Here is a 144,179-nt window from a genome sequence, read left to right as displayed (position 1 = left end):
CAATTTTCAACACTCCCTCTCAACAAGAAAGGCTTCCTCTCGAACCTAATCCTGTACCTCTGGAATGTTCTACATACAACACATCTACCAAGTGTGGTTGCTCCACCAACTCTCGCAACAAAAAAAAAAATCTTAACTGACCACTCTGTTGGGATAGAAACATACTCTGATGCTGAAGCTCTACCTGCTACTGACAAGTGCTCTCTCTCTGACCTCTGTGCTAATACAGCATCTCCATGCATCTCGCACCATTGCACCCTTCTCTGTGCTACCCTGCACAGTGCAACACACTTGTGTCTCTCGCATTGCTGCAGCCTGCATGCTCTGCGCTATCATGGGATTCCCTGCACTGTAGCTCTCTCTGCCGCTCCATCCACATCTATCTCTACCCAGTCAGTCAGTTCCTGTTACTCCACATAGGGGCTCCCGTAGCAAGGTCTCATCCAAGAGGTTGGGTAACTCAAGGATCCTGCCCCTCCTCCTTGGGACAACCACTCCACATCGCCCCACCTCCTACCTGGAGGTATGGCTACATGTGATCCCTCTGCCACCTGGCTCGAAGTTTCCCCCCACTGGAGGTCTCTGCATCAGTAGATGTCTCTACTTGATCTCCTCTCAGATTCCCTAATAGTGGCTGCTCCACAACCTCCTGAAGCTACTGCACCAATCATGGCTCCTCCACAATTGTCTGAGACTTCTTCTGGCATTGCATGTTGAGAGGTAATTTACTCTCCCTCTTAACCATCAAGTATCTAACGTTTTCCTTGCTCCTCAATGCTTTGCATGCATCTTGTACCTCAAGTGCATACAGGTTCTTGGCTAGCACACCAATCTATTTCCATTTTCCTGCCGTCACGAAATTTTCTAGAAAAAGAGTTGATTTAAATCAGCGATATCTCCCTCATCCGAACTTCGATTCAGCCAATTTTTTTTTTTTATTTTGGGTATTTTTCCACAAGGAATCCAAATCTACTATTTGTTTCTGAAATTTTTGTACAGAAATTTTTAGATTTGCTCTGAAAACTCTCGGCCCAAAACTCAAAACTTTGAAATCTCCTCTCAGTATATTGTTCTCTCCTTGATCACCTGTGCTCCGATACCATGTAGAATTTTGTAGAATTTTTCCTACAAATCAGCTAGCTTTGATACTGTGTAGAACTTTTTCTACAAATCAGCTAGCTCTGATACCATGTAGAAATTTCCCACCTGTAGATCAACCTGGTAATGCAATGTACTAAAGCAAAACACTTGATCTACTTCTACAAACAATTTAGCGGAAGCTTAATCAACCATGAGCAACATCAATAAGAGAACATATAACTGATAAGAAGGAATCAATCACACATAGCACATAAGAATTTACTCGGGGAAAGCACCTACCTAAAACCCCATCTCTGTATTATCATACAGGTGGAAATATAGTCTGGATTACACAAAGCCTTAGCTCAAAAGCTACCCAGCTCTCAGTGCAATCCCTCTGCTACTCATAGACAGTCAAAGGCTTCTCACAAACCTTCTCCTCTGCCCTCCAAGCCTCCTATTTCCTTGTGCAGTTTCCTTGGGGTCCAGTGTTGCCACCTGTGTGAATTGGCCTCTTCACACACTCACTAACCTCTGATCTAACTGCACAAACTTGAAGGAGATAAATCCCCATCATGGATGAGTTGTTAGAAAATTATATATTACGAAGCAATGGAACACATAAAATATTGCAGAAATATAAACATAGAAAACGCATAAAACAAGAGAGACACAGATATACGTGGTTCACCAATTTTGGGCTACGTCCACCCCGAATAGCCAGTCCTTCCTTTCTATTATCCAGCAAAATGAAGAGACACAACCTATAGCAGATCCGCTGTAATATCCTCTGTTTTCTCTCACAATCTCACCTCTCTCCTTCTCGCTCAGAGAATACTCATATATTACACAGACTCAAGACAATGCCCTCATAAAAAGAGAGGGGTTGCCTTCTAGGGCAAAAAACCCTAAACTAAACATAAGTTCTACCATCAGATCATCCGCCTAATGAACGGCCCAGATTGACTAGAAATTACTATACTTTTACAAGGCAATTTTACATCTGTTTTTAGCTTCGGGGGGCAAAAGTCCCCCCCGCACCCCCTCGCATGGAGGAGTGTACAAACTTCCTGGGGTATACATCCGGCTAAAACAAAGATCTCTAAACAATCATGCTCCATACTCAACATGAGCTTCCTTTATAGGAAAAATATTCATCCAACTAATAGTACATTGTCCCTTCTCTGATCTCAACTGGGTCTCTGTCTGAACTGCCATGCATCAGTTATCCATGAGAGAATACTCAGTTATCTGAAAATAACAGTTGTCACATGCATGCAAGCATCAACAAACTGTATCTCATTAATTTAACAACTTATTAAATTAATCTAACTGAACTTGACTAAGTTAAACTAAGTCAACTAATCCTCTCAATATAGAACTCATCCTTAATTCCTCAATCAGTGGAGCAAATCAAGGACACATTCCCCAATCAGTGGAGAAATTATTGCATGTTCTCACAAAGACTTCAAGTTTGATTTTCCTTAACTAATTAACTCATGGAGAATTAATTAATTAATATTCAAACTGCTGGTAAGACCAAATTCGAATTTTACTTCCTATTTTAGACCAGGGACTATCTAAAAATAGGAATCCAACTTGAACTGCTAAAAATAGAACTTCTATTTTTAGCACTTCCATTTTTCATTCCCTGTTGCCCAATCCAGCACTGATGCCCAAACTACTATTTTTAGCAGTGCTATTTTTAGCAATTTCTTGTTGCTAATTTTCAACATATATTTGACCCAATTTGCTCAATTAATTACATAGAAATTTACCAGCATGTTATTCTTAACCAAGTTGAGTCTCCTGTATATGTTGCTACTGTAAGGTCAAGTGTTTTAGCTTTCATGGTTCCTCAAATCCATGTGTTCCCATAATTCATATATTGGCTAGTCTCTACCTTGTATCCTCAAAAATGTTTTGTCATGAACAAATTAGGTGAAAATATTTTTCAAGTGTCTTCCCTTTTGATTCAGCAAGCATTATGTTTTCCTTCCTCAAGTTCTTACACTCCTTTCTCAGAAGAAAATCTGTTTTCTACTTTTCAAGACTTATCTGCCTCTAATTATGCTCAATTGACTTTCTTTTTAATGCATGTTGGGAAGCATTTTCCCATGGAGCCTACTCATTTTCCTTTGGATACTTTTGTCGAGGAGGTTAGACCTATTCTTCAAATTATAGCCAAGATCTTAGGAAGGGAAGATACAAATATTATTGAAAAGCTATCCTAAGAATGTTTAGTCTAATGATGAGCCCTGAAAATGTTTTTGACATACCTGCTTTCTGGGAGAAGATGGTTAATTCTCAATTGACAGATATTTCCCTCACTAGATGTTTTAGATTTCCTTCTCTAATTACTTATCTCTTCTTGTATACTCATGTTGAAAGATTCATGCACCTGAGATTGAATATCATGGACCCTCACAAGAACAAATAGTCAACGGTATTTTGGACTTATGAGGTAAGAAATATTGCAAACAATGAGGGCTTGATGCACTTTGTTACTTCTTTTTTATCATTTTCTTACTCAATCATAAAAAATTCTCCTTCACCTTGCATATTACCAAAGGCTCAATCTTTTCTTCAGCTTAGTAAAGATGTTAAAGTAGGTGATTGGTTTCTATTTGAAGATTATGCAAAAATTAGATTATATGGAGCAGAAGTTGCCCCCTACAGGTTGCCTACATTTGTGCCTATGAGATTGTTTTCATTGGAATTCATCAGGCAGAGTTTGAATGTGGATCAAGTACATTTTGTTCCAACAAAGAAGGGGCATCTATTTAAATTTCCAAGGACAGTGGGACCTTTTGTTGTTAATAACAAGCAAGCTATAGGAGAAGTGCAAAAAGTTCTTGAAAGTATGAATTTGCAGTTAGGTGAGAAATGGGCATATGACCCTCACCATATCATTTCAAACAGGAGAGTGGAAAATGCTTATGCTCCATATGTACATGAACCTTGACTAGATGTTGAGAAGCTATAAAATGGAGGACAAACCGGTTAGTAAGGAGGGGTGAAGATTGAAACTCCTCATCAAATTGAGAAGAATTTAAAGAGAGCCAGTGAATATGTCATTGATTTGGAGGAGGAAACAAAAAAAAATTCTAAAAGAGTTCAACTGTCTAAGGGGGGTAGCTCATCATCTGCTTCAGGTTTTTAATTACAGTTAGGAGAATTTATTTGTACACCATCCTCTCATGTTCCAGAAGAGGCTAGGCAAAGCTCTGTGTCAATGATAAAATAGTTGTATTCTGAAATTGAATAAAAGAATAGGAAGGCTAAAGAAAGCATGAAGTCCGAATTGGAGGCTCAATTTATCTCAGATTACCAGACTAGACTACTTTCTGCTATGGATTTGTAGAGAAATCAGCTCAAACTATCTTTCTCTCACCCTTCTGCTTTGACTGTGTTTTCTTCATTAGATTTCAAGACTATCAACTTGACAATAGATGCTAAAGAGATCCCACTGGCTGATAAAACCAACCTACATAGGCAGACCGGTGAACTGATTTATAGTGATTTTAAAAAGACTTCCTTGGCTGCTAGTAGAGTTGAAACCTTATTAGAGAAAGTGGTTAATCAGTTTAAATTAGAAAAAGAAAATTCTAGAGCTTTAACACTCAAAATGAAGAGTTAAAGAAACTGATTGTTAAAATTGGGGTCAATCCATAGGATATAAGTGTTGTTCAAAAGTTGATGCAGGGAGTTGAAACATAAATCCAGGTGTCGAGGAAGAAATTGAAGATTCCCACCATAGAACATCCAATGGATTAAGAAGTAGCACAGGTGGAAAAAGAAAAGGAAGCGTTGGTTGATGAACTTATACAGAGGAATGATGAAATCACCAAGCTGAAGGAAATGAATTTCGTTTTGCAATAGAAAATTGATTCTTGTGTTTGTATTATTGTAGTACAAGCATATTCTGAAGACCCAGCTGATAAGTTAACTAGAGTCATGGCTGAGCTGCAGAATTCTACGAATGAGATGGATAAAATTCAAAGGGATCATGAGAGTGCCTTGAAGATTATAAAAGACACTGAAAGAGACTTGAAAATGTCCAAGGAGAATGCTAAAAAGTACAAAAATGATTTTCAAGTTTCTTCTCAAGAAATTAAAGAGCTAAAGGAGAAGGTGAAGGGAAATATGTCCCTTATTCAAGCCAGAGAAATTTTATGGAATGATATCATCCATATTGTGAGGAACATATGGGAATCATTGTCTATAGTAGAAGAGGAGAAGATCATTATCAAAGACCTGGAAAACTTCATCACTGCTAATAAGCAAAAATTACAATTGTAAGCTCAGTTTGCAAAGAAAATGATTGATTTCCTTAACTCAAGATCTTCACAACAATTAAGGGAATTAGGAGTTGAAGACAGAACTGAGTATGTTTTAGAGATTAATAAAATGATTGTGAAGAACCTATACAGGAAGACAACATAGGAAAAATTAACAGAGGTAAAATAAGTTGTAATGAAATTCAATATTGATTTTGATAAAAGAACAAGAGTAGGTTTGCCTTCATGTTGGGACTAGCAAGGAAATCTATTACCTTGGGAGACTTATGAAACTTTGCTGGTGGTGACTAAAAGAAAAATCAGTTTAACTCATGAAAAAAGAATAGTGTTGAAAGGAGAAACAAATGTCAATTACTTGTACAGAGATTTCTAGTTTTTATGGTTAATGAGAACTATTTTTGTGGACAAACCAACATACAATAGAAATACCAACTTTAGAATGGCACACACTAGGTTTATCAAGAGTCCTAGTTCAAATACAACCATCTAGAAAAAATGCAGGGAATGGGTGTCACCAACAACAACAAGTGCAGAAGTTGGACCTTCATCTGCACCAGAGTCTCAGATCAATAAATGAAGCAGTGCCACTTGTCATGCAGCAGTGTATTTTGGGGATATTTTTGAAATGATGTATTTATGTTTTCTATTTTAAAATGTAATGTTCGAAAGAAATATTAATTCAAATGTAGTTTAGGATGTTAGAAGTTTGGCAGTTGACAATTTCTTAATTGTCCTTTTTGAAATTTTGTATAAGATCAATTCAGAAAGAGAAGGGTTTTGAATTTTGGACCTCATAAGAAAAAATACTTGTATTCTCAATCTTCTTGTGGATTTGAATAAACAATCCGAAGCGATTCCAGACACCTGTTGAGTACAAAATGTGTTTCCTGTTATTTTCATTTTATGTTTTTATTCATAGGAGTAATGAAGTTTTTGGCCTTTAATTTTACAGTTCTGCAAAATTAGATTCCTATGAGTTAAAGTTAAAAGTACCTTAATTATAGGATTGTTGCAAGGGAAATGTGTGGACGAAGGGAAGGAGAAGACGAAGCACAGCTAGGGTTTCAACTTGCAAAACCTTGACATCTCTGCAGAAACCCTCGATGGAGGAAACCACTACAATCACATCACATTGATCACACCTTCTAATCAGGGTCGTGAGACATCTGATGGGGTGGGGAGATCCCCTCCTACTGAAATGTAGCGGCAGGCGAAACGAGTTTGCATGGAGTGGAAATAGGTAACCACGACGGTCATGGTAAAGGAATCACGGTCCTAGGAGCTCAGTGGCAAGCGGGTTTGAGAGGATAGTGCTTACCACGGGCCACTAAGAAACCAAAATTTTTCATCCCCAATAACAAGGTGGAGGAATACAGGAAGTACATAAAGTACCATGCCCTCATATGAAAATTTATTGGGGCATGATCGACAGAGACAGACCTCAAATTTATTGGAGCATGATCAACAGATACGGACCTGATCAAATGGATCCAACTCAGATGGCAGCCAAAGAGCCACATCGACCTCAAACTGGGAGCGAAAGGCTTCTTTACAGTGATATTCTCCAACCTGGAGGACAAGAAAAGAGTTTTTGAGGATGGGCCATATTTTTTCAACAGTGTAGGACCTTTTATGAGATACTCAGAGGAATGTTACAACCTCGACGAGAAAAAACTCCTTGTTGATCCAGTGTGGGTTTGTCTATTTGCCTTACCAATGGATTTCTGGGACCCAAAAATATTAGAGGGGATCGACAACTCTATTGGAACCTTTGTCAAGGTTACAAACTCCATGAGATGGGGAAGGTATACTTCCTACGTCAGGGTCTATGTCTACATGAATATCATAGAGAAAATACCTAATTTCATAGAGTTAGAATACCATGACAAGGTATGAAAAAACCCTTGGATTACAAGCACATACCTTTCAGATGTCGGTGTTTCCATGAATATGGGTACCTGTTCCGAGCCTATCCACTAAACCAGAATGAAGCACATGAAGCATCTAAAGTAGACGGGGAAATGAAGGCAAAAGCAGATGGCGAGGGTTTCCAAGAAGTTCAAAGCCAAAAGAGAAACTAGAGGAGTCCGACAAACCACAACCCAGTGCAAAGTGGAAAAGGGCAACACAACCACAATCACTATGAAATCATGCAAGAGGAGGAGGAGGGAGAGGCAATCGTAGAAAATACAATGGCAATAGAAAATGCCTAAAAATTTCCCTCAGAGGGGAACAAGCCCAAGTGAAAGGCGGAAGCGGAACCTCAGGGGAAATAAACCCCCATGCAACTGGCAGAACAATTCCATATGGAGATTGATAGTCAAAAGGAAGATCTCAATGTTGAAGAACAAGTGATGAAACGTCTAACGCAGGAATGGAGGCACCTAAATGAACTATTCATCCTAGAAGACCTATAAAGCCAAGAAAGGTGCAACTATCATAGATCAACCAAGGCATTTGGGCTCCAAAGCTAGCTAAGCCCAAGACCCTGGACCCTAAGGGAAAGGAGAAAATAAGAGAGGAAGAAGAACTATGAACGCGTCCATCCAGATGGTTCGAGAGATGATGGTAAACTCTGGAAGGGTGGTGCCGTTGTCGGAGGTACTCCACCAAGTCAACAAACTATTGAAATGATCATTACATCCTAGAATGTATGGGGCCTAAACAGTAGAGGCAAATAAAGGTATCTTAAGGATAGATTAAAAAGATACAAGCCAAGTATTATGATAATACAAGAAACAAAGATCAATGAAAGCAAACTGAAGGAGGTCCTCAACAATTTCAAACCCTAGTACGAAGCAATCGCTCAAGATGCCAATGGAAGTGTGGGAGGTCTTGTTATCCTTTGGAATCCTAGAGAGATAGTTTTTGAAGAATGAATTAGTTTACCGAGAATACTTTCTGGCAAATTTCGACATATCAGATCCAGAGAGCGGGTTCTCCTAACAGGGGTTTATGGGCCTCACATTCCAGGGGAAAAAGGGGTATTTCTCCAGAATTTGACAAAGTTGAGGAATTTGTACCCAGATGATCTATGGGTAGTAGGAGGGGACTTCAACATGATAACCTCTCTAGCGGAAAAGAAGGGGGGGCTAAGGCGAAAAAAAGCAGATATGGAAGCTTTCAGGGACCTTATAGCGGAGTTGCACCTAGTGGACCTGCAGACGATTAATGGAGTTTATACTTGGAACAATAGATGGGGAGGAAGCCACCAGATCGCCTCACGCCTAGACAGATATTTGATCTCAAAGAAAACCATAAGAAGGGATATATTCATGGAAGCATTGATCCTCCCTTGCATGGGCTCTGACCATTAGCCGATAAGATTGGAGGTAGACTTGAAGCTAGGGCCAAAGAACCGCCCATTCTGATTTTAGGCCTTCTGGTTAAGGGATCCAGAATTGCTAAAAAAGAATGAAGACTGGTGGAGAAACAATGAAGAGAAAGGGAGGAATTGTATCCACACCTTTCAACTAAAGCTAAAGGAACTTAAACATAAGATAAGGAAATAGAACAAGGAATAGTTCGGGCATATTATGAAAGACCAAAACCAACTGACTAATAAAATCAAGGAGTTGTAACAACAGATCATTCAAGAAGGAAGATCGGATAACCTAGTGAAAGAATAAGGCCAGCTAATTAACCAGTTGGAGGAAATAAGAAAGAAGGAGGAGATACTATGGAAGCAAAAATTAAGGGTTAACTGGCTACGGGAAGGTGAATGAAATACATGTTTTTTCCACAAATCCATGATTCAACATAGGTAGCATAATCGAATCTACTCCTTAAAAGATGTTGGGGCGAATAGAATGGTACAACACAAGTGTTATCACCAAAAATTGATCATCTAGCCATGATTTACTAGATGGATCGAAATACACCATGTATGGCCAATTTTACCATAGTAAAATTGCTTTCACTATAAGAAATTACTTAATAAACCACATTTGTTAAGTCATTTCTGATTAAACCCATGAAGAATAATTAAATAAAACACTATTTATTTCATTATCTTCTAGGAATAATTAATTAAACCATTGTTTAACTAATATTCATTGTCATATTTGACCCAGTTATGAGAAATAAATAGATAAATCATTAATTATCTTATTTTTCTCTAAGAATAATTAATTAATCACTAATTAGTTATTATTCCTTGTCAAACTTGACTAAATCCCCTAGGAATACTTAAATAAATCATTATTTGTTTATTATTCCTTAAGCATAAGATATGCTAAATAAATCATTTATTTGTTTATTATTTCTAAATAAAAGTATTTAACCAATTTAAATACTTTTTTCCTCCAACCAAATATAATAAAATATTCCAAATGGTTAATTCTAGAATTTGGTTAATAATATTTTATTATTTCCCATTATTCGAGAATAACCTAATATTTTGTTATAAATAGAAGGGTTTTACATTCATTCTCCACTTTTGATCATTTTCATTGTTGCACTCATTGTTGTAGCTCTGATTATTATCATTGTCGCATACCATCTTCTTTTTCATTTGAGTTCTCATTGAGCTCAAACATTTTGTTTGTTGGGTTTTACACATTATAGAGGAGAGAGACTCTACAAAAGCTGAAGACATTGAGGATAGACAAGAACCCATCCCATAGAGGGGGAATGGTAACATTATTTGTTCCCTTCACAGGTGTCATTTAATAAAATATATTCTTTATATATATATTTTCCATTGGATTATTGGGGTTACTTGCGCTTATTTTCTTATTCCATTCCGTTGTTTAACTATTTATGTTGCAGAGATCAGGGCTTTGGCAGGTTTTGTTTCTATCATTTGTTGCAGATCTATACTATTGAACAACCATTTTTAATGTTGAGGTTCTTTGTCATCCACAGTCTAAAGTGATTTCTTTTCATACACTCTTAATAAGAAAAAACCCCAACGGATGGCGACTCCATTGGGGAATTTTTTATTGTCTCTAACAAATGGCGACTCCACTACGTTTTTATTTCTGATTCAAAAACCTGGGTGACCTTCGGTTTTTAGCTTAGGGTTTTTCTTTTTTCAATCTCTTAATGTTATTTACTACCGTTCTAACCCTAGATATGTCAAATTTCTAACTTCCGCAAATCTTTTAGTTATTTCTGCAGGTCACAGGAACTAGCCGCAACAGAGACGAAAATTTTTCCCGAGACTTGCCCCCCAAGAACTGAGGAGAAGAAATTGCACTTTTTTGCCCCAAACTTGCGATTTGGAGGTCCAGAGTGCACTTTCTGGCCCAAAAAGTGTGATATCCCAAGAATCAGGTCAGTACCTGCGATTTTAGGGTTTTTGGGAATTTTTCTGATCTTTTTCTGGGTTTTGCCGAGAGAAGTCTGCTAGGTTGGTTGACCACTGCCTTAGCCCGCTTGGGCATTGATCTACTCTGTTTCACTCGTCTAAGTGGAATTTATCCCCTCAGAGCTTCGAGTACGCTTCAACCTTTATATGAGGAGCTTAGCCCAGTAAGAAGTCTGAGTTTTTGCAGAACTTTCAACCATATTTTCCAGATCTGTAGCTTCCTTCTTCAGATCTTCAAAGATAGTTTGTTTCCATCCAAGGTTCCCTCTTGAACCTTGTTTGGTCATTTGCCTTAGGGTGCCACTACTTTCCCTACGTTTCACACCCATCTCCCTATCTTTTGCAGCGATTTTCCTCAATGGTTTTTTTTATTGTTATTGCACCACTTTCCAGCAGCATCATATCATTTGATTCTAGTCACACCAACACTTGTATCTCTTGTCATTTTTAGTGTGTTTTCAGTTGATTTCGTCACCAACCAGCACAGTGTTTGCAAACCCAGTTTGGGTGGGGTTTTAGATAGTTGATTCGCTATTCATTTTTTGTTTCTAATTTCAGTTTATTTCAGTAACCTTTTTCTTTTTCAAACACAATTTGGGCTTAATTAATAAACACTCTTGCACACACAAGCACACCTTAAGCGAAGGGCGTTTGGTTTACATTACCAAGCTAAGACTTAACTTAATTAATGTATCTCCCCACATAGAGGTAGAGACATTTTGTTTATCTCCCTTCACCAATTTCATGTCGCTTGTGTCTTACAACCATTGCGCCACCAAGGCATTTGTCATGGAGACTCTTAGGCCTTTATCCCCAGTTTCTTCTTGGGCATATTACTCCTCCCCGCAGGGTTCGAGTTCATACTCCCCTGAGTCCCCATACCATCTCTTCTTCTAGTTGATCTGATTCCAAGCCCTCCTGTTAGTGTCTATGAGTCACCAGTGTTCAAATGTACTCTTTCAATATGGTTGGTAGGGTCCTATTTCAAATTTTTATAGTTTCAAGTGAGTTTTCAAATAAAAAATTAAGCATTGGTTAGTATGTCTAGGTATGTTACTGCTCCCATCATTTCATGGTCACAAAATGCCATCTTGGTCGTACCATCACTCCTTGTGATATGTCATCAGTAAAGTGTCTTGATCACCATTTCAGTCATTGTCTCATGGTCATTCATACTACAAGGTACAAAGGTCCAAATCATCAGTTTGTAAATTCATTAGGTGTCATTATTAGGTCAAGTCATCAAAAAGAGCCATGTCATCACCTAGTTCATCATTATGGGAGTAGTAATTATGGAAAATGTTCCAAAATGATTCCTAAAGTACATTTTGATCCTTATGAAGATGTAACTATGCATACTAAAGTTGTAACGCTGCAGTACACTAGCTTATCATTTCATTTTTCAAAAAGACAAGTGGTGTCACATTATCACCCAAGGGAAAAATCGACCTCCAGCCTATAAAAAGACCAACAAAGCACACCAATTTCTCATTTCACTCTCATGATGCATCTCTCCACCATCAAAGTGCACTCTAGCCACCAAAGCATCAAAAATTTGCTTCCAAGTCATCCATTTCACCTCCTCGCTGCGCTTCTAGAAAAAGTGTTGTGCTTTTGGAAAGGGAGCCCAAAAAGCCATTGCACAAGTGTTCTTCAGCAAAAACAGGTTCAAACACATCCTTGGCAAGTAACTGGCCTTCATTTCCTCCTCCTTCATCCTTCCTTTCATCAATTTTCTCACAAAAAGTCAGTGAATTACCCTCTCCTAGGGTTTTGCCACGCTTTTCAATTCTTGGTCAGTTTTCTTCTTTGATGTGGTAAAACCTATATATTTTATGCTCAAACACCCTCATTCATACTCCATTTTCCTCCCCTAACCTTTTCCCATGCTCATTCCCCTCATTTCCTTTACTTCCCCACAAACCCTAGCCTATACTACACTTTTCTAGGCTAGGACTGTGTTTTTTAGTTTTCGGCACTTTCCTACACTCCCTAACACCTATCCATACCACCCAAAATTTCCCCATAAATTTATACAAACCTTAACCCCTTCATTTCCTTCCCTCTACAAAACAGTGCCAAATCCCCTGTTTTCCCAAGTCAAAACCTTTCCTTCCTCCTTATGAGCTAGGGTTTTACCATGGACACTAGAACCAGTGATACTGAGAAGAAAAAGTACAAAGGAGGGCAAATTTCTAGGTATAAACCCACTAAATTCCAAGAAATCATGGCCTCACCTTTCATAAATAAATCCTTTCAAGATGTAGGTTGCCTAGTTTTCTATGAGAAGATTCAAGAAGTAGGTTCCAATGCCATGTTGACAAGCCTCTTTTCCACCAAATTTAGGAGGTAAAAGGCCAGCATAGCAGGGGTTAAATTCACCATTTCAACAAATTCCATTTCCATATCCACTGGAATCCCTAACCATGGAGAAATCTAGTTCAAAGGGATGGATCTAGATATTAAGAACTACACATCATTCTTAAAGACACCCTAAAAAAATTCTCCCAAACACATTTTTCCCTTTAGACAATTGCTTGACAGGTATGCTCCATTGATGAATATGATCATGAAGTACTTTACCTGTGAGGGTTGGTTTTAAAGGTTATACCAGTATCACATAAGACTACTCATGCATTTCACAACCATCAAACCTCTCAACGTATCTCATTACCTATACAGAAGCTTGGTCAAGATGACAGAGAAGGTACAGAGCAAAGGGAAATATCACCAAGCAAACCTATTTCATCATGGCTTGGTCAAAATTATTGTTTTGCATCAGCTGTCACAGGTCAACTTATCTTGGGAGGCGTTCATGCAGTCAGCTTCTCTTTTGCCTGCTACTAGTCAACCTAACAGTCAAAGTACACCATTGACATCACGAAGACCTCAAGGAGTTGGCTCCACAAGCAAACGAGTGACAAAGACACCTAAGGTTGAGATGACCAAAACATATAGCAGAGGTAAGAGGCTTTTGTTTTCTCCTGACAGTGTAGAAAGTGTTCAGCCTCCTACTGTTAGACAAGAAGCATCAAGACATCATCATGATGCACCTTTGCATGAAGAAGAATAGCTACATTTTGATACTCACATGGCTGACCTAGAAGGGCATGAGAAAGACAAGTCACTTGAGAAAATCATCCAAGAGAAATAGGCAGAAATTAGAGAGCTTAAGGATGACTTGGCAAAAGAAAAATTCATGATTGCATTCTTACAACAGGAGAACAAGAAACTTAAGGTAAGTCAATTTTTGCTTTCTAAACATAGGGTTGATTTGGTGGTAGATGATGATAAAGGTATGATTGTGATAGATGTTGAGAAACTTGAAGATAAGCAGCCTCAAATCAAGACAAGGAGGCCAAAGACCAGAGGACTGAAATGAAAGGAAGCACTAGGAAGTGAGCCATCTCCTCCACTAGGTCAGCAAGACTTTGAAGACACCATTGCAGTTGAGATTGAGAAAGACAAGGATTTATGGCTTGGCAGGTTTAATGAGTAGCTGGAGAAGCTCTTGAAGAAGGCCAATAGGGACACCAAGCTTCAAAGACACATGGCCATGCACTACTACACCAGGAACTGATCAACAAGATTAAGGTTAGAAATTTGAAGAAAAAACTGAAGAAAACCCTAATCAAGCTAAGGAAGAGGGAAAACCTTGATTTTCTTACTGATGCATCATTGATTACCTAACCTATCATTCACTAACTTAAAGGAGCAAGTTAGAGGCCATTTTGAAGGATTTTTGCAAATTTTTGAGTTTTTGTGCGTTTTTGCAAATTTTGGCAATTTCACACTGTCAAAAGCGCAACGAACATTTGTTGCGCTTTTTCCCTAGGGCACCAAATGACAAAAATTTTACAGATATGGATAGATTATGACCTACACATGTCATATATTCCACTGATGTGCCATGTCATTCTTCAGTTTGAGAGAAAAATCCAAAATACATGCTAAAAATGGGTTTCTGCCACTGTTTTGACCCCTTCACTGCGCTTCTGGAGTAGTCTTGGGAAAACTCATTGTTCTCAGCCTTGGAGAGGTAATTTTTCATGATTGAAGGTTCTATAGGCAACTAGGCATCCCAAGATTTCCAAATATACCTTCATATCAGCAAATGGATCAAGAAAATTCATTCAAAAGTGCCCTTAAACTATTCGCTACACTTCTGTCAAATTCGCTGTGCTTCTGTCAGCAAGTGAAATTTTTGAGTTTTGCATGGTCAAAGTTAAGTTTTAAGATGTAATTTATCCTATAAGGTTTTCTTATGATGTAATTAAATGTAATTAAGCTTGTGAATTTCAAATTAGTGTATAATCCTGCTCATTAATGCTTGTAAAAGTCAATTAAGTTTGTTTTAGTCTAACATGGAGTTGGTTTCTAACCTCCCTAGTCTTAGGTATGGTTGGAGATATTCTTGTAAACAATTCCTATGATGGTGGATTCGACCCTTGAGAAGGGGAAAGTGGTTTTTTATCTATATGTAGCCTGATATGAGTCATAGAGAGGGTTGGATGCTTTAGATTCATAGCTTGGAGCTAGTGTACACATTTTTGTGGTAATATAACAGGCAATTGCAGCTATTGTCTTGGGATTCTTGTGGTATGCTTATGTGACAATGTTTTTTTTTGTTTATCATTAAATTGAATATATACTTCTCTTTCCTACCATCTCTATTCTTTATTGTGTTCATCTCATAGGTGTTTAAACATAATTCATAAGTTATATGCTTTGTTTTGATGAGATTTTCATGCTAGTGTTTTGTTCTTCTGATGAATGAATTCATAGTTATATGCTCATTCTGATCCTCTACCTTTTCATCCTTGCACCACCATGACAATCTACTTCTGTCACTGAGAATACCTACCTTTCCCCATTATATCTCTGCAATTTATCATTTGAAACCCTAGCCTAGTTCCTAGACCTTTGAGCTTCATCCAACAAACCCTAAAAATCAAACACCATTGAGCTTAATATCTAGCCTAACATCTGATTCCCTCTCAAGTCACTTCACTGACTGTGAGAGAACCGTCTCTGATTTGGTAGGGCTAGCTACAAGATCTAAATATTGGTTTGAGGTTACCTCTGTCAGTCTCCTTTCTCAGCCTTGGGACACTGAGGAGTACTAACACCTCCTTTGCCACATACCGTCATCATGTCAGGACCCACCGCAGGTGAAGGAAACCAACCTGGGTTTGGCTCCAATTCTACTCCCATCGTCACATCTATCGAAACGATTCCGGCAGCTCCATTGCTACCCTTCATGGTTGGGTTAAGTCTCCCGGATTTTAGCCAGTTGATTCACGACCCTATACACCACGATGTTGGTTGGAAAACTATGCCAACTAAGCTTCCCTCAGACATTCCCAAGTTTGAGGGTAACTCTGGAGAGGACCCCACCAATCATGTCCATGCCTTCCATATGTGGTGTTCGTCTAATTCCATCCCCGATGACTCCATTCATCTTCATTTTTTCCAACGCACACTCACAGGAGATGTTGTGAAGTGGTACATTGATCAGTCCTCCGCTTCTCATTCCACTTTAGCAACACTTGCTAAAGCATTCATTTCATATTTTCAGTTACCTCTCTGATACGACACGAGTATGGAGCTCTTGACCACATTTCGTCAGTTCTCTACCACCCGTCTTTCCGATCATGTACAGGAATGGCATAGAAGGAGGAGCATGTGTCGCGATTCACCCTTCGAAGACCATGTCTACCTTGATTGGTTTATTAGTACTCTTTTAGAGCTTATTTCCAAATATGTCGCATCTCACTTTCCTAAGACAGAGGAAGAGGCTCTCCAGACTTCTCTACTATATGACTTGATTTACGCTCAATCTGGTTATGTCTTATACCAAACCTCCCTCGTCCTAGTGGTGCCACTGCACCAGGGGTATCTCACACCGCTAATAGAATCATTGGAGATATTTCACATCCTTTACCATATATTCATTAGAGTTATGGCTATCCACATGGGGGCACCAGTTCCTCCAACACACATACCCCTCCTGCCAACAACGTATATTCAGGACAAAGCACCTCATATGCATTCACCCAATCACATCAGCATATGTCAGGGCCAACTAGTGCTCAACCTGTCTACTAGACTGTTGCACCTTTAACATCTTACACCTATGCACTGTCAAGCACCCCAACCCCTCAGGAATTAGCATCGCAGCCTCCCATGCAGCAATCACCTCTAAATTTTGTGCCATATCAATCGATCGTGCTCACAAATCCTTTCCCCCAACAAGGAATCATTCATTGTTGCTCAACATCAGCAAGGTCAAGAAGCCCACCCTCCCCAACCTTTTGGTCCTGGTGACTACCAAATCCTCATGATGAATTCTAACGAGGTCAATTCCTTCGATGTCAACTTGCAAACTCGGTTGCGTCAATACGACAAGCCATCAACTTCGTCTGCAACTGACACCAAAACCAAAGCATCTACTGAGCCTCTTATGACACCAAATGGTCCATTACAAATCCCTAATCCTAAAATAGAGTCAACTCCCAAGATCCCCAAGGGACCATTATGCCATAATGCAGCTTCTAACCAAGCTGCCCATACATACAGTATAGTAGATGACTTTGTGCAATCACCTACTGCCATGTCGACGCTGGAGGTCCTCCATTCATGCCCATCTCAAAAGAAATATCTACTAACTGCTTTGGCATAGTAGATTCTTCAGACGATCGTTTGATTGTCTTCCCTATTGATGCATAAAAACATCCTCCATTACCTCCATCCGTTGCTTTCCAAATACCAATCCGAGTCCGTAATGCCATCATCTCTCGATGCATTATTGATGAAGGTGAATCCACCTACGTGATGTTTGTTGTTGTTTGGAAGAAACTCAAGTTACCCAACCTAGCCCCATCCACCATCACTTTGCATGCTTGGGACGGTCACCCCTCCCAGCCTCTCGGCATGTATCGCAATTGTCCAGTGACTCTTACGGGCAAAATTATCCATGCAGACATTGAGGTTATTGATGCCCCTCTAGATTACAACATTCTCATTAGGGGAATTTTGTGGTATAAAATGGGCCTCCTAAGGAAATTATAAAATAATAGTGGAAATAATAAAATAAGATTTGATTACATCATCAAATTTGAGAGGGAAAAAAGAAAAAACTGTTTTTTCAACTCATATTTTCAACTTATATCTCTATGGGTTTACTCAAATTTCTAGCAGAAACACTTGTTGAATGCAAAATTTGATTCCTCGTCCAAGGAGTACCCATGTTGCACTTTCGATGGACCCTACTACACGAAAAAAGAGAAATACATGAAAAATATGATTACAATCACGTTTTTCATGTGTTTCTCATTTTTCATGTAGCAGGGTCCATCAAAAGTATACAACATGGGTACTCCTTGGATGAAGAATTAAATTTTTCATCCGTTGAGTTCTCCCGCTCGAAATTTGAGTAAAACCTTAGGGAGATAAGTTGAAAATATGAGTTGAAAAATTAGTTTTATTATTTTATTATTTTTTAATATTTTTACTTTTTTACTCCAAAAATGGTGAATCACCCCCCATGATTGAAATCATCATCTTGAATCCTATGGGTTCTTGTAAAGTTTATTTTGGTTGTACATTTTTCTTAGGAGGCCCATTTTAGACCTCAAAATTCCCCTAATGCTTGGGTCATAGTTACAAATACGCCATGTCAGTTTTTGCCTCTACAGTATTTCGCAAGATGTGTTTCACCCATGAAGGGAAGATCATCACTATCGATCAGATGACACATTACGAATCATCATCCTTAACCACCGCTGAACCCATTATCTCATTAATGTATGGCAAGCAGTCTACCACCCCTCTCACCAGTGTTTGACCGAGAGTCTACAAAGGTTCCACCTTATTGGGTGCTTTCCCTGGTCCTCCCCCTCCCATCTCTGAGCCTATCTCTTTGAGTGTTTACATGTTACAAGTGTCAAGGGCTGCTCAAAATCAGTCTGGTACATATGATCAACAACCAACTCCTCAGCACGCTGTTGTTACCATCTCAACCAAGCCATCCAGATCCACCCCCCCAGGACCTCCTCCTTTTGTGGGTGCCTTCCCTTTGTTCTTGCTAGTGGATCATTTCAAAGATCTCCTCACTGAACCACCCAAGGAACACTCAGAAGCCATACAAAGGATTACAAGAAATATTCCTCAAATCATATCAAGATATCAAAATCTATCCCTCATGCGAGCAGTCACGCTGGAGGAGGTCAAAGAGGTAGTAAAAGGAATGCAAAAAAAAATTCATGGTGGAATTCTTCCAGGAAGCTTGGAGCTTCATGGGATAGGACATATTGGAGGTGGTGGAAGAGTCACGTTGAAATCAGATGGTATGCCCTAGCCTAAACACCATTTTCATTGCTCTTATTCCTAAAACCTCGAAGTCTGAAGATCTGCAAGGGTTCTGACCCATTGCCTTATGCAATGTAATATATAAAATCATAGCTACTATGATTGTAAAGCGTCTCAAACCCCTGATACCCAACCTAATATGACCCTAGAAAATTGGATTTGTGGAAGCAAGACAAATCCTAGATGGATTTGTAACTTCACGGGAAATAGTGCACTCGCTAAAGACAAGAAAACCTCCAGGTATGATGATTAAGTTGGACCTATCTAAAGCTTATGACCGTTTAAGCTGGGCCTACCTAAATAGCATTCTCAACGCCTTTGGGTTTGACCAGCACTGGATAAAATGGATATATGCTATGGTCTCCTCCCTGATGTTCTCCATGTTTCTCAATGGCTCCCCTTCTCCTACCTTTAACTCATCCTATGGTCTCCAACACAGGGACCCTATCTCCCCTTTTCTCTTTATTCTTGTAGCAGAAGAGTTGGGGCGCCTCATTAAGAATGAAGTCCAAATCTCAAGGATCAAAGGACTGATGATTTTCAAAAATGGCTTGCCCGTCACCCACCAACAATTTGTGGATGATATCATGTTATTTTTCCATGTTTTTCTAAGAGAAGCCCGTCGAGTAAAATAGATCATGTACACCTTCATGGAGGCATCTGGGACAATGATCAACAATGAAAAATATTGCATATTCTTCGTTAACACCTTGGGGAATGTTTAATCCTACCTTGCCTGGATCCTGGGGTTTCATATTGGATCCCTTCCTTCTAAATATCTGGGAATGCCTTTATCAGTGAATTCTTTGAAAACTTCTTGTTGGAAATCCATGCTTCAAAAACTCAGTGGAAAGCTCAGCAGTTGGTCCTTTAGATTCCTCAACCTAGTAGGCAGGATAGTCCTTCTCAAAGAAGTACTTCAATCCATTCTGATTTATCAACTTTCAGGAATGGCAGCCCCAAAAATGGCCTGCTCCAAAATGGTGGACATCTTTAAAAAGTTTCTATGGGGAGGTGTCGCAGCAATTCAAGAAGTGGGCTCTAGTGTCATGGTCTAATCTCATAAAAAAAGGATGGAAGGGGGCCTAGGCCTCAGGTACCCCTTTACTCTGAACCAAGTAATGGGAGCAAAATTATGGTGGAGGTGGATAGGAGGAGGGATGGAATTCTGGAAACAAAGATGGACATGAAAATATAACATGACAGTGAGAACATAATATATTCTCAGATATCGGGACCCCCCCAAAGGATCAGCGATCTGGAACTTGGCCGCCCAAAATAGGAACCTCATTCAACAACATGCTTTATAGGAAATACATAATGGAAAAACGACATTGTTCTAGCAGGATTATTGGAAACAAAGAGAGTGATTGCTTGGAAGGCAAGACTTAAGGATCATATTTACATACACCAGTGATAGGAACCTCCATACGGTTGATCAATTTTGGAAAGAAGGACACGTGGAGGAACGATGGAGGAGATGGAAGAAGCAATCAGACTGGCCACAGGCACCTGTGCCAGAATAGTGGAACCAACTGGACAAAGAACTTAAATCCAGAAAGTTAACCTCCCTCAATGGACCAGATATTATTAGATGGGGACATACCACTAAAGGCACCTTTACTATAAAATAGGCATATGATTTACAGATGGGGAGTGATCTAGAAGGGAAAAACTTGATCTAGAAAAAGATATGGAAGGGAGGGTGGTGGCCGAAGGTGACACACTTCTTATGGCTAGTAAGTAGGGGTTGCATTTTAACATGGGACCAGATCCAAAGAAGGGGGTTCCATGGTCCATCGTTCTGCTTGCTATGCAAACAACACAACAAAGACCTTGAACACATGCTCAACTCCTGTCCATTTGTAGGAAAAAATGGTGACAGTTATAAGAAGTATTTGGAAGAATGGACCAGGATAACCACAACATTCGTGAAACAATACTCCTATGGAGAGCCAACATATTCTCCATCCCTATGGTAAATAGAGCATGGGAGTTGGCTTTGGGACTAACTCTACAGGCCATATGGAAGGAGCAAAATTGACGAATCTTTAGGAACCAACCTTTGCCCCAAGATAAAGTCTAGGAGGGAGTCATCCAGAACATCCGGGAAACAATCCTAGCAGAACAATGGAATCAGGAGGACTGGAAGGTACCTCCCCAAGAAGTACGAATCTTACAGAGGCTGAATCTATCATCAACGATGATAGCCCCCTCATCTTGGAAAAAAAATCAGGTTGGGAATGACATCACTTGACCACTTCACAGCTCCGGTGGAGGGGTTAATAAATTTGAGTTTCAATGGCACCTCAAAGGGAAACCCAGGGTTAGCGGGACTAGGTGGTCTCTTCAGGGATCCACAGACCAACACCCGACTAATTTATGTTGACTAATGTGTGTATGCCAGTAATAATGAAGTTGAATTTGTTGCTGTCAAACAAGGCCTACAAATAGCTATTCGAATGGGATATAGAAATATCGTGGTGGAGGGGGATTCCAGCTTGGTCATAAACACGATGACAAAATTGAACCATGGTACCAAATGGGATAAGCTCAACCACAGTTGGAGAACTGTCGGACTAATCCAAGAAATAGGAGAGGTGATCACAAGTTTGACTATATAATGGTCAATCATGTCATATGGGATGTAGCCACCAAAATGACCCTATCGAGAAAATATGGCCAATTCAACCCTGGGACGAACGTTTCCAAGCCCTGGAAGAAATCCTAGAGCAGGATCAGAGACAAAGCTTTCAACATGGCCAACCAAAAGGCCAAACCCCCGATCAGAGTGTGAGCTAGCGGATCACATCATTAAGGAAATATTAATGGAATGTACTGCGAGGTACAGAACCACCGCCCCCCACACGCTCGAGGCAATGGGTGTGGTGGCCCTTTGCGTAATGACCGATAGAGCATTAAGGAAAGGTGGCAGCGAGAGGAGGGGAAGAGTTTTAGGCTATAATCACCCTAGAGAGAAGTGTAATGAGCACCAAAAAAACTGAGTGCAAGGAGACTGGAGTGGCGAGCTAATGCAGCAGCTCCACGAGCAACAGAGAACCCACCTTCTGCAAGCGAAGGAAACTGGGTATGTAATTGGCAACCTCTCTCATCTCTTTATGATGCCCTGTTTCTATTTTCATCTGCAGGAGATGGAAAGAAAATTAGGGAAGGGGTGTAAGGATGATAGGCATTGGGGGCATAGGCTGGTGGCAATAGTCTTCTTCTGCCTTTGTAATCCGTGCGGAATCCTAACCATCTCACTATGTTTCGAGATTCTCCTATCCCATATGGGAATTACATTGGTTTTGGGTAGGGAGCATGCAGTCGCATCGCTGGCAAAGCCTGGGGTTTGAATATGGGGATATTGTCTACATGTACACCCTCATTCTGGGAGGAAACCTTTGTCTTTTTTCCATGCATATCCGAAGGGGGATTGTAGGGACCTGGGAATTCGGGAGAAGGAGGAGAAATGCCACGGGCATGAAACCTGACAGGGAATTGAGACTGGCTATGGCAGAATGGGAAGGAGGGGAGAATATGGCTATGTTACGGGGCTTAGGGATGGTTGGACGCTTGTGTTGGGCACCCCTTTTGCTTGTCAGGTTGGCAGTAAAGATCAATTTAAACAAGATGGACTATTGGTCAGAAGGCAATTGGGTCACTGTAACTGGGACTGGAGGGATAATGCATGCATGAGCGATGCTAATTGGGGAATTCAATTGGGACCTGGACCCACATGCGCAAGGCATGGGCATGGCCTCTCTGCGTATCTTGCCTGTGGCCATGAGGGGCATGCAACTGCAAGCGTGAGGGGGGATTTGAAGTTGGGGGGATGGAGCAGAACAGTCCTACCACCCCTATACATGAATTATATGGTTACACAATGAAGATTAATTGGTCAATTGAATGTTTTGTATACAAAACATGTCCGTTGCGTGGTAAACCCACCCCGGAACAAGGAAATTCCTGGACTGACCAGGTTACATTTCTTAATTCAGCTTATCTACCTCTCATTACAAAGGGTTGGGTCGGTGAGATCATGGCTCGACCAGCAAAGACCTAAGGCCGAGGTAAGAGGCCACGGGAGGCCAAGCACGACACGGAACCTGGCTCCTCAAGTGGCCAACGAGGTCATATTTCTATTAAGCATTTAATCAATGAAGCGAAACCGCCTAAAAGGAAGGAACCAATGAAGAAATTAGAAAATTGTTAGAAGAATGGGAGGCATAAGTGAAGTAGGAGAGTGAGACAGATACAGAGTTGGAGGACTAGAGAGTCCTCGTCCCGGATCCTGGGAACATAAGAGGGAGAATCACCCAGTTCAAACAGACCCTCTACTTGTACTGGTTGATGAAAAGCCTATTGGGAAAGGTGATGGAGCAGATCTCAGTAGGCATGGAAGTCACGGTCTAGGGAATGCCAAACTACAAGCAGGAATTTCAGAAGGTGCAGTTTCAACTGCAAAAACATGACATACACCTTGGTCGAATTGAGCAACACCTGCCATGCATTTTGGTTCAGACAGAGCTGCCCGGATCGAATGCCAAAGATCCAACACTGGTTGAATCAATGTCAGTTGAATAGCATGATTAGCATGCCTACTTACTAATAATTTGTTTTCTATATGTGGCTAGCTTTTAAATTTGTCTATGCATTTACATATGTATGTAGAACTCTAGAGTATGGAAGTGGACATGAAATTAAAACTTATATTGCTTGGATAGAGAGACTTAAGATTTTTTTCTACTGGATGGCATATAATGCGGATAGGTGGCCAAAAAACTTGGTTTCCCACTGGGCAAGTTGAGGCCACCTAGCCAGTTCTATGTGGTGTTAATTTTCTTTATATTAATGAAAAAGGAGGATCTACCAATCTTAACAAACAAAAAAGGTACCTTAATTATTTGCTCCTCTTTTCTATATATCATTTCATGCTAATTACATGTTTCCTCTAAAGTTGAAGACAAAGATTCTGCATTAAGCAACCTATTGTTGAAGACTTTTCGCTACACTTTCATTTAAATTGTATTCAGCATCAAAAGGCCATTTTGGATGATTGCTTTTCCCATTGAAGGTTAAGAGGCATTGTCTTTATAATTATAATTTCTGGGTTTTTAAAACAATGGGACAACAAACTTATTTAAGCACGATTTTAAATAAATGTCTTGGGCACTAACCTCTCCTCAACCAGAGGCTGTCTTCCAAGGTACAATAGAAAGAAAAGAAAATGGTATATTCAAATTTGTCAAAATATGTGTGGAGATTGATCTAAGCAAAGGGCTCCCATATCATATAATTTTGAAACAAAACTTCCAATGGTCATTGTTGAGAAATCTAGGGGCAACTAGATTAGGCGATTTCTCTTACTTTGATAACTATTTGTGATGTATTTAACTTGATTAACTTCTTATTTCACTTAATTATTATTAGTGTTTGTATAATCAAACAACTACCAAAAAATAAAGAACAATGAGACAAGAGGACTCATTATATAGGCTATTATCCAAGGCCAAAACCTCTCCTCTTGAGAGGAAAACCCACATGAACTCTTCTCTTCTTATAGAACATCAAATGAAAAATTCCAAGACCGATGAACCTTGACCAAGAGCCCTCCAAGACCAAGTCATACTTCTCCTTTGAAGAAATTTCTTCTACTAGAGTCAACCCAAGTCAAACCTACTTCACTTCTGTTGTGACTCTCTTCTTCGGCCTCAACTTCGGACCTACAATTTATGACTGCAATTTCGGCTACTGCAGAAACCCTAGTTTTTGCATGTGTGGTAGAATACAATTATTTTACCCTTATCTCTTCTTCGCTTGGACAATGGCTTCTTCTTTAAAAAATAGCTTGCAAGATGGCTTATCTTTCACTTTTTTTTGGCCTCCTTTAGTGACTACAATATTTCAGTCTTTGCTGTAGCAAATGATACCCAAACTTCTTCACACGTGTGAGGAATTTCAGCCCTAAAATAGTCTTTTAAAATTCAGATTCTCCTCCCTTGAAGTCTTCCTTTTCTTCATTGGCTTTAGGTCACTTCTTCTTCCTTTTATCCAACTTCTTGATATAATATTTGCATACACCAGTGATAGGAACCTCCATACGGTTGATCAATTTTGGAAAGAAGGACAAGTGGAGGAAGGATGGAGGAGATGGAAGAAGCAATCAGACTGGCCACAGGCACCTGTGTCAGAATAATGGAACCAGCTAGATAAAGAACCTGAATCCAAAAGGTTAACCACCCACAATGGACCAGATATTATTAGATGGGGATATACCACTAAAGGCGCCTTTACTATAAAAGAGGCATATGATTTACAGATGGGGAGTGATCTAGAAGGGAAAAACTTGATCTAGAAAAAGATAAGGAAGGGAGGGTGGTGGCCGAAGGTAACACACTTCTTATGGCTAGTAAGTAGGGGTCGCATTTTAACATGGGACCAACTCCAAAGAAGGGGGTTCCATGGTCCATCATTTTGCTTGTTGTGCAAACAACACAACAAAGACCTTGAACACATGCTCAACTCCTGTCCATTTGCAAGAAAAAATGGCAACAGTTACAAGAAGTATTTGGAAGAATGGACCAGGATAACCACAACATTCGCGAAAAAATACTCCTATGGAGAGCCGACATATTCTCCATCCCTACTGTAAATAGAGCATGGGAGTTGGCTTTGGGACTAACTCTATGGGCCATAAGGAAGGAGCGAAATTGACGAATCTTTAAGAACCAACCTTTGCCCCAAGAGAAAGTCTGGGAAGGAGTCATCCAGAACATCTGGGAAATAATCCTAGTAGAACAATAACATCAGGAGGACTAGCAGGTACCTCCCCAGGAAGTACAAATCTTGCAGAGGCTAAATCTATCACCGACGATGATAGCCCCCTCATCTTGGAGGAAAAATCAAGTTGGGAATGACATCACTTGACCACTTCACAGATCTAGTGGAGGGGTTAATAAATTTGAGTTTCAGTGGCACCTCAAAGGGAAACCCAAGGTTGGCGGGACTAGGTGGTCTCTTCACGAATCCACAGACCAACACCCTACTAATTTATGTTGACTACTGTGGGTATGCTAGTAATAATGAAGTTGAATTTGTTGCTATCAAACAAGGCCTACAAATAGCTGTTCGAATGGGATATAGAAATATCGTGGTGGAGGGGGATTCCAACTTGGTCATTAACACGATGACAAAATTGAACCACGATACCAAATCGAATAAGCTCAGCCACAGTTGGAGAACTGCCAGAATAATCCAAGAAATAAGAGAGGTGATTCACAAGTTTGACTATATAATGGTCAATCATGTTATATGGGAGTGCAACAAAGCGGCGGATTTCCTAGCCAATTGGGGATGTAGCCACCAAAATGACCCTGTCGAGAAAATATGGCAAATTCAACCCCGGGACGAAGGTTACCGAGCCCTAGAAGAAATCCTGGAGCATGATCAAAGACAAAGCTTTTAGAATGGCCAGCCAAAAGGCCAAACCCCCGATCGAGATGCGAGCCAGTGGATCACCTCATTAAGGAAATGTTAATGGAATGTACTGGGAGGTACAGAACCACCGCCCCCCACACGCTCGAGACAATGGGTGCGACGGCCCTTTGCATGATGATGGATATAGCATTAAGGAAAGGTGGCAACGAGAGGAGGAGAATAGTTTTAGGCTATAATTACCCTACAGAGAAGTGTAGTGAGCATCAAAACAACTGAGTGCAACGATACTAGAGTGGCGGGCTAATGCAGCAGCTCCACGAGCAACAGAGAACCCACCTTCCTCAAGTGAAGGAAACTGGGTATGTAATTGGCAACCTCTCTCATCTCTTTATGCTGCCCTGTTTCTGGTTTCGTCTACAGGAGATGGAAAGAAAATTGGGGAAGGGGTGTAAGGATGATAGGCATTGGGGGCATAGGCTGGTAGCAATAGTCTTCTTCTACCTTTGTAATCTGTCTGAAATCCTAACCATCTCACTCTGTTTCGAGATTCTCCTACCCCGTATGGGAATTACGTTGGTTTTGGGTAGGGAGCATAGTGTAGGAGCATGCAGTGGCATCACTGGAAAAGCTTGGGGGTTTGGATATGGGGATACTATCTGCCTGTACACCCTCATTCTGGGAGGAAACCTTTGTCTTTTGTCCATGCACATTCAGAACATATTTGTTCCTCCATTTGCTTTAGGTCACTTCTTCCTTTTATCCAACTTCTTTTGTCCATGATCCAACCAATTTGTTGCTCTCATTGCAGAATGAAGTCATTTTAATAGTAGATTCAGACATAGATATAAAGGCACTTACTTGTCAAGCGAAGATGCTTCTTTTATGATTATATCCTCAACTCGATGCCTTCTTTGATTTTGTTTTTGATGATGATAGCTTCCTTGAAGATGATAATACCTCTTCTTCTAGAGATGTCTTTCTTCAAATATGTTGGAGATGTGATCCTTGCTTTAATGAGAGGGAGATCACCTTGATATAGTTGATGATGATAGCAACACTTCTTCTTTCTTCCTTAGAATGTGGAGACTTCAAGATGCTTCTAATGTGCAGCCCTTATTGGAGGTAGGGTCTTTTTTTAAAGTAGAGTCCTTGTGGTCTTCTTCTTCTTGTTGCTTCTAGATAGTATGATCCTTGAGATGAGATGGGTAAGTTTCCTTAATGCTCCTTAGATCCTTTATTCAAGATGATGTGAAGTGTGGTCCTTCTTGATGGTTTGATGTCCTCTTTGATGTATTAACTTTCTTGATATTAATTTTGATGATTTTTGCTTCAAGCTTCCTTTCCTTGTCTTTTCACCTTAGCTCTGATACCATTTTGAGAAATCTAGGGGCAACTTGGTTAAGTGATTTCTCTTACTTTGATAACTGCGTGTGATGTATTTAACACGATTAGCTTCTTATTTCACTTGATTATAATTAGTGTTTGTATCATCAAACAACTACCAAATAATAAAGAACAATAAGACAAGAGGAAACAAGATATAGGCTATCATCCAGGACCAAAACCTCTCCTCTTGAGAGGAAAACCCACACTACTCTTCTCTTATAGAATTTCAAATGACAAATTCCAAGACCTATGACCCTTGATCAAGACCCCTCCAAGACCAAGTCAAACCTGCGTCACTTTTGTTGCAACTCTCTTCTTCGACCTCACTGTTGCAACTCTCTTCTTCGACCTTAACTTCGGACCTGCAATTTCAACTACTGTAGAAACCCTAGTTTCTGCATGTGTGGGAGAATACAGTGATTTTACTCCTCTCTTCTTTGCTTGGACAATGGTTTCTTCTTCAGCAACTTGGCTTGCAAGATGGCTTATTTTTCACCTTTTTTTTCGGCCTCCTTTAGTGACTGCAATATTTCAATCTCTGTCACAACAAATTACACCCAGACTTCACACGTGTGAGGAATTTCAGCCCTAAAACAATCTTTTAAAATTTGAATTTTCCTTCCTTGAAGTCTTCCTTTTATTTGTTGGCTTTAGGTCACTTCTTCCTTTTATCCAACTTCTTGTTGATTGAATGAATATCCTTTGAATGAGGTTGAGTACCCTTATTTATAGGTTTCTTCAAGAGCCCTAACAAGCTGACTTATCCCTCAACTTGTTGTAGCACTATGACAAGGACTTGGAGGGTCTTTGACTCTAATTTGACTCATAAATTTTTCTTTACAATATGTAACGTGCCAAAAAGGGTCTTCCATACATGACAATGACTCTTATGACTTGTTGACTCAAAGACAAACCCTAGAAGCACTCAATGGGTGATTGACCTATAAATCAAATAATCTTGAGCATGAAACTCATGCCTCAAGAATTACAATAATAAATTTATTCTCCTTTTTACATCAAATACATAAAATCATGATTGCGTATGTCATTATGAAGACCGAACCTAGTTACATGTTTCAATAGTCATAATTTCTTGATTATGAGAACACGACATTTTGATGTTGCATATGTTTTCAAGCAAGACACTTACAGAGATAACGTCCATAAACAAAGAAGAATACTAAAGGAAGAAGAGGCACTGTAATAGACCAAAAGGATGTCATCACTCAACAGAAAGGGATGGATCTTGAGATCTCTTCGACATAAAATGGAATTGGGGGCTCAAAAAGAGCTCATGTCTCTGAGAGCTCGAACTCTGACAAAGAAGTCCCACATGTGGGACAAGAATTGGCTTTGGTTCTTGTGGAACCAAATCTCGATGGTTGGAAAAAAGGGAAAAAAGGAAAATAAAAGAAGAAAATATTAGCATTAGTTATCAACCTTAATTTTCTTTGCTTTTTATGTTGTTTTTTAGCTTATGCTTGTGATTTTTAGTCTTTCAAAGAACCTTTACGTTGTCTTTTTGTTGCTTTTAAGCCTTGACATGTACTTTTTGATTCTATAAGCATACACATTGTGTGTCTACAAAATGTAATTTTTATACCATTAATAAAAATTATGGTTTTTATTTAGGAAAAAAACATATAACTTGATGTATTGGTGAATGGTTTCCAATTCTCCCCTTCAAAAAATTACTAAGTATGTTCATATTCATCAATATTTTGTAAAATTAAAGTTAGCAATGATCGAATTCAAATGAGGATACCATGCCAAAGAGGTATACTCTCATTTGTTTCCAACAACTTTATTTGAAATTCTTTTTACTTAATACCAATGAGATTTTGGTATCAAAGATTAAATTCAACTTACACGTTGAATTTCAACATACAAAGACTCAAGAAACCTTGGACGTGTTTTATACATAGTGGTTGCATAAATCACAAAACATGATGCTATATAATTGATGTTACTATCAATGACCAAATAAATATAGGGAACTTTTAAATTTTGTAGTTTCAAGATTGGCTAAATGCTATTTTTTTCCAATAGTTATACAAAGTTTATGCAATGGTATAAATATATATGTTAACATAGTTCCATCTTAATCGAAAAAATCAAATTGCGAAGTTCAATGTTTTTCACAAAATATTTCAAGTTTGACTAATTGTTATTTTGTTTCTAATGGTTTTACAAGGTTCATGCAATGGAATATTTGCTAACATAAATCTATCTTAATTTACTGAACATAAACAAGGAATAAATAATCAAAGTGAAAAGCTCAATGTTCTTCACTAGTATTTCAAGTCTAACTAATTGTTAATTGATCTCAAATGATTTTACAAAGCCCATGTAATGACATTAGTATATATCTTAACATTGATCGATCTTAATCTATTGAGCATCAAGAAGGAATAATAAAATAATTGAAGTGCAAATTTCAATGTTTTTTAAGTCCCCTTCCATATAATAGGTCCAAGATATGAATATGGTTTATCTTAGATGGTTAAGAAGAGAATTTGCACTTCAATTTGCTATTGTTCAAATCTCACTTGTAACATGTTTGACTCTTTGTGAGTAATGAAGGATATCTCAATCTCATTGAGGGCAGGATAAGAAGTTATACTTACTAATAATAAATCCAAGGTTAATATAGATTTATTTATAGTTATTTAAATATGGTAATGTTGATTCTATGAGCTTTTAGTGCTATCATAATTAAGATAAATAACTCTTTCTATTGTTTCTTTAGTGGATCTCCCCACACCTAGGTTATAAAACAACTCACTTCACTTGGATGCAATTTGGAAGCTCCATCTATTTATTAAAAAAAAAAACAAAAGAATTATATCAATCCTAAGTGGAGTTATTATTTATTGTTTGATAAGAAAACTTAAAAGTCAATTATATCATTCGCATATTAATTGTCTTTTAATTGATTCTTTTATTCAAAATTGCTATTATGGATAAGTTCATTTTTCTTACACAATTGAATGTCATATTTTTAATGATTGCATTGCATTTGCAATTGATATTCTAAATTTAACCTATGAGTATTGATATATGAGTATTGATATGTTTTGATTGATTAATTAGAATATTTGTCTCGTAATCTAAAATTAATTCTCTACTTGAGTAAGTTCATATTTGATTGAGCATTTGATACCTTATTTGTGGAACCTCAATGTTGATACAAAAGAAGCAACATTTTAGTCATGTGTCACTTTTAGCATGGAGCTTCTCATTCCCACAATCACATTAACCATGTTTCTTCTTATAAGTATTGTTTCAATTATGATAGTTGCTACCTGGTTTCAATAACAACAAAAGAATGTGTGGAATGGCTCACTTCGTGAATGTTTATATTTGTGATTTCATTGTCAAATATGCAATTAGCTCCAAAAAGGTAATGTTGAGGAATTATAAACCACTCATGTAAAATTTTAAAGATAAATGTGAAAATCCAAAAATGTAATGTTAGGGTGTTATGGGCAATTAAGATGCAACCATGTGAATGTCTATAAAACATATGGGTTGCATCAAAATATCTTTTAAATGAAAAGGAAATAATTTCTTTAATTAAGTTGTTGTGTATAATATCACTGTAATGTTTATCCATGTTATATGTTAAAATCTGTATATATATATGTGCAGGTGCGGGGCGAGAAAAATATGATAAATCCAATTTTAATTGATTTGTAATTACAAATAAGATTATTTAATCTATTATTTAATGACAATTTCTGGATGAACTAATTCTTATTTTTAATAATAATGAAATTTTTATTTTTATTAATAAAATTATTTAATCTATTATTTAATGACAATTTCTGGATGAACTAATTCTTATTTTTAATAATAATGAAATTTTTTATTTTCATATTAATAATTAACGATCATTTTTTGTGTGTAAATAAAAAAATCATTCATTATAACAAACTCCAAAATCATAGTTTACGATTAAAAATGTTACCTTATTATTAAAAATGTTACCTTATTATACATGTTGCATAAGTATTATATTTGAAAATATTATTAAAAATGTTACCTTATTATACATGTTGCATAAGTATTATATTTGAAAATGTTAATTTATTATTAACAGTAAAGATATCACTTTAAAAAATATATTACTTTGTTTATGACATTACTATAAATGACCAGGGCGATTGAATGCCTACCTTGTCCTAAAATGGACTTTGAACCAAAGAAAAGGGATGACAGTAGGTGACCTATTTACAATCTAATAGATGGAAAGGAGAATTCAATTTCGAAGGAACTCTATGAATCAAAGGTATTCAAACATACCGTACCCATATCTCTATTTAAAGACCCCCACAACTGTTTCATTGTTATATAATTCTGTAATAATTTTCGACTAGTATCCTTGTCATATGTAAATAGAAAACGTAACAAACCAAGAAAAACAGCAAAACCATCTTCTATTTGTATTCAGCGCTGCAAAGTTTGCATGCGGAAAACTTCGAACCATTGGACCATATTCAGATAAGCTCCACATTATCTTCTATTTGTATTCAGTGCTGCAAAGTGCATGCAAAAAACATCAACTAATTGGACCATATTCAGATAACCTCCAAGCTATATCATCCAATCTACAGTTGGAATTTCGAACAAATTATTGAATATAATTTGTAGTTGGTGACATTTTCTTCCCGGATCAAGTATAGCACTGTAGGTGTCTGCCGTTCTAGAAAAATGTCTAGCCAAGTTGGAAGACATACTGAAATTTGTAAGTGTAACTTCATGTACAAGGAAAAAATAGAATGAATTCCCCCAAACCAGATATAAAATCAACAAGACCATGTTCCACACACGGTTTGTTGTTCATATCAAAGCTAAGAGGCAACTTGATATCAGAAGAAGAGAATATATGAAGAACCATAAGAAAATTAATAAGCAATAAGCCATGCCTACTTGTAATAACCCCAGTGATACCAAATGTGGCCTGAGCCCTGAACTACTAAGTACTCTCTCAAGTGATTCGAAGTAACAACCGCGGGTACGTGAGATAACAAAATGCTCGATTATGAGCATTGTTACCTGAAATCTTGGCGAAAGGTGAACATATACTAAAAAATGTGACACTCTTAATCAGAAGAAATTTCTAGGGATGTCTGACCAAATATGTTTGGACAATTATCCCATTTACCCAGTTCTCTTGCTTCCCAGTATCCGCCAATATATTTGTATGTGTCCTCGTCCTTCTCTTTGCGAAACCATCGTGGCTGCCACCCACTTTCTTGTAATTTCCTTGACTGCAAATTATAGAAAGCACATTATGAGATAGACTAGATTGGGCTTTAATTTGTTTCATCTGAGGCGGTTGCGAAATAAACAACATACCTGTCGCTGCCTCTGCTCCAACCTCAACTTCTCTGCATTCGCCAACTCATACTCTCCATTTTCTAAATGCCGTTGATCTGGCCTCAGCCTTGAATCAGTTGGGGGGAGCTTTTCCTTGTTTATAAAAAGGAGGAATATTTGATCATAAGATTCCAATGAGGGGAGAAAACATGAAGAACAGTCAAAGCAAGCTTGCTTAATTAACATTGAATTTTACCTTGAGTCCTGGAGTTAGTTCATTGAGAGTTATTGCGAAAGAAGTTAAGTTGTATCTTGTGGGATTCTTCGCACGTTTACTTTTTTTCCATAATAAGCAAGCCTCAGACATTGGATCATAGCCCTTGGGTTTTGTGGCAATATCACCAAGGACGTAATAAATGCTTTCATCCCACTTCCCTAATAATGTGGCTACTTTATTCCCACTCTTATCCTGTACAAACCCTTGTACCTATAGAACAATGTCATCACAAGTTTCTATCAGAACTACTGAAAATTTGGCAAACCCGGATGTCTAGCTACATCTTTGACAGTGAATCGTATTATAGTCAAATCTTGTCAACAAGAATGAAAGAAATGCTAGTTCAGCAAAGACATTTGATGCCCAACAGAGAACCAATTACTTAAGAAACACTAAAACACCTAGATTACTGGAAATTACCTGATGAGGGTTTCGGTCAATTATGGATTGCTCCTTAAACTTTAGCCTACACGAGTATTCACGATCCCCCTGTATACGCATTGTCCCATAGTGATCACAGTATATTTTCCCCAGAATGAGGTTATAAATAGATGTAGTAACCTGCAACCAAATAATCCTAGGATCAGTTGTTAAAATGACCAGACAGATTACAGAGTCATATGTTATACCAGCACCATTTACCTTACTCCATTGAAACACCTCGCCGTCATCAAACTCTAGTGCTAGAATCCCTACAGGGTCAAGTTGGATAGAGCGACCCCAAAATTTGCTCTTTAGGTTACTGTCTCCCCAAAATTTCCATCCTCTACCTTCACAATGGCAGGCAATCAGCATGGGATGATGGCTGACCTGCATAATGCAAATTAGAAGCTTTTAGAGATGATGTAAGCAAAGATTCAGATATTATAATCGCATTTAACAAGGTCAACAGAATCAATAAAAGTATATAATTGTAGCTGATACCATAGATAATATCTCTTAGCAATCTGTACATATTAAGAACAAAATGACAAATGCCCGGTAGTCAAATGCGGGTAATTATTCTTTGAGACAGCAAGATAATACAGAAAACTAGGGCAATCAAAATGATCATTAGGGGTTATCTGTTCAAATCCTCGTCATTTTATATGCTGCAAAGTAAATAAGAACTTTAGTAATCACCAACTATTAGTACATAGTGAGCAGGATTTTCTTACGTCGACCATCAAATGTCAAGAAACATTTCACACGGTGCAATATGCAGGGTAAGAAAAGACCTTTCATACAAATTCTAAGAACAGATTTGTCTCATCAGGTTTACCATATATACCAAAAATACATCTTAACATAAGCAAACACTTACCTTCTCAGCAAAGAAACGGAGACCTTTATCTGGAAAATCAGCCTCATATGTTTCACCTAAAAGAGGATTGAAAGGTTTACAATGTCGACCTTCAGATGAAGCATATCCAGAAACTGCAAATGCTGCCACATTTAATATCCGCATTAAGCCGTTCCCCTGAAGCACAGAACAGTACAGAGTATCAATCAGCAAAAAAAAATATTTCAGGTTCAATAGATTACATCATTAAGCTGCAACGTACAACTGTTTCAGTTGAGTCTCTTTGAGTGCTAAATTCAGAAGTCTCTTCTTCATTTTGACAAGCCATTGCAAATCAGTTGTCCCTGACAGAAAATACTTGATTTGTCAACACGACAACAATTCCTGACATCAATTTTGGTATTATTAAGCCATTGCATTTCATCGTCTGTAAACTCAAAATTTTAAGGTTGCTAGCAGAAGAGCCTGTAAAGAAGGCAACTGAAAGTAAAAAATGGACTGGGATGGAGGTATATAGGAATTCCTTGATTAGTTCCATGACTGCCTCACATGAAATTAATTAACTGATGTGGAATACTAACACCGTGTGACATATTCCTTATTTTAAATCCATATTCTTTTAATCACTCCTGCAACTCCCTTATCTTTGGAAAAAATGGCAGTTTTAAACTTTTCCTTTTCTCGGAAAAGAATCTTCTGAAGAACTCACATCGTAATCATCTCAACTACAGGCAATAATCAAACTGCATCATGTCTGAAACATGGTTCCTCAAAAAGTTTGTGCCTAAAGACAAGGATTTCATCACAGAAGATATGATCTCCACCCAAATTATATCAGAATAGTGTTAAGAAAAGAACAAATATAAATCTGTAAAGTCAAAAAGCACAAAAGAGTTGAATCCTTGCACCAAGGATGCAGTAAACACTAAATTTGTGGAGTTTAGCAGGATTAGATACCCTCCTGTAACAAAAAGTTGCAGAATATCAAGATTTTAAAAAGAATATGTAATTTAGCAGTTGAACTTTCACCCCAATAAAGATATACAAATAACTCAACAACCAGCTGCAAAAAGATAAGTTTGATCAGATCAACATAAAATCTGAAAAGTAAGAAACCAAAATACAGCTCTATAAAATAAAATATGAGGTTAGGATACTGATACATATATTCCAGTAGACACAAGTATAAACTCATTTATAAAGACCTTAAATAGAAACAGAAAGAAGTAACATGTTTAAAATCTAAAAATTGAAGGGGAAGGTAAGAACATATAAACAGCAGTGCAATCCTAAGAGAACAGCCACCAAACACACCCATAATTTTCCCCAAAAAGGTTGTGCAGGGCATAGTAAGTGGAGGTGTGTTTTTGGGTGTTTTCAGATATCTGTGAGTTGTAACTATCATTTTCCCTTCATGCACTTTTCTCTTCCGCTTTTCTTGTACATCTATATATCAATCATCTTAACAAGAATTATGGGAAATGTATCAATACATTAAATTCATGATTCTATAGTTGATTGAACTGTTTGTCATTGAGCAGCTAAAATTTACAAGAACAATCTGCAATTGTTGTTAGCAACCACAAAACTGCAGAAGATGTTCGCCTATTCTTTCTCTTTCTCTTCATTTTTGTTCTCTCACATGAATCCTATAATATTTTTTCTGTTCATCTTTTTAAGATGAGATGTACCTCACTGCTTTCCTTGGTCAGCAGGACACCAACTCGAACAAAATTTCTACTGTAACTCCAAGTTGAGCTCTGAACAGCTCACATACCAGACTTTTATAGAATCTAAATGCATATACATATTTTATATCCAATTTATTTAACTTTTCAATGCAATTAAATTTGATGGCCCATCACACTCCCCACCTTCCATTTCAATATGAGCAGCAAATAGATATTATGAGCAATCTTTGACAAAGTTCAAACGCAACATTACCTACAACCACGAGGTTATCATGGCTTGATATAAAATGTCATATAACACTACTAATAAGAGGAGCATACACAACTATTCACTATAGGAAGAAAAAAGATTCAATCCAAACACACAAGATACATCATATAGGAAGAATAATAGAAATACCTCTGATACAAGGCATATTCATGATTAGCAAAATCAAAGCTCTGCTAAATCATTGTAACTTTAGCACCTTCTACATTTCTATCATCCATAAAAACAAGTTCAATATACAAAAATCATCACCTCCACACAAAAATTCAACCCTCTTGTGGATAGATGGAATTGCTATTGGCAGTCAACATACACAACTAATGGTTTATATAGATTTCTTCCCAAAGGGTCAAGATCTAAAAGCATGGGTGTCAATTCTCTTTGTAACAATGAAATTGCTCTCATACATCTCAATTCTCTCTAGTATTTTTTTATGGGATCTATACGATGCCCCGTGTGTCAAGGAGCATTGGGATGCTCCGCAACGAACATGCAGTGTCTTATAGACACCGATACATATACTGGCTCCTATAACATTGAAATGTGCATCTAGAATGACAAAATATGCTCAAAAGCTCCCGAACAACATTTGATTTCCCAATAAAGAGAATATAAACCAACACTAGAGGAGCCCAACACTTGAAGAAAAATCAACCAAGTGGGGCACAACCCTAGAGAGAGAAATATCCCAAGTACAAGTGCACTATAAAGAGAACAAAACAAAGTACAACACTTTAGAGTGCCCTTAAGCAACTCCCTTCGATAAAAGATGAATAAGAAACACTTGAATTATAAAGGGTGATTTCCCAAGAGGGGTCATGCACCTACATGTACAAGGTCAATCTTAGCCAAACCTAGAAATATAACAATGATTGACAATATAAGGTTAATTGTGGCTGATAGTGAAGGTTACAACATTTTCAACATCCACCCTTATGTTGAACAAAGGGCCAAGGAAAATTTTTTATGAATACATGTGAAAGAGGGTGTGTAGATATCCAATTTAATATAAGCTTGGCTAGGGCAGAAATACAAATGAGAATGGGTGTATAGATGCCCAACTCAATACAGGGTCGAGGACAAAATACTAATGAGAATGAGTATCAATACTCAATATAAAGTCAATCACATGGCCAAAATACAAATGAGAGTGTGCGTATAAATTATTAAATACCCAACGCAATATAAGGTTAATCATTGTTGAAATACAAAGAAGAGTGGATGTATAAATACCAAACTCAATATAAAGTTCATTGTCACTGAAAATGAAGAAACCTATTTTCGACATCCCTCCTTCATCTCAACGGGAGGCCTCATAGAGAAGGCATTACAGTACAAGATTCACATCCCCCCTTAATGTCGAATAGGTGCCACATAGAGAAGACATTACATATTATCTCCCCTGAATGCCACAATCGCCACACTAGTACGTTTCCATAAGTTGGTGAAGATGGCCTTTGGCAAAGATATAAAAGAAAGAGAGATCTATAGAATGGGATTCCAGGGAGTCATTAATGAGGACCTTACCATCAACAAATGTTTGTGCAATTGTTGTAGATGATGCAATTGAGAAAACACTTGTAGGATCAAGAAGAGGATCAACATTATAATGTGAAGCAAATTGATTCAATGAAGCATATTGAGCATCATCTGTAGGCAAATAATTTGCAATAAGTAGTGGAAAATATCTCGATGGACCATGAGTAGGAACTCCATCAATATCACCAATGATCACTTTCTCTCCATTCTATTGATAATCGAAGAGGAATGGCCCATGTGCAAAGTGAAAAACTAGATGTGCATTGTAAGATGAGCTGATTGATAACAATGCAGCCAAGAAGCCTTCATAAAGTCTTCAAAAGTTCACCTTAATAGGCCCAAGAGAATTACAAGTAACTATTTCTTTCAAAAAAAATCTACATTGTGCCCCTCATTACCGCAGACAAAAGGAAAGAATAAAAGCTTAGCATTAAAGGAGTAGTTAAAACCTTAGGAAAAAAACCCTTAAAAGCCTAGAAAAAGTGCAATTTCCTTAAAGGAGGGTTTAAATGATAGGAAACCCTAGAAAAAATGCACAAGCCTCAAAGGAGAGTTTAAGCCCTAGGAAAACCCAAAAAAGAGATGATCCAAAAGCCCTAGTTTCATAATTACAAGGAAGCCTTAAGCAATGCCATAGGCTAACAATCTTGAGATTGATAGGTAAAGTGAGCTCTTGAGGAAACGCTATGTTTGTGCAATTGTTGTAGATCTTAATCAAGTGAGGTTCACACTTTCTCTTATACCATGTTGAGATTCACAAGAGATAAAGAGAATCAAATGTAACAAACAAAAACCCTAATTTTGCAAAAAAGAAAAAAAAGGCAATAGGGAAGCCAAATTTTTGAAGGGAAATTACTGAAGAGGGATGCAACCCTAAAGAGAGATAAAGGACAAGTACAAGTGCACTACAAAGAGAAGGAAACTCATGAACAAAAGAGAGCAAAACACTTGAGGGTGCCCTTTGGAAAATCACTTGGTAAAATATGAACAAGAATCACTTGAACTATAATTATAGTTGACTGCTATGTATTTACACAACTTAAGAGTAGGGCACTTTCCCCAAGAGGGGTTATGATCCTACATGTATAAGTTTTGCCTTAACCAAACCTAGAAATACAAAAATGATTACAATATAAGGTTGATCATGGCTGAAAGTGAAGATTACACATTTTCAACACTCTAAAGCTCTTAGAAGTGAGGAAACAATGGGTATAGGTTTTCCCAACCAATGGGAGCAGGAAACAATGGATATAGGTTTTCCCAACCAATGGGAACAGTACCTATCCAACTTCAGTCAAAATTCATCTATGTAAAAAGGCATTGTTAAAGATCACAAACGGCATAGTAGTTGTATATTTCAACGGAAAATCACAACCACAAGCAATGTAGGAAAATGGAAGATGAACCTTCAAATAGACAAAAATGGAATATTCACACACACATATAAAACTATGCATGGGGAATGTGTTGTCAATGTGTTTCTTTAGGTACTTCTAGTCTAGCCACATACAAATCATGGATGGCAAGTTCCTAGCTTATCGCTTAGCATGTCAACTTTCCCATTTATCCTCCCTTCTTCCCTTTGCATCATAACCTCCTCATTTTGAGTCCACGCTTGCAATATATATTATAAACAACAACAAGTATATAATCATTCTATGGTGGAACCTTAGTCTTAGAATTTCACTAGGAAACTGTACTGAGTATGTACAAATATACATCATGGGCATTTCTATGTGTAGTCCACGACTCCACATGGCCTAACATCCAAGAAAAACATTATGTAAAATGCATGGGTCAAAAATAGGGTATTACATTCCCTTCCCCCTTGGTATAGTATCGTCATTGATGCGGCCTCAAAATCTAAATAGAGACGTACATTCCTCCATCGTAGAACACCATAAATCCTAGGTTGCATCACTCAATCCATAATGCTTCCATTGGACCTTTATTCGATTGATATGAGCATCGTACCAACAATGTGAATACTCAAACATAAGAGAACATAAGAGAGAAAGTATGAAAGTATTAGAGATGAGATTGTCAAAGATGTACGCATAATCATATAATCATTTTCATTAATAAATATATATCGAGAGAGAGAGTACAAAATGTGGGAGATTGATAAAGTTTGATCATATCCCTAATAAAATACAATAAAGTGGGTGAGTGATCAATTTAGACTGTCACCTATAAGAGATTGGGATAAAGTACAAAATTGAAACCTATAAATAAAATATGTGTTCATTAGATGAAGTCTCATCAATTCCTCCCTACTAAGACACAATCATTAATGAAGGTATCACTAAAGGGACCTTGTGAGTAATTGATCAAAATCTATAAGAGAAAAACAAAATTAGTTTATATTCATCCATATTAGTTATAAAGTGAATGTTTGACATTGGCCAATCGGAAACTTTTAGTAGATATTGAACGTTAATGAATTCAACTAGTTGAACCCCAAAAAAATTGTATAACACCTACTAAGTATTTGTTGTCAAAAGTTATTGGAACTATCAACAAGAAGTTTTGATATTAAATTATGAGTTTATTTGTTAAAGTTCGTAGCGATTTGCAGATGGATAAGTAATATAAACAAAATTATGAAGTCCTTAAAAGTAATAATAAGTGAGAGGAAGACAATAGAGATTATATGTAATTGCTCCATAGTTTTGTAAAAGGCTCACAATTGTCATTGTGAGTATAATGCCAACTTCTATTATGCTCGTCAAAATAAGAGAAGACCTTTATTCCTAAGCATTGACTCTTCAAGAGGCTTTGAGTTCTTAATGTTCTAGCCTTATTTCAGCAACTATAACACTTTATGAGACACATGTTGGCCACATCCATATAGCACCATAGGACCTTTGAGGACATACCTAATATTGGTGGTATAAAACAAGGGCACCTCCTCTCCCCCACAATTTGTGGGGTTTGCATCAATGAGCTTGAACACTTCCTTAGGAAGAACACACATGTAGATGATGGTTGCCTTCTTCACTAGGCCCCAATTTCACTCTTCTTATTCACAAAGGATGTGGTCCTATTGACTCCTTCAACACAGGGATTACAACAACCACTAGAAGCCCTTGATTGATTTTGTGACATCAACAATCGATGGTTTCTCCATGCAAATCCAAGGTTATGGCCTTTACAATAACAAGAAGGGCCTCTCTAACCTCAATTTTACCTTTTGAGGGCGTTGTTATCCACCAAAAGTGGGTAATGCCTAGAAGAAAAAAAGTATTTTCTTCTAACAGTCCACTGGCCAGCAGCCCCATGATCGTCAGCGCATAGCATTATGGTAGATTTCTCCACCCATTGCTCTGGTCATATCTTTCTCCCATATGGCATTCTTCTTGAAGGTAGGTGGGTCATCTATCAATAGGTACTCGAACCACTAGCAATCTTGTGCTTTCATTTTAATGTTATGGGCATATTAATATGGATCATTAGGAAAACAAGATAATTGACTGATCTAAGAAATACAATATTCAATGCCCATATTAATTATGATAGGTGTATATGTGAACAACCTATATAATAACAACTTTATGTTCCTTTGATTCCTTAATGCCATGGGTGGAGATTTCCTAGTGACAAAGTGATCAAACCATTGAGCCTATTTTTGTTGAGAATGAGCTTCTCTATCCATTGGAGGTTCTTGAGGTATGAGAGAATGGATCGAATGTCGTAAAGTTAACAATTTAATGAGAACATTATCGAGTTCTCATTTTTTCAAAAGGTCACATTTAGTGGCTATTTTTACCCCAAATCCAATGGTGGCATTACCATTAGCACCCTTTATTATAGGGTGCTTAAGATTGTGACTTGTTTGACCCCAAAATTGAAAAGTGATGCTACTAGTAGCACCACTTTTATATTTTGAGTAAAAAATATGAATTAATTAAAATTACACCGTTGATAGCTAGTACCCTTTAAAAGATAATTGTATCCTTGTTCCCATACTTCACTTGGGAGGTTAGTCTTCACTCTAATCCAATGGGACCTCCTCAGAGGCCTTAGGCTGTAGAAAGGGCGCTACTAGGAAGCAATGTTATCAAAACCAAACTGTTGATCAAATTGGTAGACCCTTGAAACTAGGAAACAGTCAAAACCAGACTGAAACTGGTAAAAAAACCAGACCAAAAAACTAATCAACCAAAACCACATAAAATATTCAAATTTTAAAGAAAAACATATATGTTCATGTGCATCCATATGAATCCAAACCATTTATACAAAAATAAGCAAAAGTTCTCATTTATATAGCATGTAAGGGTGCACATAGCCAAAATAGCATTGAGTGCAATCCATCTCTAAACTGAAAATACATCAACAAATAAGCCCTAGATGGCCTCTATCATCCAAAAAAATTCATGCTACAACAAATACCTACATATCATCAAAATCATTTCCTATATTGGGATCTTCATCATCAATAGCACCCTCTAAGCATTAAAATAAGATAGAAAAGGATTAACATGTCAAGTCAAGATTTTGTTTGAGTGATGAGTACATTTTTAATAGGGTCATGATAGAGGAGTTCAATAATCAATGCCACTAACATCAAGGTATATAGAGGGTTTGGTGCTTGTTGCTACAAAATCTAGCAAGCCTTGGAGAGGGGCATCCTACAAGGCTAATACTAGACCAAGAGACAACAATGGGGTGATGGCCCACTGTCACCATAGCTAAAACCCCCTACTCTTTATGGACTTTCACCAATGGGAGGAGTCCTGGTATATGAAAGGGTCACCTAATAGGTATTCTAAGGTTCAAGGGGCAAGGTGACACAAGAGGTCTTCAATGGAAAGACACAATTTAGGCTCAAGGCTCCAAGAGGAAGAAATACACTTTCCTTAAAGAAAACCCAATTGAATGCAACACGAGACCTAGGGTGTGATTAGTGAGTTCATAGTTGGGATGGCCAAATTTCAAGCTAAAGAGAAAGGATTTCCAACAATGTATTCCAATAAAATCTTGATACATGAAATCCTCAAGAAGCCCCAAGTTGAAGCTAAATTCAAACTAGGGTTAGCTTGGGGCTAGTAACCAGGGCAAAGAAATTTATGGACAAAGTTAAAGTGGTTCAAATCCCTCGTGGGCCAAATCAACAAAAAAAATTGATATGTCCAACATGACAAGATTACATCTACATGGATCACATTTCCAATTACATGATACACAACATCTTGGTTAAGCCATCCTTGGAGCCTTATGACCATATTGAGTACTTTTAGTAGAGTATAATGAATGAGTTCATTGAGTTCATAAAAGATGACTACTCTCAATTATTCTATCCATATGAGTGCATGCATATAATCATATTCAAGAAAAGGTTGAAGAAGCATAGGCTGAAGAGGCCACATGGTCAAGGTACCATTTGGACCTCAAGCATGGGGGCCACATCTTCTCAAGGGGAAGGATATGTTGTGTACCTAAACAAAACATTTTTATTATCCAATAGATTTATGTACATGATCAAGTTTTCTCATAGGTTCCTAGGTTTGGAATAATCTTTATTCCTTTGACATTTTTTTATACGGCCACTTATGTTAAATAATGCTTCAAATAGATAATTAGTGTGATTATGATTAAATATCTAACCATAAACCATAAAGGTAACTTGGGCCACATGTTAGGGCTTTAGTCCATCTTTTATAAATAGGGGTTTCCCACCTTGTAATCATCAATTGATTATCAATCAAAATTATTACCCCTTTCTAGTATAATGAGGAGTAATCTTTCATAGTTATTCAAATTTTTAACTCCAATCCACCTTTCGTCGTGCATTAGGCCCTACTCTTTTTATTTCCTTTGGCTCATAATTTCTATTTTTGTTTTGGCTATTTCCATGATTGTAGTAATCAATTCATTTTCAGTACTGGAACAACAAATATGGTGCTTTATTTCATTTTCAGTACTGAAACAATGAATGTGTTGCTTCATTTTATTTTCAGTATTGGAACAATGAATATGGTGCTTATCACCTTCGACTTCAAACCACCTTTAGGTTTTGTTACTTGCATCCACAAGTGTTGGCAGATTGTAAATACCCAGGATAGTAAAGATCCCATTTCTTAGCACTCTACTCCTATAAGAGGTTAACATCCTCAAACCAATCAGGGAGATAGTGAAGTAGGTTTTTGGAGGCGACCACAATTTTTGGAGATAGATGACATTTCTATTGTCTGCCTCCCTTGTATATGATCTCATTAGATGTCCCCCATCTTCTACCACTAAAATAGGATATTAATGAAATTATCAAGAGCAGCATTCATACAAGATACTCCCAAACGTTTTAGATTGTACTGCATATATTGTTTAATCCCAACTTGGCTTTGTTAAAATGTGAAACTAGGGCCAAATTCCACTTTGGGTAGTTCGTTTGAAGAAGATGATTATTGGATTGAATTCCTCTTTCCGAGAGGTCCAAAATTGACCTAAGGCTCACTGAAATCGGACAAGGAGAAATATGATTTTGAAGAGACCTCCAACCTCATTTGGCACATTCACGAATCACAAAACATCATTCCTTCTCTCTCCTACATTGATTGGTTCATACAGATTGCAGGGCAACCTATTCATCTCACATGTGCGACTTTGTGGAGGACTGATCTGACCTGCGTTGACTTTCTGTATTTGGGAGACTTTGACCAGCATTGACCAAGTCTACTTTGACTTTGTTTGACTGCGTTCTTGGAGGGATTGTCTCCATTTCAGCGGGCCACATTTATTGGCACAGATTATGAAGCATTATGGGCAGGTTGACTTGTGTTGACCGCAGGCCTATGTTGACTAATTTGAACCAGTGAAGATAATATCAACAATATATCGCCGAATATCAGAAATATCGCGATATTTTCAGCGAGCCGAAATATCGCCGAGAAAATATCGCGATATTTCCGAGATATCGGCGATATCTCGGCAAAATATCGCGAGACGATATAAAATATCGTCGAGCGTGTTTTGCCGCGGTTAGAAAAAGGAAAAATCATTTTTTTCTTCATTTTTGTTTCTGGGTGTTGGAGAAGGAAAGGGAAGAGTTTTGTGGTGGTTGTCAAGGAGGGTTTGAGGATCAAACAACGATTATCACCACCAACTAAGATTTTTTTGTGGATCAAAGATTGAAGAATAGTGAGACAAACTTCATTTCTTCCATTAAAAGGTGTGTTCTTAAAAACCCCTATGTTAATGATTTTTTCATAGATTTAGGGTTATGCTTGCTTGCCTCTTTGCCTACCAACATTTTGTTTCTTTGTTTTTTTCCATTTGCTATGATTTTCATGCCCATGAGCCAATGCAAGGGTTTTCTCCATATTTGGACAGCAAGCTTCAATTTTTTCAACTTTCTTATGCACCCTCTTATTGCCATTTTTCATTCACATTGCAAAATGCAAATAATGTAGTAATTTTTTTTAAATGAGGTGGTTATTACTTATTATCTTTTGTGTTGGGGGGTTTAATGCCAATTTTTTGTTTTTCTGTACCCTAGGTTTGAATTAGTTCACTACAAATGTCAAATATGCCAGAAGCCTTGGACCCATTTTGGGAGTATGGGGAGGCTTTTGGTGGGGCAAATCAGGCATATATATCATGCAAATTGTGTGGGACCAAAATGTCAGGAGGGGTTACACAATTGAAATACCATCTGGCTAGACTCTCTGCACATGATGCAGATGTAATGCCTTGTATGGTTTCTAGTGCAGAGGTTATACAAAAAGCTCTTGAAGCAATTGCTGAACAAGACAGAAAGAAAGCTGCTAGGGAGAGGCCAATGGTCTCAGATAGATAGCTGCTAGTTTTATTTTTTTTGCAACTTTTGCTACATATAAATTTATAACTCATGATGATGAAATACTTTTAAAGTTTTATATATGTGATGTTATTTCGTTTGAGTCCTTGATTGGACAATTATCAAGGATCAGCAGGATATGTGATGTTATTTTGTTTGAGTCCTTGATTGGACAATTATCAGGGATCAGCAGGATTTGGTATCGCCTTTGAAGTTTGATGTATCATTTCTATTTGACATCATATATATCAATGCCTTCTTCATATTTATGTGTCAATGTGTTTAGTTCATGTTGTTATTGCTTTATATGTTTAGAAATCGGAAAAAAATGAATATATTATGCATTTTTTATGCTTGCCGATATTTTCACCGATATTGCTGATAAGATATTTTCTGGACCCTCGCCGATATTTTGCCAATACCGATATTTTCAACACTGATTTGAACACAGTTTTCTGGTTGACCGAGTTTGGCTGCTCCTTTTCTTATTATTTTTGTTGCTGGTTGACTTCCAAGGAAGGCCAAATTGCTTTGACCTTGACCGAGCTCAAGGAGGACTCTTTTACTGTTGCGCTGACCACTATTGACTTTCTGGTTAGGGCTGTTTGACTGCTGTTGACTGAGAGCAGAATTTCAGATTTTGATTGGGCCATCTATTTGACTAAGGGCAATTGTAATGGATCATCTAATTGGAAAGTCAAGTCAAATTGACTTTGGCTTTCATCATTGTACTCTATTAGATATTCTCTCTCTGCTGAACATTTGATATTTGATAATAAGAAGGATTGATTAAGGGTTTACCCCATCTCGGGGTTTTTCCCTGGCTTGAGCCAAATTTTTGGGTTCTCTTGTCTTGGCTTTTCTTCTGCAGTTTATTGTTTATGTTCTATCTACAGTTACTGTCAATGTGAATTAATGGTTTATGTGATTGTTATTGGAAATTAAGTGGAAATTATCATTAGGCTAATAAAAGGACATTAAAGTAATTGATGCAAGCATAGAACATACCATTGTTATCTAAAATTAACAGGTTTTCTATTTTGAACATGTCCTAAAGATGCCTGAGGGCATCATTGTTCAAATAGAGCTATCTTCAACACGCTTTGATACACAATATTCACATTCCTCTCAGGTAGTTTTGAGTGTCTTCACACAAGTTGAGGTGGAGGTAGATCATAATCTTCCTAGAGAGGAACCAATTTGCAAGTTATACTCCTTACATGTGGTGGAGACAGAAACAATTCCTCTTCCACTTTCCTATTGTATTAAATACCAATGCTTCTTTAGGGATTTAGGGGGTTCACTCTTCATCTTCTTTAAAGACCTTGATTAGAGGTGCTTGCCTCTATTTAATCAAGGAGGCAATCACCTTTAAACACCGCATACTTCAACATCCCACCATGGAAGACATTCATATTACCTCCTTCCAAGAGTACACAATCACTAAGAGGTCTAACCACTTGGAGACTTCTGTTGAGGTTGACAATCATAGGTCCACTATGCATTGTTCTACAACATGCTCCACCTTGCATCCACGATGCAATAGGCCAGGGACTCAGAGGAGGCCTAGAACTTTTCAACACTAACAACATTGTGGTACGTCGACTCATGATTGATCACAAGCATCTTCCCTACTATCAGAGTCCTTTGACTTTGGATGCCAGGAGGCGTTCTACCCTGGATTCTAGTTCAGCTCCACTTTCTACTCTCCACCCTTATGAATAAAGGCCACCATGGATCATTCCCCATATGCCCATCAGATTATAAGACTCTCCAGCAGATATTATCATGCAGTCTCTCAAGGTGGATATTTCCATTCCTGGATCTAATGATCATAGTATCTGATGACCAGAGTAACTGATATTCCTCTATTACAACCTATCTTATTTCTGTGTTTGTACCTATGCCTGACTCTATTTGATATATAGCTTTTCCTGTTTTTGTTCCCTTAGCTATAGATTTTCTAATTTAATTTTTAAGAGATAACGTTTGCACTCCCCCTTTTATCATTTTGATATGTTGTACTTTATAATCCGTTTGACCTATTTTGGTCGTCTTAACTTCATTTCATTTCATTCTTTTGGTCCAGCTTGTGGAAGAACCCATTAAATTTGTTTCAGGGGTAGCATGTACCTATATAGGCATTGGGTCAATAGTAAAAATAGTTGATGATGGTATCCCAGAGCAAGGAACACAAAGATTGCATCTTCAAGGAGTGTTGGAAAGATTGCAAAAATAATTCTGTTATGGATGAAAGGTCAAAAAAAGATAATGGAGAGTTATGATGGAGTGTTGGAAATATACCAAAACACAATCTGTGATTATAGCATTGGGATATTTTTCATTGCAAATGTACCAATTCACTGAACCAGTGATTATAATGCTGACAAAGTTTTTGGTCAATGACAAAAAAATTAAATTCCAACTGCAGCAACCATATAACTGCAGCAAATATTTGTTGCTGCATAATCCTTGCATTAAAATGTTGTCTGAATAATGAGAACAGAAAGGACATCAAAGGACTGTTATGCTTCTTTTATACCAGATTTTCAGTAAGTGCCAATCCCGGCATTGTTTCCCGTATGATATATATTTTTAGTAAAAGCCTTTACTCTAACAGATTCAATATCAAGGACGGTTACTTTGATTCCATATTGTATCTCTCGTCGTGACTTTTCTAACTCAGCAATAAGTCTCTTCACACCCATGTTTCAGCGTGTTCTCTATGCCTAATATTCCCAAACTTTTTCAATCATCACTTCTTTAACTTTCAGACCTGATAACCATGGAATTAACTAGTTCTCAGATGCAAATGGCAGGCATATATCCTATACACGAATCATATTTAAACATATTGCAATACTACTTTTGGGAGTTTATATTTACATAACAATGTCTAGTACTGCAAGAAGCACTGACATAATAATCAGTTAAAGTCTTGTACGATACATCTTGTGCATAAATTGTATTTAGAAAATTTTGGACTCCCATTAAGATAAGATTGTCCGTTGCTAGGAATATTACCAATTTATTTGGGCCTATGTGAGTTATTCAAAACAGGAAAGTTGAAAAAGAATATGACTTGAAGGCAAAACCATAAAGATAAATTACGATTTTCAGTAATTTACCTGGAGAAATAATGCATTTATATATGATAAATAAACATTATATTGAATCTTCATAAGAAAATGCCAAAGGAATCCTATGTTTTTTCCTTTTCTCTTTTATGATGACGTGAAACATTACAAGTTTTTAAATGAAAGACTTGCCTTTTTCCCCCATTCATATGCTCGATCAATAAGATAGGAATACTCTAAATCCTCAAAGCATTTTTGCAAGGAAGAAAGTGGCTCGTTGAAGTAGACAGGGAGACAAACTCGGGTAAGATCCTTTCCAATGTTATCTTTAATCATTGACCAAAGGCTGACTCCTTTTTCCTTTTCCAGTGGTTCAGGCAAGCTCTTTCTCCTTTTCACATAAGGATAGCCAAAGCCAACATGTTCCATGTCTGCATCAAGCCCACTTGTACCATCAGACAAATCTTCATCGTCAAGAAGTTCATCATCAGATCCTGCTGATGTTCGCCTGTATCCAGAGCTGGTGCTTCGTAAAGAATCTGACAAAGAATCCTTTGTGTCAAAAAATGTATCATCATCTTCATCAGTTTCTACCTCTCCACCATCTTGCCTTTCATTGTCGTCCTCAGATTCCGTTGCACTACCTTCCAGACACAATTTTGTAAATAAGAAAAGCAAAACCAGTTAAGATACAAATCACATATGAAGTAAAAACCACAGATTAATAGAGCAGCTCTCGCTTTTTTTCATTTTTTCATTTTAGAATCCCTTAATACAAATTCTCCATGAATGTACATGTGTTATGAATTTCTTTTTGAATAATGACTAAATCATAAGAATAACAAGGTGAACCATGATAAAGTCTTTCCCCATCAGGTACAAATTTAGTTGGAAGCTATTTCCGAGAAAATCAAAATGTCATTTGAACTGGAACACTGTATATAAAGAAATAAATACACTCCCTTCATGCTTTCACTACAGGAATGGTTGGGAGAAGAATTAGAAAATTAAGAATAATAAAGACATCATCTACAGCAATGTATTACAATGAATAGCCGACAGGTATCTTTTATCACCAATATTTTGCAGAAAAGTAGAGATGCATTACAAGGTATTATTAAGTCAACTCATCCCATGTAAATTGTGTCTAGGTATAAAAAGATTCTCTTACATAACAATATGTGTATTCTCTTGTGACCTCCGCAAGAAATATTGTGCTCTACTTCTAAGTAATTATACAAAGCCAAGTCAATACACTTTGACTTATTATTGTTGGATTGCCACTTTGATTATTCACTAATGCTTGAAAATTGCTGAGATGCTTTGCATTGTTGTCTATGGTTAGTGAAGAGTGACCAATTTCAACACAATCTGTTCAAGAAATAGGCGCTTTGATCCCCAAACTGAGTGAGGATTGGTGGGTTAAAGTTGAGTTCTTAAATTCAGAGAATCAATAGTTGACTTCCATCAAAAAATGTACAATGCACCAACAAACTTTCATTGAAGGAAGTCTATACATACATGGACACCATGATAGAGCAAAGTTCACATTATTACTGTAGAGATTAGCCGTGTCATCAACCAATCTTTTGTTACACAAGAATGTGCACATCAAGTGAAAATCATTGTCATTAATAGTGGGATATGTTCAGCACACACCTAAGGATCTTGGTACATGTCAACGATTTAGGGAAGTTGCCACCAACTAGAAAAGTTGAGAAACCCATACAATCCCAATAGGAAAAGTTAAGGCTATGGCCCTTTAGATAAAACTTCCATGTAGGGGTACCTCACTCTCCCAAAGGAAAAGTTCCCAAACGTCCAAACTATATGTAAGAAGGAGATCAAACAAATGGTGACCTCAAGGGGAAAGGATGGACTCCACACTTCAGATAAACAATGGACTGGGGGACTGAATGCTTGCATCAAATGACATACCTTAGAAGCAAGGTTTGGACTTTTTTGTCTTGGTCAAATTGGTGTGCAAAAAACTCAATCCCTATCTCTTTGAGTCATAGAGATATGTAGACCTAATAATCGTATCTATGAGGTGCCAATTGGGTTAGGTGAACTAAAATTGGTTCTAAAAACACTATCTCTTTGGAGGGAAAAAGAGACATACCCTTTAATAAGGTAGAGTTGGAGAGTTCGAAACATGTTGAAGTGAGGCCCCACAAACTAGAATACCAAGTAGGTGTAGGATGTGGTGATCTTGATCTATTTACCCAAGTTGACCAACAACTATCAAATATCCCACAAGATGGACAAGGCATCAATCTATCTTTGTAGGCCCACTAGTGTGGAATCAAATAAGATCAAGTCATAAGCAAAGAGAAGTAGGAAGATCAATACATGGTGAAGGAATCGACCATCTCCATCTTGAATATGCTTAGAATTCCAACTTAGAGATATTATATTAATAGATTGTGCAATGATGAAAAATATAATGAAATAGAATCTCTAAATACCATTCTAGTGACATTTTGAATGAATATACATGACTCATTACATCATGGAATCATAAAATTACATCATGCCAGCAAGAGGCGTACAAAGAAAATCCCACCCCAAAAAATCCAAAAAGGAAAGAATATGAGCCTAGCCACAAAGAAAAAGGGACTCAACATCTAATCGAACAACATAGGGTTTGAATTTCACAAGCAAATCTAGCTCTTGCTTAAAACTCCTCAAATCCTCTGTGCTAAACCAAAGGGTTCCAACTTCCTCCTAAAAAGTAATTTTACATCAATGCTTCAATAGAAAGTCAATTGCAATCAACCATAGTGATTTCCATAGGCATTTGTAGATATGGTTGCTTGCAACATGGATAAGAAAGAAGCCAAATTTTGGCATAATTTAAACAACTTAAATTATTTCGATTTTGGATGTCATTGTGAGGCCATAGTGAACACCCTTTTCACCAATGCCCTGGGACTTTTGTTTCTATCAACAATGCCTTGTCCCTATGGATTTCTCTTCATAGGTCTAATCGCTTGGGGTGTCCTCAGGCTCTTCCAATCACTAGGGTTGTTGTTTGGCTCTTGCAAACACCATGGGTTTCCCCTTGTTCTATATTTGTATGTGTCGATTGCTGAAGCAGTGGTTATTTGTAAGAGGAAACTCACATTATAGGGTAGATAAAGATTAGGCATATTTTTCTCCCAAATGGTTCCAAAATGGTTACTCCCATTTTTCTCTTAGGGGTGATCAAGCTTTTGCTGAATGGGCTCTTGCATGCTTGCACACTTTTTTCATTGCTTCAATATGAGTGATCAATGCTCCACTTGGTCTTAGATTTCCCCCTTGGGTGGATCACTTCCACTTAGTCTTATATGTGCGAAGGAGTCATTGTTTGATTTATGGAAATCCCCTTTGGGGTTGGTTTGTTACTTGTAGCCAGATGGGATTGGTGCCTCCAACATTTCAAAGCAAGTTGCAAGTTTCACATCATAAAGATTTCCCATTTGTAAAGAAGTTGATGATGGTTGGACACATTCTCTAAGTCTCATGTGTATCATGTTCTTGTTGGTTCCCTAGCAAAGGCTAAATTTGTCAACTTGAGGAGACTATGAAGACATTTTTATGGTCCAAGAATGGTAGATGGTGGGATCATTCTTTGGTTCCTTGGGATGTATGCACTATGCCCAAGGATGAGGGGGGCCTTGATTTGATTATCTGTAGCTCAGGGCAGTGTTCTTGAGGCCTAGTGGGTGGTTTGATGCCTTAAGGTTTTGCACCTTAACAAGTTTGTATTTGCCATTAAATGCTTTCAACACAACATTTGGGTAGAGTTCTGTGACATTATTTTTACACACCATTTATTACACGTGACTAGTTCGATTATCTTTAGGAGCATTTGGTCAGCTTGGAAAGTTGTTGCAAGTCTAATATCATTACATTGGGAGGGTAGTCAGGCACTTTGGGATCTAGCTTGTTGGCCAATTTTGTGCTATATGGAGCATAGGAAACTATGTTGTAGAGTTGCCTCGCTTCTAAGCATGCAAGTCGAGCTTGAAGGGCATCTTCTTCATGAGATATTTGTGGGATCTTAGTACTTGCTCTTGGAAGAAGTGGCACCCACTTGCTTGGGAGTTTGGTCCCATTATGACTAAAGAGATGAATCATTAAACCAAATCAACATACATTATAGATAAATAGCTAAAGACAAAGGGAAAAACACTTCTCTAATTTAAATAAAAATAATAATAACACAATAAATCTTTATCATATTTATGTCAAGATATTTATTTGGCATGATATACATATGAACCCACCACTATATTTTCCATGCTCGCATTCACCTACATCTCTCTCCTTTGAATGAAATTGACTTTCATCAACAACAGTAGTCTCTAGATCCACTTTTTCAGCCTGCAAAATCAAAATGTGAGAACATATCATCAATAAAATGCACACTAAAACCCAAAATTTTGAAGCATAAGATTAGTATAGATAGATGCAGAGTGAGCATTAACTAATACAATTTCTAGACTACCCTAAAAACCATGAGAATATCATTACATAAATTATCATTCTTGTACATTTAACTTTAATATTAGCCTTTTTTGTACACACCAACACAAATCCTACATTCTCACTTATCAAGTTCATGTGCAAGCTTGTAATTTTGTCACTCACAAGTAATCTTTAAGTCATTATAGAAAGAAAAACGCATTATGCCAAAAGCTATTCCAAAAATATCTTCTTGACCATGGATATCGATTTTGCATGGGAGGGTTGACAACAAGATAAAGAATATCCTTAATGATAAACACCCATCCATCCATAGATGTGACTATAGCTATAGGTATCCAACAATGGCATAGAATATCAAATCAATTGGTTTTGTAGCGACACTTTAATGAGGAATGCCTGCATGATAATTTGCCAAGGTTTTGTACTATGCCAAACCAACTAACGTCCAATGTAAAACAAGCAACCAAGTGTATAAATTCTAAATCTTACCTAAGCATTAAGTCAGTGGGTTGAAAAATTTAGGATTAGTCTAAAAATTATGCTAGAAATTTGGCATTATTTGAAATTCTTGTAAATTCAAACTTGTAGTTTCACTACACTAAATGCTAGGATCCAATTAAAACCATGACACAATTTTCGCAAGGGTATCAAAAGAGCTATTAATCGCAAAAGGTGGACACCAATGACCACCTAAGGCATTGAAAAGGAATTGCTAATGACCTTGTTTACTATGCTTATATCCAAAATGGCACTACTATTGCAACTCCAAAACCAATTGCAATTCTTAAGCTCAAAATGTCAAAAACAAGAGACAAAAGTACAAAAAATGGTGATGGCACCTACAAACCAATATTATTAGAATCAGAACTAGAAATGAATAAGTTGACCTTAAAAAACATAAAGTATCCAAGTATTCATAAAGAAAGACATGTTCATGTACATCAATGTAAATCCAAACCAGTAGACACCAAGCATGCAAAGTTTTCTCATGTACGTTGCATGAAAAAGTGAATATAGTACAATGACACCAAGTGCAATACACATACAAATGAAAATACAACAATGAAGCTCTAGAAGGGTGTGAGGCAAAAAGAGGGGGGCATTAATAAATAGATGAGAAATAAAATTTAGGGTATGGATTTTTTGTGTATTTTTAGTTTTTCTTTTCATTTTTGGGAGGGCAAGGTTGAGTTGGTATGGTTTCAATAAAACTGGTACAAAACCAGTTGAATCACTACATCACTGGTCATCGAAGACAAAAGTGGTAAAAATAGCTGATTGGCCAATTTCAACCAAAAAAAGCAAAAATTAAAAAATTCTAGATTGGTTTGGTCGACTTTGATAGCTATGTTGCAAACCCAAGTGGATTGCACCCTCAATCTCCGAATATATGGAAGAAGATCTATCCAATGAAAACTTTGTTGATTGGATTGTTAAAATAGAAGTTCCATAAGAGAGGGAGAAAACCTTAGTTTATTCAAAAAGGGGAGAAACACTAACATAATGCCCAAATTACAAATAAGAGTAATTATGCCCTTATTACATAAAAGTAGCCTTTCAGAATTATTGAAATTATAAATATATTATTGTAAAGACATAAGGCTGGAACATTATGACAAAGTTAAGAGTTTACAAACAAGGTAGCTCATGTACATAAAGTCTAATTGCATAATAGCATGCCCTCCCCCTTACAAAGCTTTGTCCCTTTTACCCACATAATAGTGGGTAACCCGATAGGAGAAAAAATTTCTCCTACTTTGGATAGCCAGCCAGCCAACAACCCTACATTGCTCAATATATGATGATATGTTATATTCCTCCGCCATTTGCACCTATTAGACACCTCTCACTCTCTGACATTCCTCTTGAAGGAAGGTGAGTCACCATTCGACAAGTACTTTAATCATTTTAACGTCATGTGCTTTTACTTAATGTTTTGGGAATTATAAGATTGATTAAGGGGCAATCTGGATGATTGACCAATCTTGACTATAAAAATTGTTCTCTCACATTACCGGGGGGGTTTAGCCTAGTCCAATGGGACCCCCTCTAAGGCCTTAGTGTTATAGGAGGGGCATTACTTGGAAAACTTCGATTAAGTAGCATGTCCATAACGTTCCATACTTGCCACTTTTCACCATTCCCCTAATTTCATGTCCATCCTTTGGGTTTGTTGTCATTGGTTCATTGAAATTGGCACCTTCCCATCCTCATCCATGACTCTGGGCTGAAAACTTTGCCATGGAGATTGATACAACTAAGAGAAAGGTCAAAGAATAAGATGGTCACAATGAAACAAAAAGAAAATGTAAAATGCAAAATATGGACCGGACATTAATTAGCACGTGGGAAAAATCCTAGCATGAGCTCTACCCCCCCCCCCCTCACATTAGCCATCACCTGATTCCTAAGCACTAAATGCTCCATCACATAATAAAGGAACCCTTGCATGTCCCAACACTGATGAGTGAGAAGTTGACTCATCATTAAGGGGTAAATAATGCTACATCATTAAAAGCAAGCTTGGACACCTAAGTTATGCTCCCTATCAAAGCATTATCAAAAAGAAGTATAAAGCACACCAAATGGGTGAAAAAAGCATGCCGAGGAAAGGGATAACTCATGCCTCCACGATTGCTCCCTTCATATATCTATACACTCAGGATAATGGTCCTCCTTCAGCTAGTCCCATAATTATGGCACTTTGCCATGAAGCATTTCCCTTCCATTGCCACCATTATCACGAACACCTAAGAATTGAAGGGTTGACCTTGGACATGTCACCTCCCCTTAGGGGCTGGAAGCACCTAATAGGGTGACCATCTAGCCATCCCTAACATAGGTAAGGAACACCTTTACGAGACTTAGCCTTGTTACATATTTGACAATGATCCTATATTGAAGTATTATTATGCCCTTAACAATTAAGTATGGTCCATTATGATGAATCTATGGTCATTGTCCCTAATGATTGGTAAGTTTCACTTGATTTTGAGATGGTTTTGCTAGGCGGTCCTTCACACAAACAGCAGAGGCCTTGAGTGCACATTTCATGCCTCCAGGACATAGCATGCCCAAGTCATTCTACATTTCCAAAGAGTAGTGATGACCTTGAAGATGCAACATTGCCCCTCCAGAGCAAAGCATAGGGCACTTAGATAACTCCAGCATATGATTAACACCTCAGAGCACCCCCAAATGTTGAAACGTTGAGCTCCTCTTGCTTGGTGTTGGAGATTCTTGATGATGTACCCAGTAGACCCAGCATGTCCTCAAGTTGGCCTTACACTCTTTGATGGGCATGACTTGTTTCAGACTCTAAATGATGATGGTCAACCCAAGGATGACAATGGGGGGGCTTGTACTACCACTTAGAGCCCCAACGCTGGAGAGAGATGATGCCACATTACACTTCTAGCCCATGGGAAGGTGACACGAAGCACCCAATGCATGGTTTTAAGACATGGAGGCATTTTGAGGCACTTCTTAAGGGCTTCCCCTCAAGGATGAAGTTGATTTTGATGATGGGACATCTTCCTAGCCCATTTATGAAGTTTCACAACATTTATTACCCAAAAAGGGCATGACATCATTCTAATGGAGTATTTTGACCCACACGTGTGGGCTTTGTGGCATATTTTTATTATTGTGAGCTATGGGGTTGTGTTAAAATTGGCAACTAGGGTCAAACTCCAGCGTCACCTTATTTATGGCAGCTGATATTTTTCTTGGATTCCTCTCTTCGAGAGGTGTAGGATTGATCTAAAGATCATCTGATTCCAACATGTATTTATGGAGATATGAATTTATTCATATTATTGACAATTTGTCAAGGTCGGCCAGCAAGCTAAACAAGCACTTTTACCCCCAGCTCAACCTCAACGTTTCATTTAAATAGAGGAGACCTCAAGTCATTTGAGGAGCACATTATCTCATGATCTCTCCCTCCATTTGTTTGGGTATGTCTTCTCATAAGGAGGGTGTGGTGGAAAGAGAGATCTAAGGAGACCTAGCCGTTGTCAAGAAAGGAGATCTAGTCGCAATTAGGGAGGAGACCTAGCCGCAATCAAGGAAGACCCTTATCCGCAGCTAAAGGTAGGCCCTAATCCGCAGCTAGAGGAGGCCCTAATCCGCAGTCAAGAGGAGCCCTTATCCACAGTCAAGAGGAACCCTAAGCCACAGTCAAGAGGAGCCCTAGTCGTAGCAAAAGAAGGTAACAAACTTGGAGATTATCTTGGAGACAATGCCACCTATCCCGTAAAGGGTGTAGGGAATGTTACCGTTCAATTGAATCAGGGTAACATGATTCATTTACAAGAGGTTCTATATGTACCTAATCTCAAGAAGAACCTGGTGTGCATTTCGGCAATGGAAGACAAAGGTTACAAGGTGGCATTCATCGATGGAAACGTATGTGTTTGGAAAAGAAATTTTAAAGATGCTTTTACTCTTGGGTTCAAGGCTGGCACTTTGTATCAAGTTGCAGGAAGTCCATTGGGAGCCATGTCTTGTGACACATCTCTACAATCTGAACTATGGCACCGAAGGTTTGCTCATCTTCATTACAAGGCCCTACCCGATATGAGACAAATGGTGACAAGGATGCCCGAGTTCAAAGAAGAGCACAAAGATATATGTTCGAGATGTACCGAGGGAAAACTTACAAGGGGACCATTCCCCTCAAGCAATAGCAAGACCACAAATGTGGAACAACCCATTGAGTTTGAGGTTCATGACCAGGAATCTCATATATGCAGGTTGAAGAAAACTCTTTATGGATTGAAGCAAGCACCCTAGGCTTGGTATGAGAGGATTGATAGCTATCTAATGAAGCTGAGATTCACTAGGAGTGAAGTCAATCCAAACCTTTACTTTAAGGTTGAGGATGATAAACCTCTCATACTGGTACTTTATATGGATGACCTCTTTCTGACAAGTGTAGACCCTCTCATTCACAAACGTAAGAGGGAGTTGGATTCCGAATTTGAGATGAAGGACCTAGGACTGATGCACTACTTCCTAGGGTTGGAGGTCTGGCAAAAGCCGGGAGAAATTTTCCTATCTCAAGGAAAATATGTTGTGAAGATATTGGAAAGATTTGGGATGGTGGATTGCAAGCCTGTGACTACCCCGATGGAGCTTAACTTCAAGAAGTTATGCGGTAGTGTTGTCGGACCCAAATTGGGAAATGATTTTGAGTATCGTCAACTCATAGGAGCACTAATGTTCTTGGTGAACTCCTATCTGGATATATGTTTTGCAGTTAACACATTGAGCCAATATATGGTTGAGCCTCATCGCTCACATTGAATTGGTGCCAAGAATCTTTTGAGATATCTTTGGGGCACAATCACTCAAGGATTGAGATACACTGCCGAAGATGTGAGGCTGCATGGTTATTCTGATGTTGATTATGTAGGCAATATGGTGGATCGCAAGAGTACTTTTGGGTGTTGTTTCTCTTTGGATTCTACTTCGATATCCTGGATGAGCAGGACGTAGAAGTTGGTTGCTTTGAGCACCACTGAGGCCGAATACATAGCTGCGAGTATGGCCTCTTGTGAAGCTGTCTAGTTGAGGAAGCTCTTCAGTGAGCTGTTTGAACATGTGCTAGACACCACCGTGATCCTCTGTGACAACCAGAGTGGGATCCGATTATCAGAGAATCTTGTATTTCATGATCACTCCAAGCACATAGACATCAAGTACCACTTTATTCGGGATATGGTACAACGAGGAGCAATAAGGTTCCAACACATTGGGACTGATGAGCAGGTCGCCGATATTCTGACGAAGCCCCTAGGAAAGGTCAAATTCTTGACTTTCCGAGAATGACTAGGAGTCGTGGAGAGACCCTCTCCTAAGGGTCCTGTATGATATGGATATTGAGCTCTGGGAGCTCCGGGGGGGCTTGGGGTACTTCTTGGAGCAATGAGCTTCCCCTAGTGGGGTTTGATGTGTAGGCAGGATGAGTGGTTCACCCTTCTCCTACTGAGACACAATCATAGGGTGAGTGGTCCAGCCTTCCCCTAGTGATTTGTTGTGTACAGGGTGAGTAGTTCAGCCTTCCCCTGTGATACCCCATGGCGACATGTAGGCAAGATGAGTGGTTCATCCTTCTCCTGCTGAGACATCCTACCCATGCAGTCTGGGACTCATGGGAAGTACCTCTCATCTGGCCAATGAGTAGGGAAATGAGGATAGGGACCATAGTATTACCGATGGACACATAGTGTACTACCGTACTCCCTATGCTAGGATGACCTATATTGATCTGGGATCAATTGGAACTGACTTCGAGTCAGTAAGAGTGGCAATGAGACACTCTCTTTTCTCTAGGACTGACATCGGGTCAGTAAGAGTAGTATGAGACACTCTCTTTATTTGGGACTGACTTCAGGTCAGTAAAGAATGGTATGATACATTCTCGATCACTTCTTCTTCTTCATAGTTCAGCAGAGCAGAGCAAGAGCAATGCATTAATGACAAAGATAGTACCGACTGGCAGATTGATTAGCAAATGGTGTTCTCCCTAGTTGAGAGGGAGTGTTAAAATTGGCAACTAGGGCCAACCTCCATGTGGGTCACCTTATTTATGGTAGCTGATATTTTTCTTGGATTCCTCTCTTCAAGAGGTATAGAATTGATCTAAAGATCATCAAATTACAACATGTATTTATGGAGATATGACTTATTCATATTATTGACAATTTGTCAAGGTCAGCCAGCAAGCTAAACAAGCACTTTTATCCCCAGCTCAACCTCAACGTTGCATTTAAATAGAGTAGACGTCAAGTCATTTGAGGAGCACATTATCTCATGATCTCTCTCTCCATTTGTTTGGGTATGTCTTCTCACAAGGAAGACATGGTGGAAAGAGAGATCTAAGGAGACCTAGTCACTTTCAAGAAAGGAGATCTAGCCACAATCAGCGAGGAGACCTAGCCGCAATCAAGAGAGGCCCTTATCTGTAGCTAAAGGAAGGCCCTAATCCACAGCTAGAGGAGGCCCTAATCCGCAGTCAAGAGGAGCCCTTATCCGCATTCAAGAGGAGCCCTATCCGCACCAAAAGGAGGACTTAATCCGCAGCATAAGGGGCCTTATCATAGCGTGAAGGAGTCTAGACAATGTGGGTGTTGACAGCATTGAATAAGGTTGTTCATGTGCATAAACCAAAGACTGGTTTAGGTGTATATGTTAGACAGGGAAGCCGCAACCACTGGGAGGAGAAATTCAGGGTTGTGTATGTATAGGTTTGAGTGCAGGCAAGTGTTGTCAGCTTGAGGAAGGCAATGCTATTGTTTGGGACTGTTTGGGTATCATTTGGGAAGGCCGAAAGCTACAGCTAGTTGTTGTGCTAGGTCGCAGGCCATAGCACACAGCTGAGGTTGTGTTAAGGACTGTCAAGGGTGGACAACACCTTCAAAGGGAAACATGGCATGAGAGAAAGCTCTCCAAGGTGAATTGCAGTACAAAAAGGACTTGTCTCCTGCTGTGTTGAACTAAGGCTACTTGACATGCCCTAACCAGCGATGCAGCAAACCACAGTGCTAACATGTTGCAACAATGTTTTGAGGAGGGCTAATGGATTGATGAACTCCTAAAGGGTATGCCACAACACTCTTAGGGATTGTGTAAAGACTGTCATAAGAATTCAGGTCTGCAACAAGTGCCCTAACTAGAACAGACATCATTAGCAGAATGATATCAGTATTATGAGCAACATTTGGGCTGATTGAGCTAATTGTTGGAGGCTGAAGCTCATTGGGCTTGACCAAGCTGTTTAGAGGAAGATTTTGTCATGTTTGAACAACATTGACTTCTCTGGTCGAGGCTTTATTGTTGTTGTCATAAAATATCAGTTTTGTATATTTGTATTATCTCTCTCTCTTCTGAACTATTGAATAATATAAGAAGAATTGATCAAGGGTTTCCCCACATTGGGGTTTGTCCCTAGCTGGTGCCACATCTTGTGTCCTCTTGTCTGGGCTTGTCTGCTACTATTTATGTTCATGTTCTATCTGCATTTTATTATCACGCTGATGTGATTGCTAAACTGGATATTGATATTGGGCTAACAAGAAAATTGAAGTAAATTGCTCTTAAGCATAGAACATACCAAAAATTAGCAGGTTGGCTTGTAACCCCCTATCTTGATTCATACTCAAAACTAAACTTGCTATAGCCTATAGGGAATCTAGGCTTAATATTAGTGAGTGATTGACCTCATACATATTCAGGATCACTCTCTTGACTTTTATCATCATCACACTAGAGTTTATTGCGATGAGATAAAGGAATGCGATGCGATGGCTTCTAAGGGTTTTTATGTTTAAAAACACATTTTCCCTTTAAGTCCCATTTATATAAGAATTTGCCTCCTTTTTAAAGGACAATGGCAAACTTCTTTTTGCAATAACTTCTTCATCCGAAGTCCATTTTAGCCCATTCAAATTGCAATAGATTCAGAATGAAAAGATCTACGCAATGGGACTATTTCCAAGAGCATCCTTGGACTTTCATTTTCCTCTGTGAGGAACACTTTAGACTTAGAATTCTATTCAAGATCCATTTTGGATCACACCTTCCCACTAAAAGAGCTTTTGGTCTCCAAAAGACTGACATACTGATGTGAACAGTAAATGAGATTAACATCACCCTCTTCTTTCAGCCTCCATACACTTGCCTTGCATAGTGCCTCTGAACCAAAGCCTTTGACCACTCTCCTTCCTGGATGTGCTGGTCCTCCTGGGAAGAACTGTCCTCTTCCTTAACTTCATGCAGAACTCCTGCTGAGATGGTCATAGAAGGTAGTTTGAATTTCTCTGCCTTGATCATTGATCCAAGGTGGCTCAAACCAATGTGAAGTTACATCTGCTTCACAAAATTTTCATTTGTACCTATTTGGCAAGCTGTCAACGACAACTATTAACAACAACTAGATGGCCTAAACTCCTGCTTCAACAAAAGAAACAGATTTTCACATCTTGTGAACACCTCCATGTCTTACATCTGCATACAAATGATGGACTAGATAACAAGCCCACAAAACATGCCTTTAAAACAAATGACTCTTCAAGTCAAGCATGTAGAAAAAGACCTCTAGGACTCTTTTTCAAAAGATGAAATACTTCATCATCATCTCCATCTTGGAGACCCAATCAACTTTTCTCAAGTCAATATTACATCCCATGCATGTCAAAGCAATCAACCCTGCAAGTTAATTACACATACATGTCCAAATACAAGGAGATCATCAACATCCCTATGTTCATGCACATCAAGCTTATGCATGCATTTCATCCTTCAACTTTCGCTTAAGCACATTGTACTTTCGAAGCTGAAATGAAATATAATGTTGCAGCAATAAAGTGAGTCTCCTACTCAACTTTTCCATTCACCTTCTTGGTAAAATCCTGCAACTTGCATTCCATTAACAAAGAAATGCAAACAGATGCCTTATATCAATAGACATGCAATCTTAATTGGATAAGAACTCTAGCCATTTCTTACCAATCCATTTCAAAGGTCTTTCCTTTGTCTGCACATTAGCATCAACATGTGAATCATCCTGAAACACATCATCCATGGAAACTTCCTTTCCATTTTTGCCATCTTCTCTTTCCACTTTCTTCAGCTTTTGTGGAAGCATTGTTGGATTCAGAGTCCAACATCTTTCAGCAAGATGCCCTTGCTTATGGCAGTAAGTGCAACACATGTGCATCCTCTTAACAGCATGATTTGCCTTGTCCAATGGACCTTTGGCTTCTTGCTTCCTTTCCTTCAAAAGCATCCTGTATGTGGCCATTCTCTTCCAACATCTAGAAACATTATGGTTATCCAAACCACAAAAGGAACAAGCAATTATTTTCCCATACTTATATGGAAATTTACCATGCTGAACATAATCAAAAGGAATATGATAAGAACCAGATTTATACCTTTCTCTTTCACCTTTATTGCCTTCATGAGGAGGTGAATCAAATGAAGAAGTGACTCCCTTTGGAACACCATCAATCTCTTCAAGGTTGTTAGAGTTTCCACAACTCTCTGGTTCAAGTGTGTGCTTCTGAACACCTGCATCCTGCAAATGATGTTTAAAGCTATTGCATTCCTCCTTAATACAATCTTCACACTGTTGAGATAGAAGACCTGAAATGAAACTCCTTCTTGGAATTGTTTCAATGGCCTTCATGGCAGCTTCGGAACTCTCCCCATAAGACTGTCCATAACCAAGACCCAAATACTTAGGCCTTTCCTCAACCATTACTGGCTCAACAATACCCTGTGCAAGTTTACCCAAGCCTTTTCCTTCATAGCCCATCTTGGACATTAGCTTGGAACCTATGCCTCTTGTATGTTTTTCAAAAGAACCAATATAAGCATTCTTAGAGGAATTCGAAGACAAACTGGAATTATTTACCTCTTCTTCAAGTTGATACTTGACCAAGGCTTCCTTTGCATCAAAGAGTTGTGTCTCCAACTCATGCATCCTTTCCAGATCCATATTTGCAATATGAAGTTGTCTCTCTACTTCCTGCAATTTGTTAGAAAGCAACTGCTTCTCTTCCTCCATGGAATTCAACTGCTCTCTAAGTATGCTGCTCTTCCTTCCATCCTCGTACATTTTTCTCACCATATCCATCATGGTGGACAAGTCTTGCTTCATGTCTTCATCAAAGGCTCGTTTGAAGAAAGAAGAATTTGAGGACTCACTTGTAGAAGTTTTCATTATGCCAATGAACAAAAAAACTTCAAGCAATACTAATAAAGAGCTTATTCAAGCAACATTTTGCAACAAACCTCGTGTGCTTCAAGGATTGCCTTGAGGTCCTTTGGGATAAGAAGAATGCCTTCAGCCCTTTTTCCTTCTTGTCCTTCCTGGACTGAGCTATCAATAGCTTTCCCTTCACCTCTGCAAACTCAAACAATAGTTAGTCTGCAAACAAGCATACAATCAACCTCTAACTGTTTAAACACCTTTCAGACAAGCAATCTTTGCTCTGTCAATCAAGCATTCTGATATAACCTTCTTTGAAGGTGGGGTTAATCAATCTCAAGCTCTGATACCACCTTATCTGAAAATGGGGCACGAAAGGCTTCTTGTCAAGCTTACAAGAACCTCTCCCACTTCCAAAGCTTAAATATTCCCAAGATATTATGATTAACCAATTGCAGAATTAATAATGCTTGAAATAAGTGTATGCTTGTGGTTGTTTTTAACTATTTAGTGCTTTAAGTTCACTTGCTTATGCTGATATAAAATACATATAACAGTAAATAGAACAGCAAATGCAATGCAGCAATAAGCGATAACACATAACAGCAATATAATATGGAGTTCACCCAAAACTCTTGGGCTACGTCTCCTTGAGCTCTAGTAAACTCGACTAAGCTCTCTGGGATTTTGGCAAAGTCCTTTTACAAGCTCCACGCTCAACTCCACTGGTTTACACTGAACACAATGGATCTCTGGCTCTGAAGCTCTCAGGCTTTCTAGCTCTGGCTCTCGGCTCTGGCTCGTGACTCTGGCTCGTGGCTCTGGCTCTGGCTCTTACTCTCGCTCTGGCTCTTGGCTCTCGGCTCTGGCTTCTCTGAGCTCTCTCTTAGCCTCTGCATGCCTCTGTAGTCCGCTTGACCTCCAAGCGACTCTCAGCAAACTTCCAACGACCTTTTCCAGTCCTCCCGCTCCCTCGGCAACCTTCAGTACTTGTGCTCTCTGTGTTTTTATCATGCATCAGTTACAGTCCTCCATCATTGAAGAACCCGACTATTTCCTCACAAGAATCCGTTTACAAATGGAAAAGAATAGGTGGGTAGGAAAACCCGGTCATTTTGCCTTCCTCTGGCCGAAATAGCCAAATAACGGAATACACAGGAAATGCACGCAAAACACATCATGGGCCTTTAGCCCGAACTTCAAATATTATGGAATCGACCCTATAAACCTATCGGGTCCGTCCAAATATTGCTTATCGCTATCGCATGGCGTAATGGCCAAAAAACCCAATACACAGATAATACACAGAAAATCTGAAAATCCGGATTTCAAAACTTATGAAATCGCGTCCATAATTCGTATCGGGTCCGCCTTTTTATCAGCGTATCACAAGTCACAATCGCAATGTGCATTGGCCCTGGTATCGGGGATTCACCGATCGTTGATCGCCGATATCGCCGATCGACCCATCGGAACATCGATATATTGCATATCGCTATCGCAACGGCCCCGGGGGTCTTCCCTTTGGTCATGCCAATCGCCGATCCGCCAATCAGATCCTGACTGTTGATCCACGACCACTAATCCAACGGCTGATAGTCTGTTTCGCGCGCGTAACTTGCACAGGGATTAACCGCCCGAAAAAGCGATTTCCTCTCTCCTCCGCCATGCCACGCATCGGCCAATGTATGGATTCGGGCGAAGCCCGTCCAATACCGCTTACCACTTGAGGCCCGCTCGAAATCCCGCTTACTGCCCTTCTTCCGGAACTCAAAAGGTTTTCCTGTTTGATTTATAAATCCATCAGGTCTACTGAAGGCCTTTGCGCCTGTTTTAAGTCCTTCAGCCTTAGTTTATTGCGATGAGATAAAGGAATGCGATGCGATGGGTTCTAAGGGTTTTTATGTTTAAAAACACATTTTCCCTTTAAGTCCCATTTATATAAGAATTGGCCTCCTTTTCAAAGGACAAAGGCAAACTTATTTTTGCAATAACTTCTTCATCTGAAGTCCATTTTAGCCCATTCAAATTGCAGTAGATTCAGAACGAAAAGATCTACGCAATGGGCCTATTTCCAAGAACATCCTTGGACTTTCATTTTCCTCTATGATGAACACTTTAGACTTAGAAGTCTATTCAAGATCCATTTTGGATCAGTAACTTGCTACTTGAGATGTGATATTTTGGAACTTTTTGCTATTGGACATTGGCTTATGTCTTGGAGATGTCTTTTTGGGATTGACAAAAGGTCTTTTGATGGAACCATTGTAAATTTATTGCAGATTTTTCATTGTTTTACATGTAATTGAAATATTGCTAGGGTTTTCCTTGATCCATGTCTAAACACAAATTATTTATGGAGAATCTTGGTTAATCATTGCATGTAGAATATTTCTTCCTTGAAATCCATAGGAAAACTCCTAGTGTGCATTTACTATTCAATTTCTCCTCACACAAAAAAGATAGTTAGGGTTTATTTATGTGGAAACAAGATTTTCCCACCTTACTCCAAGCATTTGTCTTGTATCTCTTGAAATTTCCCTAAAGACTCCATCATCCAATTAGGATTAGGCATTGGCAAGCTTTTTGTTGATCAAAAACCTTGAAAAACCAAATATGTTCCTTCCTTTCTATTTTTCTAAGCCTTTCAAGGCAAATTGCTAGGGTTTTTCCAAGGGGCGAATTAGTCTAGGGCATTTGTGGTTGAGTATTTTTGGTGCAAAAACATAAGTTTATCTTGGTAATACTTTTAAACTCAAAATCTAACCTTTTTCATGGTAAAACTTCCCCTTGGAGGGATGACATCATCTTTCTCTAGACAACATTGTGTATTGGAAACCCTAATCCTACTCTAGCTTCAATTTTAGAATTATCTTGATGGTTTGCTATATCATTTTGTTGACCTTATTTTTAGTAAATCCTTTCTTTGACTCATATGTGCCTAAGTACTCCTTTATTGCTACATATCAAGAAACCCTAGGTCATATAAGCCTTCGCTAGTTTAGATGCATGAAATGCTATTCCTTATTAAGAAGTATTGAGCCTATGTCAATCATTGAGTATCTCCATCTAGCATATGCTTTCATCACCTTGAACCCTATAGCCTAGAATAGTAGAACATCCTTTTAAGTCACTAGGAAGCCTCTCTTGTGGTGAAATTCCACAAAAGAGCAGAAGGAAGATTATTGAGGTGACAATGGAAATCTACCTCATTGTTGCAATAGGATCTGGCCCTATTACCCAAACTCATACATGAGTAACCCTAGGAGAAATGTTTTCTTCTATGATGTAGCTTGCCAACCAACCCCTACCATGATCCATAGATAGCCATCCTCAAATGCATGTCACACATTGTATGGTCAGCACATTCATTAGTGTAGCCTACACATCTAATGAAGGTGGGGTCATCTACTATGAAGTACATTAACCATTTTTTGCATTCAACTACTTCATTTAATGTTTAAGGCATTCTAGTATGGATCACATGATGAAATTGGATTATACATTGTTCGTGGTTGTGTACTTGTCCCCTTACTTCACCATGGTGGTTATAAATTGCCCCTAGTCTAGTGTGTTCTTTCAATGTCTACGAGGGGCACAAATAGGAGGCTCTGATGATGGAAGTGCTCTACGTTGTTCATATTTGACGCTTATCATCATTCCCCTAATTTCGTTATCCCATCTTTTGATTGGTCATTCCAATTGCTCGTACCAATTCCCTATTGCTCTCGTCCTATGAGAATAAGGGTTTGGAAATATATGAGGTTGATGCAACTGTAAGAGAAGAAAAAGCATGAGCCAAATGTCAAAATGCAAAAGAATGACAAGGGATGTAAGGCAATCAAAAGCTAATTATAGCTTGACCTCTACCCCTTCTTATATAGCCACTCATCCCTGACAATTATCAATGCAAATCACACCTATCAAAGTAAAAGGAACTCACAATGAACATCCCGACCCCAATGAAGTGATAAATTGCCTGTCGTTAAAGAGAGATTATATCATCATTATTACTTGATAAGTCAATGAAGCTCATAATTATTACTTTATAAATCACTGAAGCTTGCTAAACAAGCCATATCATATGAAGAAAAATAAAAATATGGAGTTTTTGTGAAACAAAGATGAGGGAAGGTAACTCAAGCAGTTGAGCACTCCCTCTACAAAGGTGCTTATGGACAATGGTTTTACATAACATAGTGTAAGACTATGACACCTTTCATAGAGTAAGCCCCATGCCATAACACCTATCACTTGCATCGATCATTTGAAAGGGTTGACCTAGGCATTGTTCCTCCCATTTTAGCATTGGAAGCCCCTAATATGGTCATGTGATAACCCTCCCATACCTAACTATGGTAACCTGTGCACAGTTATAAGCTAGGAAGACATTTTGTGTGAAGTACTTTGATGGCTTTGACATTGAATATGGTCCACAATACTCTTATAGTTCTTGTACCCATGATGTTGATTTCACTTGATTCCTTGAGTATGTGATACTAGATGATTCTTCCAAGTGCAACCGGGATCCCTTGAAGTAGATGATATGATGCTACCAGCTCTTCATGCATGATTCTTCCAACTGTAGCCAATATCCATAGAGGGAGATGTTATGTTGGTTCTCCAACTCTTCATAGATAATGTCCAACAACTTTGATGACGATGTAGAGCACTTTGACAGAGGAAATTGGGCAGCTTTTTGCGACATAGTAGTTAAAAAAAGGATATTTGCACATAAAGGAGCAATTTTGGTAGTGAAAAAGTGGAACAACTATGAGTGGAGATGGTGAGAGCTCTAAGTAGCAGAAAAAATTTGGTAGCAAATTGAATGGTAAAACAATGGAAGCTTAGCAACAAATTTAACGAAATATAACATGTGTTCGCATTACAAAAGATAGATACTAGTGTTTCTATGGAAAAGGACGAAGAAAAAAAATATAAAGTTACAGTTTACAATAGAACAGTTAAAGTTGAGGTTGTAGTCTACAAGTAAAAGATATTAACTGTGGAAATAAAAGATACATCTAGTTTTGAGTTATCTTGGAACAAAAAGTAGGAATGATGCTAGGGTCAGTAGTAGATACCATAACCGGTCCTCCCAGCAATTCTGAAGGGAGCATGCACATAGTAGTCATGCCACACTCCTCAGCATCTGGAGCAATTGCTTCCTTATGTTCCAGTGTTAAAGTTGAATTGTGGAAATGGATTTTCTCATTCAACAGTAATTGTTTGCATGGCCCTGAATGTGTTTAGATGCTCTCTTTGACAGCTCAAAGATTCCCTTAGTAACCCCATTTTTCCCATCGCTTTGTCCCCACTCATTGGAAGTCATTTTTGTTTCTGTTCTGTTCGACAATTCAACATTCAGTTTCTAGATTTTTCAGTGCTATGCATTAGCTCAGCTTTTCTAGCCCATACTTCAAGTCATGAATTTCAGTTATAATCATGGTTGCCACAAGGGTTTGCAAGCAATCATCAGGTTTTTCAAGTTGAATCCTTGCCATCCTTGTTGAAGAAGAAGAGGTCATAAAAAGCTGCCAAACAGCTCCCAAAAGCAATACGGTTTAAACCAGCTAAAGCCCCTCTAATTGTTAACCAAAGACCCCATAAAAGTCACTTTCAGAGTATATTAAGGACAACTTTAATCTGTCAATTCATTAACATTTGGCCATCAGCTCAGATGATAGCAAAATGAAGGTTAGCTGGTAGATTCAGAATGGTGTAGTTAGAAGACTCTGTAATGAATATAAAATACAGTAATAAACTTAAGGGACAACCGTTCACCTTTGTGATTAGTCAATGTATGTAAGAATACCTTCACAAGGCCCATTGTAATAATATCTCAGTCATTCATTTATTAATTATATAAGTTATAATTATTATCCTTTTTCAACTATCTTTCATTTATACGTTGGATATTTTTGTGTATATAAACTCTTGTCCATTACATTGGCACAAGAGCTTGAAAAAACTTGGTTCATTAGAATCCTTCCATGAGGTTATACCTTCTTGAACAAAAGACACAGACAATTTTTTAAGGAGGTCCATGGATGATGGCACAAATTGGCCTATTCATTATTTGGCTTTAAGACCTGGAAGTATCACCCTCTACAACTCTCTTATGAGTAAGGTTTCCTAGGTGATCCCTAAAATTTTGGAATGAATCAGTCTTTTCACGAGTGGGCAAATCTCTAGGTTCTTGTTTGATGTCTTTGAAAATAACAACAACAAGAACCAATCTCTTGTGCCCAATATTAGGCCTGGATTATGATCTAAGTAAACCATTGCCAATGCCAGCCACCTGCAGCTGTTGGATTATTATTATTTTATAGATAGGAGAAACCAATAAAATATGAAAATATCCTTTCAACTGAAAATATGCTCCTAGGAATCACCTGTGGAGAAAATCATGCCTGCATAGCAAAATCGAAGGGAAGATCAACAGTCTAAGCAAACAACCCCCTACTCATATTGTCAGGTTGGAAAACCCAAGCCCCTTTCATGCATCGGTCTTTTCAGAGTACTTTGAGTTGTAGTCTTGTAGTACATTCCGGGGCTTGGCAAAACAAAAAGAAAGCAATGACACAGATTCAGTTCAGACTCCAGAGTTAAGAAACAACTTGAAATTTTAAAACTGACAACAGGGATTGTACCAATGTTGTAATTAACCCTACAACGCCTGATGAACCAACCTTTGCAAAAGACTCCAATGGAGGTTAAAAACCCATCAAATCCTTTCAAAGAGAAGATGAAGAATCAAGAAAATTCAGGTCCCAATATCCCCAAAGAAACAATTCAACACTCAAATTTTAATCCAAGCAAGAGTTTGAATATTCATTTAATTACGTATCTAAAACATCTGTAAGAAAAAGAAAGGAAACTCCGATATAATCTCACGTTTTAAACCTGAAAACCAAATTGATGTCCTCTTGTTTATTATTATTCTATGTGCCAATAGTCCTGAATCCTGATAGATCCTGAAAAGATGCACATTTTTCTTTTGGAAACGTATAGAAAGTTGTATGCACCTACACCCAAAGAACACTTTTTAAACAAAAACTTACTATTTTCTTCAAGACATTATAGCAGTGTTTCTCTGGAAAAGGCGGAAGACTAAAAAATAAAGTTGAAGTTACAACATAAGACTAAAAATTGATGTTGCAGTTTACAAAAGAGATGTAAATCTGCAGACGACTATACAGATCTCGGCCCCCGAAAGCACCTTATAGAATTAGGTGGAATTAAAAGGCGTTCAATAACCTGTATGAACGTCCAAAAGGAAAGAACCATTTCAGTCCCTTAGAGAACTTCTGAAGTACTGTGAGATTCACGTTTTACAATAGACTGATTTTCACAGCCATCAGTAGATCTAAATTTGTCAACCAGGGGCTCAGTTTCATAATATGATTCTAAATTTGAAAAAATCATTCTGCACACTTTAGTCAAACTTGATATTTTATAGACCTCATTATTCCAATGTTGAATATTGTGAAATTTGGAAAAAAACAGGCCTCATAAATTTCCTTGGAAACATTGGAATACCAGCCTAGATCCATCTTAACTCCGGATCTACCAAGCACTAAGAGGGATCAAATCTCTTTTCACTCTAAAAGAGGTTTTTATTTCAAGAGATTTGATCCCTCTTGGCGCTTGGTAGATCCAGAGTTATGATGGATCTAGACTGGTTTAATTTCCCGCTTTAAATAGGCTATATTCCACATGAATACCATGGGTTCTCAATACCATGGGCCATTTTTAATTTTATTATTATTTTATTTTTATAGGGTTATATTTATTTTGTTATTTTATTTTGCCCGATTTAAAAGGTTTACATTACATTACATTAATCCTTCTATTTAACTTAATTTTTTTATGTATTTGACTTAGTCAAAATGTTAAACATTACATTACAATATCTCTATTGTACTGGGCTGGAGAGCGCCTCTCAGCCCAATCATGAAATTTGGATTAATTAAAAAAACAAAAATCTCATAATATCCTTCGAATTGTCATAATGTAAAGATTAATAAACAGAACAAGGAATTCAAACAAAAAACTGAATCCAATGGAAAACAAAGAATGAACTAAACACTGTTAACTCACTCATGTAACCAAAACAACCAATAGAACACCTAAAACAATGACATCATAATGCGTTAAATAAGATGCTTCAGTATTAATTTTCATAGGTTGAAATACAAAAAGAAGATAGAAAATTTTAATATCTTAAAGAGTGTAAAGAATAAAATGATGCTTCAGTAAACGAGAGGGCATTAGTGTTGGGACTTGAGGCATGTGCGTGGAGCCTGTCAAATATTAGCAGTCGTTTTTATTTCAAAGAACGTAGATATCTTACAACATACTTCTTGTAATCTGTACTTTGAAAAAGAACATGGTGCTAAATAGGAACATAGTGGTCTACCAAAACATTATTACAACTTGGGCTTGCATCAGGAGCACAATTTAAACATGAAATTCCTTTGGAATCCACTGAAATGGTAGAAAGAGAGAGAAATGCAGAAATAACATAATCTGCAAAGATATCGATTGTGTAGCTTCCTGAAAACTGGATCCTAATGATTTGATATAGAATCATTTGAAATACAAGTTCAGACTTTTTCTAATGTAATTTTTCAGTCTTTTCCAGTCCATTTCTAGAAAATCTGATTATTCATGTTAAACTTCATATGTTGGCAATATATTCAAAAAAATGATATTGTATAAGAAAATCAACAATTTTCCATTTAAAAGACCAGTGGAAATGCACATCCATTTTCCTCTTAAGAAAAAACAGAAAATTATAGATACCTCTAATTGCCTCAGAGTGTCAAGAAGATTGAACCGTTTTTGCTCAAGAAACCTTAGCTGGTTTTGCAACTCAGAAAATTCTGAAAGCATAATCTCCTCACAGTCTCGTATCACTTCCTCATTCAAGCCCTCTTCCTGTAAGCGACATTTGAGCTTCTCAGTTGAAACAGATATCTCCTGAATGGGCAATAGAAAATTACTGCTTGTTGATATACAAGGAAATTGATCTTTAGCAGCAACCAAAGCCTCAATCCATGCTGCTCGGTCTTCTCTAGCATCAGTCCGCAAGTGGAGAGTCTTTGTACCAGTGAAAATAGAGAATCTTTTGTCATCTGATTTACTCTCTCGAATAGAAGATACCTGAAGAAATTCACCATTAACAACAAAATATATTTATCAAGGAGGTAATTGTATGCTTCTCAAAACTTATCTTACAATTAGCATAGCATATTTAGATTTTTACAGACAGTAAAGATTCTACTGCAACATAATTACTGCATTTTCCTTTCAAATATATTATATACAAAAAATCACAAATTCACGAGAACGTGCCAAGTTGAATCCAAAGAGAAAGTCAATATAACAAGCTGCATTAACATCCATCGATAAATTTTCCAATGTATGCATATTCAGAAAACTTGGGAAGCAGCGAAAAACCTGATGCAAAGACGAAAGGGAGCCTAACATTTGAGACCAGGATTTTGCTGCTCCATAGGAAGGTCTAAAAAACCCGGAAGCCAAACCCAAGGAAGAGAAGGGAAGACATGCCAAGGAAATGTGACCAAACTTTCCCCTGACAGGGTATACGTACAAACTCTAACAAGGAAAATCCAAGGAGGAAGGAAGGCATTGGCTCCCTAAGCAAGGCATGCGTTGACCCCAACGAGGAAAATCTGAGAGGAAGGCAGGCATTAGCTCCCTAAGCAAGGCATGGGTTGAGCTCCCACATAAGTGCTGAGGCGTCTCACCAACAGCTTGTATATAAGGTTCATTCATTAGTAGTTTCAAGAAAAGCTGCATATCCTAATCAGACCCAATGACTGGAGAAACAAATCAGTTCAACTACCAAGAGCCAATAGTAACTGAATCCTGCAGAGTAGAATTAAAAGGAAGAATTGTCACAAATAAAGGGGATCAATTGGGTATATTGAAGCTAAAGTTCACAGAGCAGGAGATGAGGACAGCCATATTTTGAGGAAGGATTAACTATGTAGCCAAGAGTGTAAATGTTGTAGTGCAACTCTGTAATTCAGAAGGCTGTAGAGAAATGTCTTAGTGGTAAGCACTCAATTATCAAGAGACTCACTTAATTGAACTTGGAGTATATTGCCCAAAAATTAAAAAGATTTTGGTGCCCCATGTCTTGTTGTGGTTGTTGTTCTATCTTCAATGAGTCTGTAGTTATTGTTTTCATTTTTTGAGTAAAACAAATTGCACTAAGCATACACACACAGCTTGTGATATAGTCACTAAAAGAATCCATAGTTTAAAAGCATTGAGAAATATTAGACTTGCTCACTAGAATGCGGATCACTAGAAAAGAAGACTGCACTGTAGAGACATGAGTGGCTTTGTTGTAGCCGTGCTACAACAATAGCAAGTACCAACCCTATTGCTGGTTCTGTTTATAGTAGATGAGAAGATCATGAACCAAGGCTACCTCCATTTGGCCATTTGTGGATGAAATGCAGTAGAGACGAAAGTTGATGGCCTAAAAGTTTCCACAGAGATTTCCAAAAGTGACTCTAAAAGGAGTCAAAATAAAAAGTAATGGTCAATGGTGATCCAAAATCAATCCAAACACGTTGGAAGAAAAGTGTTACACTTGTAGGAACATCAATGGTTTTGTTAAATGGTATGAAAATTGCTATTTTGAAAATCGGCATACTACCATAAAGATGCAAACATGTTTCTGCTTAGTTAGTAGACTACTAATAAAATCCATGAATGTACGTATAGAGGGAATTGGCTAAGGTTGGTAAAACCTGTGCTTAATGTTGGCAGGGTTGTTTCAGTTACAACGTGAACGTCTTTAGATATAATCTTCCACTTTTCTCCACATGGAAGGCCAAAATCGTTTCTGCTGCTTGGTTGGTAGACCACCAATAAAATCCATGGATGGATTCCCAAGGCCTAGAGGGAATTGGTTAAGGTTGGTAAAACCTAAGCTCCATGTTGGCACGGTTGTTTCAGTTACAATGTGAATATCATTAGATATAATCTTCCACTTGGCTTTACATGGAAGGCCAATATTATTTTGGTGACAATGCAAACATCTTCGAATGTAATCTTCCACTTGTCTCCACATGGAAGGCTAAAAGAAGTAACTCTACATGTGCAACAAAGTTTTATGCACATCAAATGTCCTCCGTAGAATGAAGAGTGAGCTTATTTGATAAGAAGGTGATTTTATCCAACTTGAACACAGTTGATCCAACTAGAACACACATGGGATTCAACTTATAAAGAAAGTCATCATAGAGAGTGTAGTCTAGGAAGGGGATCTAATCAAACACAATGGGCTGCTAGATGCCTGTCATGCCAAGACCAAAGTAAGTGTCTACAGCATATTGTGATTTCCAATCCTCATACATTACACATCTTAGATCTAAAGATTGAGAGGACCTTGGAAGCGGGTATTCTTAGGAGATCAACCACATTATTTCAGCTATCTTGCTTATGAAGGTATGAAGCCCATTTTATATGCCTTAGCTCCTAAATTTCAGTCTAGGAATTCAAAAATAGAAGGGTTTGATAATTAGTGTGTAAGAAAAGTTTCATTACCAAGGATCTAGTATTGCCATTGCTTGAATGCTTGGACTGCTGCATAAAATTTCTTGTTGTAAGTGCTGTAGTTGAGTTTGGTTTGGGACAAGATCTCTAAATCATATGTCATTGAATGTCTTCCCTACTTGAGAATAGTGGCTATGGCATACTTAGACGCATCTATGTCGATCTCAAAAGGTTACTACAAGTCATGAGAGAAAGCACTAGTGCAAAGTAGATAAGATAAGATAATTATATTAATGTCCGACAAATAACCACAAAGGTAAGTCAATGGGACTATTCAGTACAATGATGTTGATGCAAAGCATGAGAACCAAAATGTCTCCTATATAAAGAACAAGAAGGAAAGTAAGACATGAAGTCTATACGATAAAACTTCGAGAATCCTTGACTCCATATGTAGGCCACCACATTGGGAGGGAGATGTGCAGAGGGAAAGGATCCATGGACAAGCTCATGGAGCTCTAGATCTCTCTCCCCTGAGTCCTAACATCTAATGATTGGAGGAAACTCAAAATAGAATAGTTCCCTAAGGAAGATTTGGGGGGAGAGTTGAACCCACTACTATGTTGCTACCTAAAAGAAGTAATCCACTAGTAATGTCTAGGTGATCTCATCTGCTTGTTAGTAAGGGAACTGCCAAGATGATGTCATTGAGGTCTCCGGGGAAGGGTAATGGTCCCTCAAGCTTGCACTATTGTTGTTGCTATCAGTCTATCTCTTTGTGCCTCTAGTTGATGGGACCACCATAAAGAAAGTAGCAATCCACTAAACACGATTAGGTCTAGGAGAAGGCTAATGTGCGTACAAAGTTCGAGGACCTCCTGCATGTAGAGGAAAAGATATCTCTGGTCTAGACTAGGTATCAAAAGAAACTGGATAGAGTCTAGATAGAGAGCATCTTTCAACATTTGAAATGTATGTTCTACTTCATGAATCCAATAAGTAGTATTCCAATTGCTAGTGTGGGAGTAATGGCACATGTATTTCCTATTGAAATTAATCTCCCCAAGAAACTCTTGAAATCACTAATGGTATTTAAGGGTGGATCAATGCTTCAAACCCTTAGCTTTGGCAGGATCTATGTGAACCATTGTTGAACACAAAGCCCATATATTGGACAAAAGTCTATCCAAAAACGGATTTGTCATTTCTGTCTAGAATTTATGTTGCAAGATGAGATCCAAAATAGTGAGGACATGTTGCAAATGTCTTGACCAAACCTCACTAAAAATGAAAATATTATCAAATTAAACCACTACAAACTTATCGAGATGCAGCCTAAAGATATCATTGACGATCCTCATGAAAATGGCAATGCATTAGTAAGGCTAAAAGGCATGACCAACCACTTCATGAGATCAAACTTGGTCTTGAAAGCTATATTCCAAACATCATTAGGTTCCATGCACACTTGTTGATAGGTGGAAGCAAGCTTCATCTTGGTAAAATACTTGCCCCCCTTGCATTGATTAAGAAGGTTATCAATTAGGAGCAATGATTTGAGGTTCTTAAAAATGACCTTATTGACAACCTTGTAATCTTAACAAAGACACCACTCTCTTTGTTCCTTCCTAGTAAAAACCATGGACAGATATCCAGAAGGGGATGTGCTAGGCTTGGTCTTTCCATCCTCCAAACGTTGTGTGATTTTTTGCAAATTACACTCTCCTTAGGAGAGGTACAGTGTTTAGGAAAATTGGGTAAGGAAAAACTAGGAACCAACTCAATGGAATGTGATATGTTATGAAGGGAGGTAAACCCTTGGTTCTTCAAACATGTGTATGAATCTATATATCATAGGGAGGTAACTTCCCTTTGTTGTCTTCCTTGACTTTGGAAAAAATGCACAATGACACAAAAATGTTAAGAGTGACTATCAATCAGGTATAACTTGAGTGGTTGAGAGGAGAAATAGTTATCCTCCCCACCTAGGTCGAATTCCCACTTGTGACATGTTTGTTATTTGTGATCCAATTGTGAATTGATACTACTCATAAGCCATGAGGAATATCTCACTCACTCATGGATTGGAGGGTGGGATGAGAAGTTACATATAAAGAATATAAAAAGAGTGACATGTTTAACAATCAATCTGCCAAAAAGTAAAAGCGAGACAATAGAAGAAGTGCAACTGAGTTTGTATGTCTTAAAGTCCTTGTGAAAACAATAGGTGTTGAAATAATAACCATCATATTGTACATGATGGGAAAAATGATATGGCCCTCTCACAATTGAAACAAAACAACTTGGAGGAGTCACATCACAATCCACCATGTCATTTAAGGGCCCAATGTAAAATGAGATGGAGCACCTGAAGAGTGGTGAGAGTAGGTTGCCCATATTTCTTAACCCATTTAAGTTGATATGGCTAAGGGCAACGAATTGTTGGAAGCTACAAGTTTGGGCCATTGTCCATGAGGATAAAAGCCAATGTGTTGTTGATCTAGTATTTTTGGGTGAATTAGGCTTCCTCTCCAATATCAATGTAGTTCTTTGCCATCAAAACTAGTTATGGATTTAATGTAGATGATTTGGTGATATCTAAGTTAGAATTCTGATAAAAATGTTGCTTAGCAAGAATGACATGTGCATTTTTAGTGATCTTATCTTGAAGGACCATACATTTGTCATAAAAATGTGCATACTTCTTATTTTGAACCACTTTTCTTCTTTCCTGTCGCAATCGTAAGTGTTACACTGGGGGGCACCAAGTTCCATCCATTTTTATTGGGTTGTCCCTTGGAAGTGGCAAGGAGTTGAGAAGAGGAAAGCAAGCTTCTTTTGACCAAAATGACTGATCTTAGGAAGCTTAGCTTCTATTTTAGAGATAGGCATGAAGGCATACTACAAAATAACAAAGAATAGTTCTAGTTCCTTCCTTAAATGTGACAAGTAACACGTAAATGAACTTAACATGAAGAGTGTCTTTGAATTCTCTTACATCAAGTTTTATGGATAATTTGTCAAGACATCAATAAATTATTAGAGGGGTTGTCTTAGGATTTGTCAAAGTTGTATCTACTTTGCCAACAAAGCCTCCTTGTACCTTAAAGATGTTAAATTATCCTAAAACCAGCTAGCTAAGCAAAAAAAAAGATCTAGTTACTTGCTGGAATTATTAACTCTTACATGCAGCGAAAAACGAGAAAAGCAATCACACACAATGCACAATTATTTTTGCTCTTCTAGATCAGTTCATCATTCAAAAAATCTTCAAAATTTACAAGAGCTCCCTCACAGGGAAAATGGCTCTGAGAAATTAACAAACCTGCAAAATTCTAGTCTACACAAAAATCGAGGCAAATTTGCACTATACATGCAACCTACTCTACAATTTGTATGGATGTATAGAATCCATACAGCCTGCTCTGTTGGGTTGTATGGCTTCTCTTCCTTGATGTTGGTTGGCTACCTTCTCCTCACTAAACTACTGTTGAAACTCCTCGCCAATGGCTAAAAATCAAAGCTTTGATTTTCTCCTTCACTCATGTGACATGTGAAATGAATGCTCTCTATGTGTCTTTGTCCTTCGCTCTCTCTGACTTTTATAACTTTGGCATGAGCCAAAAACCTAAACTTCAATGGTTAAGATCTAATCGTGAGATCAATGGCTCTCTTTTAATTAAATATATGTGACCCACTTTAGTCACTTTAATAAAAATATGTTCACTTTATTAATTAATTAATTAAGTGAACTTCTGGAAAACGCGTAGAATACATTTAATGATGATTTCCATAAGTAGACACCTGCATAGAAATACTTGTCTGAGCTACACACACTAACAAATGGGTAGAACCTCTTACAAATGACATAATTAAAGTCTCCTCAAAATGTCGATCAAGGGTTGGTTGTTGGCTACCTAATGCTAGTTACGGGTTTGCCAAAATGTAAGGATTAGGTCCTCAATGTGAACTTCAACCACCCAAATTTTGTTCGCCTCTATTAAGGTCGATTAGGTTTTGAAATAAGATTTCATGTTGCATATCCAAGGATCGAACTTGTCATCGTTAAGAGCCCCATCAAATTTAGGCACCAACATTTTAGTGTCCACCTTGAAGGTTTATTTAAAAATAGGAGTTGTCTAGCAAATAGTGAGTTGAGATTGAGGTTGGGCTATTGCTAAGCGATGATGAGTTTTCAAAATATACACTTCATATCATACATCATTTTAATGTGGAACTCGTGTTGTTTTTGGCCCTACTCTTCTTATTAACCAACAAAGGAGGGTTTCCAACAACAGGCTTTGTTGGTTATGCATTAGTTTGGCCAAGAATTTTATAAGATTGGAGTCCCATAAGTATCCAAATCATTGTGAAGCTTTCATGGGGAGACATGGCACTTGGGAAGTACAAGAAGTTGAAACAAATAGTGTTTTACAACTGGAATAATGATATACTTGTTATAGGAAAAAATGAAAGAAATTAAATATAACGAGTTAGAAAGGATAAAACATGCAATCTACCACTCAACATAATTTTATGATCTCTTTTCCCCTCTAACACCCTATGAGAGAGAAATTTCATCTTACGATCATAATCCATCAACCTAGAGAACTCGAAGAAAGATTCTAGGTAGGAAGAAAATCCCAAAGGAGATCAAAATTGTGAAGATCTTGAGAAGCCCTAATATTAAGGTTTTAATTCCAATTAATATATGAGTGACAACATCAATTGGATATGAATCAGAAAAGTAAAGAAGTAAGGAACAAGTATGCAAGAAATAAAAAGAATTGTTGAAACTATACACATGATGTATGCTCATTTGTATTATTATAGCTAAAGTGGAAAATTGTGGGAAAATTTATCAAAGTTAACCAAGTCTTCAATAAAAATTAATAAAGTGTGTGAGCAATCAATTTTGATTGTGTCACCCAAAAGAGATAAGGATAAGGTACAAAATAGAAAAGTGAAATATAATACATGTTCACTAAACTAAATCTCGTCACTAGGACTCAATTCCAAGTCCTTGTGATTCTACCGATACAAGTTTAAATCACCATGAATTTCCAAAGATTATTAAACTAGATTGTAACTTCAATTTATAGGAGAAACTAGGGAAACTGGCCCTCAAGTAGTTGAAGACAGACTTTTGTGATCATATACAATATCTTCATATTTAGGTGTCAACAAAAGACATTGTCATTTCAAAACTTACAAACATCCCCAAGCACAAAAGTCAAATATCACTAACCTCCAAAAAGTGCAAACACAAATACCTCCAACTAGAGAATTACAGCACCTTTAACTTGAATTTTTAGATACTAAAAGACAACATACCAAAATTATCCTTCAACAAGAGAACCTTAAGAATGAAACCAAGACTTCCCAACAAACTCCCCATAAGTGGGTTGATGAACATAGCTCTAGGGTGCATGTGGTTAAGCAAAGAAAACATCCTTAATGTTAAACTTGTCAGGTAGAAAAACTTTGAAGAGGAACTATCAAGGCAAGTGAAGGAACTCAATTCCCCAAAAGTGGGTTGATGAACATAGCGTTAGGGTGCAAGTAATTAAGCAAAGAAAGCCTCTAATCTTAAAGTTTTCATGTAGAAATTTTTTGAAGAGGAACTATCAAGGAAAGTGAGGGAACTCAACCTTAAGTTCACTTAAGAAACATGAATCCCCTAATTGACAAGCCAATCTAGATAGTCTTCCTGCCCAAATAATAAAGGCCTTTATCTTTTCCGGATTAACCATGATGCTTGCTACTCTAGAAAAGATATCAAGACATTGTGCCATTCCCTCCACTAAACTACTAAATGAGCATTGCAATGAGAGCAAGGTCATCTATAAATGCACATCAAGCAATTTCTCCCCATCAAGGAGGCAAATGCCTCAAATCATTTGTTATAAAGAATCTTAAAGGAGAAATCATAATGCATCCACTACAATACCACATAAATATGGGGCAAGAGGACCTTTAAAACAAAATCACCTCTAGGAAATTCCAGTTTACAAAAATTTTGGTTGATGCATTAGAGAAAAGTGCTCTAGTGACCCAATTAAAGAAACTACCAAAAATCAACCAACAACATATCAAAAGCAAAGTCCCTTCCGATCCTATCATAAACCTTGTCAAATTCAATTGTTAGGAAGTGCCCTTTTCTCCAATTTTTGTTGTCAAGTATGTATGAGTTCTCCCTTCATGAATCTTGTTTCTTGATGCCTTACAATCCTTGCAACTATGGATTTAACTTTAGTGGCTAAGGCTTTAGCTAGAAGCTTGTAAGGGGCATTAAGCAAAATGATTGGTCTCCACCTCCCACCATGTCCCTTTCTATCCCTTTAGGAATAATTTTTATCAAACATAAGTATACATGCTCCCCATATCATCTGCAAACAATGCTTCTTAGATCATCACCAATTACTGCTCATAGATTTTTCTAAAACTCACAAAGGAACCCATCCATACTTGGTGACTTTCCCTTTAAGATGTCCTCTATTGCATTCATCTACTCATCCCTTTTTAAGGCAGGGGATAGATAGACTTGCTCAAATTGTTGTATTTTGATAGGAACAATGCATCCAATGGCTTTTTCTCCTCATTCTATTATAATCATGTCCCAAAAGTGAAGATATTTTAGAAGTGGTCTTCAAAGTTTCTTATTTTTTCCTCATCTTCCATTTGGGCTCCAAATTAATCTTTAAACACTAAATTTTATCTGAGGCCTCGTTTTTTTTCAAAGTACAAACTTTTGGAAACATCTCCATCTTTGTCCCAATTTGTTAAAATTGGCAACTAGGGCTAAACTCCACTTTGGGAAGCTCTTTTGAAGAAGATAATTGTGGCATTGAATTCCTCTTTTAAAGAGGACCAAAATCGACCTAAAGATCACTATATTTTGGTAAGGAAAAATATATTTTTGAAATTAAGCCCACACATGTGTAATTTATCAAGGTCGACTTAGGGTTAATTTTACAAGTGAAAACCCTCTCCATCTCCTATAAAAGGGAGTGTCCTCCAACATCATTTGATCATCTCACACACATTTTCTTTTCTCTGAAATAGCCGCAAAAAGAAGGTATCCCAAGCGAATGAGGAAGGGCTAGGTTGATGTCATGGAAGGGTTGTCTGATGGGCCGAGTCCCTTAGGCAAAAGGTCGAGCCTCTTAGGGGCAAGCATTGGCTTATTTGTGGACTGTTTTGGGCTTATTTATCTTCTATTGTAGGTCTGAGTTATCTCTGAGGTTGACCACAAGCATAAGGAAGAGCTCAAGTGTGTGGGTGTGTTTTTTATGGTGAGAAATCTCTCTCCTATGGGGGCTGCACCTACAGGAGCCTTTCTCAAGCAGGCCACGGGCCTTATCTTGCTTAATAGTAGGCCGAGAGGGTAGGCATCTGCCCAAGTGGGCCACAACCCTAATTTGGTGAAGATTGGTAGGCATGGAGGCTTGTTTGAGGGCTGAATTAAGTTCAGATTTGTAACAGAGGGAGGGAAAATTGTCTTGGAGGGAGGCCGTAATAGTAGAAGGTTGTTTTGGATGTGTTTGTAAGGACTGTAGCAGTATGCCTCATACCCTAACCAAGAACAACAAGCAACAACAGTAATCTCCAGCACCTAGATGGATTATTATTCAGATTGGACAGCTTATAGAAGTTCCTTGATGAACTGCATGTAGCCCTAATGTTAAAATTGGCAACTAGAGCCAAATTCCACCTTGAGACAGCTTATATGATGGAGATGATATTTGCATGGATTCCTCTTTCCGAGATGTCCAAGATTGATCTAAATATCATCTCATTCAGACAAGATGAAGTATAATTTTGAATTTATCTTCACACACGTGCAAATTGTCAAGGTCAGCCTCAGTCAAATGTAGGCTCAAGAATCCCAATGGACGCATCTCCTCGCCCGCAACAAATTGTATGAATAGAAGTGACCTCTCTCCTCATTTGGATATCACTCGCACATCCTTCTCTCTCTCCACATCAGATTGGTTCGTACAGCTTGGGATCTTCTCTCTCTCTCTCACATGTGTGGCAAGGAGGCCAAAAATTTCAGCGATAAAGTGCAGGCCGAAATTCCAGATTGCAGACCAGCGTCGACCAAGGCTTGTTTGACCAAATTTGACTGCTTTTTCTTAGGAAGAATTCCGATTTCTTGAGGCCGTACTTGCTGGCACAAAAATCAAGGCATTTGAGGCAGTTTGACCTGCATTGACCGCAGCCCTGTTTGACCACAGCATTGACTGAAGTTTGACCAAGTTTGAGGCTGGGTGGACTGTTTTGGGTTGACTTTTACCCTTCTTAGAGGACGAGTTGACTATCTTTGACCAAGCTGCAAAGGAGAAGTTTTGTTGCTGATTTGACCAACATTGGCTTTCTGGTTAGGGTTGAAGTTGACTGCTATTGACTGCTGATTTTGACAGGATTGTTTTGACTATGTAATGGGCAAGTGAATTTGATCTATTTACTCTCTCTCTCTCTCTCTACTGAACTATTGAATAATAATAAGAAGATTTCAACAAAGGGTTTTCCCCACATTGGGGTTTTTCCCCGACATCCGCCAAATATGGTGTCCTCTTGTCTTGGCTTGTTTTATGCATATGTTTTTATGTTCTATCTACATTTATTGTCAATGTGATTAAGTTAATGTGATTGCTACTAGAAATATTTGGAAATTGTCATTGGGTTGCTCAAGGAACATTGAAGTAAATTATGCTAAGCATAGAACATACCATCGTTATCTAAAATTAACACCTAACCAGCCCAAGCTTCTTCAGCAGTATGACACCAGCTTATCAAGGCACAATTTGACTACTTCAGAATTGCAACTGTGATTGGGCCATCTATTTATCTAAGGACTGTGATACTAGATCTTCAAATTGGCAAGTCAATCTTGACTTTGAATTATTGTACTCTCTCTCTCTCTTTGTTGAACATCTGATTCTAATAATAAGAAGAATCGATCAAGGGTTTTCCCCATCTTGGGATTTTTCCCAAGCCATATTCTTGTGTTCTCTTGTCTTAGCTTGTCTTCAGCATTTATCGTTTATGTTCTTTCTTCAGTTACTGTCAATATGATAATGATTTATATGATTGCTAATGGAAATAATATGTACCAATAAATGAGCTAATATGGAACATTGAAGTAACTATCCTAAGCAAAGAACATGTTAACAAAAAATAAACATGGAATCGGAGCTCAGGAGAGGACAAGCCCAAGCAAGAGTGAAAGAGAAGACAATCACAAGGAGAAGTTTATTGACAAGTCTCCATGGTCTCCTCCCTCTGCAGTCTGAAAATAAGTCCCTCTGCTGTGAATATGTAGCTAGAAGAAAAGGGTCTCAAAATCTTCAAAATAGAAAGAATGGAAGCAGTGGGAGAAACATCTTTGGAAGCCCTTATCAGTGACTAAATTACAAGCCAATAAGTAAAGAACAAGTACCCATGACCTTTATGTTCAAGGAGCTAGTCAAATTGCCATACAAGGTTGAATATCTTATCAAAGGAAGTGGTTCTGATATGAGAAGTTTGTTAATGGACTCGTTTACCTCAGGACCTCGCACACTCTACAGCACTGTGACTCGCACTATATTGTCCTTATGACTGTCTCGCACTTGCACAACTACAAGACCTTGGTTTAAGCATTTTCATTCAGCTCTTTTATATTGATATGAATCACATCACTATGTCATGTATGGCATCAATGTTCATATGTCTCGGCATTATTACAGCAGCAATATAGCACAATTAGTCATAGTTATGATTGTTCTGATTGAATTGTCATCTCAGCTCCGTAATATACTCAACATGTGTGGCATCATTTGACATTATATCCATGTATTGATATGAACTCAACGCGTAGTAAGGAGCTGAAGTATTATGCCAATTTATGTCTTTATGCATCTCTGAATCGTATATATTCATTCAAAAATAGTTTGGTCAAGCTTTGCCCAAAATCCTGAGTTTTGCGGGAACCAAGTAAGTTGGGAAATCCTGCCATGGGATGAATCCCCTTATAGTTGTGAGCTTATCCATATGACTGAAGGGCCACTGTTTTTTTGTGCATTCATGTGATAAGAAAAATCGAGTAGCTATGTTTTGGTCTCATATATATATATATATATATATATTCTGCCCCTATCTTCTAAGAAAGTCGACCTCAAGCTGTCACAGACCACGGTCATGACTTAAAGAATGGAAGATTATCTCTATCATCAACAAGCCTGAATCCTTCCTTGAACTAATTCAAGCAGTAATTCAAATCAGATTCCTCCAAGCAACTGAGTTTCACATAGAGACTGGAAGTTTGTAATCAAATCTGATTCAAAGGTCGGTTTTATAGCCTAATGGTGGTCACTGTAGCAGCCTATCAGTAAATTAATACGCAACTCTTCATTTATAGTTCATGAGTACAGAGAGGTCAAATTTATTTTGTTGTACAAATGACCCTGAGTGTATTGACAACTATGGTGAAATGTTGAACAGTGGAAACCATAATTTAAATTATAGTCTTGGCACTTATGTCGTACTACTGTAGTATTTGTTAAGCAGAGATGTGTGATCTCTTGGATTAATGCCTGAAAAGACAAAATTGTATCGTTGCCCTATCAATCATTTTGAGGAAGGTTTGTCAGCATCATCATGAAAATACCCAGTTGGATGACAGTTGAAGATATTCCAAATTCTAAAGGGAATCTCCAGTTTGTCACTATGAATTGTTCAAGACAGAATCATAGTTGTAAAATGCAAGGTATTTCCAAACAAAAATAGTATCTATGACCTGAAAGGTATGATTGGAAGTGAATTAGCTTGACTCCTCAGTATCATTGTCAAGCATTCTCAAAGTAAAAACAGTAATATTGCCTAACATCTCTAAGTCTTTCAATGACTAAATTATGTGCATCAAACTCCATGAAGAAAGAAAGAAAGAAATTATTTTAACGTCCATGAGGCTAAAGATAGCCTATGGGACAGATTGCTTCTTCATCTGCTTGATGTATTCGGCCCCTTTTTTGTGAAGCTTCAAAATAAATGCTCCCAGCTTCTCGACAAACCCCTCGCTAAATAGATTATCCCAAGAGCTAACTGCCAGCATATCTGCATAACTTTCCTTGTTGTCTTTGAAGGCCTCACATTCTAAAATGAAATGTTTTTCTGTTTCCACTTTTCCGGAAGAACAAAAAATGCATACCCTTTCCTCCCAAACTTCCTTTGGCCTTTTCCAGCACCCTGTTTCACAACGGAGTTAAAATGTTGGCTATAAGAATTAAATAGAGAATAGTAGGCAATATGTGTGAACCTGTTCTTGAATATTGCAGCCCCTTTGACTTTGGCATCATGGAGAAGGGGTGAAGTACATTGGAAATCTCCATAAGAACTTGGCACCCCATTGTAGGTCATTGATCAGTACAAAGGCAGATGTGGTGGCAAAAGGCACCTGGGGAGGATTTCTAGATACAAATGGGGATATGCATCTTGATCGCAATAATTCAATCTATGATAACGAGGAGGAACCTTACCGTCTGGTGAGTAAAACTATATCTGAGGCTCTGGAAGAATACAAAGAAAAAGGTTGGATCAATAAAGGAATATTTACTACTGACGATGTGGTTTCAACAGCTATTGTTTGAGCTATCACCATTACTTTTATCTCCATGGCAATAGATAGGCTTGACCGAGAAAAGGAGATGGTTGCAATGATCTTGTCCTTTCTGTATGCTGATGTGATTAAACCTGAGCAATTGATGATGTACTTCCTCCGGCCTTTCTGGCCAAATCATCAAAATCTCCTCCAAAGGATTCGAAGGGAGTTGAAGTAATTCAGAAGTCTGAGAAAAGCTATTTGTCAGCTCCTCTGCACGCCCAATGATTATTACAAGAAGGATGTCCATGTCAAAGATCATTAGGTAAGGCAAGACAGTTGATTACTCTAATGATGATATGATATATCTTTGGTATCTGAAAAGCTGCATGACAAGGATTGGATGACTTTGGCTCTTGGACCAAAGGATTAATAGCAAGTTGCAAATAGCTTGATGGGAAAGGTTTCTTTCTCGATATTCAGAGAGAGCTATGATTCAATTATTAATGATGTTTGTCCGCAGATGATGATCCTCTCACTTATCAATGTAAGAGGGAGTTGATTTCTTCCTTAGCTTAATGGTCTGATAAAATGGAGAAGTTGTTGATCCGGATATAGATGACTTGTGGGTGGTCTGAGGTACTCTAACGAAAATTTTTGATTGGCAAAATGGTGAATGGAAAGAGCACATCTAGGTGCTATAATCCACCTTTATTTCATGGATGAATCAAGACTGAAGTTTGGGAGCTCCGTTGAGGCTGAATGTATAAAGCAGTAAGCATGACTTACTATGAAGCCATTTGAGGAACCTCTTCAGTGAGCCATTTGAGCACACCTTCATTGTATATTGTAGAGTGGGATTCGTTCCTTTTAAGAATCCCATGTTCCACGACCGCTCCAAGCATTTTTGCATCAGGTACCACTTTATTTGGGAAATGGTACAACTGGGAGCAATCATGCTCCATCATTTCAAGATGGATGTGCAGGTTACCGTCATCCTCACAAAGCCTCTTGGTAAGTTTATCTTCCTTCAGAGAGAGGTTGGGAGTCGTGGAAAGATCCTACTATGAGGATCCTAGTTGAACATTGAGCTCCGGGGGCTCCTATGGGCCTGCGATACTTTTTGGAGCTATATGCAACCATATGATGTGGATTCTCTCCTTTCCCTATGGGTTTGTTATGTACAAGATGTAATCCATCCTTTCCCTGTATGTGTTTACCCCAATGAGAGATGCATATAAGCACATCTGTCTGTTGTCACATATGGACATGTCGATGGGACGTGGTTCATCATGATTCATTTCCCCACATGTAGGATGCTCATTCCCTATGATCAATGGTTGACATGTCCGTGGGACATGGTTCATCCTTTCCCCATGTGTAGGATCCTTCCTATGATTGTTGGTTGACATGCATGTATGACGTGGTTCATCCTTTCCCTAATATTGGTGGTTCGCATGCGCATAGGATGTGGTTTATCTTTTCCCTACAATGGTTGTGTTTTGGGCAAATGACACATGCATAGGGTGAGTGGTTCACCTTCCCCTATGGTAGTTGACATGTGTGTAGGGTGAGTGTTTCACCTTCTCCTATTGGATATGGGCAAGATGAGTGGTTCACCTTCTCCTGCAGATGCCCCAGCATACATCCTACCCATGTAGTCCAGGACTCATGGGAAGTACCTCGCATTTGGCCAATGAGTTGGGAAAAGAGGATAGGGACCATAGCGGTACAGATGGACACATCGTGTACTGTCGTACTTCCTATGTCTAGGATGCATGATGTTCAACCCACTTGATCACTTGGGATCAAGTCCGATTGAGGTTCTACACCTAGTTATGTGCATTGACTTTTGACAGTGGAGAGTAGCAAGGTCTTGTGACTCACTCTCGGTCGATTCTTCTTCATTATCTATATCAGTGTTCAACTAAGTTGAGAAGAGATGTAAAAATGGTTCATGATGACAGGATGGCATGATGATGGATGGATTGGTAGGTGGAATTATCCCTAGTTGAGAGAGAGTGTTAAAATTGGCAACTAGGGCCAAATTCCACTTTGGCCAGCTCTTTTGAAGAAGATAATTGTGGCATTTAATTCATCTTTTCAGGAGGACCAAAATTGACCTAAAGATCACTATAATTGGTTAAGGAAAAATATATTTTTGAAATTAAGCCCACACGTGTCATTTATCAAGGTCGGCTTGGGGTTAATTTCACAAGTGAAACCCCTCTCCATCTCCTATAAAAGAGAGTGTCCTCCAAAATCATTTGATCATCTCACACACATTTTCTTCTCTTTGAAATAGCAGCAGAAGGAAGGTATCCCTATGAAAATTTATGAATCTATACAAACATAAATCCTACTGCAGTCACTGGTTTATCATCTCCTACTTGTTATTTCATTCAACATGTTATTTAATTTTAAACAATGATGAAAAACACTACTGCAAACTACACTGACATACAGATCATAAACTGAAACTATATGAGACAAACACACAAGGGACACCGTTATTTTTGGACAACACGTCCCTGAAAAAACCCAATGCGGGAAAACCGGTGCAGCAAATAGAGGGTTTGTATTATTAAGCAAGCAGAATCTGAGTACAACAAGTTGCACCTCACACTGGCTAACCTTTTAGAGAAATCTCGGCAGCAAGAAATACATGCGAGGGTTTACCTCGTTCTCCAAGTCACAATTGATCCACTAAATGGCCTAACTTCGTCAAGCACTACGAAATCCCTACGCAATCCCTCCTTGGGCCAACGTCTTGCCTCTAGGACACTGCATCACCCCTTCTGCTAGATCGATTCGCTAGAGGAAGATTGTTGTTCAACCCTCCCGACTTAGAACGTCGCTTCTCCGACAAAATCTCAAACTTGACAAATATACTGCACTGCCACTACAAGAGACCCTCTTGGCCTGCATCAGCACTGTGTGAGCCCCTTCCTGGGTTGCGTAGGCCTCTGCGCTGCCTCTCTAATGCTATTGTTACCTCTCTGCCTGGTACTCTTTGGCTAGGAACTCCTTTCCTATCTAAATCTCTGCTTATACCCCTCTCACTACAACTCAGATCACTAGTTCAATTTTCTCAACAAACCACGCCCCAGAAAAATCGAACTGATTTGATCACTCGGTGTATCTCCAACTGACCCTCAAGCCTCCTCTTATACTTACCCTGTTGATGAATCAACAACTAAGATTAATTCCCTAATCAACGGCTAAGATTAAAACAAACTTGATCCTCATCTCTTAGAAGCTTCTCACCCATATTTTTATTAATACCCATTAATATTTTTATTTTCATAGGTTTAGACTTAGGAACCCCATTAAAAATATTAATTATTTAACAACTCACAATCTGGGTGGAATTCTCCAAACGATTTCTAGGTCTTGGAGATCTTATGTATTCTAGCCCCTCCACAAAATTTTGGAGCTAGAGCACATCCGATGCTACCCAAAATCAACACTCCAAAATCAATCCTCCTTCTTGACTCCGACTCCTTGACCGTTGCTTCCTGTCTTGGTTAAGCGCCTGATCTCTTCCTGTCGAAGAGCTGCCCACATCTCCTCCCAACTGGGAAGAGAAGCCCTGCCCAAGATGCTCTGGACAAAGGTCTCCCAGTCTTCAGTGACTGCATTCAGGGCAGTCCTGACCATGAACTCAGGATCTGGTGTAGACCCCACGGAAGTCAGCTGATCTCGAATCCCTTGCAACCTGAGAAGGAAGGGATCAATTTCTTCTCCCTTCTGCATCTGATACTATCTCAGCTGGTTCTCAAGCAACATCTTCCATTGGACGAAAGTTCCCTCATACAAGGTGGTCAAGGCCTCCCACATTTCCCTTGTTTCCTTTTCAGCAATATGTGGGATCACATGATCCTTGACCCCGTCCAGGATCATGCACTTCACCTTCGCTTGAGCCTCCTCGTATTTCTTGAGAGGATCAACATCGACTGGTACAGCCACCACTTTCAAGGCATAATCCTTGATGTGATTCTTGTCCAAGACTGCCAAGATCCTGGCCTTCCAGATGACAAAGTTGGATGCTCCATCCAATCTGTCTTGATCCCTCAATCCATTGACTGCCATCTCTGCTCAAACAAGTGTAGAACAGGTTCTCTTCTCCCTCTCTTACTGCTGCCCCAGCAAGACTCGGATCTGGATTTCTTTGGCGCTAGAAATCCTCTAAGGAACAAGTTCTTTCTAGACTCCCTCTGAGTCCTGATTTCCTTCACGGAAATCCTCCCGCCAAATGTCGAATCACTCCTCTCCAATCCTCCTTTGCTGCTGCTCAGCAACTCGGATCTAGATTTCTTTGGCAAGAAATCTGCTAAGGTAGTGACTCCCTCTACCTCGGCTTTGTCTCAGACATTGTTCTGCACCAACAGCAACAGCATCCCACCAGCACCACAGATTGAATCTGCACTACTTCTCCTGCCCCGGCAACTGACTGACCTGAGCCTCTTAGGCTCTATGTTGGCCCAGAGAGCTGACGCAGTCACTGCGTGAGCTCCTCTTGGGTACTGCATCACCCTCCACTGGCTCAAAATGCTGACGCAGGCACTGTGTGAGCCTCTACGTCACTCCTCTGGCTCTACGTCACTCCTTCAGCTGCTCCTCTGGCTCTGAAACAGTGTTGTCACTCAGGACAGTTGCTTCTCTCTAGCAATTTCGCTGGATCTCCCGGCTGATGGCTTCAGTGTCCTATGATCTGCAATCCTCTGATACCATGTGAAAATTTCTGAATCTATACAAACAGAAATCCTACTTGTAATCACTAGTTTATCATCTCCTACTTGTTATTTCATTCAACATGTTATTTAATTTTAAACAAAGATGAAAAACACTATTGCAGACTACACTAACATACAGATCATAAATTGAAACTAAATGAGACAAACACACAAGGGACACCGTTATTTTTGGACAACACGTCCCCGGAAAAACCCAATGTGGGAAAACAGGTGCAACAAATAGAGGGTTTGTTTTATTAAGCAAGCAGAATTTGAGTACAACAGGTTGCCTCTCACATCGGCTAACCTTTCAAAGAAATGTCGACAGCAAGAAATACATGCAAGGGTTTACCTCGTTCTCCAAGTCACAATTGATCCACTAAGTGACCTTACTCCGGCAAGTACTACGAAATCCCAACGCAATCCCTGCTTGGGCGAGCGTCTTGCCTCTAGGATACTGTGTCACCCCTTCTGCTGGATCAATTTGCTAGAGGAACACTGTTGTTCAGCCCTCTTGGCTTAGAACCTCGCTTCTCCAGCAAAATCTCGAACTTCTGACGAATATCCTACACTGCCACTACAAGAGACCCTCTTGGCCTGCGTCAGCACTGCGTTAGCCCCTTCCTGGGTTGCATAGGCTCTGCACTGCCTCTCTGATGCTACTACTGCCTCTCTACCTAGTACTCTTTGGCTCAGAACTCCTTTTCGATCCAAATCTCTGCTTCTGCCCATCTCATTGCAACTCAGATCACTAGTTCAATTTTCTCCACAAACCACGCCCCAGAAAAATCGAACTGATTTGATCCCTCGGTGTATCTCCAACTGACCCTCAAGCCTCCTCTTATACTTTTCCTGTTAATGAATCAATGGCTGAGATTAAGTCCTTAATCAACGGCTAATATTAAAACAAACTTGATCCTCATCTCTGAGAAGCTTCTCACCCATATTTTTATTAATACCCATTAATATTTTTATTTTCCTAAGTTTAGACTTAAGAACCGCATTAAAAATATTAATTATTTTAATAACTCACAATCCGAGTGGAATTTCTCCAAATGATTTCTGGGTCTTGGAGATCTTATCTATTCTAGCCCCTCCACAAAATTTCGGAGCTAGAGCACATCTGATGCTACCCAAAATCAACAATCCGCAGCGAAGGAGGAAGGGCTAGGTTGATGTCATGGCAAGGCTGTTTGATGGGTCCAGTCCCTTAGGCAGAAGGTCAAGCCTCTTAGGGGCAAGTATGGGCTTATTTGTGGACTGTTTTGGGCATATTTATCCTATATTGCAGGTCCGATTTATCTCTGATGTTGACCGCAGGCACAAGGAAGAGCTGAAGTGTGTTGGTGTGTTTTTTACGGTGAGAAATCTCTCTCCTAGGTGGGCCGCACCTACAGGATCCTTTCTCAAGCAGGCCACAGGCCTTATCTTGCTGAATAATAGGCTGAGAGGGTAAGCATCTGCCCAGGTGGGCCACAACCCTAATTTCGTGAAGACTAGTAGGCATGGAGGCTTGTTTGAGGACTGAATTAAGTTCAGATTTGTAACAGAGGGAGGACAGATTATCTTGGAGGGAGGCCACAGCAGTAGAAGGTTGTTTTGGATGTATTTGTAAGGACTGTAGCAGTATGCCTCATACCCTAACCAGGAACAGCAGGCAGCAGCAGTAATCTCCAGAACCTAGATGAATGATTGTTCAGATTGGACACCTTATAGAAGGTCCTTGATGAACTGCATGTAGCCATAACCAGCCCAAGCTTCTTCAGCAGTATGACACCAGCTTATGAAGGCACAGTTTGATTGCTTCAGAATTGCAACTGTGATTGGACCATCTATTTATCTAAGGACTGTGATACTGGATCTTCAGATTGGCAAGTCAATCTTGACTTTGAGTTATCGTACTCTCTCTCTCTCTCCACTGAACATCTGATTCTAATAATAATAAGAAATGATCAAAGGTTTTTCCCTGGCTTGAGCCATATTCTTGAGTTCTCTTGTCTTGGCTTGTCTTCAGCATTTATAGTTTATATTCTTTCTTCAGTTACTGTCAATATGATAATGATTTATGTGATTGCTAATAGAAACAATATGGATTGATAAATGGGCTAATATAAAACATTGAAGTAACTATCCTAAGCAAAGAACATTTTAACCAAATCTTAACACAATTTACCTTAGCCTTGATTGTGGCTCCTTTTGGCTGATTGTTTTCATTAACTTGAAGGAGAAGTTCTAGATTAGTGTTGTTATTCCAGAACAAAAATGTCAACCTCTAGCTCCTTCCCTTGGTTTGAACTGACTGTTCTCTAAGATTATGCACATTTATATTTCTGCCCAAGCTATCATCTTCCCCCAGACTCAAAGAAATTTTCTTGTCCTTTGCACAGCAGTCTCCCACCATAAGAACCAACCTAAACTATCTGCTGTGTGAGGGAAAAGAACAAAATGGAAGTTCAGCAAGATCAATGTGACTCTGTCAAATATAATATAATACAATTCATGACTATTTTGAATTTGGAATTTGGCACAAGAAAGAAGCCTTTATATTACCCATCAATTTAGATGAAAAGATAATTAGTTTCATGGGTATTCCACATAACAGTTCACTGTTATGTGACTGTTGCAAAATGGTAATAAATACACTTAAAACTCCTAAATATAATTGCACATAGAGGTGCATTCTACAGCCCACTGTGGGGAAGATGTGTGGCAAGTAAGTGAGGGGCATTCTACAGCCCATTGTGGGGAAGATGTGTGGCAAGTAAGTGTACTGCCTGTTAACATTTTATATAAACACACTTCAATAGTAATTAAGTAATCTATTTAATAAAATTCAACATAACATGATGATGAAATATACTAAGCCAGCAAAATCATTGCAGCTTCTTTGTCACTAATAATGACCCCCTTAGGAGAAAACCACATGATATCCAACTTTTTAGTCTGCATTGACCAACGTCTAATATAATTGTCATATAAGATTGCTGAAAGTCTCCTGGCAGGTTGGAAATTGCTAATTTATGTGGAAAAAAGATAAAAGCTAATGTGCCAAATCACTGCAAGTAAAGACCAAGCACATCACATTAGGAAGGAATTTTCTGGGCAAAAAGGAAAAATGCCAGCTGCAACAGCAGGAAGCAAATTTCTGCCCTGGAATGTGCTAGGTTCCATCTATGAACTTTTTAGTAAAATATGATGATTTGCTTGTGCATAACAGTGTTGCCGATTATACTCACATGGAAAGGGGCTTGGGTCATTCTGGATTCTCATAATAATTGAAGGACCTTGAAATCTTTAGATAAGTTTGGTATATACAACTTATGAGTCATGAAATGCTAAAACATCTCGAAAAAGGACAGTGACTGAAGATAATGATGACCAGCAGAGAGTTCCCAAGGAAGAAGATGTCACCCATCCTCTCCAATTGGAGCCTGACCTCTCCCTCTGCTTCACTGCTTAGACTTATCTTTATACAAAACATGTAGCATTATTGATCTCTAAAATCCACGCTCCAAACAGAGGTTTAGATTTTCTTTATTTGTAACCTAAAAATAAGACAATTAATATAGACAGGAAAAAAGGGCATAGAACTTGGATATGCTTCGAGTGTTAAAACAACTGAAGTAATCTGCAGGGTGTTGTGCATTCGGAATCATCTGCTACTTACTTAAGCATGGACTATACTTAAACGTCAAAGCAATGTCTTCTTAAATTAGAAAATAAAAAAATGGAAGATTACAAGCCTATATAAAAGGTTGGCCCATAAAACTATACACACAAACAATAGATACATGTTACAAAAAACTACACCGTATGACTCAAAGTATCAAGCTGGAACAAGAGGTGCACTACACGACTATTGACCTGTTTTTAAATTTTAAACCAGATTATACGAAATACTGTATATGATCTGAAACCGGTTTATATAAATTAGAATGAAGTGAAACAAAAGATTAAACGAAAAAATATGCTAAGAAATTGAAAGATATCATATTGTCATCGGCAAAGGCAGCATATGTAAAACCAATAAATGACGGGAAATACATCAAGAATGAGTACCTACAGCATCTCTTTATCTACGAGAGGGAGAATTTTGCATTAGAAGTTTAACAGACAAGCATGCGATTGGATACACTGTGAAGGATAAGCAAATATCTACTATATATTATCTTCTACAGGAAAGAACTACGGTTTCTTTTGCACAAAAGAATGAGTGCGTTGCATCACGAGGATTTTCGTACCACATTTTATACAAAATTACAAACAGAATTTATAGTTGAAAGGATTTCGTAAAGAAAATATGGTGCTCATTTTTCTAAGTCAACAATGATTACCTTCAAATGAACCGCTCCAACTGTTTTTCGCTTGTTTGTGCTGATCGCACTAGCATAAGCATTTTTTGCCTTTCTCATAAGCTAATGAATCTTCACCAATAACCCTTAGACCTTTCTCCGTTTCTTTGTTCACTGCAATTTTATCTGGCCCGTGTAGCTTATAATAAGAAAGAACTCCATCTTGGAGAACAAACCATCGTGATTTCCATCCTTTGCCATAATTCACCCACTTATACAAAATACCAGAAGCATTAGCGCTATTAAATTGCTGCACGTCCCTGATTTCGATCCCACCATCTTGCGAACCTATAGTTCTAAATGAACCTTCTGGAGTCCTTAAACGAATAGAAATACTGTTCAAGGGGGACCTTGTACCATTTATATCCCCTTGAGGATTTTCATTGCACCGGCCACCGCTAAGATAGCTCTTCAAACGGACGGAATTGCCAGGACTAGCTTGATATGCCGTACTTTTATTTGAACCTTGATCCCGCGTTATTGTATTCTTGATCGATTTCTGCGATGGACCATTGGCTTCCATGAGTACAGACATTTTCCCTTTCGGGGGAGCAACAGGCGTATTTCCCCCTTGCCTTTCAAGAGAAACATGAGACATACAGCATAGAGGAGGCATCTGAAATGTGCATTTTTATCGTTTTCGACGCCTAGTTAACGCTTAAGCACCATTGCCGAATGCGATCAGTACGCGTCAATTTACAACACACGAGCCTGCAAAAACAGCAGAGCACAGAGTTATGAAATTAAAGACTAAAATGTTGAAAAAACAGCCAAAGCACGGTCAAATACGCCTTAATTTACAGCCCGACACAAGATTTCAAAAGAGAATTACGCCGGTCTGCGTTGAATTTCACGCATTGTCATGATTATAACGGTTTGAATTCAGTGCTCTGCCAGAATTCTTCCAAATTAATAACGGATCAAGCTCGTAAAGCGCGGTCATCAACTTACCTGTACAAGTCTAGTGGTAGCGCCGAGAAGATAATCGTAAATGTCACCATAAACGCATTGCGTAAACCGAAAAGTAATAGACTGAACCGTAAACTATATCGGAATTTTTTGGTAAAACGCAAGATAGTACTATTACCCGTAAAGTTTCCCACAATTGCAACAAAAAATCGTGTAAACTGAAACGCTTATCGAAAATTTTACCTAGAAAGCAAAACGAACCGGTTAATTTCAAAACTCACCGAAAATCTTGCGGAAGGAGGCAAGAAACAATCCGCGAACCGCTGCCTCAACCTTCACATTGAACGCTCCTCAAAAACCGTGAAATTTTCGGGAAAAATCCTTCCCGTTACCTGAAATCTCATCACAACGTCATGATTGGATCACAGAACTGGAAGCCACAGCGAAGAACCACACTGCGAAACGCCGGCGCTTTTCAAGAATTAGGTACGAGTTTCTCTGGAAAAATAAAAGCATAACGAATAAAAGACGATCAGAGTTACCGCTAAGAAACAGATCTGCAAACTGCGCCTCGATTCCGCACATCCGTAGATTCAGCCAACTTTTACCGATCCAGGACTGAATTAATCAACCGGAATCGTTCTTCCTCGCCGGATCTTTAAGACCGATCCTGTGCAAAAACCTCGAACGCTCAATGCCGAAGCTCCAATGGAGACTCCAAACGGAGCAGGGGAACAAAGCACAACAGCCGGCGAAATTCAAGAATTTTTCTGCGAGATTATTAAAGCAGAAGGTGTAGGGAGCGGAAACAAATTATATATTAATCCATATAATATTCTAAAATGGAGTAGCGAAAATCGAGGCCTTGCAGAGCTGTGTAAAGAAAATATGGCCTTCCCGTATGTCTTGACAGTTTGTTCCTTATTAACAAATTACCTACCTGTTATACATGTAAATATTTTTTCCATCGCAGTGAATGTTTCTGTTTTTAAGTCTTTTCCGGGAAAGTGCACATGTCACCCACTGAGACACCTCGTCAATGGCGTTGTTACCGCCGTTGCTGGCTAACGGGGAATATTTAACGGCGACTATAACGGCGTTATGCAGGCCCCGGAGAGGCATCATCGATCCTTCCATGTTCGCTATGCGGATTCCCGTCTCCACGCGTTCTTTTCCGATGTATTGACTTTATTACGGTCACATCGGACGGCTGCCCAGTAAGTTTCACGGCGCTACCCAACATCGCTATTTGCTAAAGAATCGGAGAGGAATATGATGCGAATTGGAATCCTAATCGGGATATGCCAATGCCGTAAAATATTTTGAGGGTCGAATTATTGTAATATTTTAACTCCTTAAAATTAACTAACAAGTTGATAAAAATGCGATGGGAATTGGTATTTGTAATGTTTGTGCTACTTAGGTGGCGAGCTGTTGAGTCATCATGGATTTTAGAGGAATAATTATAAGTTCTTTCGTATGAGATTCCATAATAATCAAAATTTATACGGTTTTCAGCATAATGTTGAATGACATTTTTAGTATTTTTTTAGAAAGGGAAAGAAAGGTGAGCGCCTTTAACAATATCTCATACTATTATGCGGGAGATTAAGACTAAAGTAAATTGGTTCCATCAAAAATGGTTTAATGGTATCTTTAATCGACATTTCATTTTCAATTAATTACGGGTTCCCTAAATTAACTACGGTTTCAAACACATATATCAAAGCCATGAATATGGATGATTATGTATATTATATTAGTATTATTTTAGTTTATGATAATATTATGATTGTGTTATTCGAAATGGGTTTGTGGGAAGCTAAATTTTTTGTTTCTAGATTATAGTTGTGTTACTCTAAATGTGTTTATGGAAAGTTAAGTTTTTTTTGTTTTAAAAGTTTAGTCACAATTCATAATGATTTGTTTTAGTTTGTTTGTGGCTGGTTATTAATTTGTTACAAGTTATTAGGGAGGTCTCTTAGGAGTTTTATTTAGTTATCTTTGCGTCTTTATCAAAGAATTGAGATTTTTGTTGGTTTTTTCGTTTGATATTTTTGAATTTTTTAATTTGCTTTTTGGGAAGCGTCTTTTGCTTCTGAAGGCAAGTTACATTTGAGGAACAAAAAGTATCGTATAAGCATAAGGTTACCAGCAAAGTAGTGCATCCTGAAATAGCAAGAGATATAAGTCAATATGTATTCTTAATGGATCTTTAAAGAATTTCGAGAAAATGGTAAAGTTCTCGAATCCATGAGGAGCATATTCATTGCAATAGAGTAAGGTTACTAGCAAAGTAGTGCATCATGAAATAGCAAGAGATATAAGTCAATGTGTATTCTTGATGGATCTTTAAAGAATTCCCAGAAAATGGTAAAGTCCTTGAAGCTATGAGGAGCATATTCATTCCAATAGAGCCTCAATTTTAAGTATCACTTCAAAAGTCCAAGAGATAGAACGATAGTGCACTTCCTAGATAAAGAAAGGGGTCTCTAATGGAATTGAAGCAATAGCTAGCATGCACTTCCTAGATAAAGAAAGGGGTCTCTAATGGAATTGAAGCAATAGCTAGCAAAATGTAAAACGTAACACAATATGAGACTTCTAAAAAAAAAATCAATGCACAAACTTGTCAAATACATGAAGTTGTGAAGCTAAACTCCTTAATAAAAAATTAAGAAAAAAAATTAAATTAATCTACAATTGTATTTATTATATTAAATAGTTCTCTTCTCCCTTTTAACTTCTCTTTATTCAGTATAATATGTTACCTCTTTATTAAGTGATATAATAAGACAACTATTTCTATGTGTAACCCCCTCATAACTTTTTATTATTTAGTACTATATAACAATTAATTTTATTAATACTTTTTACTTATTCTCCATAACCCTAAAACTAATTTATAACTAACTTCTAAATATTAAATAATTTATGACTTATTTGAGAATATTAATTAATTTAAAACTAAATTTGGACTTTTAGACACTTCCTTTCCCCCTTGTGTTAGAATTTTTAAAATATCTAAAACTAATTCTTTTACCTTATAAAAATAATAAATTTATATATAAGTTTAATATGTGAGAATAATAAATAATTTAAAACTAAATTAGGTCGGGATTTTATATATATATATATATATATATGTTTAACTAATTTCCAAGGGCTATATTTTTCAACTACTAGTTTCCAATAGAGCAATGATGCATCATCTCTATTTATTCATGAAGATTGTATGATTTTTTCCCACCTTGTTTTGAGGATGAATCACATTAGTTGAATAATGTGATTAATCCGAAAGGCATTTCTCTACATCAATCCTATTCGAATATGTCTAAAAGAAGCAATTAGTTGTTATACCTTTTGTTATTTATCATGTTTCTCAATGTTAAAAGATTTTTAGACTTATATCATACAATATAAAATGTTGAAAATTATTAACTTTGTTTGCCAAGAAAATGCATTAAGCATTACCAAATCCTAATAATGTGATTAATCCGAAAGGCATTTCTCTACATTAATCCTATTAGAATATGTCTAAAAGAAGCAATTAGTTGTTATACCTTTTGTTATTTATCATGTTTCTCAATGTTAAAAGATTTTTAGACTTATATCATACATAATAAAATGTTGAAAATTACTAACTTTGTTTGCCAAGAAAATGCATTAAGCATAATTTTTTAGACTATTTAGAAAATGGTTTAAATCCCTGTGAAAGTGTAGTCTATTTCGTCTATAAGTTGGACTGAGCCGTGAAAATAATACTATGATATAATTTTGTTGGAGTCTCAATTGTCATCTTTATTAGTATAAACTTCCCTCCTTATTATAAATTTCGTTCGTGAAAAAATGTATTATATTTATATTATAAAATGAGAAAAAAAAAAATCTTAAAAAAAAATTAAATTATAACTGAATTATTATTTGATTGTATGTATAAAATTGTGATTAAATATTATTAAAAATAATACATGATTTTATTGAAAATAATCATTTTCTTATAAATAGTTATTTTTTAATTTTAAAATTAAATTTAACATTGATTTAAACTTTTTCTTTTAAAACAATTACATTAATCTATATGGCCTTTAACCTAATCTTTTAGCTAGTAAGAATTTTCCTTTTTTATTCTTCCCATTAAATTAAATTATTTTCATCTAATATCCTTAGATACAAAGATGAATCACATTAACTAGTTAGAAATACATTAAATAACTTTATTTGCATAAACTTCCATTCAATTAAATGAAAACTCACTAAATTGTTTATTTTAAACAATACTTTTTTTAATACTGATATATTAACTCATAATTACATATCAAAAATCTCACAAGGGAGAACTTGCAAAAGAGGCAGTGGCATGGTCCTAATATATGTTCTATATGTAGAATGGATGCAGAAAGCAACAAACACATGTTCCTTAAATGTCATCATACAATATAGGTATGGAAAAAGTTGTCATCTCATATCGGCTTTCCTTATATGCAACATGACTGCATTGTGGATTTTATGAAGGAGTGGAGCACTCAGAAGATAGTATGGAGATCCATTCCACTTATACTTTTCTAGCTATATGGAAATGGAGAAATAAGTGCATCTTTCAGAATTCTACAGAAGATTTCTATATGGTATTTGAAAGAACTTTAACAAATCTTTCCATGATCACTCCTCATGAATTATGATCCAAAGAATCTCAACTCAAGTGAACTGAACTTCGGATAGAATATCCAATGGGTTTTTTTTATGGTGCAACGTAAAGGAATACATGTGGTTGTGGTTTTTGGATTGCCATATCAAACAATTTGCCATACAGAACTCACTAGAATGGAGGAAGTGGCACCAATACCAGGGCTTAAGCAATGGCCTTATGGGGCCTTTTATGGTTCACCAATTTCCTTGGTATCCCTGATATTCATATCTATGGGGATTCCAAGATTATCATAGATCAGGTTAAGGGCAGTGCAAACATCAACAATCCTTTGCTACTTGGTTGGCTGGGGAGAATTGGTCTTCTATGGAATCAACTCAACAACTCTACAATTATGCACATTGGCAGAGAACAGAACAAGGAAGCTGATGAACTTTCAAAGAGGGGACTACTAGGTAATTTTGGTAATATGCACATGGAAATTATTCTGAGTCATAATGTTTTAGATGTTGGAGAATTTCCTTTCCCTGGGTAATTTCTATATCCCCTTTTTTTTGTATATTTTTGTATGTCTACTTGTGTCAGCACTCACATGTATGGAAGGATAAGTTGATTGTTCTCCTGCTCGACTAGATGGAATGGAGGAGAATGTGACAATCTAGGAAATATCCTTTTTTGGCCAAATGTTATTGTTGTAATTATATATGTCTTTTTTTTCCAATTCTAGAACAGCACTGGGACTATGGACTGTTCATTTTGCATTATGTATGTTGTGATAACTTTAGATGGGAAGCATGATATGCTCACCCAAATAAATTGAAAGATGTTATAGATTTTGCAAAAAAAAAAATATTTATAAACTATATTTTTAACATATAATATAATACATCATGCTTTTTTCTTACTCAAAAAAAAAGATTCATAACATAAATATTCCCAAGATAACAACTCATTACCAGTTAACAATTAAATTTTAATAAAAATTCTGTATCATCTCCCATGAGAGGAGAAATCCCATCTCCTTAATGTCTTTGTTGAGAACGGTTATAGTAGGCACTTGGGACGGAAGGCTTTCCTCAAAGCTGCTAAGAATTCTTTCACTAAAAGGGAAAAGAAGGAACGGATTCCTAGTGTCCATCTTCAGTTTGTTCAGGCGACCACGGATAGGATTGCGATGATTCTTAAGAAGCATAATGTCCCCTCGACATTTAGACCTCTTATCACCATTCGTAAGTCCCTCAGATCAATGAAGGATCCTATCGACCCCAAGGACATGAAAGGGGTTTATATTATTCCTTGTTCATGTGGGACCCCCTATATTGGTGAGACTGGTCGCTCCATTAATCAAAGGATTAGTGAGCACGCAGCTGACCTTAGACATAGGAGGGCCAAGTCTTCTGCTTTAGCGGAGCATGTGGAGAAAACCAATCATCATGTCTGTATCGAAGAGGCTAGTGTTATTGCTAGAGTGTCCCAATTCCATCACCGGAAATTTAGGGAAGCGCTTGAGATTGAAAAAAGACCGAACAATCTCAATAGGGAGGATGGCTGGAAGATAAGTAGTTGCTGGGTCCCAGCCCTCTCCTCCTAGTCGTTGTCTTCCTGTCTTCCCCTCCTCTTGTTTAGTTGTTTGTAGATTTCCCCTGGTTTACTGTTTCTTGTGGCCTTTGGTGGCGTTTTTTATGTTAATAAAGATAATAGTCTGGTAATGAATCTATGATAATCTTAACCCTTAAATTAACTTTTATGTTAAATATTAAAATATTTTTTCTTCCCTTAAATTACTTTAATATTTATATATTAACTTTTGTAAATATTAATTTGGAAATTAATTTATTTTTAATTTATTTATTTTAAATATGTTTATAAGTGTTTAAAACATTCCCTTTTCAATATAAATATAACTAATTATTCATATTTATAACTTTTATAACTAACTCAGATTTAATAACTTGGATCACTTACCATTAATTTGAATTATTTTATTTTATATATATTTATAATATCAATGTCATTATTATAATACCCTTAAATTACTCTATATTTATTTAACTTTTATATATTAATTATTATTCTAAAATTAAACTAGTTTATAATTGATTTATGTTAATATTTATTTATAAATAAGGGTATGAAATATCCCTTTGACTTATATTTTTTTTATATATTTAATTACTTTTATAACTAATACTCTATTTTTTAGATATAAAATCTTTATTAACTAACTATTAAATTGAGTTAATTTTATTTTTAATACATATTTATAAGGGGTCCATTTTATAACTAATCGGGGTAACTTGGATCACTTACCATTAATTGGAATTATTTTATTTTATATATATTTATAATATCATTATTATAATACCCTTAAATTACTCTATATTTATTTAACTTTTATAAATTAATTATTATTCTAAAATTAAACTAGTTTATAATTGATTTATTTTAATATTTATTTATAAATAAGGGTATCAAACAACCCTTTGAATATTTAATTACTTTTATAACTAATACTCTAATTTTTAAATTAAAAAATCTTTATTAACTAGCTATTAAATTAATTAATTTATTTTAATACATATTTAAAATAAATAAATAAATAAATAAAAGGGTCCATTTTATAACTAACGGGGTAACTTATCTTATTAATAATGGTTATTTTCCTGTCTTAACTAACTGGTCAAATCTAGCCATTGTAAGTTTAGCCGTTCCCTGAATATAGCGGTTGGCAGTGTACTCTATCTATTTAACTTGCTTTGCCTGATCTCTTCATTCAACTTGTCATGACAATGAATCACACTAATTGATTTGAAATACGTCAACAAATAAAATATCATGTGATTTACCCTAAAAAATCTCTCATAAATTCTGTATGATATTAAAATTTCACCTTCGTTGAGACCATCTCTCCATATTTATGGATCAATATTTATTTTTCCATGTGAGTGATTACGTATTCCCAAAGATTTTTTTATTACATTTTATTATAGCTTTGGGAAGTATGACTTCGGGGATATACTACTATGGAAACCGTTTCTCCGCCCGTTTGATTTCGTCTTTCACTGAGATTTTTATTTTAGCTTTAGCTTTCAGAATCTAAGAGTTTGGAGGATATGATCGCGTGAAGCCGTTTCTCCTCTTGTAGATATTAATATAGTTTTTAAATTGAACTTTCTAATTTTTGGTGGGGGTTAGACGAGGTTGAGTCGTGTGGGAGACGTCATTGGGATTTTCATACGATTTTAATTTTTTGGGGGTTGATGACGTTACATATCGTAAGATACTTTCTTTTGGGATTCTTCCAATATTATAGAAAAAATAATATTAGGAATTTATTTATTAATATATTATTTGAATACCATATAAATTCATTTCAATAAATTATAAAAAATAAATGAAATATTTATATTAAACTTATTGTATGATATTTTTACAAAGTTGCTGTTAAGGATTAATTCAACATAATTTTAAATAATTTATTTAATATAAATTTAAATAATTTATTTTATATATATATATATATATATATTGAAATTGAAATGAGGTCCTAATTAATTTAAATTATTTAAATCATGAAAAGCATAAATAAATTTGAATATATAAAATGCATATATAAATATTAAATAAGTGTAAGTTTAATTCTATTTTCAATGGTTAATGTTTAAAATAAATTATATTGCGAGTATCCTAAAATAAAATATCATATTTTGGGATTAATGAGTGAGAATATTAGTATTAAGTTTAATTTTGTTTTTACTTTGTGAATGTTTTAAAATAAAATATTATATTTTGGGATTAATGAGTCAGAATATTAGTATTAAGTTATTTTTTAAGGATTATTTATTAAAGATTAATTTATTATAAATTTGAATAATTTATTTGATATTAATTATTTCACTAAAAATATTTTAGAAGAAATATTATAAAATTATGGTATGTTATATAATGTAATATTATGTTATATAAATATTTTGATTTGGTCAAATTAGATAACAATAAAATATAAAAATAAAATTATCAATTATAATTATTAATTAAAACATTTTGACTAGGTGAATTTACATAAACTTAAAAATAAAATTAATAATTACAATGATCAATTATTAATAATTAAACTAGCCTAGATCTATCTTAACTTTGGATCTACCCAGCACCAAGAGGGATCAAAACTCTTGAGGTGCAAACTTCTTTTAGAGTGAAAAGATATTTGATCCCTCTCGACACTTGGTAGATCTGAAGTTAAGACGGATCTAGGCTAGTATTAAAAATGTTAAGAAGTGAAATTTAATTTGATTTATTGAAATGCAATGAATATCTTTAGATTCATCACATAAGTAGTTTTAGTGTTAACATTTTGAATCATCAAATGAAATTCATCTTAAGTCATAATTCAACTAACATAAGCCTCAGTTAATCTAAGCTAGTATTAAAAATGTTAAGAAGTGAAATTTAATTTGAGTTATTGAAATGCAATGAATATCTTTAAATCCATCACATAAGTAGTTTTAGTGTTAACATATTGAATCATCAAATGAAATTCATCTTAAGTCATAATTCAACTCACATAAGCCTCAATTAATCTAGGCTAATATTAAAAATGTTAAAAAGTGAAATTTAATTTGAGTTATTGAAATGCAATGAATATCTTTAAATCCATCACATGTCACATAAGTAGTTTTAGTATTAACATTTTGAATCATCAAATAAAATTCATCTGAAGTCATAATTCAACTCACATAAACCTCAATTATAAAACTGTTAAAATTTCTTTAAAAACTCATTTGACTCAAATATGATTAATCATATATTTTTTCTACATAATTAAATATATTGAGCTTGCTACTTCTTTTCTAGAATCTCATTCAATATTGTGTTGTAAATATTTCTTTAAAAACTCGGTTTAAATGAGTATTCATTTGACTCAAATATGATTAATCATGTATTTTTTCTACATAATTATATATATTGAGCTTGCTACTTCTTTTCTATAACCTCATTAAATATTATGCTTTATAAATAATATATTTAAAGTTCATTCTCCCTGAAACTTAAAAATTTATTGATTCAAAATTATGAAACATTTATTTTTAATATTAATTGTGTGGAGTAATCTATATTTAAGTTATTCACTCTACCTATCTTTATTGGCTAATAATTAATTTGTCATAAGTATTTATTATTAGTATTTTACTATGTCCATTTAATATGAGTATCATTCAGTAATCATCTAGTCTAATTAATAGAAGAGATAGTCTTGGGGTATTTGTTTTTAGTTAATTTTAATTAAAATTTGGCAAAGATTTTTTAAAAACGAGTTTAAATTGTTTAATCTATAAAATTTGAATGCCTAGAATTTTGCAAGATGTTGGATCCATTTATACATTCAAAAATGTATTTTAAACAACAACATTTATACATTCAAAAATGTATTTTAAACAACAACAAAAATGACAATCTTACTTGAAATTATATAATTAAATTCCCCAAAAACAACAAAAACGACAATCTTACTTGAAATTATATTCCCAAAAAAATTATTTCATTTATAAATTAAATTATACTTTTACCAATAACCAATTTCTCATAAATAAATCATTTATTATAGCTCATTCTTCATGGAAGCCACTTCACAAATTTCATATAAATAATCAATGCTCACGCCTTTTATTATGACTGGTACCTAATTTTATAGCTCATTCTTCATGGAAGCCACTTCTTACTTACAAATTTCATATAAATAATTAATGCTCAAGCCTTTTATTATGACTTGTTGCTAAGGAGTCTTATTCATCAATGACTAATGTCCTCGTTCACCTAGATTAGTTTGTTTAAAAATATGGCTTTAAATAATGTTTATATAAATAAAAAATAAAATATTTAAATTGGAATACTAAATCTTAATGTTAATGGTTACTTTCAAAAATCATCTTTTTGAATACAACTCCCATCAAATTTTAAAAAAGTTGTATCTTTAAAACTATACAATTGATTACTTTGACTTGAAAGGTACTTATACTCTTTAAAAAATTGTTATCGTGAAAACAATACAATTTAGTCTAGACTTAAATTTCACTTTTACACTTATAAATATTAATATATACAAATTATAATGGTATACACACCTTACCCTAGCATTAAATAATTATGAAAATATCACAAACAAAGTGAAAAGTTCAAACCATAGACACATTTAATAACATGAAATTAGGGGAGAAAAAGTAATGAAATGAAAGACGAAGTTGCCATGATATAGAAGATAGAGAGGCCCGTCCTGAAAGTGGTAGATATTAATTTAAATATGTAACCATGTTCCCATCTACCCTAGCGGGATGAGGAATTGATGAGAATGTTACCTACTCCTAAATTGCAGGAACTAATACCAACCGCTTTATATTGTCCAATCATGTACCTTAATCTAGATACCTCATTAGCATCGTGGTGAAAAGTGGGGATGTTAACATAGACAAGTCACCAACAATATGATTAAGATACTAACGATATAATAAGGTTGAATAGGTGAAAATTATATATTTTTTAAGTTTTATATTTAAGTGTGTTTAAATTAACACTTAAGCCATGGTTAAGTTGAATGTTTGAATATTGCATATTTTTTAAGATTTATATTTAAATTAATATTAAGGATGTGATTAAGTTGAGTGTTTCAAATTTATATATATTTTTAAAATTTATGTTTAAATGTTTTTAAAATTTATGTTCGAATAATATTAATGATATGTATATGAGGTGTAGAGTAGTTTGTGATAGAGCATTATGTTAAGGTATTTTATGGTGTAAAGTTCATCACTTTGAAATTTTGTGGGCAAAAATCTAGTCATTTTAAGAGTTGGTATGGCCCAGGCTAAGTACGATTTTCGAATGATTTTGACGACTTAGATACCCCTAGGTCGCAGTTACTCAAATCACAGATTAATCATGTTAATCATCTCAGAATTCACATAAACTAGCAATGTGTGTGTGTGCCAATTTTTTATATTATATATAAAGATTATATTTAAATTGATATTAATAATATGATTAAGTTGAATATATTAAAATTATATGTCAAAAATAATGTAAGTGGGAAAAAATTATATTTAAAATCATAATAATGATATGATTAAGTTGAATATGTTAAAATTATGTGTTAAAGGATAGTGTAAATGATAAACAATTTGAATGCAAGTAGTTTTTAAGTGCGATTTTTTGGAAATTTTTATAATTTATTTTCTGATCTAATTTGTCTAGAATTTTGTAGCGATTCATTAAAAACACAAGTTTGGCAGGTGAATTCTTCATAATTGAAGTGCCAAGGGGAATTTTGAGGGTGATGAATCCATATATGTAGTCAAAAAACCAATTTAAACAACACAAATCAAGATTTGACCACATTTTTTTTTATCCAAAAAGTTTCCCTCAAAGACTACTCAGTTTGATTGCTAGTTACCAATTATCGCTATCTCAACTTTAATAAAAATATTTTGAAAATTTTTATTTATATTATTAAATATATTAAAATTATAAAATATATTTTACTCATAAAATATTTCGAAAATTTATTTTTAAAATTATAAAATAAAGTAAATATAATTTATTTATTAATATAAAGTAAATATAATTTATTTATTAATATAAAGTAAAATTTATAAGTCTTAGGGGTTAGCTCAAGTGGTCTAGAGCTAGATGTGAAGTTCTTTGATATTGTTGCTAGTTGTTGTTGATCATAGGTTCGATTCTCTTGGAGTGAGGCCCTGTAATTAGGGTCGATGGTTTATCTACTTTACCATCCACGAAATGTGGGGAAGTACTCTTGTGTTTCATGTGCCTAATAATAAAAAATAAATAAATAAAGTAAAATTATATTTGTGTATATATATACAAAAAAAAATAAAAAAGAAAAATAGCTTGTCAAAAATATTTTTAATAAATTTCACATAGAAATGATTAAGTATTCAATAATACTAATAATAAATTGTAAATTCCCCAGATTCGGGTGACAAAAGGAGAGAGGAGGGGGGCAGGTTGTGACCGCCCTACTTGGCCAATAGGCAGGGGAATGTGGCAACACGCCCCTGCAAACATTAATCATGTACCTTGGAACTATTCCCAATGTTGAGAATGATGACGAGGAGGGGAATGTTAATGCATTGGGTTCGACAAGACACAATCCTGGAGGCTTATTCATAGTGGAAACATGTAAATTGATGCAAGTAAGATATGGAATATAATAGGGTTGTCATGGGAATTATAATCCAGTGGAGTAGTAATTAAATGCAGACATACATTATTCCCTGGAAGCGATGTCTCGAATGGGACTGTAGGAAAGATTTGGCATTTTTTTGTAGAACGATGGTCAATTGGTGTATATTATATGTAGCAACCTAGAGAAAGGCAAGCAAAGAAATTGATTTAATTTAGGAGAAGCTCAGATGCTTCAATCTGTTGGTAGAAAAGGGAACTATTGCCAACAAGAGTTATTATCCTCGGTGAAGGGCATAAATTTTAGAGCTGGACTCAGAGCGAGTTGGGAAATGGTCAAGGGAGTCAACATCTCAGCCCATAAGGAGCATCCTATGTGGGTCATTGGACAAAAGTCTAGGAGTTTTCCGGTCACATAGTTTTGTGGTAGAGACCAATGGTTTATGTTTCGTGGTTGGCGGGGCCTAGAATCAAAGCCAAATATAGACTTAGGCTCTATCCAGGTATTCCACTCTCGATTTTCTAGCTCGGTGTAATGAATGATGTTAAATGATCTCTGTAGAATAACCTGATTTATTATAGTGTCTTTTGTTGTTAGTTTATTGGAATTTGAAAATTCTTGTTTGGAGAATACCATTTATGTTTTTTTAGGGGGGTACTGGAGTTGAGATTGGGTTTGTAATGGTAACTAGAGAGGTCGAAGAGATGAGACAAGGAGGTGGCAGGATGGTACTGTGGCAGAACAATTATGGTTTAGTTCTGAGTCTAAATCTAAGAAAGCTAAACCAGCGGGAAATGCTTTCTTTATGGTGGGGAACAAAAGTGTTAAGGAGGTGGAATAAATGGGTGGTGGGCAAAGTGAATTTGTGAGACATACTCTAGGCAAGTGAATTTTTTATGTTTGTGTATGGTTGGTCTTGAATAAGTTCAGTTTTGTGGTGGTGTCTCTAGTGTGGATGAATCGACAATGCTTGTACTTGTGGCAAGTTAACAATCAGAAAATGCAAAATAGTGGTTATCAGTCTGCCTAGAGGGCTAAAGGATTCCTCACCATGCCACGAGAAATAGTTATACCTCGGAGAGGTGCCACCTTTTATGAAGAGAGAGCCCGATGGGTAAATTCCTGACTTCATAACAAAGTTGTTGGTTTTATGGGCATATACCATGAACAGATACCAGTGTGGAAGCAAGAGGAATTGTCAAGGTCAAAAAGGGAGACCTCATCACAAAGAACCTCTCTTTCTGATGTAGAAGTAAGAGCCTAGTGGGAAAAATGGATCCTAGATACATGGAAAACTAAGAGCAAAGGTAATGAGTACATGCAGACAATCAACCTCTACTGGAAAATAGAATATCTTCTGGGATGGGAATTCCTGGAAAATCAAGAAGCGAGGAGGGACTTAATACAAACGTTGGAGCACATGCATGGCCACCTAAGACATTATGATTGCAAGTTGGAAGCAATGGACCAAAGGCTGGCACGAATAGAAATGCATCTTAGGATTCCAACAGTAACCCCAAATCCCACAACAACCCTAGCGAAGCATATCCACATTAATGAATCAAACTATGATCCAACTCCATGATGTTATGATGTCTATACATGCTGATTGTGAAATTCCTACTGTTTGTGTCCATGATGATGATCGGTTAGAACAATGTCTTGATGTGTTTATGTTTAAGTTAAGTTATGTTGGGTACTATCGGTCACTCGTGGCCCTTCGAAGAGCCCAATATTGGGCATGGTCCAACCTCCTTAGTGAGAGACAAACATGACTCGTGTTTTTTTAATGTGACCTTTTGATTTTGTCATAATATAATTTCACCTTACAAAAAAATAAAATGTAAATTATATTCTTAAAATTTATAATTATAAAAACACAATTTTTTTAATTAATATTTTTTATTGCCTCATAATATCATTAAAATAGAATATATCATCCAACCATCCATAACTTAACCATGGTGTTCCGTATGTGGTTTCAATCTGTCTTGAAAGAAACCAAATATTTTTAACCACCTATGTAATAAAACAATATTCCAAAATACTATCATTTTTAGTAAACACATGCCTAACTAGAACATAACTGTAATGCAAAAAACTGCCAATAAACATTCCATCTATTTAAGAGTCAAAGAAGTAATAAGTATCGAGCTTTTGGAATTATATATAAAGGGGAGCAAAGGGGATTAAATTCACATTGCATATGGCTTTCTAGATGTACAAGCCTTACCTCCAGTCTTTCCAAGTAAAAGCATTGATTTGTTTGTGCTCGTTTAATGTCTTCCAAGAAAGCAAAGATATTGTATCTCTCCTCATGTTTTTCCTTTAAGACCCTGCAAAGTAAAGTCTTCATATACTAATACAAATATAATGGATTGAAGTACTCTTTCCTTCTTCCCCTGGTGTGACCAGGGTCAGGAACCCGGTGAGAAACCTCTTCCAAAATCTCTAAATCTAAAACATCTTGGTGATCCATAGCAACCAGGGACTCCAAGTTATGGATCTCATTTTGTGTCTCGCAAGGGAGATAGTAGAATAAAAGGTGTCAGTGACTTCATGTGCTTGTTTCTGGGCATGGTTCCTACCCTTAGGATCCCATCCACCCCCTCCCCTATAGTTGTGCATACATTGCCTCAACATAATGCGTAGAGGTGTCACTTTCCCATGCTCCTTACAAAGATAAACAACGGTAAGGGGGTATAGAAAGCAAGTCAAGTTGAGCCAAAATAAGACATGATGCAGATAAACACTAGAGCACATAAACAAACCAGATACTTGATAGGCTGAGGAATGGAGACCTTGCTACAGGCTTGAGATAATGACCACTTATTGACTTTAAACCACCACCTAGGGAACCATCACCACACTAGGTCAATAATATCCAAGCAACCAAGGCCAATCAAATTAACACCATGTGAATTAACAAAGCATATGAGAGGTAGTGGGAATGCCATTAAGAAGGTGCTCATGGGTGCATTGGAGCTAGCAAATAGAAGAGCCGATGAGGATTTCAACTACACACAAACATGAGGGACCAAAACAATAAAAACCATATAATTGAGGTCAAACAACTTAATGTCACACAAATTAACAAGGCAAAAAGAGAAGCAACAAAATTACCCTTATCAAGGCGATCGTAGGTGTGCCAAGGCTTACATACAACTTAAATGATGAAGACGTCAACCATCCACAGGCACAAGAACCCCTCCCCTATCAGCAACTCGCATCTACAACACCACCAATTCTCCACTCTCACTCTAGACCCCCTAAATGTTATTGCCTCGCCAGCAGTTTAATGCCCTCATAGTCTGGTATCGTCTTGCAACCACAATCTAGCTCACCCACACTCCAACTGGAAGGAACCAGAGTAAATTGCCCCACACCCAATTTTGTCTCGACTACAAATAGAATTCATCTCAAGTGTTTCCTCTTACAATGAGGGCTCAAAATTTTTCCCCTCATCCAAGCACTAAGACTCAATCACCATACTTATACATAAACTCGAAATGGAACCTCCTCAAACCATATTTAATCTTCCATAGGTGGATTATTACTTGGGCATGCAGGGGCTACCGACGTCGCCCCCTTTGTTAATGCATGTCTCTTGGATGGGGTGGTAGGCTCGCCCCCAAGCCTTCGCTTTATCCCACTCTTAACTATAAAAATATAATTTAAAACAAATAAAAAAATTTAATTTAAAAATATCATATAATAATAAATAATTAAATAAAATAAATATATTAAAAATTTTCTTTTAAATTAAAAAAAAAATGTATACAAAATTTTAAAACGTCTAAAAATTATATATATATATATAATTATAATTTTCAAAATATATATATATATATATATATATATATAATTATAATTTTCATTAGAATTTGAGTATGCAATAGTTAGTTAAATGGCAATTTTCTATGACTTAAATTGTGTTTTCATTACATAAATCAACTATTAAAAAAAAACCCAAAATACTTGGATTTTGCAATTTTAACCACTAAAATTTAAATTCCAATAATCCTTTTAATTTTCCCACAAAATTTTAAACAAAACCAGTTAAAAAATGTAAATCTAAAACATTTAAAATATACCATATATATATATATATATTAATTTGATTTTTAAAAGTTATTAAATTTTATTATTAATATATGAAAATTTATAAATATATATATATATATATATATATATATATATATGGTTTGAGTGGGCCTAATGGTTAAGAACATGTATTTGCTCTTAAGAGGGCATAGGTTCAAAACCAGAGGGGATAGAGCATGTATGCATTTGTAGATTTAGTAGTCAAATCGTTGCACAGAGGCGAGTCCCTTGTCCCACAAACAAGGGGGTCTCATACACCAATTTGGTGTTTGGCTTGGATGTGACCTTAAAATTGGATAATAATAATAATAATAATAATATATTAAAAATAATATTTATTTTAATTAATTTGACTTTTAAATGTTATTAAATTATATTATTAATATATGAAAGATTAATTTTAAATGGTGGTTTTTTTCTATATATAATTTTTTTATTATAAATAAAATTTACATTTAAATAATTTATATAATAATTCATTAGTTTAGCAGGTAAATTTTCACAATATGATGATGTTGATAATTTCTTCTCTAATACTATGTGATCTCATTGAGGCGTTCCATGTTTCACACCAACACTTCACCTATATTCAGGGACATAAATTTCATATTGATGATACGCTAAACCAAGAATAAATAGAAAAATGATATGAATGAAAATGCTTATGATGTAATAAATATTAATAATTATTAATTTTGGAAGAGTAAGGTTAAATTCGTAGAAATAAATAAATTAAAATAATTTGGGGAATAGAGAAAGGTTAAGGTTAAAATGGAATGAAGAATTAAATTAATGAAAATGAAATAATCAAAGAACGGATTTTGGTCAAAATATATTAATATTAAAGAAATAATATTTTTTTTGTAAGTTTGGCAAGACTACATCTTTAACATGTCTAGTATATCACCTCGATCGGGTCAGGGAATTGAACTAGTCACTTCACATCAAAGAGTGCCTTAACAGAGCACCTAATCACCATCTATCCAAGACCCCATACAAAATATTAAAGAAATGATATTAAAGAGATAAGGATTAATTATTTATATTAAAAATTAAATAATATTAAATTGAATTACTATATTAAAGAAATATAAATTAGTTTAAATTAGAATTAGATTAAGAAAATATAAAATAAAATTAGGATTAAAGCATTATTATTATTAATATTATTTTTAAACAAAATAGGTATTTTGTATTCAAAATGTGGATTTCACGACCAAAATCGTTTTACATCAGAACAACAAAACTTGCTTCAAACTTAGCATATGCTTCCATGTCCCAGTATAGCTTTAAAGCAATTTTATTTTTCCTAGTAGCTTTTTATACTATTAAAAAGCACTGAAATCTACCATAGATCTGGAAGTACAATCCTAATAACAAAATACATCTACAAAGCATAAGAAAATATTATCCAAGGTCGTGCTTCCCCTCATCCTTGCCGACAGTATTGCCTCGGTTGCTCGGTCTTGCACCAAAATCGCTAACTCCTCCATCGCTATGAAGTTGGGCTACAACCTCCTTCAAGATTCCTGCAATTATCTCTTTGACCTCGGTGCATACATTGTCACTAACCAGCTCTAAATTGGTAGTGAGGAGATTTGTCTCCATCTTTATGATTTTTCGCTCCAAGGCCACCTCCACAACCTCAAATTTTGCATTAATTCTCTCAACATTAGTAACTCGGTCCTTTTCCAATAGTTCGACTCGACGTGTGATGAGGTTGAGTCTCCCCATGATTGACTTGAACAGGAATCCGGCAACCCAATTCCAGCGCGTCAACTCCTCCTTAGAAGGATTCCCACCATGACCTCCCAACGCACTCGTTTATGAGCTCAACCAACTCTTGTTGTTATCACAATTGCACACCAAGCCTTTAACTCCAAGCATCTTAATAGAGGGTGATGGTAACTTATATAATCCTTGCTCTCCTGTCACACAAAAATTCACTGCTCGTGCCATTATCCCATGGAGTTCCTCGAGCTGCAGTCCCATTAAATATGCATTATGTCCCAGGGTTTTGGAAAACTGTAATGCCCCACTTAAATCTTATCCTACAAATTTTATTAATGTTTACATTATCTGAAAATATTGAAAAATATTGGTCTAATATAAAATTCATGATTTCTATTATTCAAATTCCCAACTTACCTTCTCAAATTGAATCTTAGGTAGGATATGGTCCCCTCCCATTAATTATCAATATATATATTCATCTTACATTCCCCAATGTACCCTCACATTTACTTGGGAGAAGACATAGTCCTCTCCATTTAATTATCACAATATATATATATATATATATATATTCCTCTCACATTCTCAAATGTACTTTCAGATTTATTTGGGAGAAGACATGGTCCTGTCCCATTAATTTCCCAATTTTATATTCATGTTACATTTCCAAATGTACTCTGAGCTTTACTTGGGAGAAGATAAATCAACTGTAAGGATGGATGAGAAGTTAATGACATTAATGAGAGGTGGGTGAGATGCAGAAGAGAGGGAGGGTATAAAAAGAGAAGGGGGAAGGGAGAAAAGGGGGGGTGGGGGGATGTGGGGTCTTGCTTATTATTTTGGGGTTGGTTATGATTTTAGGGTTTTTTGTGATTTTTGGAGACCTTAGGAACCTGTGGAGGTTTCTTCGGTTGTTGAGAGGAGGGAAATATTTTTCATCTTGGTCTGGATCATTCATCTTGGACACACACACTACATCTGGTTGGACTTGGGCTCAGAGGGCTAAGGAACTTGTGAAGGTTTCCTGGGCTAGGAATTATTTCCTAGTTGGCTGGGAGGTAAATCCAGTTGGGTCAGTCAAGAGGAGCGTTCAACAGGAGCAGCAGCTCAAAGGCATCTCCACCAGCCACCGGTACAGGTATTCCTCTATAGATTACTCAGGTAAATTTATTAAAATGAAATGTTCTCCATAAGTTATAAGGATTAGAATGTAAATGGTAAAATTTTATTTGTTTAAAAGTCTTGTAAGAAAGTAAACTATTACCTCTTATTGCATTTAAATTCATCAGAAATAGATTTGTTAGAAGACCCTAGGATAGGGCTCTTACACATGGTATCAGAGCCAAGTTCAAAATCTGGACCCAAGCCCACTAAACCCACAATTTATACTTCCCACTAATAACAACCTTGCATATAGATTTGAGCCCCATGCTTACACACTCCACATATTTTATGCAGTAGCACTACATAATTTTATGTGGCAAGTACACTCTCACTAGTCCAAGAATAGGTAAGTACATGCCAAAAACTTAAAAGTGCCTAGCACACTCTATGTAATTTGTAACTACATAAATAAATGGAGCCCTAACCAACTCAGCCAAACCACTTTCTTAGCAGACGTTCCCGGCAGCAGCACATTGTAGGTCATCATTTCTTACGAGGGCCAAGCATTGGGCACCATCAGTGTCCCTTCCACACCATTGCCCTGCTTCCGAGACTTCCTCTGGTTATTCATGTCCTCGTCCCCAACTCCTTTAGGCCTTCCCGTTCTCTTCCTAGCCACCGCTGCAGCAACAATAGGACCAGAGGCTGAAACATGAGAAGCCAAAGCAGCAACACGAAGATTCGCATGAGTCTCCACAATACTCCTGACTGGAAGCAGAAAATAAAACTTCTTGTCCCTGATCTACAACATATCCTGTGAATCGAGCTTAATTAGAGGGTTTCCGAGAAGATATAGCACTCCTTCCACATAACACCCATTTTTTCCCCAAAACTTCTAGCGCGAACCTTTTTATGTCGAAATCATAGTAAATCCTCGCGTGTAAACGAGAAATGTTCATACCGTTGTCGAGGGAGAACAAATCGACGTCAACAGACGAACTCCTGCCTTTCTTGCCGAGAGTTATCAAGTAGCTCTGAATGTAGAACTCGAAATATTTCCCCTTCAGTTTAGCAGAGTCGGCATTCGGCTGTTCAATGACGCAATCTTTCTTTTTCCTCCGTCAGCAATCTGGAACTTGGGATCAAAATGTCAAAAAACCCTACAAATCTTCCTTTAATAGGGAGAGATTCACAATCTTTAGATGTAGTCACGCTTTTGAACGATGGTGCAAAATGTATTTAACATAATAACGCCATGATTTGCGACCAGGTCACCATTAGGGTTGGTAATCAATGAAATTCGATATCGTGACCAAATTGAGCCGAATCAGAGTACTGACGAATCCATAGGACTATATTTGTTTTCTAGAAGTTGCGTGGTCTTGAAAATAATGGGAAAAATTATTTGCATCGACATGCTTTCCTCCATGGTTAAACTTTGTTAAGTGGCACTGGGGATAATTTTATATATTTTAATGTATTTCAGCAGATGGATTCAAGATTTCCCTCACATGACCTAATAAATTATACAGCTTTTGTAACCCTAAAAGGCCAACTCTTTTACATCTTTAAAGGGTTTTTCAGATTTCTAATAATTGAACACTATTTTACAAATATTTTGTGTGCAACAGCCTTAAATGGCCATTCATATGTGTTTTCTCCTTGGGTTGAAAGAAGTATTTTGTAAGTTCTCAGAAACTGTAGATTCTCTATTAATTTGGTGCAAAGCATGTATTTCAGAATTCTATGATCCGGGATGGAAACTGTGGGAGGTCTGCAGTTCCTGTAACTATAGCTCAAGTTCAGGGAGGGGGTAACCCTGGGAGGCAATTGAACACGGGAAGTGTGACATCTCCAGAAACATGTGACCTGTATGACTTTGCTTCTTTTATGGATTACAGTGAAAGAAGTAGGAGACATTTTAAACCAGTTTCTGATCCTAGTAGCAGCTCTATGCAAGATAGGATTACTCTTGAACCAGAACCTTCAACGAGTTTCCAGAATGGGAGTCTGAATAGAGGCAAGGCTACCAAACAGAGAAGGTTGGAAAGAAAATTATATATGGTAGAGAATCCTGTTAATATTGTGTGCAAAAAGTAAGTTAATAAGTGGACTAGCTCAAGGTTTTTCTGATTGAAATTCTTCCCCAAAATTGGTAGAAATTTTGCCAGAAGTTATAGTTCCACCCGACTGATGGGATCTTTGACCATGGACTTTGCCCTTAAAGATTTAGCACATTTTAAGAAAACCTAGATTGTCAAAATTTTAAATAATAAGTGGATCATGGCAGAACTTTTCCTTGCCGGAAAAAAATAAAAAAAATGGAGTCACCAGAAAGGCTGAGTTTGCCTACTTAATAACTCACTTCCTATGCACATTCTTTATCATATTACAAAGAACTGCAAACAAAATCAATTAACAAAAGAATATAAATCAAAGGTTAAGGCATTATGACAAGATTCCCAAATTGTAAAATTTGCCTTTTCAAAAATTAACATGTTCTTTGTCATGAAAGCATAGTTTAGAATATAAAATAAACTCAGCCCAATGTTTACAGTCCATGCCCAAATCTTGAGTGCTTGCATGGCAACTGATATACGTTGTAACCACAATTCTCTAAGCCTTAAAAGAAAAATAATTCCAAATGCCTATTCGGGTAATACAGGGCAGAAGTAGGTGACCTTAATCTAATTTGTTGGATAGTTGATATTGAACATGGTTTGATACAACATATTTTATAAATATTTCATCTTGTTATACGATGCGCAAGTTATGGTTGCACATATGTTACCGTACTTCATGATATTTTTGTGCTTCCTCATGTTCTATTCATTATTTTAATCAAGACACATGTTTAATTTTTTTTTGTAAGTGTAGGATTAGCTATTCAAATTTCATATGAACAATAAAATTCACATTCAAACTGGAAATTTGGCTAGGTAAACCCCAACTGATTTTCTTAGTTAGCACTTGTGCTAACTTGAAAGATTGTGCATAACATGACAAAAAATATCATGAATAGTTGATTGTTTGCTAAATCTGTGTATGTCCCAACCAAAATAAACATGAATAGTTTTATTGTTTGCTAAACCTTGCCTTCTAGCATCTAGACAGTGGTAGATATGGGCTGGACCCTACCTTCCATAACCTAAGCTAACATAATAGAAAGTAGAAAGCATAAAAACGAGAATCTTAGAGAGTGATATGAGCCAGAGGACTGTTGTGCTAGTTATCCGTTTTTGCTAGGAAGATGGGTACTAGTTGTTGGCTCCTGCCTTGATCTTTGGGTTTGCATTTGTAGCATTAGAATCTTCCTACACACCTAGTTTCTTAATCTCTTCTAGTCCCTTTTTGGAGCCCTGAATGGTCATGAGGATGTGATGGCCCTTATCATTGAGTTGGTGTAATTCATCAAGAATGATGTTTAGACTAGAATTGTCTTTCATTGAGGTTGTGTCCATGTGACATGCAATTGACTCCTTGGTATGCCAATATAAATCCAATGTCAGGTAGTAGCTGGTGGTTAAGCTCCTTGAGAACCAAGTGTCCAAAACAATGCTATCCAATTCCTTGTGGAGTGAGGGAGTAGTACTGCACAGTGTAAACGAAACAAATCATCCACGTCCTGCACATAACCGAAATTGCATTAACCTATTCTAACCGTTTAGTAAAACCAAAGAACAACAACGTTATTTCTAAGGAAAATCATGCATGGTGCTGAAGCAAAGAATCATTCCATAAGATTTGAACGCATGGACACTTCTACAAACGAAAATATTGCATCAAAGATTGCATGAACATGTAAAACAATGTTTTTGGTGGGTGGCACTGTTTGCAATTCCAGCTCCTAAACAGAGGTGAAAATGAGTGTGCAATCAACCCTTTTTTGGAACTCTTATTACCTCCAATCTCTTTACTCTATTCTAAAACTGCTGAAGCAACTCTGTCTCATAAAACTAACCTACTCAACCACACCAAGGAATCTAGCTCAGCAAACTACGTTTCCAAATGCATATAAAGGAAAAGAACAAAAACACGATGCTGAAAGAAAGATAACAATACAAAGGAAGGAGGCCTTATGCTCTCAGGTTGGGCCCAACCCCGAGAGCTATGGCTCCTTTAAGAACTCAGAACTGAACTCAAATCTGCCTGCTTTTCATTAAAAGATCATAAGTCAAATAACATGCCAAAAATGGCTTACAAAAGAGCAAAACAGAGCTACAGCTCGTAGTCCAGAATATGCAACAAGGTTTCAAAAGTCCTCTTCGAAGGCTACAGCCCTATCATTTATACATCTTGAGGCCCCAAGCTGGCCTCCTAAATCAATGGGGCTTGGCTGACCAAACTAAGAGTGATCTCCCGCTTCCTCAAAATCCGTTTGGCTGCCTTCTAACTCGGTGGTGGTGACTGTTGGAGCTCGGAGTTGGGGGTGAAGATCACGAGGAAGGCCATTCAATGCTGTGGACAACCTTCCTACAAAATCTCAATCCCATCTTGGCTGTCTCCTAGCCCTCATCTGCGTGGTTTTGCTCCATTATATGTCAAAAAACCTGAAATAAGCACGTGTTAGCCACCTAGGAATAGTGACTGCCCTCATTCGTACAAATAACATAAATATACTAAAAAATGATGCATAAGTCATGAAAAATGAAGGGTTGAGCAAGGGTAGTTAGGCCAAATGAGCCCAAAATGTTACCAAATTTGGGGCTCATCATCACCCCCCAACTAAAATGATTGCTCATCCTTGAGCAACTAATCCAGCTCCTCGTCCTTCATTGCCTTTACTGCCACCCTCACATCCCAGGCTTCTGCAGTAGTGTCCTCCTTACTGACATGGAACCCAGCCTTTCTTTCCACCTCTTCCCACTGTTCATGCTCATCGTTCTCTGTGCTGCCTTCCATCAATCCTAACAGCAGAGGTGGGCTTAGCTTGAGGCCAATCTAGCTGGCCTGGAGGTTCTGCATGGATTTCTTATAGAGGGGCACCCGTACTAGAGCTTCCCTCGTTCGAGTTGGAGTGTGATATTCCCTGATTTTTAGACTGTGGGCCAATGTGTTCCATTGGCGGGTGCAAGCTTGAGTACAGTTGTCCCCTAACAGTCTCTCCATATCCTCGAAATGCGCTATGGCCTGGGCCTGCTGATCCATATATTTCAATAAAGCTTGAGGGTTGGTGGATAAGTGTTGGTGTGCCGATATTAATGCAGTTGGATCCCTTGGCTCTGCTCTAATTAGTAATGGCTCATTCAGCTCTCGGTTCATGACCGCTTTGACTTCTGCTTCTCTTTTGTCTTCATGGTTCAACCATGAGGCAAATGCCATTAACTGCATATCCCCTAAGACCATGTTGGGATCCCATGAAGTCACATTAGGAAGGGCCAAATTATGGAGGTAGAACTTCGATAGTTTGGCCTTATCCTCTGATGAATTGGTATTGCATAATTCAGTGAACTGCTGCGGGTCTTGGAGCTGAGAGATACCCCTTTGCGCCAAGGCATTGATTTGAAATTGCAGCCACTGGTCTCTCAGGTACAGGCCATAGGATTTGGCCGGTTGTCTGCATTGTATAGCATCCATGGCCCAACTGGCCATGCAGGCCAATTGTGCCTCTTTCTGCTGCAACTGCTGTTTGAGAGCTTGTACCTCAATTTGTGCTTGTAGTTCTGTTTCCTGTAGATGCGAGGTTGGCTCCCCAAGACCAACTTGCAGTCCTTCTCTGCCTTGTTGTTCTGCTGTGATGTCCCCTGAGGATGTGCCTTTTTCCTTCTTCAGCTCCTGTAGCTGCAGTCTAAGTTTTTCGTTCTCTTCCTGTAGGAACACCCGCTGGCAATTTGCCACGTGTTTAGCCATAGCTAATTCCTTCCTTGCCTCCTTGAGTTGTTCCTCCAAGGGGCCTATGTCTGCCACACCTTTTGATTTGGCTATTTTCATCCACGTGTGTGTTCGTACTCTCTCTTCCTCCAATGCAAAGAAAAGTGGCACAGTGAATTTCTGTGGTATAATTTTTCCAGCTTCTAAGAAATTATAATATGAGCTCAGACTTGGCTGAGGACTAGGCTCCGGAATATGCTCTTTCTCTTCTTCTCTTGGTGGCTCTACTTCGTCTTCCCTTGGTGGTGATGAGGGTGCTTCTCCCTCCATTCTCTCTGTCTCCTTGAGCCGGGCTAAGGTTTCCTGTAGAGCGGCCTCAGCATCTTGTAGCCGGGCCTCTGAAGCCAACCTGTCCATTCTTTCTTTCCACGTGGTTGTCTTCGGGCTCCCCCTCTCATAGGTGACTGATATCTTTGAGGGGGACCTCTCCCTGGGCGAAGTAGGGGCATCCTCTATAGTAATTGGGCTGCTGGATGGAGGTTGTGGCCTCCCTGTTTTGATTCTCACACTTCTCCTAGCTTTGAAATATAGAGGGGCCTCCCTCTTTCTCTTTTCCTTTGGCTTAGGAGGTGTACTGAGGGCGGCCAGCACGGCTGCTGCCTCCCTCGCAAGAATGTCGGCTCTCTTTTCCTTGGGTTTTCCTTTCTCAGGGCTTCCTGTAGAAGGCCCTTTATCAGCTGATTTCTGGCTTCCTGTAGAAGCCGGTTTTGGTTTTCCTGTAGAAACAGGTGGCACCGTTTTAGTTTGTTTTGCTGAGTGTGTTTTGCTTTTTGACTTGGCCGAGGCTGCTGTCGAGGTGCCTTTACTGACGTGGACCTGCTCAGTTTTGTCCACCCTACTTTGTAACCTTTTCTCTCTGGGCGTCAACATGGGTGTGTCATCCTTCTCTTTGGCAACCTTTTTCTCTTGTTTCTCCTTTTGCTCTTTCTTCGGTACTTTGGCCGTGGGTCTTTGGCCTTTTTCTTTCTTCTCTGTGGGTACTGACTCCTTCTCCTCGCTGCTGGAGGAACCAAGCTCTTCGGTCAACATTTTTATATCGCCATCCTTAGTCAGATTTCGGAAGGCTTCCCACGAGAGAGGGACTTTGTATGTGTGAAGTGCATCCTCCACGAGGAGCTTAATGAGCCCATGGTGGCTACTTGGTCTGGCATGCCTTCTTTTAACTTGGTGGCACATTCTGTCATAGACTGCAGTAGAAAGTAGGGAAGACTTAGTTTGTTCTCTGCAGGTAGGTCCATCTGATGTCTCAATTCAGTGAGTAGCCGGAAATGGTACCCATACACAATGCTAAACCGTCCTTCGCATGTGATGTATTTCATAATTTGGAGGCTGACCTCGCTCCAAAGTGGCAGTAAGCTAGTTCTGCGAACCCCGTTCTTATCCTCTGAGAATTGCTCCTCTGGTGGGAAGAACTCCTTTTTAGCCTTTTGGCCTAATTTCCTCTCCTCCTTGTCCCACGGTACCCCCATTGGGAGCTCAGTGACTCGGCTGATGAACTGTGGGGTGAGTCTGAGACTCAAACCCCTGAAATTGACGGTGGCCAGCGTTTTTGATTTTGGCTTCAGAGCTCGCAAGAACTCCTCTGCCACCTCATCATCATATCCTTGCAATTTGTCGCAGAACGACATCCATTGTGCACGAGTGAACAGCTCTACCACCTCAGGGTTCTCCCTTAGTTTCTTTGAGTCGGTCGGTTCCTTTCTGATGAATCCACACGGCATGGTGAAAACCTACTACGTTAGCTGGAGGTGGCGGGTGCATATTCAAAAACTAGCCCTTTGGGACAGAGCGTAGAATTACGCCTCTGCCACGCACACAATTCACAAAGACTATCTACAGATGAGCCTTAAAAATCACCTCCTGTAGAAAACCTTACATACACTTCGACGACAATTCATGCAAACGGAAGACAATACTTGCAATTTTTATGATCAGACTGTAGAACGTCGACTCCGCCACCCTCGAAACCAATTGCATGGGAGGCACAGGTCAGGCTTACCTTTTCCAATTCGCCACCTTTGACGTGAAGAGCCCAATTTTCCTCGTGGCAGTGAGCTTCCTGTAGCGTAGCTTTCCTGTAGAAGCAGCGCACGGGTTGTGGAGAGCACTGCAGTGGTTCTGCGTCTTCTGTGCCACTACCAAACGTTCGAACAGGCCGAAGACTTGGAGTAACGAGCTTAAGAGGAATTCGGACGCTCACTCGACTTCTAAACGGCTGATGATAAATGCGTGGGGTGGCGATCTAGCCGATAGATTTGAATCCGGCGGAATTCGTGGCGTGGGGGTGAGCTGTCCCTGCCGGACCGTTGGACGACGTCATCTACTCATTCCACTGCAAGTCCCCTGACTGTTGCATCATTCTCCGCAGATCTGCCGTCGTCATTTCTGTTAAAACGCGCTTCTCCCCGACTGGACGGTTCTCACGTGTCCACTACTCGTTCTTCTTGCCACGACCACCATTTTACACATCCGACTAGACCATCTGACTGGTCGTCGTGGCCAGTTGAATGGCCATACGACTGCTCAACCCGTTCATTTCATACTTGCAAACATTTCAAAGTATTATTCATGTAATTCGACGAAAGAAAGGGCTAGGCACTTACCTGTGCGGTCGCGACATGATTTTCCAGGTTTCAGGACGATGATGATTAGATTTGCTTGCTGCTGCTATTTGCGCAGGCCCGGAGGTCCTTCCTTTTCGCAGGCTGCTGATGGTTACGATGCTTATTACCTGGCTGCGGGTGGTGCATGTGCCTGCTCTATTATTGCATGTTGCAGGCGATTTAATGGTGTACACTCTAGCTGGCTGAACTGCTACGGGATTCCTGTAGGATGTCCTGTAGCAGTTTTTCCTCCTCGGGTGCATGCTGAACGGTGAAGACAGTGGCATCACGATCACGATCGCAGGGCTCTTGGATAGCTGTGATAAGTATTGCATGGCATCTCTGCATCTTTTTCATTTATTTGAGAAGCGCTCCCTCTGATAATTCAGTGTTCTGTTTTGACTGTGCAGGTTTCTTCATTGCATGGCAACTGGGGTGGTAGAAGGAGGCGACAGCAGTGTGTGATGGAGAAAATAGTAGCTTGCATGCCTCCATGCCGAACCTCGGTCGTTAGATTTCCCCACACAATTAGTTCTGGGCCGTCCAAAACTTCTACAGGAAGTTTCCTGTAGAAATACAGAACTTCCTGTAGAAAGTCTGTAGCTTCCTGTAGAAGACTAAACTGTGATCAAATCGTGCCCATACCTTGGAGAAAATGAGTGTTTCCGGAGGGGGTGCTGGTGAGGTCACCTGGTAGCATAATAAGGACCCTTGTCTTTGAGTTGAGGGACCTCTTTTCTTTCATAGAACACCTGCAACCTGCATGCATTGCCACATTGTGAACTTGCTGTCCCTGTTTTTTTGTTTTTTTTTTTTCTCTTTTTGTTTTTTTTTTTTTTTAAAGACAGCAGGGGCGCCTCCATGAGGTTTTCACCCTTACCATCTGCCTTGAGCGCCTCAGAGAGGTTTTCACTCAAGGGTCTTTTTCAAACCTTTTTCCTTTTTTTTTTGAAAGACAGCAGGGCGCCTCAATGAGGTTTTCATCCCTACCATCTGCCTTGGGAGCCTCAGAAAGGTTTTCACCCAAGGATCTTTAATTTTTTTTTTTTTTTTTTTTTAAGATCTTCAGGGTGTGCCCAAAACAGAGGCAGAACCCTTCTCTATGACCAGCACTGATTTTTCCACAGTTTTGATGAATTCTTGTCTTGAGAGAGGTTTCCTATAGATCTTCAGTCGATGCCTATTGACAAGCATAGGGATGGCCTCCTCATCAATGGTCCGAATGAGAACAGATCCATTGTCATGACATTTTTCCACTGCATATGGTCCTAGCCATCTGGTTCTCAGCTTCCCCTTGAAATCCTTATGCCTGGAATCATACAACAGCGCCCAATCTCCCAGCTGAAATTGCTTGTCATTGAGGTGTTGGTCATGCCACACCTTCCTTTGAAGTTGAACCACTTCTGAGTGAAGAAGGGCCTGCATTCGGTGTTCGTCCAATCCATTCAGCTGCAATAACCTTTCTTGTTGGGCATGGCTGAGATCTAGGTCCAGCTGAGCTGCCATCCTCAAAGTGTTGTACTCAAATTCAATTGACAGCAAAGCTCTATTCCCATAGACCAGCTCATAAGGTGTGAAGCCGGTTGTGGTCTTCCAAGTGGTGTTGTAAGCCCATGTGGCCTCAACCAGGTGATCTGCCCAATCTTTGCGGCTGCTGCTCACCACCTTAGTCAAGATCCCCTCCAATGCTCTATTGGTGACTTCCACCTGCCCATTTGCTTGAGGATGATAGGGGGTGGAAGTCCTATGCTTGATTTTGTGATGAGCGAGTAGGTCTTCAATTAAGTTGGAGGTGAACTGGCTTCCTTTATCGGTGACTAGCTCTCTTGGGTAGCCAAATTTGTAGAAAATGTTTTCTCTTAAGAACTCGGCCACCTTTTCTTCTGTCACTGCTTTGATGGCCTTGGTTTCTGCCCACTTTGTCAGGTAGTCTGTGCACACAATGATGTAAGATCTTTGCCTCGAAGGAGGATTGATTGGACCCACAAAGAACATACCCCACTTCTCAAATGGCTCAAGAGTCACTTGAGGTTGGAGAGGCATTTCATCCCTTGGAGTCGGTTTCCCCATCCTTTGGCATCGGTCACATTGGCTGATATACCTTCTGACATCTTGATGAAGCGTGGGCCAATAGTAGCCTGCCTGTAGGATTTTGAAGGCAGTCCTCTTTGCTGCAAAATGTCCTCCACAAGGCCCATCATGACAGGTGAGGAGGATATCAAAGACTTCCTCCTCCCTTACACAACGCCTTAAGATCTGATCAGGGCCAAGCTTGAACAGGTTGCCCCCGATCCAAGTGAATGAGGCACTTTTTCTAACGATTCTGCTCTTCTCTCTTGAGGATAGGTGCGGAGGGAACTGTGCTGAAACAAGGTAGTTTGCTATATCAGCAAACCATGGAGAGAGTACTGAAATAGCAAACAGATGTTCATCGGGCATCTGGTCATCCACTATTCCATCCTCATCTGCAGATAAATCCAATCTAGACAAAAAGTCAGCAACAACATTTTCTTTACCTGGCTTGTCAACAATGGTCAAATCAAACTGCTGCAACAAAAGCAACCATCTAATAATACGAGCATTCACATCCGGTTTATTCATTAAATATCTAATTGCAGCATGATCAGTATGTACAAATGTTTGATAGCCAGTGATATAATGTCGGAACTTGTTCAGTGCATGGACCACGGCCAAGAATTCTTTCTCAGTTACAGTGTAGTTCAGTTCTGCCTTGGATAAGTTTTTGCTAACAAAGTAAATGGCATATGGAAGTTTTTGTTCAACTTGTCCTAAGGCTACCCCTATGGCTTTGTTCGAGGCATCAGTGTGGATGTGGAAAGGTAGGGCCCAGTTTGGACCTCTCAAGATTGGGGCAGACACCAACTTGTCCTTTAATTCATTCAGAGCCCTCTGACAATCGTCAGTCCATTTAAACTCCACATCTTTTGCCAAGAGGCCAAACAATGGCGAGGCTAGCTTGCTGAAGTCTTTAATGAATCTCCTATAATACCCTGCTAATCCCAAGAAACTTCGAACATCTCTTACCTTCTGAGGAGGTGGAACCTTCTTGATGAGAGCAATTTTGTTAGGATCCACCTGTAACCCTTGGCAAGAAATGGTATGGCCTAGCACGGTCCCTTCAATCATCAAGAATTCACACTTTTCAGGACTAAGGGACAGGTTCATCTCAATGCACTTGGTTAGGACTTTTCCTAGATTGGACAATGCTTCCTGGAAGTTGGACCCATAAGGAGTGAAGTCATCCATATAGATTTCCATTGCATCATGGACCAGCTCAGAAAAGATGCTCAAGACGGCTCTCTGGAAGGTGGCAGGAGCATTGCATAGTCCAAAGGGAAGAACTCGGTAAGCAAAGGTACCCCACGAGCAAGTGAAGGTGGTCTTGTCTTGGTCTTCCGGGCTAATTTGGATCTGATTATACCCGCTAAACCCATCCAGGAAAGAGAAAAACTTCTTTCCTGCCAGTCCATCCAACACTTGATCTATGAAAGGTAGAGGAAAATGGTCTTTCTTGGTAGCTTTGTTCAGTTCTCGGTAGTCCACACAGATTCTCCACTTCCCATTTTTCTTGGGAACCAACACCAAAGGGGACACCCATTCGCTATCCGAGATGGGGTAAATGAATCCGGCATCCAACAGTTTTTGCAATTCTTCCTTGACGATGTCCTTAAGGGCTGGATTCATTCTCCTTTGGGGTTGCCTAACCGGTTTACAGTCTTCTTTGATGTAGATGTGATGGGTACAGACCGAAGGATGAACTCCTTTCATCTCCTTATAGCTCCAAGCAAAAGCATCTAGATGACTGGCCAACAAACTACACAACTCCTTTTCCTGGGAAGGAGATAGGGAGGAGCTGATCTTTAACGTTCTCTCAGGGCCGAACTCCACATTTTTTACTCTGGGAGCGACAGGGTTGGTCACACAAAGGTCCACTAAGGTGCTGGCTTGGGCATCCTCCACCAATTCCTCTAAGGACAGTGCACTGGGAGGTGGATTCTGGATCAAGGTCTCAATCAAATCATCCTCGGTTGGGGAATCTCCCCTAGTGGTGTCTAGGGTGCACAAAGGTGCTGAGTACACCTCATCCTCTTCTCCTTCCTCCAACCAAAGTGGTAAGTCATGCTCTAATGAGGGTTGGGCAGGAGGGTATAGGACTAGCTACTTGGACATAGGACCATTTTTGATGGTCATGTTTCCTGCACGACAGCTTATGTAAGCATCTGCAGTGGCTAACCAAGGCCTTCCCAAAATAAGAGGGTATCCAGTAAGCTTTTCCTTTGGTTGCAGAACCAAGAAATCTGCAGGGTATTCCCAAGAATCAACAGAGACCAAGACATCCTCTACAATCCCTTCGGGAGTCACTGTGGAGCGATCTGCTAGTTGTAGGACTGTCGAGGTCTTTCTCAAGGAACCCTGAAGGTTGAGTTTGAGCATGGTATCTTTGGTCATCACATTAATGGCAGCCCCCGGATCAATCAATGTGTGAGGTATGATGGTGCCATTGATGTGGACATCAACTACAGGACTCCCAGGATCCAAATACTTTGGGCAGATGACTTGTCCCAACATAAGATCAGACAGTTGTCCTATGACATTGATAGTTGAGGCATCTCTCTTTCGCCTGCCTGGGTGTCTGAAACACTTTTCCTTAACCAGTTTGTTGTATATCGGTACATCTTTGATGGCTTGGAGAAGTGGTATTTTCACACACAATTGTTTGAGTTCTCCCAGAAGCTCGTCCTCCTCTGGGTTGGGTTGTGTGGTGGCTGTTAGTCTCTCAGGAAAGGGTGGAAGAGCCTTTGGTTCACTTTCCTGTTTATCTTCCTCGTCCTTTGGGGGAGGAGGTTGGCGATCCGGAAGAGTCTTTCCAGATCGCAGATTGATCTCCTGGATCTCCACAGCATAGGTAGGGCATGATGTTTCCCCAGTATATACCTGTTGGGCCTGTCTGTTGTTAGGGTTCGGGTTCGGTTGAGCAGGCATTTGAGGTTGCCTTGGAGGAGCAGGAGGTAATGGTTGTGGTTGAACTGGTGGTGGAGGCAAAATGGCGGGAGGAGTATTGTACCGGGGCCTCCACCCCGATTGAGGTGCATTCCACTGAGGCTGTGGCTGGGCATGTGAGTGATACGAATGAGTAGTGGGTTGAGTATGGTACTGAGGTGGGTAAGACCATGGAGGAGGCATAGAACAGGAAGGATGAGCAAGGGGACCCGAGGAAGGCATAGGAGTAGATTGGTTGGGGCTGTAATAAGCTTGGGGTGTCCCTTGCATCCCCTGCTGGTAAGGTCTAGGTCCTTGTGGCCTCCTTTGGTTGAGGAAATAGAGAGGTTCAGTGGGGGCTTCTGTCCCTTGATACATGGCTTTAAGCCTAGGTAAGGTTGGACATTGGTTTGTGGGGTGGTCCTCCTCACAAACAAAACATACTTCAACCGAATGTAATGGGCATTCGTTCTTAGGGTGTTTCCTTGTACACCTAGGGCAGAAGATAGCCAAGGCCCTCTCAGCTTCTTCTTTCTTTTGCTGGATTCGGAATGTATCAAGTTGCATGGCGATGGTCCGTCTCACCTCACTCTTGAGATCTTCTAATTGATTTGCAAACTCATGTTTGGAGAAAGGAATACCAACTGAGAGGAGGTTTCCTCTACCTCTTTTCCGGGCTGCCCTAGAGTGGTTTCTAAACACAGTCTTTATGTCCTCATAAGGCAGTTGGTAAATATCTCCTCCAGCTAACATGTGAAGGGTATCTAAGAGGTCTTCAGGGACTCCTCGGAGCAGGACCAACTTGAGGGATTCAGGGTCAAGTGTGCACCTGGCCCGTTTATAGCTAAGTTGGAACCTTTCCTCGTAATCCTCTAAGGACTCATCATTTCCCATGGTCATCCGAAAGATTTCTCCCTTGGTTTCCTTGGACCTACAGTAGTCCCGGTATTTGGTATTGAAAGCTTGCTGCATCTGAGCCCAAGTGGTGATACTGTTCCTAGGTAAGCCCATGAACCAGCGTAATGCTGCATCCTTAAGGGTTGAAGGGAAGAGTTTCAGCTTCTGCTCATCTTCAGTATAGTCATAGGTTCTACAAAGGACAACAAACTCAAACAGGAAGGTATCAGGATCTTCAGTAGTCAGTCCATGGAAGTGAGGTAAAGCGGAGGGGCTAATGTTCTTCATTTTCATGTCTCCATTGGTCTCTCGGATGGGGAAGGCACCTTCAATTCTCTCATCTTCTCCCCTATTGTCAGCCATAGCTTCAGATGGAGTGGTCTCTAATTCTTCTTCTGCTATAGGATCTTCGTATATCTCAGGAGGTTCACCTATAGGTTCTTCTGGATCACTGTCACGAAAGAAGAGAGAAGGGTGACTCAGTGATGTGGTGGGGGTGTTGGGTAAGAATTTGCCTGTTTTATCTCGATTCCTACGAGGCATGGAATGAAAAGACTTCTGATTGCTTTTGTTTTTTTTTCTCTGGTACCTGCAAAAACTGAAACAGATTGATCTACAACTAACTATCTTTCTTGAAATGAAAATGCAGAATTGAAATGAAAGCAGGAAAGAACTAATATACTTTGCTCAAATGAAATTGCAGGAATTGAAATGCTAGTCTACGCTTGCAGAATTGAAATGCTAATCTACGCTTGCAAAAATGAAATTGCGGAATTGAAATGTTAATCTATGAAAGCAGGAAATGTCTATGCTACTTTTGCAGAATGGAAATGAAATAAACTACTCAGCAGAAGGCGAGAGTAGGAAAATAGAAGAAAAGCAACAATTACTAATACTCTGACGCTTCCCCGGCAACGGCGCCAAAAAGATGGTGGGCTCCAGTATTGTAGCAATAATGCTACAACTCCTGGAGCTTCCTTCTCTAATTTTATCAACCCGGTAGTTCGTAACAAACTTGGAAGCGACGGTGCTGTATGCACAAGTACTAGCTCTTGTCGCAGCTGTCACTTGGTCAGTTGGCACAAGTCTGCTAGGGCCTCAAGCCAACTTCTATGAGCTCTTAGAAGAATCTTTTTAACCGATGAATGAAAGCTAACTTAAAGGAAATTAACCTACTTGCAGAAAGGAACTGAAAGCCAACAAGAAATGAAAACCCTAGCAAACCCTAATTCTACCAGCTAGTCCTACTGATGCAACGGTGAGAATGCAAACTACTGAAAGTGATGCCATTACTTCTATGAAGGTGGGATGCATGTGTCTAGACTACTTTTATTTGAAGAGAACATATTTTTGTATTTTTGTTCAAGTTGTTGGAATTATTATGCATGTGCTTCTAACTGGGTCTTCACTGTGCAGGGATAGATCAAGGGGAGGAATGCTTGGAAGAGGTCAGGAAGGCTCAAAGAGGGTCTAAGGAGTCCCTGGAATCCTTTCAGAGAGTCTCACAAAGTTTGGATGCCAAGCAACCGTGTTTGTGAGCTTCTACAGGAAGTCTGCAGGGGTTCTACAGGATGTTCAGAATTTCTACAGGAAGTTCAGTAATTCCTACAGGATGTTCTACAATCGGATTTTTGGGCGATGGGTGAGTGGAAGAGGCTGCATGGATGGATAGGGAGGTAAGGGAGGAGTTTGTACTGACTCAGTGACAGAGGGATGAGATGAAGAGGGGGTGTGCAAAGCTAGGTTGTCTTGGAGAGGGTAGTAGGAATGGAAGGTCGAAAAAGGTAGGATAACGAGGGTGATAGAATGGTTGAGAGATAGGGGTCTAATTAGGAGGTGAGTAGTTGTTCTGGGCACGGCTTAGAAGGATAAGGGAGTGAGGGAGTAGTACTGCACAGTGTAAACGAAACAAATCATCCACGTCCTGCACATAACCGAAATTGCATTAACCTATTCTAACCGTTTAGTAAAACCAAAGAACAACAACGTTATTTCTAAGGAAAATCATGCATGGTGCTGAAGCAAAGAATCATTCCACAAGATCTGAACGCATGGACACTTCTACAAATGAAAATATTGCATCAAAGATTGCATGAACATGTAAAACAATGTTTTTGGTGGGTGGCACTGTCTGCAATTCCAGCCCCTAAACAGAGGTGAAAATGAGTGTGCAATCAACCCTTTTTTGGAACTCTTATTACCTCCAATCTCTTTACTCTATTCTAAAACTGCTGAAGCAACTCTGTCTCATAAAACTAACCTACTCAACCACACCAAGGAATCTAGCTCAGCAAACTACGTTTCCAAATGCATGTAAAGGAAAAGAACAAAAACACGATGCTGAAAGAAAGATAACAATACAAAGGAAGGAGGCCTTATGCTCTCAGGTTGGGCCCAACCCCGAGAGCTATGGCTCCTTTAAGAACTCAGAACTGAACTCAAATCTGCCTGCTTTTCATTACAAGATCATAAGTCAGATAACATGCCAAAAATGGCTTACAAAAGAGAAAAACAGAGCTACAGCTCGTAGTCCAGAATATGCAACAAGGTTTCAAAAGTCCTCTTCGAAGGCTACAGCCCTATCATTTATACATCTTGAGGCCCCAAGCTGGCCTCCTAAATCAGTGGGGCTTGGCTGACCAAACTAAGAGTGATCTGCTGCTTCCTCGAAATCCGTTTGGCTGCCTTCTAACTCGGTGGTGGTGACTGTTGGAGCTCGGAGTTGGGGGTGAAGATCACGAGGAAGGCCATTCAATGCTGTGGACAACCTTCCTACAAAATCTCAATCCCATCTTGGCTGTCTCCTGGCCCTCATCTGCATGGTTTTGCTCCATTATATGTCAAAAAACCTGAAATAAGCACGTGTTAGCCTCCTAGGAATAGTGACTGCCCTCATTCGTACAAATAACATAAATATACTAAAAAATGATGCATAAGTCATGAAAAATGAAGGGTTGAGCAAGGGTAGTTAGGCCAAATGAGCCCAAAATGTTACCAAATTTGGGGCTCATCAAGGACCAAAGAAAGTGTTTGTTACAGATGGAGAACTTCAATGAGGCATCCGCTCTGGATGAATCTCATTCAGTGTTTCAAATATTGGTGACATATTTGCCAACACGATGTTTGCAATGTTGATCTCATTGGATTGATATGTCCTGAACCTTATGATCAATTTTGGAAACATAGTCCTATCTTAGTCACTCAAACTCATATTAGGGGCAAATGTCCTAAGCTACAAACCTTTGTGGTGAAGGAAAACTGCTCAGATTCATAACAATTCCATTAAAACCATGGGAGAGAGACTCACACTTATAAAATTGACTTAATCAAATTTGAATGAGAAGGTTGCAAACATCAATAATAGAGATCGATACACAAAACAGAGAGGAAATTTGTAGACTAGGTGCCCAACCTTCATTCATTATCCATGCCTTTTGATGATTACAAGTAAAACCGAGATTGAACATCAAAGACAAAGATCAACTCTTTGCAAATCCAACGCCAACGTAGTCTATTTTCCCTGTGTAAGTAAGTTCTCTAGATAATGATGGATAAAGACAAATCCATAATAAGAAGCCTGCCTTTACTTCAAACTCATGTGCCCCGTATATATGCTAGTCAACTGGAAATAGGAAGAGATAAGGCTCAGTTATGACTCCATGAAATACTTGACATGCTGTCAAAAAATAGTAACATTTCTCCTTACTAGCTGCTTTCTAATCCTCCTCTAGATACTCATCATGCATATGGATAAGCAACTTAGCATCCTTCCAGATGGAGCAACCACATTTGCCTTGAATAGCACTACCATTGACCATGAGTTGCATGGGTTTGAAACTGCTGAAATAGACATATTGAAATTCAATCTGATTTGAAACATTCTCAGAATATCTATCCTCATATGCTATTCACTCACCTTGTGATCCATCTTATCCTCGTTTGTTGGGATAACTCCTTTGCATGTTTTGACTCACAGAGATAAGAGTTAGGCTAATCTGTGACCTTCTTGTCCTGTCTAGAAGCCTGCTATAACTCAATGCTAACTGTGGTTTAAACTTACAGAACATCATACTTAGAAAATATTTAAAATAGAACTTAAACTTCCCTTCTGCATGCTTCGTTTAATGGATAAGGTATAAAGTTATTCGGTGTTGTGCCCTCCACCTGTGCAATGCAACTGAAAGTTTCACTAGATAAGACTTAAGTTTACAACCCAAATGTATGTCAATCACTTTCTCTAATGCACCTGCTTCAAACAGCAGACAACTTTAACTAGCACTGGGAGTGTATGCACACCTCCACTCAATCTTGTATAAACCTTTGATGTGCAAAGATCAGATCAGACAAAGATGCCACTTCTCCATCTCCATATATACATCGCATGCTATCATGCAAAGTCCTCATGATGCATGAGACAACAAATGCAACATTGACTTCAAAGTATAAAGGCGAAAACAATGAAGAAGCTGTGGGAAAAGCAACTCATTGTAGGTAATGACCTCTTGCTTATAAGTTTCTTGGTAGCTACCCGAAAGTGCCAAAGGAAAACTCTCTTCTCTTGCTGTTACATATATCTCTCGAAAAGATCTACAGGAGTAGCCCCTAACATGTGCCTTTCCTTTGGGTGTAAGCTACAAGAGAGTGCCTAAAGTAAGTTCCTTCAATACACAAGGATTTTGACATTCGGATTGAAGGCATTGATGAAAAGTGCACCCTCTTCCTGCTGCCATGATGATGAAGACCATTCTAGAGAGCACATGTGGTAGCATCCTTGTGCTAGTTTGCATCAATCTTCACAAATCAGATCCTTCCTGAAAAATAAGTGTGCCTTCTCTGTGTTCTAGTGTACCTACCTGAAATGTTCTCCAAGTTCCCTTCATCTATGGGCATAGGATAAGACAAATTTTAGCATAGCAATTTATATGAAGCTTAGATATACCAGTCCCATACCATTCCTCCTCATTGCAAATGTGTCCCAATTTAAAAAAAAATGTAGTCAGTTCTATTTTACATACGAGGGTGGCTTTTAATTCTGTTGATAGTAGATTATCATTATTCTTATTTAAGATATAGTAGATTTTCCATTCAGACAGTAAGATTATCTTTCAGATATTATATTTGTCAGTTTTCATGGAGGAAGTCATAATAACAAATCTCGAGTCTAAGAAGTAAACGACTATGAAGCATGGGAATTCAGATTAGCATGTGTTGAAATATCCTATATGTCACATTAATGATTATTCTACGGGTGGTGGAATTTTCTAGTAAAAACATAGACTGAATACCATGGACTTGTGTAAGGCTTATTGTGATAGTTATTTTAATGATCTTAAATTAAATGAGAAGATCAATTCATAGAGAATTTGGGATTTCAAAATAGAAGCTTATTTAGTCAATAAAAGACCAGTGAAAATATTAGAATACACTCTTACCCTTATTCTAGTGTTGAATAAAAATGTCGTGAAAAATAATGTGTCTCTAGTTTTGGATAAAAGGACCCTCAACTTTCTTCGCAACTTTTGTGGTCAATGGCCACTTGTGAAAGGAGTAGGCATCTTTAGAGATGCGGTTCCATTTGGAAGGAAAGTACTAATAGCAGCAGGGCAAAGGCAATTATTCCATTCGTTTAATTATTTCTCATTTGTCTGGTCATATTGTAAGCTGCATTATATATCATGAAATTGTTTTAGTACTAGTAAACAATGATTAAATGTATAATAAATTTGAACCTTTGAAATTTAGAGGACATTTCTCTCAATTTACAAAATAATAATAATGAAAAGCATGCTGGAAACAGTTCTGAAGTTTTGAGTCTTTGATTTTCAAGATTAACTAATTGGTTTGGAAGATGAAAAAAAACCATCAAATTGGAAGAGTGGGACTTTTATATTCACTAAGGTTTTAAAGAAACTATATGCATGAAACTTATACTAGCACCTTCTAGTGGAATTGATAGTGCACTAATCCGTTGCTTGCCATTATTTTGGTTTTGGTACCACCTTATAGCATATCTAGGTTCAAATGCTATTTTCCATGACAGACAGTTGAATCTATTTCAACTCTAATTGATTCAAGGAGTTCCACAAGGATGTCACATGAGCATTTATGATGCCCATTTTGACGTAGACAACTACCTATGTTAAGGTTTTATTTTGCAGTTCCATGTTATTTATTTATGAACATTGTGTAATATTGATGCATTTGGTTGAACATGTGAAACTACTTAGGTTGGATTTTGATGATGGAAATATTTGATGTATGACTTACTTGGTGATGATTTATCTAGTACATGACTTATCAGAGCTATTGTTGTTTCATGTATGGCTTAAGTGGATATGATCTATCTAATGAATGACGTAGTGAAATTATGATTGTTTCCAGTATGAACTACAAAATTGACACGTGGATACTAGACTTAATAGTGTGATGATTATACATCTTGTTGTTATATAAATGCATGAATGAGAGCTAACCCGCAGGGGGAAGAACTATATGATAGCCGAGAGCTACTCTTCCATTGAGGGAAGGTCGAGACATTTCATGGGGAAGGTATAATGCACAATGTTCTATTACATTTGGTATCTACTTATATGAACTCTTATGACATGAGTAAAATGCAAATGACAGGTGACAAAGACTACCCGACTGGATTATTCGATGACAGGTCCAACCAGCTCTGTAGTGTGGTTCGTGTTAGGGTGTTGACCCTAGTTCTGAAGGAGGGGTGGAGGCATTTCCCACCGTGTATCCTCCGAAACCTGGAATCATGGGAGGGTAGTGGTGGACATGCTCCCCTAGACGTGTGATGACGATTGCCAGTTGCCTGCTGGGGAAGTTAGGTCGATGTATTCGACGCTTCCACCATGTCAGTTTTATTAGTGGTTAGTATGGTCATTGCCACTGATAAAGCAACAGAGGACGGATAGGGTGGGGACAGAAGTAGGTCAGGATGGATAAGAGGATATAGATTAGTTGGAGACTCTTGATGGGAAGTAATGTCATTGTCTGACTTATCAAATTTTATTGCTGTGACTCTCTCTGATTTGCTATGCTTTCGAACTCCTTGTATCTTTTCATTCTAACATCGAGACAAAGTTTTTTGAAGGAGGGGTGTATGTAATGCGCCACTTAAATCTTATCCTACAAATTTTATTAATGTTTACATTATCTGAAAATATTTAAAATATTGGTCTAATATAAAATTCATGATTTCTATTATTCAAATTCCCAACTTACCTTCTCAAATTGAATCTTAGGTAGGATATGGTCCCCTCCCATTAATTATCAATATATATATTCATCTCACATGCCCCAATGTACCCTCACATTTACTTGGGAGAAGACATAGTCCTCTCCAATTATCAATATATATATATATATATATTCATCTCACATTCCCAAATGTACTTTCAGATTTACTTGGGAGAAGACATGGTCCTCTCCCATTAATTTCCCAATTTTATATTCATGACACATTTCCAAATGTACTCCCAGCTTTACTTGGGAGAAGACAAGTCAATTGTAAGGATGGAAGAGAAGTTAATGACATTAATGAGAGGTGGGTGAGATGGAGAAGAGAGGGAGGGTATAAAAAGGGAAGGGGGAAGATAGAAAAGTGGGGGATGTGGGGTCTTTCATATGATTTTGGGGTTGGTTGTGATTGTAGGATTTGTTGTGATTTTTGGAGACCTTAGGAGCCTATGGAGGTTTCTTGGGTTGTTGAGAGGAGGGAAATATTGTTCATCTTGGTCTGGATCATTCATCTTGGACACACACACTACATCTGGTTGGACTTGGGCTCGGAGGGCTAGGGAACCTGTGAAGGTTTCCTGGGCTAGGAATTATCCCCTAGTTGGTTGGGAGGTAAATCCGGTTGGGCTAGTCAAGAGGAGCGTTCAGCAGGAGCAGCACCTCAAAGGCATCTCCACTAGCCACCGGTACAAGTATTCCTCTATAGATTACTCAGGTAAATTTATTAAAATGAAATGTTCTCCATAAGTTATAAGGATTAGAATGTAAATGGTAAAATTTTATTTGTTTAAAAGTCTTGTAAGAAAGTAAACTATTGCCTCTTATTGCATTTAAATTCATCAGAAATAGATATGTTAGAAGACCCTAGGATAGGGCTCTTACAAAAACCATGTCCTCAAGTAATTTGCAGCAAAATTCCTCCTTGCCGTTAATTCTCTCTTATTGTTCGTGATCCTGCAAATTCTCTAAAATGATGGGATCCTCGTATCCTCCTAGCTCCAATTTGACATCCACTTGAAGCCATATGATGTGTTGTCTTGGAGATATGGGTGATCGCCATGCGTCCTGCCCAATATCCACCTATCAATCTGTTTGTGGCCTCGCCTCTGCATCGTCCCACCAACATTGGTAGCCCTGCCGAGAGTTATTACCAGATTGTCCTGCATTAATTCAAGGGAAGTCTCTTGTCTAACTCATATCTCTCGACTCCCAAAAGAACCCCTTGATTTGTCATTTCATCGACATCTGAGTTTAATCGCCATAGAATATGGAAAAGGAAGTGTTGCTCAAATTTTTCTAATTGGTGGTTAATTTGTTTAACGATAGGTGAGTTGTTCAGAATGTCTATTTGAGAACATTCGTATGACCAACATGGAGTCCCCCACTATGTTTATCCTCTTTATTCCGAGAGCGATAGCGAGATCTAGGTCTTTCCACAAGGCGAAGAGATTTTCCTTGTTATTGGTGGTCACTCCCAATCCCCACACATGTTTGGTGTCCAAATATTCCTCGGGGCTATAAAGGACCCCTCTCGCTCCTGCCGCCCCTGATTAAAACGTTATTATTAAGAATAGAATAGAAATAAAATTTAATTAAGATTAGAAAATAACTAAAGATATTATTTAATTAGGATTAGAAAATGATTAAAATTAGGATTTAATTAGGATTAAATTAAATTAAAGAAGAATTAAAATAAAGTTACAATTTTTAGGATAGTAATTAACAATAAATAAAAAGGGGGTTAAGGGGAATAGAAAAGTTTGGATTAGATTGAAATAGAAAGAGGAAAAATGGTAAGAAGGAGGACCAAAAATGATCACGTTAAAGGTGAAGGGGGAAGGTCCTCCTTGTTACCTTGTTTTCATCCTCCTATTTCAATCTAATCCCATCTTTTCTATTCCCCTTAGCCCCCTTTTCCTTTATTATTAATCATTCTCATAAATAAAAACTATTTCAATTCTTCTTTAATTTAATCTAATCCTAATTAAATACTAATTTTAATTGTTTTCTAATCCTAATTAAATTCTATTTCTATTTATTCTTAATAATAAAAATTTAATCCTAATTTTATTTTATATTTTTTAATCTATTTTTATTTTATTCTTTCTTAATCTAATTCTAATTTAAGTGGTTTTTATACTTATTTAATATAACAATATAATTTAATACTATTTAATATTTTAATATCAATAAATAACCCTTATCTCTTTATTATTAATATCATTTTGACGAAAATCTATTATTTCATTCTCATTAATTTAATCCTTCATTCCAGATTAACCTTAACTCTTCTCTATTCCTGAAACTCTTTTAATTTTAATTTATTTAATTTATTCTAATCTTTTTTTTAAGCAAGTAAAAAATTACATATGGTACAAACATAGAGGTCCGGAATTGATTGTTTCCCTAAGCTATTTGTAGATAAAAAAAAAGCAAAAAAACCAAAGAGACCAGTGTGATTTGAGGAGAAAATTGAGGAGATCATATTACCATGAGAGGGAAATCATATGGCTTCCCAAAGAGTTATGAGCTACAATGCTAATAGAATGACACCAATATAGAAAAGACATGACTAAAACTGAGTAAACAAGAACAAATGGAAGACATGCAAAATTAGAACTATGAGAGTACCTATCCCAGGAATTTAGCATGCCTGATTGGGTTGATCCTTGTCCTTGGAAACTTTGGTCTGGGTGATATGTGCTTGCTCCCTTGGACCTTCGCCTTGTCGTGCCCTTTCCTTCCTAGCTTGCTTCTGCTACTCCAAGTATAAGAAGGGGACATTGTAACCTTAAAAAACCAGGGGGAATGCTCCCATTATATGAATTCTTTACTGATATATGAATCCACCTCCCTCCGAGAGGGTTATCCTTTGGTTGGGCCTTTAGCGCTAGAACGACTGGCTAAGTTTGTCGCCTGTCCAACTGGTTTAGGGGAGTTGTGACCATCATTCATTGTTTGTTTCTTGGCATGAGGTTCAAAAATGAGCTGGATTAGAGTGTCATTGCCCCTGGTGAGAGGGTTCTACTTCTTCATTCTTTGCAGTTGAATTGGAGGATGTCGAAGGAAGGGAGGAGAGGGAAACGTGATGCCCATTGCTCTTGATAAATTTCAAAAGGGTTGTTCATATGTGAACTAGGAAGGAATTGAGTTCAACAATTCTGACTTCTAGTCTTTCCTCGGCTTGCTCCTACTCCCATAGTTGTCTACCCATTAAATTTCGAAAAACCTAGTGGTCATTGCCTATGTTTCTTCTCTCCTGAGCGTTTATAACAACAACAAGATGATGGATATGCATTGGCATGTCCTCATCGAATTTTTCTCCTTGACCATGCCAGGAAGGGAGAGGTTGGCATCCACGACCTTTTTTCCCCCAAATCTGGCTTGTCCCCTTTCCCTTACCATGATGAGAATACCTATGCAGATGCTACCATTGATCTGAAACCAACATAACTCACTACGTCTCTTGACGCCTAGTAATCATCCGCTCACAAAGCATAGAGCAGAGCTAGGCTGAGGGAATGAATGGCAAAAGAAATGTCAAGCTCCTCTGTGATGGTAGAGTTCATATCATGTTTAGGGCTTAATTGCTCTATCCTTATCTGAAGCTCCATCACCCAACTGCAATGGATGTGGCTTGAGGTGAATGCAGAGAATGGACGCCACCCAACCAATCCCAAAAATTTCCATGCGGGCCTGACATATGATAATATTCCCCCATCGAGTGTCATGCGTCCACACGAATCTGGGGATAATTTATTCTAATTTAACCTTACCTTTCCAAAATTAATCATCTTCATGTTTTCTAATGGTCACATCCTTTCTCTATTTATTCTTGGTATGGCACTCTTTGTATCATCAATTTAAGATTTTTGTCCCTGAAGATGGGAGAAGTGTTCACCCTAAACACCAAATATGTCAATGAGACCATGCAATATTCTAGAATAAGTTCTCAACATCAACAACTATTTATTATTAACATATAACCAAAACCAACCTAGAGATTTATCAAGCACCAAGAGGGATCAAATCTCTTAAGATGCAAATCTCTTTTAGAGTGAAAAGATATTTGATATCTCTAGGAACTTGGTAGATCCAAAATTAAGATGGATATAAGTTGATTTAATTTCCCCCTTTAAATAGAATATATTCCACATGAATACCATGGGTTCTCACAAACTTGGAGCTCAAAAACCACCGATAACTTAACCAAGTCAAGTTTACTTTAACTACATAACAAAAAATAATAAAAATAATAATCTTTAATTTCAAGCTTTTGTAATCCATCTTGTTCATGGGATTGATCTTGCAGATTAATCACATAATCATTTTTTACTCGTTGATGTTTCAAACCAACTCTTGTGGTTCATCACATTAGTTGGTTTGAAAGGGAACCATGGTAGTTGGTTCGAAACATCAACCAGTAAAAACTAATTATGTTATTAATCTAGAAAAACGATCTCATGAAAAAGAAAAATAATAAAAATAATAATATAATATAGAATTTTTTTTTTATTATTTTTTGAAGTTATTTTTATTTTAACATATGGTTATTTTTATTTTTATTTTGTTTTGACTATGTCAAAATGTTTACAGGACATTACATTACAACATCTCTACCATATTAAGTTAGAGAATGTGTCACACACACACACACTCTTAATCTATACAATAAACCTATCATCATTTTAATTTTATTTTATATATAATTGCACAATAATTTACTTAAATAAAATATAAAGATAATGATTCTTAATCTGTACAATATATATATATATATATATAATCCAAGTACATTTTTTTTTAAATTTTTTTATTGTAAATCCAACCAAATGTTTTTATTGATAAGCAGTGTAAAACCAGATTACAATTGAGATGCATTGAGTTTTTTTTTGTCCCAGAGGCACCATAAAAGAACTGTTCAACATCCCAAAACCAAAATTGGCTATGAAATTGTGCGAGGACGCTGACAAAGCTTTACAACCAATGAAGCTTAAAAGGAAAAAAACAATAGTCTGGGTAACTAACCTTGTGATCAAAGCCATTGTCATATAGTTTTATAGACACAAACACATAAACATGACACATGATACAAACACATAAACATGACACATCATGAAACATGAATCCATAAAGCAGAAGATTATATAAAATTCATTCATCCAGAATAATCACATGATTTTCTTGAGATGAATCTCCACTATCCATGTTGATGGGATTAGCATTGATGATTGTCCCCCCATTTTGTGGTGTAGGAGAATCAATATCTGATTTTGTATTGATGTAGTGCTCAATTTTGTTCAAGCGCA

The 144,179-nt window shown here is 37.8% G+C and overlaps 1 protein-coding gene and 1 pseudogene across 2 annotated transcripts; both read right to left on the bottom strand.

Annotated features, from left to right (window-relative positions):
- Positions 1-32,386: 32,386 nt before the first annotated feature.
- LOC149140557 (oxysterol-binding protein-related protein 1C-like) lies at positions 32,387-96,734 on the bottom strand. Of its 2 annotated transcripts, XM_089447275.1 has the most exons (10): positions 96,534-96,734; positions 73,147-73,506; positions 53,417-53,513; positions 49,335-49,786; positions 34,791-34,946; positions 34,130-34,297; positions 33,908-34,048; positions 33,467-33,697; positions 33,250-33,363; positions 32,387-33,161 (listed from the first exon to the last, which is right to left on the bottom strand). In XM_089447275.1, the coding sequence occupies exons 1-10, from the start codon at positions 96,609-96,611 to the stop codon at positions 32,994-32,996; spliced, it is 1,965 nt and encodes a 654-aa protein (XP_089303401.1). In that variant the 5' UTR covers positions 96,612-96,734; the 3' UTR covers positions 32,387-32,993. The 2 variants fall into 2 exon arrangements, with proteins under 2 accessions (XP_089303401.1, XP_089303400.1); XM_089447274.1 differs by lacking the exon at positions 96,534-96,734.
- Positions 96,735-117,707: 20,973 nt separating this feature from the next.
- On the bottom strand, positions 117,708-118,504 carry LOC149140556 (FHA domain-containing protein FHA2 pseudogene; annotated as a pseudogene).
- Between the last annotated feature and the right edge of the window lie 25,675 nt (positions 118,505-144,179).

The sequence above is a fragment of the Pinus tabuliformis genome, chromosome X, assembly GCF_031772625.1.
Source record: "Pinus tabuliformis cultivar Carrire ecotype Pingquan chromosome X, CPIR1, whole genome shotgun sequence".
In the NCBI taxonomy this organism is placed as follows: domain Eukaryota; kingdom Viridiplantae; phylum Streptophyta; class Pinopsida; order Pinales; family Pinaceae; genus Pinus; species Pinus tabuliformis.
The sequence above is the reverse complement of the archived record's forward strand: the minus strand, read 5'-3'. Positions and strand labels throughout refer to the sequence as shown.

Excerpts from the sequence above, each read along its gene's own strand:
- LOC149140557 (XM_089447275.1), bottom strand. The coding sequence starts at position 96,611 with ATGAGAAAGGCAAAAAATGCTTATGCTAGTGCGATCAGCACAAACAAG. Across the intron at positions 33,698-33,907 it reads TTGACCGAAACCCTCATCAG|GTACAAGGGTTTGTACAGGA; the intron begins GTAATTTCCAGT and ends ATTGTTCTATAG. Across the intron at positions 33,162-33,249 it reads TGGAGCAGAGGCAGCGACAG|TCAAGGAAATTACAAGAAAG; the intron begins GTATGTTGTTTA and ends TATAATTTGCAG.